Source organism: Scomber scombrus, chromosome 3 (genome assembly GCF_963691925.1).
Source record: "Scomber scombrus chromosome 3, fScoSco1.1, whole genome shotgun sequence".
Lineage (NCBI taxonomy): Eukaryota > Metazoa > Chordata > Actinopteri > Scombriformes > Scombridae > Scomber > Scomber scombrus.
Genome location: NC_084972.1, coordinates 4,359,355 through 4,503,533, shown reverse-complemented (window position 1 = coordinate 4,503,533; position 144,179 = coordinate 4,359,355). Strand labels below are relative to the sequence as shown.

The 144,179-nt window shown below is 39.6% G+C and overlaps 1 protein-coding gene across 1 annotated transcript; it reads right to left on the bottom strand.

Annotated features, from left to right (window-relative positions):
- Positions 1–37,885: 37,885 nt before the first annotated feature.
- Positions 37,886–126,218, bottom strand: LOC133978200 (uncharacterized). The gene is made up of 4 exons (XM_062416580.1): positions 125,845–126,218; positions 78,595–78,624; positions 57,250–57,357; positions 37,886–38,036 (listed from the first exon to the last, which is right to left on the bottom strand). The coding sequence occupies exons 1-4, from the start codon at positions 126,120–126,122 to the stop codon at positions 37,886–37,888; spliced, it is 567 nt and encodes a 188-aa protein (XP_062272564.1). The 5' UTR covers positions 126,123–126,218.
- Positions 126,219–144,179: the final 17,961 nt, after the last annotated feature.

Genomic DNA, 144,179 nt, shown 5'->3' with positions numbered 1-144,179 from the left:
CCAGCTGAGGTCTGAGCGGGAGTGATGAGTGGAAAAAGGAGGAGGCCCTGTACATTTCGTCCTCACATTAGACATTGATTGATGGCTATCTCAGGCTCAGGCTCCTCCACTGTCACCTGACTGCCCAGAGGGGTGCGTTCCTCTTGACGACAGAAGCTTACGAGGTGATACTCTCTTTAGTCTGTCTTGACATTCACGGTCAAGGAGGAGCTGTCACATACTGGCAGATGAAAAAACTGTCACACGTTACTTTACAAGGAGGCAAAATTCAGCATCAAGGCAAAAGTAATGACTGCTTACTCAAAATTACCATCTTATTTAAAATGTTCATATAAAAGCCAGTGGTGCCATCCTAATTATGGTATTTTTATTTTTCATTAATCTGACTGGATTTTGGGATGTTTGTCGGCCAAAACAAGGTATTACACACATCGCCATGGGCTCTGAGACTTGTTACAGGCATTTTACGCTATTTGCCAACATTCAATAAACCGTATAATTAATTGATTAATGGTAAAACTAAAGATATTTGAAGACAGACAGACAGTCTTCTTGTCGATTTTTTGTCAATCGACTGATTCATTAATTGGATAATCATCCCCGAAATAGTGCTTAATAATTATCCTCCTTCTGTTGCAAATTCAAATGATGTACAACGTATGACATTTTTGGAAGGTTTTTGGAAACAGATTAGAAGCTATAGTGGTCACAATCTGTTAAATGACAAAAATAGCAGTTAATGAACAACATGAATTTAATGTCACTAATTGAAAGTAGCTTTTCAGTGTTGTGTATCTGTCTATTAAACATTATTTCATGAACAGGGAATACGACAAATCAGTTAATTTCATTTTTGCCATAATTGAGATCATTAGTCTCCATTCAGGCCACTCTGCCTACTTTACAGTCTTTCTCCATCGCAAATTTGAATGATAATAAACGTCCAAATAATCCAAAAACCCATGAACTATAAGTGAAACTAAAACATAAAATTTTCAATTTTTTTTTGAATGATGGAAATAAACTCTTTAATCCTGGAGACTGTCTTTTAATCATCAGTGAACCAGAGTCAACACATGATTTTTTTAACCGTGATAACAGTTTATATCTGAGGCGCTTCACAGACAGCCAGTCAGCGTAAGGGAGGGATTGCTGCTTATCTTCATCGACCACTGCAGCCTCCCAGTCATCTGGATAGAGGATTAATCTGCTCTGAGGAACACATTAGTAAAGCCTTAGAGCTGTGCTCCCTCTAGTGGATTCCTGCCCTAAAGACTAATACTGACAAGTAAACACTTCAGTAGGTATGTATCACATTGTCAGCGAACCTCACATGAAATGAAACCTCAGTGGAAACTATCATCAGTATATTTACTTGCTCTTCAAAGGAATGATGGCATTAACTAATAGTATACTACTACTAATAGTAGATGTATTGTGATTGGCAGATATACACAAAGAAATGACTGAAATCATTAAGCCGCATATTTGTATGTATTTGACCTTTTTGTTTGTGTTTTTTTTTTATAGTCATTTGATAATAATTTCACTTCTGGTTTACTACATACTATATATATATTTTCTGTTATCTTTGAAAAAAAAGTATTATATTATTATTGTATTGTTTTTATTGCACAGCTTCAAGTAATATTAGCTGTTATCTTGTAAAATATTGGTCTCAAAAGTTAGTAATAGTTGATCTTTAGACTGACTTTTTCATGTTATTGTACTTTTAATTAGTGGAATAATATATGCCAGCAGCATTCAATATATTTAATCATTGTAGGGTATTTGAGTGAATGCAGTTTGTAATTCTACCAATGTATACTGTACTACGGTACAGTATCCTTCTAGCATATTTCTGTATTTTCTGTATCAACTGTATTTTCAGGCAGGTAGAGCAGGAGCCTGGCTGGTCTGATCCTGTCTTTGAAGTACTTTTGAGTGGCAAGTGTGTTAGGGCGACGCCACCACCAAGATGAAAGGTGAAGCGAAATGTCAGTGGAGTCATACTGTTCAACTTCTCATCTGCATTACTGTACCCAGAAAAGCCTTTCAAGAGCGTGTGCTTCAAAAAAACAATAACAGAGACTATAATAATATAAAACAAGGAGAACAAGGAGACAAAACATTAATTTGCCTGGGTTTATAAGAGTAAGGCATATTTTAATATCATGGATTCCTTTGAAATAGTGCCAAATCAGATGACGCATGCAGGATAAAAAGGGTAGTGAGGGTGCTATACAACTCTGTAGCACTACTGTGTGAGCACATCACTCTGCACTCAGTGCTAGAAAATGACATGATATATTTTCACAATGATGCCTTGAATCAGCCCAGCCATGTCCTGCAGACACTAAACGCTCACTGAAAGTGAAGTGAAAACCCTTTCAGAAGAGCTCAGTGAACACAGTGCTTGCAGACGGGTTGATGTCAGCTATCATCCTCGTAAATGGCTGTCTGTTCCATAGCCTTGGTTGCTCTGGTTGTTGCTAAGGTCCTGTTTCAGACAGAGGTTGAACTAGCAGCGGCTGTGTAAATGTTCAGTATGAGTTAAATCATTTTTGAACTATAAATCATGATCAGATACTCCAGAAGAGCCCCACACTAAAAATATAGACCTGTAAATGTGCACAATGTGTCCCCTTTAAAATATATTGTAATAAACTTTCTAGTGCCAGTGCTTTAAATAGAAGAGCAGTAAACCAAGACTAATAAATTGAGCTCATTTATTGGCCAGTACATTGGCCAATATTAGCTAATTACAGATATCTCAGTAATGGTGTATTCAAGTGGTAACAAAACAAACATGCTACTTTATAGTGAGGGAAGTAACACACTGGAGAAGAGTAAAATTACTGGTAAAAAGTACATGTGTATATGGCACCAGCACTTTTCTTTTTTAACCAAATATAACACAAAGACATCTGTCAGCTTTAGCTAGCTAACATGACACATGGAAGTCCAGAGAAACAGCAGCTAGTAGCAGTTATAACGCTAACAGAGACGTAAAAAACATTAGCTCATGAGGCTATGGTGAAATGAAACCATCGACGGGCAGCAAACACAAGTAAAATAAGCATTAAAAATATGTAATGTTAGCGTACGAAGAACAGCTGTTTGCCTGTTTCACAGGGGGAAAAAAGTAGAACTTCATATGGGTATGGACGAATAAATTTAACATAAGCACAAATATAACTTTAATTCCCAAATTTCACAGATATGATTCAGCATTCTTAGACTCAAGAGCATCATTTCCATTTAGGATTCATATTTTTATGATTTACTCACTAAAATCTCTGTAACTACAGACTATCCAGCTGCCATTTTCCAAGCTGTGAAGCTCTGACTTGACAAAAATGTTTATTTGTTCTTGTTTCACCTTCAGTTATTAATATTATTATAGTTACCCAGCATTACAATAAAACTATTTTTCTCATACGTGGCTATCTCTTCATAGTTTTGGTATAATTTTGCCAAGGCTATGAGCCCCAGCTCACCATGGTACAATTCACTTAACCTTTGCTTTGTGCTAACCAAAAGGTCAAATACATTAAATTTCAAAAACTCAAGAGCTGTGTGTCCTTCCAACCACAAAGACTCCAATACTCGCATAAATCCACAGACCTCATTGAGATCTACGTTCTTTCAAGCACATTAAATGTCAAGCCATCATCACAACAAGTAGTAGTTTTTTTATGTTTGTGTTTTAATGCAGTATATTATTGGATTTTTGAAGGGAAATGAAAACTGGGCAGGTAAACTACCCATCCTCTTCAACCCTGCACAGATTTTCTGGATTTTCTTTTATGCACATGCTGTTTTGTGTGCACATTGAGTTTTGGTATCAGGCCCATAGAAAGCTGCCCTAGACCTACTGAATAGCAGTAAAGCAGCATTTTTCATCCACTTGGGAATGAATCTTGTGCCAAAAGATGCGAGTACACAAGTGTAATTCTTTTTAATTTTTTTTATGCTGAAAAAAATCTACTTATTTCTGCAAGATTTTTGGGTATGATACAGATTTGAATCAGTTTTGATCTTCAACACATACAGTTTTTTCAGCAGGTAAAGCCATATATCACACTTTGTAAACACTGGCTCCCTCTATTTCATGCTGCTTTCATTTCTGCTATTTTTGCCATCCTCTAATGCATATTCTATTTGAGAAAAATGTAATGTCTATATCCACCCACTGTATCACTCCTGAAGGAAATAAGAGACAACATGCAGTTATAATAGTGGAAGTTTGTTGTTACCATGGCGTCAGACAACAATGCTGTGCAGAATACGCACACAGCAACCTTTCTCGCATTCATTTATACTTTCAGATTGCAAACTCGCACAGCTGTAGCCTCAGTTAGCAGCCAACTTGGAACTCCCAAATGTCAGGCTTTCCTCACCAGCACCTGACAGCAGCTTCACAGTCAGTGATAATCTTCAGATAAGTAAAAAAAAACAACAACCCCAAACCCAGATCTAGATTATCTGAAAAAATCTAATCACCAGAGGATTACTTCTCTGTCAAATTTCAGCCAAATCTGTAACTTTCAGAGATAAGTGACCAAAACACGCAAACACAAAGCTGATAACTCTTTCCAATAACCACAGCAGAGGAAAATATCATACTAAAATAGAGCCTATATTATTTATACTGGTTTCATAAGTTTAAAAATGTGGAAATAATGGTACAATTGTATCAGAATAGTTGTGCACATCAAACTAAATTCACATTTGTACATTTCTTTGTACAATTTCACAAAATAGCTTACTGGTGCTGTTATTATGATGTGTGCATTTTTCAGTATTATCATACAAATCTGAGTTATCCCCATATTAAGTCATTATCTGCAACTGAGGATTGTTTTCATTCAATCAGTTTGATGTTAATTCTGTAAAATGTCAGAAAATAGTGAAAAATGACCATTGGAATTTGTGGGAGCCCGTGTAAGTGCAGGGTGAGCCTCCTTTTATGGTAATACTTGCATTCGTCAAAGTGCGCCTACCATTATGGCAATGTTTTGTTTGTTTATAACAACGATTTAGCAGTTATTACTAATTATTGGTATTTTTTGCTTAATAAATATCCAAAAAGTATTAATCAGTTACCCTTTAGTTTAATCAGATACATTTATCTATACTAAATATAATGAAGCATAATGTAAACATGATATCCAGCATTAGGGAGCAGGTGTTTTCTATCATAGAACAGTGATGATGCTTCATGCTTACTGTTGTTTGAAGTAGACTGGTGTGTGTATGTCACTGAACTGTATTGAACAACAAAGCCCATCACATTATCTGCTGCATGCAAGCCCTGACTGCAGAGCCAACAAACACTGGCTCACTGTAATGGTGAGATGTGTTGTACAGGTACAGCTAGTGGATTTAGCGTGGCAGGGCTAGCTGCCTGGATTTGCCTCCATGCAGATTTATGGGAGAGCGAGGCCGCTTTGATCTTTGATATTCTCAGCTGAGCTCCACAGTGCTGCCATGAAAGAGACTTTACAATTAGATCAATTCAACACAAACAGTGGTGGCAGGAGAGCGAATTGAAAAAAAGCATGATCTATTTATGGCTTCTTCACGTGTGATGAAAACGCTTATATGAGGTTACTGTTAATTAGCTGGAGTGTCTCGAGTTTTATGTACCATCTGACAATTTCCAGCTGTAATTACTACTACCTACCAAAAACAGCTGTGGCCCTATGTGCAGCAAATCTCTTATATCACTGTGGCCAACAACAACAGTAATGCTGCTGCATACTAAATGCAAATAAATCTGCTTCTACAGCACACTGAGGCTGAATCACAGCGGCTAATTTGAGCAGTTATCAGATCTGGTTTTTCGGCTTTGTTTATGTAGAATTAAAGGTGCAGTATATATCATTTAGTGACATCTAGTGGAACCGACTTGGCAGAAGTAGAATATTCATGTTTTAATCACCTGAAAATAACAATTGTTGTGTTTTTTCGTTACCTTAGAATCAGCCTTATAATCTACATGGGGAGTGGGTCCTCTTCCACAGAGCTTGCCATGTTTCACCACCAAGTTTCTATAGTAGCCCAGAATGGACAAACCAAACACTGGTTGTAGAGAGGACCTTTCATGTTTTTTGCGAGTTTTTCAGGTAAATTCTCTTACGTGCTTGGGGAAGGCATATTAAACTGGTTGCAATCTGAAACCTTACCACTAGATGCCACTAAATTTTACACACTGTTCCTTTAAATCGACAGTGAGGATGGTAACTGCAGACTTTACGATTACATTAACACTTTGTTCATGATTTATGATGATTTTTTGATGATATTTTCCTTGACAGTTTAAAGCTATGCACAAAGGCTGTTTGACACTGCAACAGTCATCTTTCAAGATGCAAAGGTGTACAGTGAGTAAGGCATTAAACTTTAACCAGCAGGAATCCCTAAATATTTTAGTTGCCATTCATTATAGACAAGTGGGCAGGCATCTCTGGATAGATTTACCTGTGTGATAACATTAGATGGGGAACAATGTTGATCCCTAAAGGTCCTGTAGAATGCTCTGTGGAAACATGCTGACATAGACTTTTCCAATAAAGTCAGATAAATCAATCTAGAACAAAGCGGTGCAGCTCTAGCTGCTTTATTTGATATAGCTGTCATGAAGAATGATATATGTGGCCTTATTAAGCTACTGTGTGTGCACACAAAAAGTGGAGACAGACAGTAAGATAAATGAGAGCACCTATATCAACCACATCCCCACCATTCACTGTCTGACAGCACAGTTTCTCAATAATTAACAGCTATTTGAATCTAATTGTTAAGCACTTCTCTGAAGAGTCCTTACACTTTAATTACTTCATAGCTTTGTTTGGATATGTGTTTGCTATATTATTACTGTTTGGCTCAGACTGTGTCCAAAGATAAATGTGGTCTGAAATAATCATGGAACTATACAACAACACAACAAAATACACTCTCTAAATACAAATCAACATGGCATTCAAACAAGTGAACAACTAGCTGGTGAAAAAACATCTAGCAGCGAAAGAGGTATATATTTTTGCTCAGGAGTTGGTGGAGACCAAAACAGAGTTGACAAGAAGATTCAATATTGAACTTACATTTGTAAGGTGGCTTAAAATTGCAACTGTAAATTAATGCTAATGTTGATCTATGTCTGCTAGATGTATTAATAGCCAAATGTTTGCTTATATGTTAGCCACAGTTTTGCAAGGAGATAATACTTCAATGCTTGTGTTTCATTTCACTGCCCCCAAGTGGACAAAGTAAGTTAATGCAGCTTCAAGTGTACATTTCTACCTTTGTGGTTGTTATGTTTTGTAATGTTATAGTGAGTTTCTTCTCATTTATTTTCTTTTACTTTGTTTCTACATTTTTCTGGTTTTCATCCACGACAAAAAAACTCATTTTGAATACTTTTCCATGAGATACTTGAGTAGGTTTTACTGCTAAGACACTTACTTAAAGCTGCTGTGTGTAGAATAGAAATTTCCAGATTTGGCGCTGCCCACTGATGAAATCAAATTAGACACTTTGGCAGATGGCAGACTGTTAATCATGCCACAACACCAGGGAATCTGACCCAGGAACACTGAGAGTAATGGCCACTATATAGTAGAATGCCCAAATTTTCACAGATATTTTATAATAGATATCTATTTTTCGGAATAATTCATCAATCATCAATAGGATGCTCTGATCACATAAATACTCAGTACATGACATAGTGGTTTTAAATCAAATACAAGGTGATGTAATTATAACAATACAATGTTTTTACTTGGAATGAAGTATTACATTCTTTACAGGTCCAGCTATCCCCGTCATGGTTGGATGACCAATCAAACTCTAATGTTTAGACACTCAACTCACTTGTCAGGAGAGAGGAGAACCCCCAAATTTGATTTACACACTTCGCTGTGTCACTACAGATTGGATTAGTTCTCTCTTCCTAGCAAGAGCAAAATGGATAAGAACCTGATTACAGCTAATTCTCCAAAACTTTTATTTGAAAGGCTGACAGAACCATTTACTATAAAAAGAGAGATATGGGTATGAGTACCTTATTTGTAGTTGATATCTGGTTATGTTGGTTAACCATTAAAACCATGTAAAACACTGAAAGATGTACTTGTTCAAAAAATTGGAAAAAAGGTTGTGCCAACATTAGTCATTAGAGCCTTGTATCACCTCTGACTGAATGAAAGGTCATAAATGGGAGCTCTGCCTCCCTCTTCTCCACATTATTATTATTATCTTCAAACACTACAAACAAGCCAAACCAGGAATCATGATGCTATATGCTGCCTGTGTTGCGAGGCTGACCATGTGAAGGATATGATTACTCAGGGCACTTTAGGAAACTCAGTATTGTGAAACAGACCCACCGGTGACCTTGAGCTTTGCTGGGTCACATGATCTCTGAACAAGCCCCAGCTTTGCGGCTGTGCCATGACCGGAGAGAAGGAAGAGGGGAGAGGGGAGGGGCTGCTTGGTAATATGACGAAAACCCTGCTTAGGTCAGGCAAGCCCCGGGTAGAACAGATGGAGGATCATTCTTCCTTATGCAATCCAGCACCAGCGAAGCAGAAAATATGACTTTTATTTGACTCCTTTGCATGTCAGATAAAAAAAAAAGAGTCTAATGAATATCCTGAGACTAATAGATGAGCTTTGTAGACAGACGGGCATTGGGATTAACAAGCAGTCAACACGCCAGCCCTCCCGCAAAAAAACAAAACAAAACAAACAAACAAACAAACAAAAAAACAGCTGCTGAGACTGCTAATACTGAGCAAATAACAGCTTTCAGTCAGCTTCAAAACACTGTCATTTTAAATGTGCAACGGGCACATATATCCTAACAGGGGTACTTGGCATATATGACCCAGATGCATGAAACCACATTATAAATTCTCAAGCATATGTGTCGAGTCTGTCTTGAATGCATGAATTATTCCAGATTTTTTTTCCTGCTGATTCCTCATTAATATTGATCATCTTCATAAATATTAGCATATTCAAAAGCAGCAGTCATTAATCTATTTTGTCAGTTTCAGCTAAATGTTATACTCCCAGAAATTCTGTATGTCCTCTGTACCTCACAGCACCCTGTAACTACAACATCCAGAAATGTGATTGGTTATGGGTTTAGGGGAAAACAGCAATAAAGTGGCTATGTGTATGCAACTAACAGTCCAGGTACCATGAGAAGCCACAATTGATGGCTCCAAATTGACCAAAACAGTAAGATTAAACAGGCTGAGAGAAGAGGATGCACTGGTGAAAGGCTTTGAATAATAATAACTCAAGGAGTGGGGGAATAAAAGCCTTCTTCAGACCTCTTTCTAAAAATAGCTCGGCTGGTGTGACATCATCAAAGCTACGCAAATAATATCCACCTTTACTTTTGTCTGTGCAGCAGGAATGTCTGTTTTAACCTTAGGTTGCATCTCTGGTGATTTTGACTGCTGACATGTGCACACAAAGGCACAAACATATAAGTGCAGAAAGCAGCATGAACCCTGAAAAATACCCTCAGTCCCTGCAAATGTTCTACTATTTCTGCAAGAAATGCAATCAATAATAAATCAATATTTTCCAAAAACAACAACTACTACTACTTCAATCTCTTTGCACGTGTTTCTGCATTCACTGAACATTTTCCACCACTCCAGCAAGTTGTCACTACGAAATTCTAACTCCCAGATATTCTCAACTACCACCTCATCCTCCCTCCAAAAGCATCCCAGTGTGCAACATTCATACAAGTACTCACAAGTGATGGTGGTGTCTGTGAGTCATGGCAGAGCTGGGAACCTCTATGTCTGGTCTGGAGGGGGATCAGGAGAGCAGAAAGCTGAGGCAACACACTGACTAGCATAAAAGCTCCCTCCGTCACCCACCTCCTCTCACACACACACACACACACACACACACACACACACACCCTGACTTGGCGTGCTGCTCATTCAAGCTTGGTCACACTAGAGACGATGGCTCACGTACAGTAGTCTCATGATGTAACCGGCGCCGCACATCTCATTAGTGGCAGCCAAATCACACACTCCCTGCTGCATTTAACCTACTTAAGGTATATTCATATACATAGATTATACACTGTATATCCATTAGCTCAACTTAATCCTATCTATGTGGCTTCATGCTTGGAGGCACTAATAGTGTATTGCACCAGAATTTAAAGACCATATACATAGTTTATGATTTCATTTGTATGTGAATGCAATGACTATTTTTTTTTTTACAATAGCTATTACATGTAGGCTGTAACACGTGAGGACTGTATAATACTGTTTTCTCATTAATCAAACCCTGAAAGTAATGAAAGTTTTAATAACACATGTAGTTATAACTCAGGAAAATGGTATAATGTTACACCAAACATCAGTGATTGAAATTTCAAAAGCATCCCTTCTCTATCAGTGTCAGGCCGAGTGAGTGTTTGTCTATTTGTACTACGAGGGTGTCGACCAAGAAGGGATTATCTCGCTGTAGAGGAGGTCTACGTAATATACTATGCAACGGCTCACTGTACAACTGTACTGAGGAGGGGAGAGGGGATTGGTCCGCCGGTCTCTATGGAAACCACCGGCTGCGTTGAGGGCAGGTCCACAGAGAGAAAGGCGTCAGGGAATCAAATCCTTTCTGCGCTTCTCATCCAGAGCTGATGAGCCCTCCACAGCTAATGGACCACTGTAATAATGGCTGGGCAGGTACAGGCCTTAATCACATTTAATACTGCTGCATATGAGCTATTCTAGCAAACACACTAATAGAGTTTTAGTGAGCAGAGATTACATTACAGATGTGCTGCAAAAGCTTATACATACTCAAATATATGAGGGTGGGAACATATTTGTGTATTTTCATGTGTATATTTGCATTTTTGCCTGTTTCCTATCCAATTAAGATTGTAATGCACTGCAGTCTTTGTTGCCACTAAATATTGTTAGAGTGGGAAAGGTTTACACAGCTGTCAGCAAGGATCATCAAAAAGGGGCAAAAAATATGGTTCAACCAAAGAATGATTTTGTCGCCATGGAAGTGTCGAGTGTTCGAAGTATCCAGTGTTTCTTAAGAAGCAGAAACTGCCAAAAATCTAAATATACATATAATTGTGTATTTGACCTCTCAAACATATCTCAGGACCCCTAGAGGGAGTCCCAAGTCCTAAGTTGGGAGCCACTATCCACTCATATTCCAACCTCCTCTTTGCAGGTGTCCCAGCCAACCATAAGAGTTGCCAGTGCTGCAGTGACAAGGGCATAATCCCTTACTGGCTTCCCACGCATCAAACCCTGGCTCCAACAGTGTTGGATAGGAACTTCACCCTTGGGTCATCTGCACAACACCTGTATTATACCACAGCAGCACTTTCTGACCCAAGAAAACTGGTCCACGGGGTAAAACAGTGCACGACATGCATAGGAATACTGAAATTCTACGGTTGCGACATTGTAGTGCCAAAGGAAAGGGCTCTCTAACGGCAAGGTAAATTGGTGAAAGTATTCCTAATGTAGTGTACACTTAAAATTATATTGATGTTTTTCAGGTGGGCCTTTATATAGATGGCTAAAATACATTTTACTGTTGCCCTGTCCACAGCAATACATTGCTTAGCTTCCTTGCCAATGCACCTGCCTACGTCTCCAAACTAGGAGTGTGCCAACCCAAATCTACATCAGGTAGTACACTGACTATGAATAAGTACTTCATATAACCCCCACTTCAAAAATCTGAACTATCCCTTTAAGGTGACATTTTATAAACAGTTTTACCTGAAAGTGAATGGTCTGGCAGATGCAGGAGTGGTAAATTGGGCAGCTGTTGACCGAACACAATTTACACTTACTTGAATGTTGTCCAGATATTCAACTCTTCAGGGACAGCCAATTGTTTCAGTCTTTTATGTACCAAATTCCATCAGCTGCCTACAAAGTGGGTACCGTCAGCTTAAACAGCAAGAGCCAGGCCAACAGCCCCATATTAAGTTGTAAATGTGCCTCAGCATCTCTTAATGGACCTGTCTCATGGAATAATGGCTGATGGCACCTTGTCACCAGTAAAACAAAAAGGACTATCAAGGCAGGGCAATTCGGCTGAATGACACTACAGAGCATGTCAGGCAAAAAAGGTCCAGCATTTTCTTAGTCTGCAGCGAGTTGCCCTTTTCTCACTTAAATTAAAATGTGTCAAGACAGCAGATGAGCAACTGCTAATTCTAGCAAGGATGCACTGACAGTCTTTCAGCCATACATTCCATCTAAGTGCAGCACAAGAGTGAAGTCGTGTAGCCTTCTGAAAGATGTATGCCCTAATCAGTGAGAGGGAAGGGAGGGTAGCGCCAATCATGCTATTGTGAAATGCACAGAGGGCTGGAAAATAGGCACGGGGTGGGCAAATTGCTTAACAAAATAAAAAGCGGCACCATCACTCAGCGGATAACATGACTGCTGAATATGCTTTGCATGTATCACATGCTGTTGCACTCGGCTGCGCATTCCTCACAGGAGTACACACTGTGCAGAAATGGCAGAACCTCTGACATGACAAGAGGCGAGGCAGAGAGGAAGCGACGAAACATCAATCAAAGACGAGGCCTTTACAGTGGTTGTCATGACAATAGCGATGGGTGAAAGTAAAGATCCTCTCCTTCCCCTCTCCGGAGACTTACTGACACGCAGTCCTACTCTACTTGGACACAAACCGGAGAAGATCACCGACACAGCCACAGGTCCATCAGTCGCTCCCTTTTTGTACCCTTAGTGAATGCGACCAATCCAAACGGGAATGTTTTCAGTCAGTTCACAGCCAGAGAGAAAATGTACAGGGGGCGAGTTTGTCACTTTGATGAATAGCGCTGGATTGGTCGCTGCATGTAGTCATTGCATGGTGTACATTTGATTTGCTAAAGCCCTCCCTCAACAGCAGGGGATGAGTAAAACCCACGGGGGCCATCGTCTTCCTTCTACAGTACAAACACCATGCATCTTTAGAGACATCCATCCAGACAGGAGCGACACTGACAGAAACATCTCTGGTCTGATTCATCATTAAGAATTGGTCTCTAGGGAGCAGGACTGGATTTAGAGACTATGTCCTGATGTGTGCACTAAGCGCCTATGGCTGTCTGCCACTAACAAAAAGGCGCCTGGGGGTCTGCAGCACTGTGGAGGACATCATCATTTAGGCTGGGTCTGGATTCCTGTAGAGGCCTTCTAACACAAGGTCTTACTTGTCATTAGACATGAAGTCTCAGTGATGACAGAAAAAAACAAAAAAACAAGCTTGATTCGGCAAACCCATGGACATGTCTCTGATCTTGAGCAAATATTTGGACTGTGAAATGAGCCTGACTTTAGAGGCTAGAGGCGAGACATACCTCTGTCTCCCTGTCTCTTGCTGAGAGATTTCCTCACTGCTTCTAATCCTTGGTCAGAATGAGCCTAATGGTTCATTATGTAACAGGCTTAAGGAGGAGACGAGTTTATGATGAGCACTGCCAGACATGTCTGCTGGGATAGTGTCAATAGCGTTTGCTTCCGGTCAGTTGGTATACTGAGTAAACAGCAATGGACACATCCGTTATGTGTGATGTTAAGATTTTGTTATGAGTCACAATTTAAAAGAAATAAAACTGCACAAAATAACTTGAAGTAAGAGTGTGATCTCTGATTTTCCTGTACATTTCTCAGCAGGAGGAACTTCAAGACCAAGTTTACTTCACATCATAAGGTGCTTTAGAGCTGTGGGACATCGAGGCTTGTCTTCAAAGATGAAGGGTGTAGTACGGGAGGGGGTGTATTGTTCTATAGGTAGCAAGGGGGTTCTGTGGAGTCATATTGCTGCAGCATCCGCGGAAAAGCAGGAGTGGAAGCTTAACCCATCAGAGAAAAAAAAGCCCAGGGCTCACAACAACAACAACAACAACAACACACAAACACATCACTCCAGTTACCGCGCTACCCTGCATGCAGTCGGCAAAAACACAAGAAGCAGAATGGGAAAGAGGGCCATGAAGTGGCAATTCAATCACGAGATTGTTCAGTGTGGTACATGATATGTTAGCTTATTTAGCATGAGTTCTGTGTGACGAAAGCCATTTTGCAGATTGTCTCATTGGTTTGTTAATCACTTCTATGCTGCAGCTGCAATAAGGGCAGTGAGTGAGTGAGCAGCAATAATGGACTGTGTGTGTGTGCGTGTGCGTGCGTGTGTGTGTGCTAGTATGCCTGTGAGTGATTAGAAGGAAGGTTGTTTAAAGGATTGGTTGAATGGTTTTAACTAAAATGTTCAACTAATCTAAACTCATAAAGTTACCTTCCTAAACCAACCTGCCTTTTTCTACAAGACAAAAGGTCCATTACATTTACACCTAAAATTGATCCTTCACTGTGTTATGTACTGCCCCAATATAGTCTTTCCAAAAAACCCAAAACATCACATTATGGAAGTATCCACATGGCAGACATTTGGTCCTTATCTCACTTTACAGGATTTCCTCTGAATTCAAATACTGTTTCATCTCGTGCATGTTTGATTGCCTTCAGTCACCCCAGTCACAACAAGATTTTCTAGATTTCAGTCTGATACTGCAGTGTCCATTTCCACATTGCTGTCCAATGAATCAAGTGACAAGGCAAGCAGTATCTCGCCTCTGGTGTTAAGATGATTCATTTCACCAGGGTGAGCCTCTGTTGTCACTAACATCATTTCTGTAAACGACTACACAGTTTTAATAACAGTGCAGGATTGTAAAGCTTAGGTTGAGGAGTAGGCTGAGACTGATGTATTTTTGTAAGTGTATGAGTTTGTGTCTGGTCAGATTCTGAAGCAAGTAAATGTGCTGGGACCAACAGAGGGCAGTGTGTTTTCACTCAATGAGGCCTGCCCCTCGTGTCCCACTGGACCTCTGTTTCAGAGCAAAGGGACCGTGACGACACATTGTTAATCTAAAATCTACTTTCATCATGGTTCACATTAGGCCAAAGGCACACCTGAATAATTCATTTATCAGCCCCTACGCACGGAGACGATGGCATCCAAAGCATTGTGCTCCCAAACTGCTGCATTCACCGCCAATCTTCCCCCACAGATTTACAATTCAATAGATATTTTTATTGAATTTCTGTGTTTCATCTGCAGCTTGTGTTCTCACCAGACCGCTGCCTACCTGACCTTACAGGCCAGTTGTTTGACTCGAAGCCACTGAATGTGTGTGATGTGTGAGGCTGAGCGTGGGGCAGTGTGTTTTTTTTTTGGCAACAGCAGACTCATTCTCAAACTCAGAAAATACCACATCTCTCCCTGTACAGGCACACTGAGTCATGGACAGTGAAAAACTGAATATTTAACAATGCAATTACATTCATGGGTCTCTGTTCTGTGCCATGTCGTTTGAAATATGCATGAAATTCTGATATAACAGAGCCCGTTGTGGGTGGAAATATCGATTACGGTGTAATTTCATTTGTTTTATTAGGGCGTAACGATGAAATAACTGCATATATAGACCTACAGCCAAATTGGAAACTCCCAGATACGCTATATCTTACTATTATATAATACACTACCACTTCTGAATGAGAATGAGTCTGTGCAGGAAAAGTGGTGCTACAGTTTGATTGAGGAACAGACTAACTGGGAAGTTGCCTCTTTCCATATCGAATGAGGTCTCTGTTAGATTGGGTGTCGTGTTCAGCTTGTCAGATGAAGTCAAAACTGTTGCTGTTAATGACCAAGCTGCTAATTACAAATGCTCATATAAATTACAGCCTCACATGCACTTTAAAATGCACAGAGAAGCCTCCTTGTCAGTAAATCAAATTATCACCGCCAGTAAAGACATAAACCTTCAGTGAAGCGTGAACGTGAAAATGAACACGAGCATCAATGTACGACAGCGCAAGCCGTGCACACTCGCTAATAACAGGAAAAACAAATCAACCTGGGATCAAATCCCACAGCACTAACATCTGTGAATAATCCGTTGAACATCACAATGTGCCAAAACATTTTCTGTGCATCATTCTGTCCACTTCATTGAAGCATATGAGGAGTGTTTAAAATAATGTTAGATACACTTTGGAAAAAGGTAAAATGGCATGTCATGTGCCAAAAAGGGATTTAAGCTTTGCTGACTTTTTTATGCTCTCATTTGGATGTAGTCTTACTTTTATGTTAGAAACTCTATAAGTACATAAGATGACAAGATAGAAAAATGCAAAGAAAAAATGACAATATATGTGTAATTATTTATGTCAAATTTCCAATATATGTACTACATACTGCACTAGTGTGTACAAGAAATCCAGTGGATACACTGTAAAGTTTATTTTAAGTATAGCAGCAAAAAAAAGAAAAAAAGAAAGAAAGCAGGGAACAGAAGATAACATTTTTGTCGTTTCTTTTAAGGAACGTAGGCATTAAATGGTGGCTCATTGGCTCCATCATGATAACAAAAGACTGCACATTCTCAAAGGTAGTCAATAAGATTTTCCATTAAGATGAGTGCAGTGTTTTTAGAATTAAATGGACCATTAAAGCCAACAGTGTGTTGTTAAAACATTTGAAGATGCTCTAAATACATTAAGACGGTTTTTACATCGTGACACAGTTTTGCAGCTCTCTCTTACATCTATCCATCAGTGGAGAGAGCGTTTATTATACACATTCAGGTGATATTGTCACACATGGTTTTAGCGTGTTTGATTTTGTCCAGGGACATAACCAACTTCCGCTAAACAATGTTGGCATAAAGTTTTAGTCCATTCTACCCTCGGAATCACTGCAACCTATTGGAAAACCACAGTGCCCCAAATCAACCCAGCTCTTGTTGATCTTTGACATTGTCCATACCAACAGCACCTGCTATTTCAGTAAAACATCTAGGGGTTAACCTGAGAAGCAATAACTGATCCACTACCAAAACCTTCCAGGTCTGTGTAAGAGTCCTGAACTGGACGGTTCAAAATGAATATAAGCACAATTTCACCCCATACAATGCACAATATATGTTTAAATGAAACGATAATACATAAGTAAGATAGTAAGTAAGAGAAGAGTATTTATAGAAAAATATATCTAAGAGTTTAGGCTACATGTCCTGGAATGAATTGTGTTTGTTTGGCCCTTCATATTGACGTGTGACATCCACAGAAAGAGCAGCACTGTCAAACACATGGCACCATTTACAGGGTGTGGAGTTTTTCCAGTAAAAGGGAGGTTGGGGGGGGGGCAGTGATGAGTCAGACCCATTGCCTGAGAGAGCAGTGATATCACAAAAAGTCACATTGTGAGTGACTGAAAGGAGGAATGACATTCCTCACTCTGGGACGAGCTTTACACAAAGTGATATGTGCAGGCCTGTCATGGAGCTTATACGTTGTTCTGGAGGGTCCAACTCATCTAAATATGGTAAATGGTAAATGGACTGTTCTTATATAGCAAATATATGCCTCTGAGATGCGTCCTAACAGCGGCATCTGGTGATTGAATGTCATCATTCTTTATCCGGGAAAAAAAAAAATCAACCTGTAGCATCAAGGTAAGAGAATTATTCATCTAAATTCTATAAATACTAGAATAACATGTCAACTGTTGCTCGTAGTAGGCTATCTGAAATTATTATGATAGGCGTAATGTTTTATTGTCAAGGCTAGTTGCGTTTACCATTAACACGTGGCTGTCTTATAGCCTACTTTTGACGATTGCACGTGATTTTCTCTCGCATTGTACACAGCCAAATGGACCCTTAAAACCCAACCAAAAATTGCGGGCTTCTTCATACGACGAAGCAGGCCTACCTCACCATCCGCAGCGCCCATCAATGAGAAGATGCTTCTCCAAGAATGGCAGAGCTTTAAACTAAGTGCTTACAACAACTGGAATCTTAAAAGTGAGTCATTAACATAACATATTACGTTTTTTATGTAAGTTCACGCATATCTGTAATTGACCAATGTTCTCATCCATCAGGACAAGTCCCAGCTAGATATAATGACTGCAATGGCATCTGGGTATGATGAGCTACTGTACATCTGCTTTACCCAAACCTGTCCCTCCTATCAGCAATTGCCCTCACAATACCTGTCTCAAGTGTGAATTGTGAGAGGGATTTCTCTGCGATGAATAGGGTAAGTCCATCATCATCATCTCTAAATCTTAGATTCTATCAAAATTGTAAATATTATACAAAAGTATAAAATAATCTAAACTTCATTCACTCTCTGTGTATAGATCAAGACAGACTTGCGGAACAGGCTGCAGGGCAACAGTCTGACATCCTGCATGAAAATCACGATAAATGGTCCACCTGTGAAAGAGTTCAACTACAAAAGGGCCCTTGAGTTGTTCTTTGAAAAACCAAGGAGGATAGCCTGTAGCGATGCTAGATGTCAGCTCTGCCATAAGTAGTGACTGACCACCTTTGCACATGTTTTGCAATTTCTTTAGTTAAATTTGCACAAATTCTTCTTGTTTCAGTTGTTTAGCACTTTATTTATTTATATTTGTATAGTTTTTGTTCCAGGTGTTATTATTATATATTATTATGTAATATTTACTGTTACTGTTTACTGTAGATCTGTTCAGTGCATGTGCTTCTTTCTGCTTGTTTTGTGGTAGAATGATTTCCTGCTCGACACCCAGCACCCCCAAAAAGTAGTCAAAGGTGTGTTGTAACTTAGGTTAAATTTAATGAGAAAAATACCCCCCCCCCCCCCCCCCTCCCCTCCAGCAAGCAGAGCAGCCTCTCCTGGCCTGTTGAGCCACGACCATTGCCCTTCACTATGTACACGCTCTCACCACAACCTATTAATGTCGTGTCACAGCCAGACAACAATGTAATGATGATTAAAATGATACTAATCGAAATACCAAATGGCACCCATTATCATTACAGTTAATTATCTGCCATTCCACTGCAAGCAAAGTGTGACAGCAAGCCGTCACATCCAAGCGAACAAATAGCAGAGCAATAACCTGGGTCAAAAGAATGGAGGCTGTGACTCTGCAGGAGGCATATTAGAATATTCCCGTCTGATTGTCACAGCGGGGAGTTTTACAGTGATACATCATTGATCCGATTCAACATCAGCATTTCAGGCCTCCTTTAATGTTCGGGAATGTTTTGAAGCTAAGATGCTTAAACTCACAATGAGATTTGGTTATTTAAGATCTTGCAATGTGAAAACAACTTTATCTGACATTCAGATTAGGAGAAGGGTAGGGTGGTAATGATCACAAAGGAAGCTGGTGTCGCAGGGAAGAGATATTCATTACTGCTGTGACAAGAGGAGACAAGTAATGTGTTTGTAGCCATGTTTACTGTGATCAGTCAAAAGATTGCATGCTACAAATTGAATCACAATTGAACAATTCCCAAGGTCAACAACAAGAACAACCTCATCTTGAATGGATGTAATCCGATTTGGCCTTGACTCCCGCCCTCTGGCATTGGTGGAGTCTAAGGGAGCGATAGGAAGGATCATTGCTTGCCTAGTAACTATCAATAGGGCCTTGGGACAGCTTCCTGCCCCTTCATGATCTTCTAGGAAGGACAGAGATTCATTGGTACCATCCGTTGATGAATTTGACTTCACCCTTCCATCACCATGCGAGGCCTGAAGCAGGTTAACACTATGAGGCAATGTAACAGCTAAAAATAGGTTATCGCTTGTATCAACTGAGCGTTCACTAGACCCGCACAGTCCTAACAAAGCTATGACTATACACGGCAGGACTGCCAAAATGATGATTTCTCTGAATGCTGAAGTAATGAGCAAGAATGATACTTGCTATGCTACTTGTAGCTACTTGCTATTTTTTTGGGGGGTGGCACGCTTTTTAATCATTAATTTTATATAATTTTAATATCCTAAGCAAAATTGTGAGAGCTAAAACTTTTGCACTTGTTTCTATTTTAAAACAAATCTGCTGAAAACATTAAAAAGTCAGCATTAGCAGCAGCAGCTTTATGCTAGCTACACCTGATAATCTGCTATTGTCAGTCATCAGTTAAGCTGGAAAATAACCACATTATGTACAAGAAATGACAAGTTATTGTTTTTCCTCTGTGTGAAATCAATGACCCATTTAAAAAATGCCTGATTTTAAGTGCTAAAAATGTCAAGTTAATCTCTGTAAACTGCATGCTAGTTTTGAAAGCTTCACAGCTAGGTGCATCAACAGTAGCTAAGCATTTACTAACTCTGTACATGACATTCATGCAAATACACAGGCAAATTAACAGTATTCTGTACCCTTTATTGAAAATCCATTCAATAAAGAATTTATTAAGAGAAGGAAGGACATAAGAATAATAATAAAAGGAAGTCAATCAACGATATTTCTTTACATCTGTGCTCCAAAGAGAACCCTTACAGAAAATGTGAGGTTACTTCCACGTGGGCTGAAGCTTTAATCAAACAAAAAGAGGTCACACTGTATGCATAACATTTCAGCTGCTGTGGATCAAAACAACTGATTTGAAAGTAGGCTAATGAATGCAGAACATTAGAAGCCGTTTCCTCTCTTCCTCCTCTCAGAGCATTACCATTGATGTCAGAGTTGTGCTCAAAGTGAACCAAACACAAAATCATTTGGGCTTTTTCTCCTCTGTAGACGGAAACACACACATTGATCTATCTGCCCTGACTCATTATTCATTTTATGCACTGCTAAACAAGACAATACACAGAATTATAAATCTATGGGTCATTTCATAACTTCTGCATTCGTCTTTGGCAGGCTTCTGCAGATCGGTGTAATCATGCAAATCCCCTCCTGCAAAAAATAAGAGTGGAAAGATAACGCAATGGTAAATGACTAGGACAGACTTCTAAATTTATGATTTTTATGAAAGGGGAAGACACTTTGCAAAATAAAAGCAGATTGTTGCTCCTCTTGTCTGATAAACCATTTACTGCAAGCGGATCTCTGTCTGGTAAGTTGACAACCAATATCTGATGCAAGGCTTACAGAGAGTCGAAAGTGTTTACTGTGCAACCAATGTTTCTGATTACATAATCTTGAGGAACTGGGTTAAGTAAACAAATTATTAGGGCTGGGTATCGTTTAAATGATGATATCAAGTACCCTTTTGTGATACCGATACAATTTGAGTACCTCATTCGATACCCATCATGTGACTAGAAGCATTAAATTGTGTCAAATGCCACCACTCCTCCGCATGGCAGTGGGCCAATCACATGTCGCATTAAATCGAAGAACGCTTGCGTAGATTGGCTGTGAGCAAGCCCATACAAATAGTCATATTTTCTAGCTCTGGGTGCAAAAAGGATCAATTGCAGTTATCGTTTGACGGGAGACGTTTTGATACTACTTAGTATCGTTTTATTTTGGATGATACCTTAAAAGGTATTGAGTACAGATACCCAGCCCTACTAATTATTATGATATTTTCTTGAATACAGTGTTAGATTGTGACCGACACAATATAATATCAACTGTATGAAAATATTCTAAGACCAAATATCATTTTTCTGGGTTTTGTCTGTAGGCGATTGGACAATCCAACAATGTACAGTACCAGTTAAAGGTTTGGATACTTTCTCATTGAAGACAATGGGAAAGTGTGTCCAAACTTTTGACTGGTATTGTACATTTACCTCCCTGCTTTACTAAATATGTTCTAGAAGAAAACATAACATCTGCCAGGATTTTGTTCACTGGCTTTGTTCCAATCTAGGAAATGTGACATTATTATACAACAACAGAAAAGTCATACAGAGGAGGTATATAAAGCGCCAGACCATGACATTGGAGACCTTGTCTTGTTGGACGTGTCCCACATGTAGATATATTTCTATGTCCACTTGGGAGCAGCGGAACAAGCTGTACACACAACACTGACACATGATAATTATAAAAGGTTGTCATGTCTAACCTGTTATAGCAGCCTGTTTACACATACTGTAAAGCAGACACAGAGCCACATTATCATTCATAACTTGTTCTGTCCACCTGATGAATGTAAATATGATGTTCACTCTATTTCAGCTCTGTTTTGCTCTTTACAACTCCTGAGGGACATCTTTAGTGGCTAGTAATCTAGCTAGTTGTTAATTGCCAAACCAACAAAAAGACACTAAATGGTGTATTATAAAAAAATGAATTAGCGCAGCTTTAGTGTATTTTTAGTTGCCTAAATATAAAAATGTTAATCATGCTTCAGTTATTTGGAGTGTATATTGCAAAGAAAACCACTGAAAACCATTGATAGTACATATTTGACAGATTTGTACAATATGTATATTATGAAAAGAAAAAATAGAAACAAAATCCCATTTGCTGTAATATAAAATGTAATTTTTAGGAGAATGGGAGAGGAAAATTGCCAGAGGACTTATTTTTCCATCAGCCTCCTTTATGTCCAATTCTGGCAAAGATTTAATCTAAATAATGAAAACAGATTTTGAACATTTTGCACTTAATCATCTTGAAAAAGAAAGTACTTGTTTCCAGAGCAGCTCGTGGGTGAGACACCTACTGACTGTGTGTAGAAGCCAGAGATGAACAAGCCTCTTATGACAGGGTGGTAATATGATGTTAATATTGTCCTTACATAGTTGACACACACATACACACACACACAGAACTCCTCTGCCTGCTGGGCGCTTCACACTTAGTGCTGCTGAACCAAGTCTGCCACGTACAGCTTGTCAGGAGTCGGTTTAAAAGAACTTCAAATGTTCTTTGAAAAATAACGAGATGATCCAAACCTTACATGTTTCGAGCCTGCTTTTCTATTGACTATTGCGGTTGTCTGACAGCATCTTAACGCTGACATTTTTCTCCCCTTTCATTTGGAAATACAAGACAGGATTACACGTGTTGTTATTGAATTAGAGTGACACGGCAATCCAATTTTTGGTCGTGGCAGTGAATGGAACTGCGTCGAGCTGGTGTGGTGCGCAGGACTCAGTGCGCTCGAAAATCTATCACTACATCCCCTTCATTCAAAATGTAGAAGTAGAGCAAATGAGAGCTTAGATGTTAGGGATACAAGAAGGAGCATGCAGCACTTTTTAAGTAGCAGTGTTGATCACTTTTCTTTAACATTTTAATTGGTAGGGATAAGACAAAAACAAGCTGTTGAAACTGTCAGCAAGGCCATTTAACCTGAGATTGAAACTAAGCGACTAATACTTATCATTTCTGCATTAGGTCCCGTTAAAAGGTCGCATTTCACTTGTTTTTTTTTTTTTTTTTTAGTTAAGATTGTTTTGGCACAGACACCTTCATTTAACAGTAGACAGACAGGAAACCAGGGGAGACAGTGGGGTGTGACATGCAGCAAAGGACCTCCGGCCGGGATTTCAACCGGGGTCGGCCACGTATGTGGCATGCACTCTAAACACTCGTCCACCTGCGCGCCAGCATTTCACTTGTTAATAGCACATCCATGAACATCATAAAATCTCATCTTATCGACCAGAAAGATAGTCATAACAATTATAACAGTATAACGTTTATGAGAGCATTCAAGGGCCTAAGTTTGGTCTAAAAAGTAACTTTTAACTGTAAGGATACTTTGTCAAATACACACATAAAAGATGGGCACAAATTAAAGAAAAACAGGTACAGGTCTGAGTTGTTGACCCTGACAGGATCGGATGGCTCTGTTATGCTGTGGGACTAGGGAGCATTTTGCTGTCACGGTTGTTGGTACATTTGTACCCTTAGAGTGAAGGGTCAATTCAAATCAATACAAAGTTCAATGCAAACAGTGATAACCTTTATCCTATGATGAAACGTTGCTATCCTTATGGGAAGTGGTCTCTTCCAGGATGACAGTGCTTCCATTCAAAGGACACGAGAGGTCACTGAATGATTTGATGAGTATAAAAATGATGTGAATCATATGCTATGGCCTCTACAGTCACCACATCTCTACCCACTTGCATCTTTTGGTGTGTGCAGGCCACTACTGAGAACCTTCTTTGACTCTGTGGTGGCATCTGCACTCAGAAAAATGAATTATCCCATAGTTTATTTTTAAGTATTTGCATCTATTTGATTTTATTTAAATAATAACATTTTAAGAATTTATTTATTCAGATTCCTTAAAATCAACATAAATCTGTTAATTGCGAAACCAATGAAATGTAATCAGTTAAAACGTATGAATATAGTTTAAATATGATGAGCTGTGGCTCAACCAAGGTTCATTTAGTTAAAATTTATGAGACTGGTTTCCATTAGGTTTATGTAATTTTAGTACGTCCATGCTCCACCCTCCAGTCCAGTAGGTGGCGGTAATGCAACTGGTGTGTCAACGGCCTTTTAAATTCAAATTCAGAGTCACTCACTAGAGAAGAAGAAGGACTTTTTTTCAGCCCTCATGCTTGCAAAATAGTGGATTTTGTTCCTGTATCAGTTGTACTCAACACTGTCTGTTGTAGTAATTTGTGGTTGGAGCGCTTGTGTAGGGATAGAGTAGTACTACTGGTTAGCAAATGTGAGGGCTGGAAAGAAGCAATATTAGTGAGTCTTGTGCATCCTTCAAAACTTTAGCTTTGGATTGCCTCTTAAAGTCGTTTTGGTGGGCCATATCTATTTTACTCATTTTGGAGAACACTCCCTGTGAAGTTTTAAAACCACATGCCTTTAAAAAAATGAATGAACACAACTCATTTTCTTTGTCTATTTTCCAGGACAGCGAGTGTGCAGAGGCTGAGTTGGGGATTGCACAGACAACAATGGGCATCTACGTCATTCGGGCGGATGGTGCTGAACCTGGAGACGAGATATATGCAGATGTTGGTGTTGTACTTGAAGGTGTGGAAGTTCTGCAAAACCTACAAAGTGTCACCCTTGGATGCATGATGCTCTTCGGACTGATTTATGCACTTAACTTAAGCTACCCTAAGGACCTCAAGAGCACATTTGAGGTATTCCAAAAAATCCTGATGGAACTGGACACGACCAAGCTTTCACCAAAAGTCCAAGCACTGAAAATTAAGATGTTCCAGTGATGGGCCTGATACCTGATATGCAGATGTTTCCCCCTGGAAAATGTATAGCAAAGCAACTGCAATTTTCAGTGGTTGTTTGAGTATTTGTGCAAATTTTGCAATGTGTTTACAGTTCTTGGTTGTTATTGCTGCAGAATATCTCCATGCACCTGTAATTTAACATGTCAGTGGGGTGGTGCAAAGCCATTCAACCACTTGGCTTTATGGCAGTGTCCTGGATTGATCAGGTAATGACGAAAATTTCAAAAAATGAATGTCTGGTAATCCTTGAAATGTTGGTGTACTGTAAGCATACAGTTATTCTGCTTGATTTACCTGTCCTGAAGTTTCATACATTTTAGCAGAATGACACAGTTTGTTATTGCTGCAGAAAGGTCTGTTTCCAAATGTTAATTTAAAATGATAAAAGTAAATGTGCTTATGCTGATTCAGAGACCAGACGTCCTAAAACTAAAAGTTAATATGTGACTGTGTAATTCACCTGATGCACTGATGTTGCCTTCTGGAGAATGCAGTGCAGCAAAGTGGTGGACCTGCTGCAAATTTCAGTACTTATGAGTTAGCTTTTCCCCACGTGTTTAAATGTTTGCATTTGTTAGGCTATTGTGTGGCAAAATAAGTAAAATGTCTCTGCCTAAATGTGCACAAATGAGTATTTTTAGGTGTTTGGTTTATTTTTGTTTGTATTTTTTGCATGCTGAAATGAGGGCATTTTCTTCTCTTTTTTTCTTTTCAACACATGTGAATGAGCACTGGTTCTGTTCTCCTCTTTTCTGGCTTTGTATCATGCTGAATGGAGGTGGTGTAGTGTGATGTATTGCTGCCTTTGAGTTTTCTCACTGCCATAACTTGCCACATGCCTGAGAAGTCTAATAAATAAAATGTTAAACAAGCTGATCTGACTGTTTATAATATTGTTACTGCAAGTATTACTGTAGGTACAGGCTGAATGGAAAACAAAATTAATCATTTTAATTAATTAATAATTAAAATGTAATAATTTAAAATACATCGGGTTTATTATTTTAAGTACATAAACTTTATGAATTTCATTTAAATTGCATATAGTACATAAACCTTTTTCTATGTATTTCAAATACATTGGAGTAATTCATATTGAATACATACACTCGTTCTTAAGTATTTGAAACAAATTGGATTTATTTATGGTGAATACATAAATCTGTCATTGTTTATTCAAAACACATTGGGTTTATTAGTATTATTACATAAATCTCATTCTTAATTGTTTAATTTACATTTGACTGACAAATATGCAGCACATAAAGTTTATTGGCCTGTTTATGTTAAATCTAAGTAATTCAAATGGATGGAAATTTTATATGCAATTGAAATACATAAATCTAATGAATTAGGCCTAAATATTTCTGTGAATGTGTGGTCTCTTATGCAGTGGTGTGTTGGGTAGGCGTATTAGACAGCGCTCTCCACCACCATCAATACACTAAATGAGGGAATATCTCTTGAAGAATGGTGTCCATCTCTCCTGTAGAGTTCAGAGACTGTAGAATCAATGTCAAGGAGCATTGAAGCTGTTCTGGCAGCACTTGGTGGCCCAACACCTTACTAATAAACTTTATGTTGGTTTTTCCTTTAATTTATCATTCATTTTGCCATCAGAGCTCACTTGAGAGCAGTGGCGCAAAAAGTGGGTATGCACTATATGCGGCGCATAGGGGCGCCACAATTGAGGGGGCGCCAAAGCGATGGGGGGAAAATTATTTCGAGTCTGCATTTTCTGTATTTAACAGCGTTTGTGCATGTGTAGTAAATGATATGATCAATAACAGAGGCACGTCACTGATTAGGCGCGCCTCCCTCCCCCGCCCCTCCGCTAATCGCCTCCCCTCCATTCACCTCTTCCCCCCCCCCTCTCCACACTATAGGCGCTCCGGTGCGCGCCCCGTCGAGCACGCGCATGGAGAGGCAGAAAATAAAGCTCTCGGGGCACAAAACAGAAAACGGAAGAGGGAGAAAGAGAACGATTTCGTAGGGATGAAAAAAAGCTTTTCAAAGTGGTTGAAAGACAGTAGGTAAGTTATGTCAGTGTATCAAGAGGAGGCTTGTAAATATTCAGGTTAGCTAAAGCTACTAGTAAAATCACAGGTTACTGTTGTCTTGCAACTGTGCACTGATCAGTATTTACAATATAACAGATCATGACAAGAAAAATAAAGGAACTTGTTTGTGGTTACTTTGTTGTTCAGACAGTTATCTTTTTTTTTAACTACATGGTGAATCATAAACGAATAAATTATAGAACTTGGGAGTGATACACTTGAGTTTAATGTTTTCACTCGGATATAACACTACAGTGCTGTTGCGATGTATCTGATAAGTCTGATCAGATGCAGTGTCCAATCAGTAACTGATATCCAATAAGGATATCATTTAAAATTAAAATTTCATGTTTTTTATATGTGGTTTGACTGCTGTATTTTTGAAACCTCCTTAACACAAAGTTCATGTCATTCAGGTGTGAGGATGGAAAGAAAGAATCAGGACACACAGGAGAAGGCGACAGGTTGGTCTAATATTAGGGACAGCCACTTGATACCAAGTGATTAATTTCTAAATATTATTTATATTGAAAAATTGCATTAGCAAGATGTGTAATTTATTCAAAGCTATTAAATAATGCTTGTTTGACAATATGACTTAGTGGAGAAGAACACAGGCAAGGGGTGAAGGAGACAGACATGAGGTCGGTGATGACATCTGCTATAGAAAAGACCAGTGATGACATCAGGTACACTCACAGAAATAATTCATAAGATTTATGTATTTCAATTGCATATAAAATTTCCATCCATTTGAATTACTTAGATTTAACATAAACAGGCTTTATGTGCTACATATTTGTCAGTCAAATGTAAATGAAACAATTAAGAATGAGATGTATGTAATAATACTAATAAATCCAGTCATAATGTGATGTCGTCTTAACCCTTAAAGGGTCATTAAAAAAAATTCAGGCGGGGGTGCCGGGGGGTGGGGGGGAGCGCCTGCAATGTATTTGCATACCCCTCAGAAAGTAGGTAGTTGCGCCCCTGCTTGAGAGCATGCATCTCCACTGCTGCTGCTACCAGCATTGTCCTGATAAAATGACGCATGACATTCAGCACGTATTAGCTGGCATGCTATGATACATTTTTTACTTAAAAACCCATTTTATGACAACCCATTTAATAATAACTCACCTCGTGGTTTATGAAATAGAGAGTCTGTTTGTATGAGTATCTTTAGTGCAAAAAATAGGTGAATTCTAGATGAATAAACTTCTATCTTTTCTTAAACATTAAAGATGCACTAACTGATTTGTAGACCACTTGGTTACAACTATCTGTAAACATGAAGTTAAACAAAAGTTGACATATCATTATCTTATTAACTTGATATGTTAGCACATTAAATACGTTAGCAAACAATTGGCTAGTTACACTATTAGCACGTATGGAAACACATTCACTCTCCTGTTAGCAGTGTTTTTATGTCAACTCTGTCTGGCTTTTTAGCTGCTAAATGCTCCTGCTAGTTGCTAAAATGATCTGTCAGTCAGTACACTTGTTTTTATGCCGCCTACTTCTGCTGGAGGTTGATGAAAGCCATCATGGCTCTGGGCTGTAAAACCAAAACAATAAGCTGAAAGATGCTAAAACGCTCTGAAGAGCTGACTTGCAAAGTTAAGTGATAATTCTACTGTAATCAATGTGATCCATTATCAGTGTAAAAGTATTGACCCTAGCTTTTTTAAAGTTAGGCAAGGCTAGGCTTTAAGATGTTAATTGTTCACTTAGCTAACTTACAGAACTTAGTTTGGTTCCTCTTAGGTAAGGAGTTTTTCTCCATCTTTTACTTTTGGTATTCTACTGAATAATAAAATGAACTTGTTCTTTCAATCTTCATCACAAAAACCCACTTTTGTAGAAAGTGGATACTCAGAATAGACATTACTAGTATAGCTTCTGCGTAATCTAAGTGGTAGGATTGTTAGAAATCATTACAAATATTTGTAGGGACACTCCAACGTTGTTCCTACAATGTATACCCAAATCTACGTCTTTAACATGGCTACATACATAAGGGAACAGAGTTCCTGGATGACAGCAGAGATTAAAGCAAAAAGAAAGCAAAGCATGTGCATAGAAAGAGGAAGAAGCCACAAAGAATTACAGCTGCAGGCGTGACACCAGACTTAATGTGACTATTATCTGGGTCTGGGAGAAAAATTGTGAAATACAGATGAACATCCATTTCTTCAGCGTGGATGGCAAACTGAAAATTAAAGAGCAGTCGCGGCTCCTCAGGCTTTGCCTGGTTTAAACTGACCTCTGGCTGCTCATAGGAAAGAATCACAGCAATAAAACTGGATTATTTAGTTCATAAATAACAATTTTTCTTGAAAAGTGCAGTCTCACTAGCGTTTTTTACTACGCCCCTAAGTTTTTTTTCCCCTTTTCATTTTCTGCTGCTTTATGAAGGACTTTCATCATTATCTCGCTGTTTTTTTACTTGACTTTATTTTCCAACTCTACATCCTTGAGCTCTCGAACTGCCTAAACTCTTCTATTCTGTAACCATGGCTACAACTGATCAAATATCCCAAAAAGGAGGGGGTTAAATCACCCTCAATAGTAGTGCTTCGGGCGTTCAATGCCGTTTTTGCACAGATTTGGAAGACAGAGATGTTCCCATTACATCTTATAAAAACACTATAAACAAACTAAGGCCACATTTACACTGAAAGTATTATTGTCTAATCCAACGTCTATACAAATGCAACATCACATTATGTTTGCATGACTCAACTTGGAGGCCTTCACTTATGTGACACACATATATAAACTGCCTACAGAGAAATCAAAGCTGACATTTCAACAGACACCAACACTGAGTCCAGTCAAACAGAGCTCTGCTGTTATCTGTTATCCTGCATCCAAAGGTTTGTGGGCTTGAATATGACGCTTTTTAACAGCCAGACAGCATCAGCATATTTTATGAATATTAAACATTTACTTACAGTAAAGACATACAAGTGAAAATGTGCTATTGTTCCTTTTCTGGCAGCCTGCACTACATTCTATATATGGTTAAGGTCAATCCATGAATGATTTAAACACAGACAAACATAGGAACACTATTGACAGTATGGGAACCATTTCTACCATGCATTGCAAATCAGTCCTCACAAGAACATCAGTAGTCGTGTCTTTAACTACTTTAACATTTTTGTGACACACAACCATGGGGAAAGCAGCAGCTGTAAAATGGTGGATACATTTTATGAGTGTCACAATCAAGGTTGCATTAGTTCCCCCAGGGGCCGCTGGGCACTGGAGCCTAGGTCCTCAAACAACTTTTATTTTATTATGATTGGATAACGCTGCTGTCGGGCTGAAACCTGGTAATTCCATATTTTGTTTTGGCCATACTAGGTTTCTGACAGTGACTGTAATTAATCCAAATCAAGAGAATGGGTCAAGCCTTGTGTTGTATTTCTGTAGAGACTGACAAAAAAAAAGCACACACATTATTTTTTCCCCATCATTGAGGGTCCCTTTCTGCTCAAGGGCCCCTCGCCACTTCCCCATATTACCCGTATGGTAGATCCAGCCATGGGCACAATCCCTTCCAAAGGACTCGTTTCACTATCAGAATTTGATCAAATTGGTCTGATCCTGTTAGGGAAGTCACACAATTAAATTGTTTTATCCCTATTCAAATTAGTGGAAGGTTAAACCAGAAGTTAGTCTCTGGTGTGAGCATGCTCAGTATGTTTTCAGCCTGGTTATTTTTAGTACAGGAGTAAGAGTCTTTTTTGGCTTCATGCACCACTGAGTAACTTTCAGGAATCAATGGGGAACGCTGTATCCAGTTCTCTTTATACTGTACATCCATGGTCTTGCAGAGAGAACATTAGCCAGACACCAATTCATTTTAGCCATTATGGAATTAACGTTAATTAGCTACAGCTCATCTAATCTGCCAAAGGTGATATCTGTCATTCAACAGATGATGTCGGTTGGTTAAACATGAGAAACTGATAACTGCTACTGCTGTTACATGTCAGCAGGTTTTTGAGCTGCTGCTACCACATGGCACACAACTCTGTAATGTTATCCATATCTATCCTCTTAAAAGGTTTGGCAGCTTATAAAATCTTATTCGTAGGTTCTTAACCCTGTTGGCATTCACACAGGAGCTTTTTTTCATTTTTCTGTTGTTTCCTAGCAGTCAAAGTGAGAAGGAGGCACCTTCACTCAATACAAAGTCAAGGGAGAGCAATTAATTATTTTCCCCTCTGGAGTGGGCGGGACTTCATTGCTCTCTGCCTCTATGGTGTAACTTCATCACTCAGTGAGTCAGGCAGTCAGTCATTCAGTGGCAGACATTCGGGGTTATGGGGTAGTGTGCAGCCGCTCCAGCCAATAAATTGATATCAAGCTTCTGTCAAGTGTTGATTTTGCTTACAGCAGAAAAACTCCACCTTGTACTAGCTTATGCTAAACTAATTTGAGTTTTGGGACATCCCCAAATTGTAGGCAATTATCAAATAATAACATTCATTCTAAAAAAGCATGCATCTTCAAAATCTAATTCTGTGCTTTGCTGGGCCATATCAATGAGATATGAATTGGCACCATTTTTCATTTTAATCAAAAGATACCTGTTTATTATACGAGTGAAGAGAAATAATATCAGTGAAATAGAAGCTGGAGATAAGTGAATACGCTTAGCCAGACTGAGGGAACTGGTGAAAACGGCACAGAATGCAAACCACAGATGGCCTGAAAACACAAGAAACATCCATTACACTCTATTCACTGTGGCTTTGTTGTGGCCCGCCGCCTCATTACCATGCTGTCGTTCTGACCTGAGAAAACCCTGCGTATTGACAAAGAAGAGAATAAGAGCCGTCTATTGCATATTGTACATTGCAGTTATATTTGCCCTGCTCATGCTGAACGACTGCCAAAGTCTGCCTGTGACTGGAAGGGAGGAGGAAATGTTTATACACCAACTTCCAGACAGAAAGAGAAAGAGTTTGATGAGGAAGAATATGTTATCTTGACCCTGGACTTGGCTATTCAGCAGCATGTTCAGAGGATGGATGAGTTTTACTGTTATCTGATGGAAGGCGCATATCTTCTAAATGTCAGCTTCTCAAAAACAGAAAACAATGTCCTCATAGATGCAAATGTTTATTTGTGGGAGTTTATTTGGTGCTGGCAGTTATGGAGTTTTCTGACCACACAGAGGTCGGTGTGCACTTTACCATCAGATAACAGGCAGGAGAAGGTTTAAGAAAGTATTTAACCTAGGCCTGTCACAATAATGTAATTATCAGCATCATCATGTCTATATATGGACTTATCATATGATACATGAACATGACTTTCATCATTTATTTGACCTCAATATAACCACACTTCACATTAGCAGCTGAGAGGCTATTCATGTCACATTGGTTAAGCAAGTAGTGTCCTCCATTCCTCACTGTGTACATCCTGAGTGGAGACTGTAGAAGAATTAAAGGTAAATAACTCTGTCCCCAACCATAATGACAGTCTGTGTTTTTACAGTCCAATCCCAGCCCCCGCCCCGCTTGAATTATTATACTATTATATTATCATTATATCAGTGGTATAAAATAATCTTCAAATTACAATAATATTGTTTATTGCGATTATTTCTGACACAATATATCGTCTAACGAAAGTAGTTATTGCGACAGGCCTAACTTAACCATTTCATTTTCATGCTAAACACACATTCACATTTATTTTGTATACTTCACATTAAGCTGTGAGATCTTTAGGGAATAGCTACTGTTAATAAAACACAGTGATCAGCTGATTCTCATTGACGCAGAATAACTCCACTGTAACCTTTTGAGTGAATTGAACTTTGACATGCAAGGTGAGGCTATTGACCAATAGCAAAAGAGTGCTAACTTTTGAGCCAGAGAGCCCCCAGACTGGTAGGATAAATCCGGGTGGGGAAAGTGAAAAAGCAGCATTTTTTCCTTCCTTATTACCACCCCACCCCACCTACTCCAGTGGAGCTGCTCAGTGGCCAGCACCCCCCACCCCCTTCTGTTTTTACAATGACACACAAACTCCTGCAAGTAAAGACTGGTGAAAGGCAGCAAACGCAGCGAACATGTGACGCTGCATGTTAGCGGTCAGTGATTAGCTGATTACAACTGCACCAGATAATGTGACTGATGCCATGCTAGGCCACTACCCCCCCTTTGGCATGAACTAACCTCCAGAGTGGTGGCAGAGGCACGGATCAATACGCACATGCACACACAGTCACAATCACACTGATTACAAGGGAGCACTGTAGAGAAATATGTATATATATATATATCTATATATATAGATATGGCACATCACTGGATTCAATCCAGATCGACCAATCTCTGCATCTTGCTCTGTGCTGCTTGTGTGTGTGTGTGTGTGTGTGTGGTTGTGTGCTGACTGTATGTGGAGGTGGTGGGAGGGGTGTGTGTATATGTGTGTGTAAGTGTGTATGTGTGTGTTGTTTTCCCTTAGGCACCAGAGGGGTGAACCATCAATCTATCAATTACAGCTCAGCGCAGCCCCTTCTCTCCTCCCCGAGGGTACGGCAAGGCACACTTTAGCGAGCTCGACGCCAGCCCTCTCCTACAGATCTGAGGTGGGAGACACCGAGCCGAGACCGCTGCCTTAAAACGCCTCCTGTGATGGAGAGGCGGGCAGAGGGCCTGCTGCTGCAGCAAAAAGCACATCAATATGTAAAGCCCGAGCAGCTGCTTTACACCAATTATAAAGATATTAGCGTGGCCAAAACATAAAGCACATTTGTTCATTCTCTCTTCCTTCTGAAATACCCACACGTCTTTTGTTGGGGAACAAAGTGTTGTTTTAATAAACTGATACAATGCATAACTCCTTGTGTGGCTCCTTGAAGAATTTGAATCTCATCCGAAGCGGCGTTTGAATGGTAAGTCTTAGTTGGAAGTGGGTGCTTCAGTGTGTAGGAAGGTTACTCCTGGTGCCAGGCGGTGGCGTCCTCCGTCCTAAAAGAGCCGGTTAGGCGCGAGGGCACTGTGTGACCCGATACTGAGGGATGTGCTGGCAGCCTCCCAGTCAGCCGCCAGCTGTCTCTCATCCCCTCCATCATCCGCTAACGCACATGGCCAAAAGGGAAGACACACAGCTCCCTCACACACAGCTCTCCTGGGGTGAAGATGTCCTTTGTGAGCGTCTTCACCCTGCAAGGGAGCGAATTCAGTTCCATCTCAAGCAGAGCGGCTGTACCGCACATGGTGAGTAAGCAAGAGAAAGAGAGAGAGAGAGAGAGAGAGAGAGAGAGAGAGAGAGAGGACAAGTGGCATTCTTCCATGTCCAGAAAGTTACGTAACATGCGGGGGGAAAAGATTTGCTATTGTATAACATCACGGGTAAATCCCTGCTCATGGTAATCACTTTCATTTTAATGAAGCAGGAAGGACCCGGGGTTTATCGGTGCAGGAAAATGACTTCTTTCATCATCTTGTGTGAGGTTGGACCTTGCACATGAAAAACCAATACGGATGTGGTAAAGTTGTAATTAGAACCAATGAGCAAATTTCAAAATTTGTTATTTTTCTCCAGTTTTTTTTCACGCATGATACAACATAAAAGAGAAGGATCCAGGGGGATGAACACATTAGTGACGGCCACAGAGGCCCACAAAAAAGGACACAGCGCAGAGGTCTGAGGCTTTGTGAAAAAACACTGTTCCAACACCCAGAAGACTAAAAATTATGCCCAAAGACAGAGGTGGATAAAGTCGTTCAGCCTTGTGGAAAAGGTCATTTTGGCAGCGGTCGGGTCTATAATGTCAGATTTCATATTCAGAATCTTGTTCAGAGGGAGAAAAAAAGGAATTGGTTGCTTTGCTATAATTCAAAATGTGCTGCAATGTGTTAAATTGCTCCTGTGTCAGAAAGTAACAGCCCTTCACACTAAAACACACGCCCTTGTCATTAAGCGGTGGACGCTTGTACTGAACCCAACGTTTTCCCATCAGCAGGAAGGACGAACGAGAATGTGTGTGTGCGTGTGCGTGTGTGTATGTGAGGGGGTGGGGTCGGGCTTCAAGCTGTTCCAGGAACTATCGCACCCTACCCTCCCTCTGATAAACAATCCATCACTAATTACTTCAACACAAAGCGGGCGACAGCGACAATAACAACAGATACGATCGAGCTCCCATGACGGCAAAACACAGATTTAGTAGCAGAGGAGCTTCCTGTTATGAAGCTTCAGTACAACACGCTGCATTCTGCTGCAGTCAACCACGCGTAACCTGGAAATGCTTTAATAGGTGGAGGTTGACCTTTTGTCACAGAGCGCAGGCGGGGGAGCAGCATCAGTAAATTAACCCTGGATTAACTAATGAACAACACACTGATTTACCTTCATGGCTGCTGTTTCCTTCAACAGTCACACTTAGTATTAAAACCTTCTTCAGTTACATAAATGAATAAAATGAAGTGTATTGTTTTTACAACTAAAACCTTTTGATATTGAGTTTAATGTTAATACATATTAATATTGTTTTCATACATGACTAAATTCTTTAAGTATAAAAACTATGTTATTGGTATTATAGCAGTGAGTTAGATTTAATTTAATTGTTTAGAATGATTGCTGCAGAAAGTCAATTGTCAATATGTCAAAGAATTCAAGGGAAGATTCTGGAAATTCTTGCTTTTTGGAGCTTTTTTAATAGCCTCTTTTCTGTTTAATTGTTTTCTTTTTTATTGTAAAATGTTTTCATATTTTTAGCTTTTGGATTGTTGGTTGGGTAGGCTGTGGCTCAGGAGGTAGAACAGGTCGTCAACCAACCGGAAGATCAGCGGTTCGATTCCCGGGTCCTTGACTCCACATGTCGATGTGTCCTTGGGCAAGTTACTGATCCCCAAATTGCTTCCAATGGCTGCGCCAACGGTGTGAATGTGTATGAATGGTTAGTTTCCCCCTGATGAGCAGGTTGGCACCCTGCACAGTAGCCCCTACCATCAGCGTATGAATGTGTGTGTGAATGGGCGAATGTGACATGTAGTATATAACTGCTTTGAGTGGTCAAAAGACTAGAAAAGCACTATATAAGTACAGTCCATTTACCATTTACCAAAATAAATCTAAAGACATCAGTGATTCTGAGGAAATATGACTGATGATGTAATTTTTCATTATTTTCATTTTTTAGCTAAATTAGTCATTGATTTATTTTGAAAATAATCAACAGACTTCATAGATGATGCAAAAAAGTTGCAACCCCAATCAAAATGTTGGGCAGAGCTGTGAGACTAAAGATTCTGGTGTGATAAAAATAAAAGTATAAATAATGAAATAAGCACAAAATGTGAATGATCTGCAACACATCTTCATGTATAACTTATAAAACTTTAACACACATGGCACACCTAGGGCAAGAGTGAGTCTCCATAGTGTCCTCACTGCTCAGCACATCCTCAGTAACTGCCCCAAAATCCCTTTGAAAGGGCTGCTACCGCTGGCAACAAGAGCAGGTACTAAAGTCTCTAAAGCCTTGATCATCAACAAAAAAGCCTGCAGGTACAGGAACATCACCTTCATCAGGGCTGGAGATAAACCACAGCCACAGCCTACATCACCAGCTGGCCTGTTCACCTCAGTGCCAACTGGGAGTAGACCTAGGCAGGTAGCTCAAGTACCTGGACTACATCACAGCAACCTTCTTGATGCAGGTGCTCCTAGTCGAGCCAACTGTCCACTGGGAGGATCGCAGAAAACGAAACAGTCCAAGTACCAAGAACTGGTGGAACAGTGTCAGAGTTGCGGCTGGAAAGCTCACTGTGAGCCCATTGAGATAGGGTGTAGAGGCTTTGTTGGTTGCTCATTGTGCAAGCTCTACACCTTTTTGGTATCACAGGAGTTAGCAAAAGTAGTCTGTGTACTCAAGGTTCAAATTCAACTGGCAGCAAAACTCTACAAAAATCTAGGCAGTGGAGGTTTTTTAGACTCACACAGTAGCTCTCTCCTTTGCCTCTGCACAATGTTGAAACTGTGTGATTGGTTTGAAAGGCTGGTTACGCCGTGTTCCTGCTGAAGGTGAAGCTCATTCTAAAGGCAGCCCCCATTGCGAATAAGAACGAAGCAAAGACATGAACGGACTCAAGTTCACTGTGGGCTGTGTGCATCGAGGCAACAATTCATCTACTTGAACTGGAAATATTTCAACTCAAGCAAAACAAATTTGGGCTTGTACCCACGGTTTGTGATTCGTCTTTCTGAATGTACAAAGAAAACAGAGTGGAGAGCTCTGGAGGAGAATCACAGAGAGGATAAATGGTTGTTGCATACTTTGCTAGTTACAGTTCACATCTTTACAGTTGGTGTTTAGGCTGTTTGAGATGTTTTGACCTGGGTATCACCTCTCAGGTTATATACAGGCCCTACCTTACTGGTGAGGGTTCTTAAGGCTGCCTGCAGATTCAGCTGAGACAAGGTACTGCCAACTTGTCAGGTAATACTTTCAGTTACAGAAAATCTTAAATATAGGACAGATTTTGTCTTCACACATTTTAGGCACCAACATTTAAGTGAGGATTTTTTCAAAGATGACCAATTTTTAATTTATCAGTTAAGTTCATAGAAAGTTCAGTAAACAGAAGAAACCTGAGTAAGCAGCTTTGCATTTAAAGCAGCAGCAGTTCTCCTCAGCACACCTGCACACAGTCTTTTGGGTACTTGACAGGTCAGTTGTTGATTTCAGTTATTACTTAATTTCAGTTACGAGCTGTTAAACATATAAATTCATTGTGCAATGTTTTGTATGTTGTTCCTGTTCTTGCATAGTGTCATGATGCAGGCTCGTGCCCTCCGGAGAGTAATGACCACGGATGACTGGATGTGCTGGCACTCGGCCAATGGCCTCATTCTGTGGCTGACTGGTGAGCACAGCAGCCTGTGGTGTGGAACACCGGGGTTCAAGACACGGTGTGAGAACCCTCCCTTACTATAGATTTAATGATGTTTCTCTCTAACTTTGACTCAAAGCACCAAATGAATACTTAAAGTAACTTATAATCACATTATAATGCATTATAACAATGATTATAAGGCATTATTTGATTATAATGGACAACTTTTAGAATAATATAATGATAAACTATATTTATAGAGCACCTTTCATTCAAGGGATGTAGCTCAAAATGCTTTACAGTGAAAAATAAAAATACAATACAATAAAACAACAGCAAATAAACAAATAACAGATACAATTAGACATTGAGTACAAATGATACACTGCATTATAAAGTGTATTATATACATATGTATATATTATATAGTGTATTATATACTATACACATATAATATACTATCCTTGCACAAATATGTCAAGCAATTATAAAGTATTATGATACTTGACATTTTTAAGTAAATATAAAATGCTTTATAATGTGTTATGTTGGTTAGAGCATTATGTATATTAGTGTGCTTATGATGATAATTATACAGAGCTATGAGCAGATTATTAACACATTATAAGGCGTCATGGAGAGTGTTACCCACACTCCTGAAACCAAACCATGTCCTTGTATACAACAGTACATTACTGCACATACGATGTGAAACCCTGCTGCTGCTGCTGCTGCTGCTGAGCAGAGAGGCTGCAGTTTAACTTGGAGTGTCTAATAAATGCAGCTCCACTCTGCCTCAGGCTCAATGCAATGATTAATGTATGGGGAAATTGCCAATCTCTAAGTCAGATACTCAACACTATTTCAAACCTGGGGAACGACAATTTCCACCATATTCACCAATGTCCTGAAGCAGTTCTATACATGATACTGTGGGTATCTCAATGACAACATAAAGGCCATGCTATCACTTATTTGAAGGGACTCACAGGCTAAATGTGATCAAAGGAGCTTTCTCTCGTGAGAATCAGAAGTGAGAACGCTATAAAGACTGACTGTATTGTAGTTCCTTCACAGCTCTGTGTTTCAATGATTACACAGAAGACAGAATACCCAAACAAATATCATTCCCTTGTTCAGTACCTAACACTCGCACGCACACGCACACGCACACACACACACACACACACTAAAATTAATCTGGAGTCATGGCAACAAGTTCTGAAGCTCAAAACTGTAAGTCCTGATTCATCATCAGCAAGAATACCCATACATGAACTACATGCTGATGTTCCACTTGTTTTTAGGTAAGTTGAAACATGCTGATATAATTATGATTTTACCAGAATTTGCAGGTTAGTGTTAAATCATTATGGCCGGTTGGTTTAATAACTCAATAAAAACTTGTAGAAATAATGAAAATGTGACAAAGTGGAAACAGCAGTGATAGTAACAGCAGCGACAAAGCAGTAACACACATAATATGAGATATACTGTATGTCTATTCCCCTAGTGCATGCTGGGATGCTCCCTGACATACATCATACAAACACAATCACATGATCAGCACTCCAAAGCCAAATACATAAATGCTAATCCTGGTTTCAACTCTACTCACTCTGCCTTTATTTCAAAGTAGAATACATACAACTTTGAACACAGATTAACACATCAATCCTCAAACTGCATTCCAAAGAAATACATTAAACGGATGAGAATTAACTGGATTATTTTATCCTGATAACAGTGTGTTAGCCTGGATTAGAAGAACAGGAGGTATCACTGCAGTGAGAACATATTAAGTCTTTGCAGCTCTGGATAGCAACTAATACCAGAAAGATGAGAATTCAAAGCATGAAACTCCAACCCAGTGGTACAAAAGCTGTCTTCTCTGCAATAATCTTGTTTGTTTACAATAATTAAACTGAGTCCAAATTAACAGGAGAATTATCTGTTGATGCTCCAAAGCGACACGTCGTACCTTAATGAACGCCTTAAACTGAAGCAGCCGCAGCTGAGGACACCTGTTGTCAGTTATAAGCAGGTGTAGCTTTATAGTAAACAGCTTTTATAGCAACTGAGCATATCAAACACATTTACTCAACAATTATTCATCTCAAAACTTGCAACCCTGCATAGATTAGAATCATTTGAACTCAAGCCAGTATCTCTTGCGGGAGGAGTTGGCACGGATGAAGCTAATGACCACAACAGTGTAGAAAGTATATCCAGATGCAAAGAGAGTGAAGGAGAGATTAGAGGAGACATGTCCCCGCATATCAAGACAGGCATCAGTTTATTGAGGACATGGGGGTTGTGTTGTTAATGCTAACCACATTCAACAACAGCAAACCACCACCACCACCACCACCACCACCACTGTCCGCCATCTGAGTCTCAATCTCTGGCCGTCCCCCAGCATTCCAGAGAATAACACACCAACGCCTGCAGAAAAATCCAATATGTTGTTCTGTTTCCAAAAGCTGGGCTGAAAGTGAGTAAGTGAATACGCCCGGGATTACATTTCACCTTCTCCCTCCCAGATGGAGTCTAATCTCAAATTACAAAGTGCATCCAGGCGGCCGGAGAAATGGGAAAAAAAAAAAAAAAACCCAGACCTCGGGGTGATGCTGAGAATAGTCTTCTATTTCTAAAGGAGATGATGACGCATGATTTTTAAAAATTCGTTACACATGTGTATTTGAGTTATTTACCAAAATAATCTAAACTAAACTAAACTAAACTAAACTTAAGCTAATGTGGATGGCACCTCCTCCAAATTGCCAGTATTTATAAGGGGGAAATGTGCTCCAAGCACTGAAAAAAGAAAGATCCAGGTAGGCTTGCTAAATTCAGCCAAAGTGAATTACCATCAATTTGTTTTCTATGAATATATCAGTATATTCTTTACTCACAAAATGGTGAAAGAGGATCATTCAGTTACTAAAAAAGGAGTCTGAATGATTTGACATTAGAGATGCCAATGTAAAAAAACTAAAGCCAAAAAACAGAGAAGTTAAGTTCACATGAAAGTCATTTTTCATGTTAACGTGATCAAAAGTGACTTATCCTCAACTCATGCCATGTGGGTGGTGAACATATTGTGTCAGTGACACCAGCTGGGCATTTGTTAAAAAGTCTAGTGAGCAAACACATTGCGGTGTTTGATTTCACAGAGCTCTTTTGATGTGGAGCAGTTTCTGTGTCATGTGGCTGCAGCTAATGAAGAGAATGCAGGAGATCAATGTCGCTGCTGCTGCTGCTGCTGGCTGCTGCTGGCCGACAGTGTGGCTCGCCCTGTAAAACATCCTCACATTTCTCAGCAGTGCCAAGCCACAGCCCAAAGAGTCTATTTCAATGCTGAGAAGTCCCAAGCGGACCGCAGAAAAACTACCCGGCAAAGCCAAATTCACCATCGATTGGCTTCCGCACATCAGAGAGCGAGACAGAGAGAGAGAGAGAGAGAGCAATAAGACAGGGAGGGAGCTGCTTGATGGGCTTAACAGAAGAAAAAAAAGATGATCACGATGATCAAGTGGGAAAGAGTGATTCCATACAGCACAATATCTGTATAGACAGTCGGGTCATTTCAGGGGAAGAAAATAAAAACACACTCAAACCTAATCTCTGCGCTCACTTTGGACTCCACTGAGCGTGCTCGTGAAGTCAGAGTGATGGCTATCAACAAATGAGCTATTCATCAGAGCGTGTAAGTCTTTGAACTGTGGAACAATACTTCAATTGTGATTCGGAGCGATACCGTACTGCACAGTCAATTGGGCAAATCTGCTGGGGTGAAATTCATTAAACAAGCAGACAATGTGCCTTGCTGAAACAGATGTGTTGAGAGGTGACGATGACATGGGTCAAAAAATATATATATATCAGAGTGAGACTTGTGCAGCTTCTGTTCATGGGAGGATCTACAAAGCTCTGCCGAGGGAAAAAAACGATTGTAGAAAAGGTTATTAAGAATCTGCCTCAGTACAACATCTGCACAGAAAGAAATGACGACTCAAACTGGTGCTTGAGGCTTTTCGCTCAAAAATCTGCTTTAAAAATGAGTGTGAAGGAGCCTTCTGGTAGCTAAATGGTCACTGGAAGCCGAAATGCCCCTGGGACTTTTATTACTCGTCATGCCTTTCCTCCTTTCCCTTGTTTCCTGTCAGCCTCTTCACTGCCCACTATCCAATGGAGGCAAAAATGACAAAAAAAACTATGTAAAAAGAGTGAGAGCTGCCCAAAAAAATGCATGAAAAATATCAACATATTCGTGTCTGCAAATGTGATAGATAGCAAATGTCCTGAGTCACACCAGAACATATACTAGTTCACTGTAAACTCTATAATATCCAGCAGTCAGAATAAAGGAATGGGTATGAAGCACTGAGCTCTTCGCTATAATGGGTCACATGATAAATTCAGCATCATGTACATTTCCAGAGGCATTAGTTCCACCAGTTCAGATTCAAATTCATGTTATATTCACTACTTTGTTTCTCTTTTTAAAATAATGTATGTTTTCATCCACTTATTAACTCACTTTGCTGTTTTTTCAATCAGTGTTAAGCTTCTGTCAATTAAAACTCAACACTTCTTTAAGTTGTTTCACATTAAAAGTCGTTCAGTGTCTTCAAAGGGCATACACTCTTTATTATCTGGTAGGCTTTCAATATGAAACAACTACAAGAAGTGTTGAGTTTTAACTGACAGAAACTTAACACTAATAGAAAAAAACAGCAAAGGCAAAGCAACTGAATATTAATGGAAGTCTGTGTTTTTACAGAAGTGTAGCAACCACTCTCCAATCCCACCCCCCACCCCCTTGCATTATGTTATTATATTATCATTATATCAGTGGTATAAAATTATCTTCAAATGACAATAATATTGTAATATGTTTATCGCCAACAAAAGTAGTTATAGTAAAAGGTACATCATGTGAATTTCCACAGCATTAATTCCAGATCATGTAATATTCATCACTCTGCTGCTCAACAGCTAATTTAAACCAGTGTAGATCAAAAAAACACATAGAAACATCACTAAAATAAAAGAAATATATTGAAGCAGGGAAAACAGGAGAAATTGGGAATACAGGACTGTCTAAGCCTGTTTGAAATAAAGGCCTAGATCTTGCTCCAGTTGGAGAATTTACTGTATAAATTATTCTTTTTAAAAAAAAAAAGTCCAATAAACTATGAAGAATCAAGGGTTACATGGCCTCAAGAACTAAATTCTTCTGCACAAGGACAAAGAAAGCCGGTCTAGTCTGCTGGTGTTTACAGCTGAACAAACTGAAGTACAATAAAAAGGTGCTGTTGAGTGCTGAGAATGTGATGAAACGTCCTGTTGAGTTTGGTAGTGAATGGACACAATGAGAAACAGCACTCTACCTGAAAAAAAGAATGTTTGAGAACTCTGACAGTGGGCACAGATGGAACTTGAAGGAACCATTATGTAAATAATCTGTGCATTTATCTGTGTGGATCCAGCTCTAAACTGACAAAGCAGCAATATGTCCTCCGGAAAACTCTCAGTGTGGTTCCTGCCGGTGAGCTCAGCCTCCCAGCACGGCTGAGGATTGGACATCACATATCCACGCTCGGCAGGCTGCATCCAGGGCTGTCACATACTCATGCGTCCTCTCACAGCCAATGGAAAGTTAATTAACTGCCTTTTTTTGGAGGTGGCAGGCCCATGATAGCCCGGCCACCGGTGGGGCCCTATTACCCAGCTTTAACAGTGATGAATTAGCACTCCTTCCCCGCTGCCTGCCTCCCATCATTGGTGACTGTAGCTCAGGGGGAAGGAGTACTAGTCAAGCCTGCTCCCTGTGTGTCGTACATCAACCAGCTCCCATACGGACAGAAGATTAAAGTTTTAGGAGGAAAGGGAGGAAATTAACAGACAAGCAACCGATAATTAAGATAATACAAACAAACCTATTAGTGGGAAAAAAGGAGTGCTTGTTTGTTTTCCTTACTTTAAGAGCACAAACAAAGCAGGCCGAGGATGCGGGGAGATAATGACGATGCTGGTACAACACCAATTATCTGTTATCAAGCTCCTTTATGTTTTATTCTGATAGAAAACAAGCAGGAGTTCTTGTCAATTAAAAAGTATTTCCGAAATAAAATAGATGTGGGACATTCTCCGGAGCAGATTGTCCCAGGAAGGTAGCCTTCTACGATGCGGAGGGTGAAACCTAAGACGTGGCCTTGGTCTGGTGGGTGGTCTTGATAAGGGCTCAGCTGAGCGTGCAGTGAGGAGTATTTGGCAGAAAAAAAAGACTTGAACACTAGGACCCATCTCACACTTATTATCTCCTCTGGCCGGGAGAGAGAAGAATCTTTCATTAGAGGACACAGAAAACTATTTGGATTCAAAGACTGTGAATTTGTTTGCTGTTACACAAAATTGTCATTTTCATGCTTTTCAAAGAAGTAGCCCGACAGAATAAGGTGCTGCTTAAGTGTGGCAAAACTGCTCTGTAGGGGTATTAGATTCTTACTAAGCTTTAGTATTCTTTGAGATAACATGTGGTGCACAATTAACAGCACAGAACTGAAAGGGGCACAATAAAAATTTCATATTTTAAAAAGAATGGCCGACATTTCCCTCATATTGATCCAGCTCAAAACCCCCTGCATTCTACACTTCCCTATAAAGCAACTCAATAGCGCCATTTGTTAGCAGTATTAGGCAAGTTCCATGACATTTTTCATCAAAGGCCTTTAAACAATTCCAAAGAGTCAATATTCACATGTCAATAGAATAGAAATTGTGGCTTAATAAGCAGCCAGCCTGCTGCTAAGGTTATTAACCATCAACAACATCAGTGGCTAAAAACAAAACCTCACTTCACTGTGAAGCTTCTCACATCCTCCAACTCTGAACAGATCCAGGTGATTCCTGAATATAGGGTTACTAGAGGCCAACGGTAGCATGACGAATAGGAAGACATTACATGGACATACAACAATTTTGGTTTTACTTGAAGTTATGTTTCTCCTGTTTTGGTAGAGATTACCTGCGTACCTGAGTATCATTTAAAAAATGACAATACCAGTACCAATCTATGTACCCTTAAAGTGATACTGATAACAACTGAGTACTTCATTCCATACCCATTAACACATTTAGTGCTCTGTCTTTTATCTGGTGTAACAGGCGTGTAGTGCAGACACACTTTAGAGTGTTTAGGAGACATCTTGGCTGCTAAACTGCTAAGTGCGCTAACTCAAATTACAGCGACTTCACCACCACAGACAGTTTGTAGCTGCTGTGGCAGTGGACCAATCACATGTTGCATTAAATTGAAGAACGTTTTCGTTGATTGGCTGTGAGCAAGTCCATACAAATAGTCATATTTTCTAGCTCTGGGTGCAAAAAGGATGGATTGCAGGTATAGTTTGACAGGAGACGTTTCGATACTACTTGGTATCAAATTATTTTGGTTGATACCTTAAAGGTATTGAGTACTGATCTTCAGCCCTACTACCTCGCCTCACCTCCTGCCACTGTAACACATACTGGACCTGTCTCTCAATTGAAACCAACAGCCCATATTAAACCTCCTTAAAACTCCAGGTAAAACAGCAAAAAAAAGACTGATTGATGAAATTGCAAGGTATAAGTACATTGAAAATGAAATGTTTCAAATGTGGGCAACTGGTGGGAAATGCATAATTGCTTGGAAACGGTATTTCTTACCAATATTGCATTTGATGCTCTGACAATGGTTAGAATGTATCACAATATTCAGACTAAAGCAGACAAATACGTAATGACAATATTACTTATTGGAGGGAAAAAGCCCTGACTAGGAAGTGATTACAACCAGATGCTCCATCATAAGAAGATTGGTTAAAAATGATTTATGAAATCTACACAATGGAAATATTAACATTTTCTATGAAAACTGAAATATTTAGGGGAATGCGGTCAAAATGGGTTAAGTTCATCATCTCACAGAGACCTGACCTGCTTTAATGAAAATTGCCATCTCCAATGGACTAATTAAGAGACTGAACTTTTTTTTTTTTTTTTTTTTTAATAAAATGTGTCAGTTATTAGACCTTCAAAATTTGTAGTCTCTAGCAAGGACACCCTGGTTTCCTCACATTTTAGACATCACCTCCAGAGTCATGACAACATTATACAACTGTATTCATTCAAACACTGAGTAGCTCTAAGCATTCCTAGCAAACTGCCTTTGATATGTAAAGTCAGTGGACTTTCCCTTTAAAGTTGTTATTTTCACGATGCATAGATAAGAACACAGCGCTATAACTCAAAACCCATGAGTACTGTAGGGAGTAACAAGAAAATAACAGTGGGAAACAAAACACACATCAGATAATTAGCATTTAACAGTGCTAAAGATGTGCTAAGAAAAGGCCACCCACTCGGGTGAAAGAGGATGTATTTCTGCCGACGCCTGCTTGTGTTCAAATGAATGCAACTGGGGCAGAGTATTCATGGAAATCTATAAATATTCCCCCAGCTCCAATGACAGGCATTGTGGTTATTTATAAATCCCATCCAACTGAATGCGCTGAATGCTGCGTCACAATCCCAAACAATTACACAGATGCAAGGAACAATCTAAAACTTTTTTTTTTCCTCCTCCGAGCTCCGGCACCATGCAGAAAAACTGAACATGATTTTAATTACAAACAGAACAATAGCTGCTTAGACGCGGAGGAGACAGTGGATTCATAATCAGGCACTGTGGGTGCAGAGACGACTTAATCCCTAATGAAAAATATATATACTTAAGTTTATTTAAAATACATTGAAATCATTCAAAGTCTGTTATGCTGTGTGTAACTATAATATACTGACACATTTATGTATTTAAAATACAGTAAAAGTGTATTAATTTCATGCTTTCATTAAATTCTTGCAAGTAAACTTTCCCCACACTTAAAATAAAATTATAATATTGTATTCTTACAAGAAATACAATAATTTTAAATATACTTTTAATTGAAATTTACTGAAAGTACTTTTTAGATGCTTGTTTTCAATATATTTCTTATATATTTTAAGTAAGCGTAATACCATAATAACGTATTATTACACACTTAATCAAAATTCACTTTTAATATGTTATTGAAAAAAACTTTACTTGTACTTGTGTTATTGTTAAGTGTATTTATATTTATTTTAACAAATCCATAATTCAATTAAATCCAAATGAATAGAAATAGGCTTCTGTATAGTTCTACTTTTTTCATTCTGTCAGAAACCTCAAAGACCTGGTTGATCAAAAGAACGTATTCTGGCCACCCTGTTGTGTGAAACCACAACAGGGTGGTAAATGATAATATCATGATAAGTATACTAATCCTCTGTTAGAAAGACAATGGTACATGTAAAGCTTGGTTCTTAATCTGCAGTTGATGGGCCTCAGCTACTTAAGTATGTGCACCCCTGTGCTGAGGCTACTTAGCAAACCATGGCAGGCCTTTGTGTAAATGAGAGTAAATTTGCTAAAATTTGATGTTGTTGATATTGGCATAACTCAAAGTGAACACTTCTCCAAAAATGTGTTGCTACCACAGTGTAAACACAGGTTATTGAGGGAAAATAAACCTATAGACTATGAAAGGTGGCTTTATGCAGCTCATAGTAGTTGTTCCTTTAGACAGAGTATCGGTGCATATAATAAGCATCATTTAATGTGAAATACATGAAACATTTCTTAGACAAAGGATGCGAGGCTCACCAAGGCAGCAACAGCTAAAGTGATGCATCTTACGACATCCACACTGAATAATTGTAGTGGTGTCACCAATATTGACATGTTCAAGCTAAAAAGGCCTTAAATATGTAGGTTATTCACAATTCATATTTTCTAATTAATAATACTTATTTAAATAGTTGATTTCTAAATGTAATTTCAACATCATTGCTCTTGATTTGACTACCCACCATCTACCTAACTCCTCTCAAGATGGCAGTCCTCTTGATCAGTGCCATTTAGCCTATATGTTATTATAATGGTGAAATAGGATAATTGAATCGCATGGAGATAAAATAAGTCTGAGTTGTCTGATATTTGCATTTTGTGTGTGTTTTCTAAGGTAGATGACATTCCTAAAGTTTAAACTTGGTCAACTCATGTGCTTCTTCAACCCAGAGAGGGGCATGTCATTTTATACTGTGCTATAAATGCACAGAGAATTTAGGTGGCCAATAAGGCAGACTATCATATTTTTGGCACTTCAGCTGACAGCTCTGATTTACATTTGCATATTTTTATTAAAATATTATAACATAAGTATATTTGATAGTGACTATATGAGTATGCCATACTGTACAATGAATTTAATGAGCACACTGACTGTGACACTGTATTAAATAAAATCATATTACATCCTTTGAAAAGTGAGGCAGGAGTTGACTGTAGTGATTTTAGAGTCTTGTACTGGTATGTCCTTGAACTAAATGGATGTTTCTCATTTTTAAATGTTCTTTTTTTTTTTTTTTTTTTTTTTTTTACAGTACTGGGGCTATATAGAATTCTATAAAACAAGCCGTGAAGTGACAAAAGTGCAAGAGTAAAGAAGTATGATATTCTACATCTCACTGTCCCTAACCTTAACTGTCTTAAGTGTACCAACAATACTGTTACACTATCTCTTGTCTTACTCTAAATCTGATATAAATTGGGTCTACATAGTCTTACACAGTTCTTTAAATTGCAGCTAATCGATGATGACAGCAAAAATGAAAGCGTCCAAGTTAATCATCGGCCAAACAGAGTCACGGTAGAAATGGATGATGAAAGCATAATTGCATCCCTTCGTGGTAGGTGTTCAGATTGGGAGCGGGGATTGAAATGAAATTGACTTCTCCAAAATGCAGTGAGTTTCATCATTAGTAAACATCTATGAGTGAAATTAAATCACATACACCAGCATTTACTCATGAACTGGCTTTATCTATTGTAAATGTTGTCTAGAACTGTTGGGGTGGGTCAAGTCTTTAGAGGAGTGTATCGATTCTTTGCACAGAGACCTTGCAGTGAAGTAGCCTACCATCTTCTCTGTCAATGTCTGGAGAATCAACTGTCAGTGGCAGGCGCTCACATTGATATGGTATGCTACAAACTCACCGTTCTGACCGTTCAAGGCCTTCTGTCCAATGATACAATTATTAGTGTCAATGGGTTGCTCATCTTATGTTTTCTGATTGAAGATATGTGTTGGTGCTCATTTTGATACCACATACATTGACTTATTTTATCAAGTTAGTCATACAGCATCCCTTGGGCGCTACTGTAATGGTGTCAATGAGGGCCAACCAATGACTCAACAGAATGATGAGTATCTTTACGCAGGAGCTGGCTGTCATGGCATTTACAAGGCTTTGACTGATTATACCCTAACTGGAAAATCCTCTATGGGAGACCTACTAAAAAGACAGCTTGATGTATTCACAACAAACTTTTCCCATTAATCGTATTATTACTTATTATTTATCTTATAATTTAAGCTAAAATGCTTGTAATACCAAGACAAATGTCACATGGAACAATAAGAGGCTCAATGAAGGGATGCACATGCCAAAGCATTAATTGATACCTGTCCTACATTAACAAACAAGCTATTGATAGCTGTTAAATACATGCAAGTGGCATACAGTATCACGGCGGTATACAGTAAAAGGACGCACCAATCACATTTTTTCACCACCAGTACTGATCCAGAGTTTTAAAGCTGATGGAGATATAAAGACAACTGATCCAATCCAAAAATAATATATATTGCTTTCTAGATCTATAAATCGGCTTTATCTACTTATGATTCTTCGTACAGGAAATTGTTCCTCGTTATTTTGTATCATCTATTCCATGTTAATGGTTGAATACTTGCTCAGCTTGTATTTGTACACTGCATTACCATTCTTGTCATTTTTTATTTTCAGTGCTTGAAAAGTGTAACCAAATGCAGCTGCTTGCTTAAGATTTGACACTAGTCCCCTAATTATCTCTCATCTGTTTTTCTTTCTTTCTTTTTTTTCTCCCCCCTCTGTAATTTCTAAATAAATCAGCCTCAGATGTGCAGGCTGCAATAAGGCAAAAGATTTGACAAAGAGTCCAACAGTTTTAACTAAAGGGATTGTTCGATTATTTAATGTGGTATTTTTCAAAGATTTGTGACTCCCCTCAGAATATTCGTTGTTCTAAAAACAAATATTTGCTGTTTATTGTATTGTTTTCTAGGGTAATCAGTTTTATTTTAATGTGGAGTCAACTCAAGGACTATTTGTAGTTATTTCTTGCACGATTAAAAGCCTTTGACATACTGTGTTCAGTGAATAACGTCACTTTTCATTAGTGATGGCAGTATTTGAATGTATGTTAACTAATGTATTTGTAATATACAAAATAAGTCAACTTAATATATACTTTTTTGTAAATAAAGTACACTAATAATAATAATTAGAAAGTAGGGTTTACAACATGATTCAGCCTTACCTAGTTTATTTGTAACATATTTCAAAGTGAGCAGAGTATTCTAAAGTGTATAAGAGTGTTACCAATTTTCTCTTATAGTGTACTATTTTACTAACTTACAGTATAAAAGTGTATGTTTAAGTGTGGTTACAAGTATACTATTAATATAATATGAATATAACAGCTGTCTCTTACAGTACATTTTGAATATGCTCAAATTGCAAGTTGTAATGTTATTTTTGTAAATGCATTTTAATTGCAACATGTACAGCATGCATAAAAATACATATGCAGTAGTATGGTTGTAGTATACTTAAGTATACTTAAAATAATCCTTTTTTAGTACAGTCATGTATACTAAGGGCCTGATTTACTAAGATCCCAAATAGTGTGTACTAAATCGCGTGCACAGTGCAATAGATTGCGCGTGCCGTTTGCGTGCGTTTTGCGGGTGAGATACTAAGAATACCTGCGTAAATGAAAACAGGTGCAACGGGGTGGAGACAGCGGCAGTATTTAAATGAGGGTTTTGTGTCTTCATGGAGAGTTTGGACGAGCAGAAAGCTGCAAGCACAAAATGAAATGTGATCAGGTTCTAGTGGAAGAGGTTAACTAATATATTGAGTTATAACAAAAACTAATATTACCAGAAAAACCAACATATGGGAGAGTATTAGTGACAAAGTCAATGCTGTTAGTAAAACCACAAATATTCCACTCCAAAATGATTAACACAGGTGGAAAAACTCCGTCCTGTGTGTATTCTGTCATTGTGCCTCCGTCTCCTCGTCTCCATAGTAACAGCCGGTTAATACCTGTCCTTTAAAGGTATTATTTATAGACGCAGTTAGCGTCAGAAATAATACCTTCAGGTTTGGTAAATCACAATGCGTGTGCTAAATAACATATTTGCATTTTCTCCTCCCTGTATTTTACACACTGGGGTAAAAACGTCTCATATTACATATTCATTATGACAAACGTACTAAATGGACAGCGCGTACTATCTTGCACAGTTGAAAGACGCAAACATCAGTGCGCTGTGTTAGTAGATCAGCTTGCACATTTTTTGCGGGTGATGTCAAGTTTGCACACGTTTCTACACACGCAAACATTTAGTAAATCAGGCCCTAAATACCTTAAAGTTTGTATTGTGTGCTCATTTTGTAGTACAAAAGTTTAACTAAACTTAACTAAAAGCTAACTAAAGTAATAAATTCAAAAATAGATGTTCCACTTTTACACTCACAGTATAGCAATATTTAGTCTGCTAGTACTCTTTAGTGTGCTGCAGCATACTAACATTTAGTATAATTGAGGCTATCACACAGCAGGCCAATAATGATACGTTTTTAAAAAAATACAAGAGTGACAACTGTTGGTGCAACAGTGATAGAGAAAGTACAGAATGAAAACATAAGCCCCTGACAAGTTTAATGATGTAGGGCTACGATTTGGGAGGGGACGCATACATCAGTAAGCCAGTCGACATCAAAGGATGCCTAGATGAAATGAAGGCACAGTCGACTGAGTGGTGTGAGGCTAACTTTGCCCCTACACAGCCTGCATGCTGATCACACACACACACACACACACACACACACACACACACACACACACACACACACACACACACACACACACACACACACACACACACACACACACACACACACACACACACACACACACACACACACACATATACACACTCTGCCACTCCCATCCCACTTCAGAGGCAAAGCAACGCAGCTATTTGTCAAGGGTACTGTGGGTTGAGTAAACCATCCACTCACTATGCAGCATAAAATAATACCAACGTGAGCCAGCGGCAAATTAATATGTTTTTGCATCAGGCAGTGCGTGGACTGAATTAAGCAACTTCCGACTGACTGCAGGATTTCTGTCCAGAAACAGATGTACACAAAAGCTCTGAAAGGCGAGGTGAAAAAACTACAGTATTGATTATTTCTTAGTTGATCCAGTTCAAGCCAGAAACTGACAGCAGATTTGTTTCTTCACCTTGACTTTCAATACTTTTGCTTGTATGTCTTTCAAATGAATATAACCTGAAACAGATGCAAAATCAGAAAAATCTCAATTTAAGGCTGGCATAATGATAACAGATACCAGTCTCAACAACTATGCATACTTATAAAATCTTATGAAAGACATCCGAGACCTGCTTGTAAATGCAGTTGTAATGAATAGGAGGAAGGTCACGCCAGAGTCAAGATGCACAAAAGTATCAAATGTATTCTGGAAAACAATAAGCTGTTAATCCCCCTTGATACACACATTTGCCTCCCTGGAATTTTTGTAGCGGGCTGACGAACAACTGCAGAATGAACAGATTGGAAAATTGAATTTGCCTGACCGATATCTTAATTGTAAAAGGCCATTAGAGTGAGTTTGAGGTTGGTGTTACCTGGAGCAACACTACAGAGGTGGTCAGACTTCATTAACATGCACAGCTTAATCCGCGAGTTGAGAGCAAAGAGAGACAGGGGAACAAATGAACATCTTTGCTTTGCTAAGCCAAGAACACAACTGAGACACAGATGTTGGTTGGAGGGCAGCGGTCAGATACACCTGGTTAACAAGAACACATGGCTGAAGCACCTGTCACGCAAAGAGCTGTACAAACTGAGGAAGGAAGTTCGAGCTAACCCATCATGGTAGTTGATGAGATGCCACATGATCAGAGATCCAGAAGAAAAATGAAATAGAACCCAAACTTTAAGAGTTCAGTAAGCTCTGACCAAACTAGATCCTACAGGTCATCCGATTTGATCCGGTCGCCAATTGACACCGAATTTTATGGAAGTCATGTAACAAAAAGAGAGCTTTAGAGAAAATTGAAAACTTTCACACCTCCTCACACCTGGTCCCCACTCCGTAACCTGAGCCTGATCGTCAGATTGTCTGTTTCAGAAAATTGGAAAACTTGTCGGCCCCCATCCCAGTCTGACACTGTAAAGGTGCAGGTCGAGCACTTTGTGCCTGATGTAATATTGCACTCTTTTAACATTGTTGTCCGACACAGCAGAAACCAGTAAATAGATATTTTTATTCCATGCTTTCTTCTTCCTTGTCAAAACCTGGCACCTACATTACCCACTACTGCTTGACCACTGAATGGCCTCAAGCTCCTGGCCTCAAGTAGAGATGAAGACACAAAGTTGTGTTTGTGCCTAAACCTAACCAAACTTTAACCATCACCAAGCCAATTTATTTTTCTGTAATTTGTAACAGATTTGGAAGGCACTGACATATGGTGTAGTCCAGTCCATGGGGGTGTGATGATTAGAAAACATGTGTTGTTCTGGGGGTCAGTTGCGAACAATGCATTTAGTTGTTTAATTTGAAGGACTTGCTGGTGAAAACATTGGAGAGTTTCAACAAGAGGCAATTGATCATCATCAACAGTGTTGCATCGCCTTTATGCCAAATAATCAACTTAATGTCTCCACAGAATCTGGCTATAAACTTGACATTATCTACAAATATATAGCCGCAACATGGCAACTCTGCTTGGCAACACTGTACATTACTGACAAAAGTTTGGCTGCAATTTTCAATGAATCAAACAGAAAGTCAGTGGGAGTGTATGTGCCAGTGATGTAAGCAGTGGAGACAATAAGACAGCTTATGAACCTTAACACAGATCAGGTGTACTCTTTATTGGATCTGTGAAGGCTACATATTTGAAGTACAAGGAAAAACATGACATGAAACCCTGCAGAGGGAGATGGTAACGTCAGTTTCAATGAAAAACTGCAGACTTCAATATATTGTAATTATACTAAAGTTTACAGAAAAGCCTTTTTCACAGATCACTACCTGGTTTCAGATTCATTTCACTCAATCAAGCAGAAACTTGAGGTAGTCTGGACCTCTCCCAACTAAGCAGAGGCCATTTTGACAAATGGGCAAAATACATTCAGAGTAACACTAGGCTTTGATAGTCTGCAGTTACCCTCACTGAGCTTTCATAAAACCGCAAAAATATCCTAAAAGAACACTAAATCAAAAAGGAAACCAAAATGAAAAACGAACTTGTCTTCCCATACGTGGCTGGAGGTTACAAAGGCTGTTTTCTTTTTTTCAAACTAGATTACTGTTTTTTACGAGTGAGGCAATGTGCTGAGACAGAACCTGGTCTACCCGGGGGACCACAGTGGCAAACATTAGGAGGTTCACGCCTGCACAATACTGTGTCTAAACAGCAGGTATACAAATACATCTTCAAACAGCTTCAACAATTCAAATGAAAGAACGCATTTCGTTCCAAGATGGACGGTCTGAGAAATGTGACGAAGCTTCGACACAATCTCAATATGACCAAACTATAGTTGAGGCTCAAAGTTTGTTGTTGACCTTGGTGCAGCAGCTGAGAAAACGTCCCCACAGGGTCTATTGAGTAACTGCTGGGGAGCTTTTGATCGTATCACCACTTTCGGTTCTTTAGGAGATCGACAGAATGGAGCAGAAATTGAAGGGGACCAGCATCAGACTAGCTCTGAAGTGCAGGCTGTTTATTTCAGGTAAAGATGGTCCTGTCCCTTTCTCTGCTCAGTTCCTAAAACCAGCCTGCTGCCTGATTATTTCCTGATTATGCTCAAATCTCTGTTATGAGCACTTAGCAGACTTTTAGTCTTGACTTTTGAGGTCCAAAGTTTATTCTTGATCTTAAATTTTCCCAAAGATGGTTTCTGTTACTTTGAGGAGTTCTTTAAGTAGTTCTCATCACGCTGATGTATGTTCAAGGGCTGATTTTTATTTTAAGTTTTGTTTTTAATTAGTTATTTGATTATGTAAAAAAGGGTATTTGATGTCATGATTGCCAGCTGTGATTGACAGCCTCTTTTCCAGCTGTAGCTCCTAGTTACCAGCTGGTTTCAGATGGTTTACCTCTCCATAGGCTTCTCTTGGCAGTGGGACGGCTATCAAGTCATGTCAAGATAAGGGGGCGTGTCCTGCGGGCTGTCATCATGATGCCCTATCTCAACTGCTGGTTGCAAATGACATCACACAAAGCAAGATGGCAGCTCCCAAAAATGCGATATTTTAACTTTACTGTTGTATAGAAGCAGGAATTACAGAGGTGTCATCTGTCTTTATGTACAGTCTATGCTTACTGCAATGAATGCTAATGTTGCTGAATGTGTAAATAGGCAACTGTATGCAAATTTGTTAGCCAACACAATTTTTTAACTTCCACATGGCTGACAAAATTAATGCAGCTTTAAGTGCAGATTTACCTTCTAGGTGCTATGATAAAATGAAAGCATTGTACTCTCAGTCTCAACCATCATAAATTCTTTAATAAAAATCCTTTTCCAAGAGAAAATTGAGCAATGCAATAATGTTTAGTAAAGACAAGGATCACCACAAATCTACATGTAGAAAAGACTAAAAGAAGAGAATATTCATATCTCTTACTGTAACCCTCTTCTGCTGCTGCCACCTTTATTCTTGTATATCTGCCAAATATAAAAACACAATAATATGCATCTAAACCTGCTTCACTATGCAGCAGCATATTGCCTCACAGTGTGATTATACCTGCAGCAATGTGTCACTTCCTTCCCGCCTCTCAGGGGTTTAACATAATTGCATTCATTATCCAATCTACACTCCTCCAGCACCTCCTATTGTAAATTCCAGCTTGACCCAAACATCATTCAGAACACAACTCCCTTGGCAATTGTAATTGATGTGTGCTTGTTCTTCATGTTCTTTGGAAAATACTTCCTAATAGACGGCGACAGCTCAAGACCTCACTGTAATCACGAGTGTTTAGCACTCACTCTTTGTGCTCTCTTCATCTCCCCAGCTAATTAGAATCAATAAACATAGTGAGCAAACACGACTCATTAAGACTTTCACTATCTTCTATTTCCCTCCTCTGGCAAAAGCCTACAGGGTGAGGTTTTTGTACCCGTACCCATACCCCCCACCCCCCACCCACCCACACATAAACCTGTCTTTAAGAATTGCTCTCAAACTCAGCACTGGATACTTGATAGATATAGCTAGTGCGGCGTCAAGAATAAAAACCCTTTGAAATTGCCATGAAGCTTTTGAAGCCCATGTCCCACTGCTCAACACTCTCAGGGTTTTCATCTCTTCCCATCTCTCCTCATTTGCCGAAGACCTCTGAGGGCCTCGCAGAGCAGCTGTAATGAACTCCAATAGAAAAGCGTTCACAGGGAGGAGGACTGCATGGACAGCCAGGCAACGTATGCGCCGCGAGACGCTTTATGCAAACGCGCTTCTTGCAATAATCTACAAAGTTGCAGCTGTGCAGCAAAGCTTGTCAGTCATTTTCTAAGATATCTTCAACTGTTCCATCTGCTACTCATAAGGTAATCCTGAAAGATAGAGGGATTGGAGGGGAGAGACGAGTCATGACAAGGGTCTGTTCTACCTGGAATATTCCCCTACTGCACCTCTACTTCACGTCTATGGTAGTAATGGGTGTCGATTTTTCTACCTGAGTGGATTTGGAGGCTTAGTAAGACACCTACCAGCCTTTACACAGCAGGGGGTACAAGTCTTCGTGAACAAAAGGAAAACGCTGACAAACAAAGAAACACTCAATGGCAGCATGATGAATGGCAAGGTCAAAAATCTAATGTTTTATCATGGCTGATGAACAGAGTGAAGCTGCAATCTACCACAAGGACAAAAAAACATACTATTGTAATTAAATGAGACACACTGGAAATGTGTGGGCGGATGAAGAAAAAGGTGACTTCAATAAAAACCCTTTGATTTACCCAAAAGATGCCGACTTCCATTTGCGACAGGGGTAACTTCTTCTACATGGAGGGGCAATAAGGTTTAGAGGAATCTCTGAGACTTCTAGAGGAAATGAGGCGTGTCGCCTGCAACATAAAAAGAGAGAGGCACATTGAAGCGGTTCATTTCATAATGCACATTTCATGAGGTTCAAGAAAAGTTAGTAGTATATTTTCATTCAACATCAGAGAGCAAAGCAATGCATGAGTGGTGACATGTGTGTTGCAGCATGAATTGCGCTGTATATACCAGGGAGAGGGTCCGTCGCTTCCCACTGAGCAGAACATTTGGAAGAAAGAGAGATTACTTCTGTCCACACCCGCAGCATTCTAAATGCCTTCGAATCAGGGCCAGGAACTCTCATATATGCATTATGACAACGGGCTGAATCAGCACACGGAGCTCAGTGCCAGGTAGGGAGCAGAGAGCAGAAAGGAGGAGGAAAGAGTAAGAGAGAGAGAGGGAGGGAGGGAGGCAGGAGATGAGACATGATCAGAATGTAACAGTGCTGAGTGTAAAACAAGAGAGGCTGTGGAGAACAGATATGAACAGGAAGGAACACAAGAAAAGAGGAAGCAGATTCAAATTACTTTATTATCTTATCTTAGATTCGAATGACTTGTTATCGTAAACGACCTTCCCAGTTCAAAGCTTTGAAGCGTCGGTTATTGCCAACAATGCATTTTGTCATGTTTTGTCATAGACGTGACTCAGGAACAAACAGGTAAAAACTGTCCAAACAACTGATCTCTTATACAGTTTTAATAAAAGTGAAGTTGGCAAGAAGCAAGTCTGTGAATTTGTTAAAAAGGTGATGTGTAAAACTGTGTGTCACATGAATAACACATCGATTTCATCACAATATGTACTGTATATGTAATTTGGCATTAAAACAAGTTCACAACTTTACTAATATCCTAATTTTTCATTTCTGACAGTCGGACAAGAAGATCGATATTCATCTCCTGGAGTCAAGGCGTGGTGAGCCTGATTTACTGAATGAAAACAGGCAGAAAAACTAGCATGGCTCTGTCCAAAGTACAGCTGCAAATGCAGCTAACATCACCTTTTTAGACGTTTTAATTCCACAATACATACCATGTGTTAAACCGAAGGAGTTCCAGCTTACTTGGTGACTCTGTGAGGTCTTTTTGTCACAGTAAGTACTGTGCTGGGTGGATAAATACACTGTTCTTTGTCAGATTTAAAAAAAAAAAAAAAAAAAGAAGTTAGTTAGTAGGTAAATAAAGTCAAAATAAAATGTAGATGCAGCAAAACACAACTTAACCAACCTAGACTCTAGAAGGTAAAGCTAGCCAGCTCTTCTACAGTCATCAATAAATCGTACCATTTTTTTCTGCTTTGATCCAACCATTTGTCATTCAAGCTTCAGTTCAGACAGAATCATATCGTTCAAGAATAATATTTCTTTTCTAAGACACTTTCTCAAACACTAAAACTTCTTCGTCAGAGTAAGATTGTAGTCATGGTTCAAAGAAACCCACACTGACTGTTCTTAGATGTCAAGGCAGATATTTTGTACATTTAACCATTTCCTTTGACCTCTTCCCTCATGAGGTTCTGCAGCCCTATGGTCCGACCTTTCCTTTTGAGAGGAGATGTCATTACTCACATGGCCACAAGAGGTCGCTTACTCTGACAATGACCGATTAATGTTATTTATGGTCATCTTTTTTGTAAACTTTGTTTTGGACTGTTGCTATATGAGTAACCTCACAGTATCACATGAGCAAGTCCAGGCAAACCTTTGCTTGACAAAAAAAGTCACAGAGATCAGAGGGGAGGTTGGGGACAGGACACGGCCGTCAGAGTGAATTGAGAACTAGCCATAAATAAACCACATATACATCTCCTCTTGGTGCCTAATTGCTGCAGCTGGCTGAGTAATAGAAGAAGATGCCACTTGTCATTGAAGCCTGCTTTCTACACTATAGATAATGTGCTGCTTCTGGACAACTTTGGCCTGCTCTCTGCTGCTGCCCAGCATGGTCGGCTAACAGCACTGAGATCAGGCCTACTGTACATTCACAACACATCACCTCCCACAACTTCATCAAACATACTGCACAGACAGAGTTACCTTGCAACATGTATTTCACATTTTCCCAGAGTTTCCTATATTCAGAGTGAAATGTACTGTGTTCTTTCTCGGAGAAAAAGAAAGTCCTTGCAAAGTCATTCTCTGTGAATTGATATCTTTTTTTCAAACGTGTTCTCTTCTAACAGAAGCAACAACAGCACCTGTCTCCGATAGGCACATAAGCGTCAAAAAGATCATACAGAGACAGAACATTTTCTGCTACTATCAGAGAAGCTCTGGTGGAAAAGTGACACCCAGGTGCTCACATTTGCCTGGGACTTTACTGCTTGTCGCCGCCTGGGAATTAAGAGCATTTAAGTCGGTCTTGATGAACTCATAAACCTTCAAGGTGGAAGGCTGAGGGAGCATAAAATTCAAGACGGTTGGTAAAGGCTGATATAAAATCAAGCATTAAAGAAATCACTTTGATTAGCTTGAGATAAGGAAAAGACAGGAATGTATGCAAGGAATAACAACGATGGTTAAGCCTTGATGGGATGATTTTGGAGGGGATTGCTACAGTTTTAGTGTGATCAGACGCTCTGACCAACAAGCACTGGCACTTTGGCTAACCTCTCCAAGAACCCCCAGGTACATTTTGTGTTTCATCAAGAGAGTACAGGCTAAATGCTGGATCACGTTTTTTTTTTAATTACATCATATTTTTAATATCACAAAGAGCATACCTTGTGCAAATTGTCCCTGTTTGAATGCAACATGAAAAAAATAATGTTCCCTAGTGTACTAATATACTTTTACATGAATAAAATGTATTTTTGCTTGACGCGCCACTGCTGTGTTATAGTACACAACCTGCATGATAAGGTTGTAGTGCACACTGCAGATCAACTGAATCTAAATAACTCGTCAATAGAGACTAATTCACAATCAGACAGTGTATGACCTTACTAAGGATATTAAGCTTTGGCTAAATTCAATAAGGAAAATCCCTATCCTCACAATATCATGGATGGACGTTGTTCTTTTTGCCTGTTCTATTTCTCCCTCACTTCTACTTTCCCATACTGTCAAAATCCCTCCATTATCAGTTATGATGTCACCATACCTGACCAATGATCTTTCTGCCCGCATTCCACTAGCCAGTCATACCATTAGCGCTGTTAAATATCATTGAAACTCTGCCACTCTGTCTTTCATACTTACTATTGCACAAACCTCCTCCTCCCCATTACCACCATGACCTCCATGATGTCCAGAGAGACCCAACTGAAAGTTCCATCTGTTGGCTCCAAACCACCACAACCAGACTCCAGGGGATCCTGTCCTATCTCTGATCTTCATGAGGACCCAAGCTCATGAAAAGTCTTCACACTGATTGTTATTTACTTTCTATTGATCTCTCATTGAACTAACACTCACACGAGTCATTACAAACATATTTAGCAGCAATATCCTTCCCTGATCTGTCTGTGGCTCTGGGCCCCAACCTTATTCATTCCTACAGAAATCCTAAAGGGCTCACAAATATATAGTTTTCACAAGCTAGCTCAAAGGCTTAATTCATGGTAGCTTTTGGTTTTTTCATGAAATGTGTTGATTGTAAGAAAATGATCACCAATCTTCTGCTTTAAACCCCCGACTGATCACCTTTTTTTGACCACTTGGGGGCAGCAAAAGCAAGTTGTGAACACCACATATCACCTTTTGTGTTGATGGATAAGGGAGCAACAGTATCAATAATTAAGAGAGGGGCTTCTGTCCATATTCACTCTCTTTTTTCTCTCTACTAACTTTTGAGAAAAACATCTGGCTCTTAAGCTGCTAAATGCTCCACTATGTTCACTAGCTAGCTGCAACTGTGACTGTTTGCCATTTGGCGCAGAGCAGGTAGTTTACGATGGGTTTTTAGAGCTTTTTCTCTGAAAACAGCTGCCTGCTGTGGTGGAAAACAACGCTATGAGAGCGCTGACAGTGAACTAAAACAGCAAAGTCGCAGCTGGACAGCTAAACAATGAGCTGAAACTCACTATAAAAGCTCCATAAAACCAAGGGGAGCTGCAGAGTCACTGATAATTCTTATACATTGTCATTCAATACATTGTTATCATTTAAACATTGAGTACAGCCGCTTTTTATATATTATATATTATTTAAATACATCACAACTAATTTCATGTTCTTTCACTTCATTCTACCTCGTTCACTGTTTTGTTTTAGGCATTTCAATGGAAACTTTTGAGAGTACACAGCTATCCCTAAAAATGAACAGGGCTGCTGCTGTATTAAAAATTCATTAATTTCTTTACTTTTAACCTACATAAAATATTCCTGTCAAAGGTCTAAAGGGAAGGGTTTTTCAGAGAAGTGTGAGGGGAAACATGAATCTTCTGAAATAAACTTGCAGTGGTTTTAACATCAACAGCTGAACCTTAATCAACTGCTCATCCAAATTACAGCACATTCAAATTACAGCCACTTTTAAATTGCTGCAGTAATCAGGGACCATCAAGACACATATCAAGTGGCAAATGCTGGAACCATGCCATGACAGAAAGAGACACCGTATGAAATATTGGTATGTTCATCTCCAACACTTAGTAATATACAAAGCCTTTATAAATTTGTTAAGATATTTTTGTTAGTAGCATCACAGTGACGCTTCATTCAAACTATATGTCTATAAACAGAGCTCCATATAAAAATGTTTTATACATACTGAATTTTCACTGATAGATAACAAACCTAAAAACCAAAACATTTCAATTAGTTGCTTTCTAAAAAAATGGTAAACCCTTGCATTCAGTGCAATGGGACAGCTTGTGATGGGGGAGACCCTTGATAAAATATAATTCTAACAGCAGCATGCCATTTGGGTAAACATACCCCAAGGGCAAATGGGTTGTGCTCTTTTGCGACCCAGAGCTGCCAGTAATAATCTCTCATCCATGGATGTTAAGTCCTGGATGGAGATTTCCCACTGCCTGCCATATAAGCTTCCTGTTATCACTCGAGTGCAGGTTCTCTGCTTACATAATGGCAATCTCTAAACACACTGGCTCCCCAAACTTATAAACTGTCAGAAGGCGGGCAAAGTGGTTTCAAGGACTAATTGAGTTTAATAATGGTGTATACGATGGAAAACACTACAGAGTCATTGTTGATACAGGCACACCGTGTCTGCTTAGGAAATTCCCATTGCTACAGCTCAAGGAGGACCAATAAAAGTACCCATGAGCTTACATTTAGATTTGTAAAGTACAGTAAAAGTATGGTTACTGAACTCAACTTGAACTTGAATCATTGAACATTGCTTAACCAAACCATATCAGTACTCTTGTAAGAAAATTATCTTTTTAATTTAGGGAAGACCACATTTTCTTATCAAGAAAAGGCTGGTTTATGACTGTTCAACGCTCTCCTACACAAGACGTAACTGGCACCCCTGCACTTCTGTCAGATAATACACCACTTCTCCCAGGAAATTATTGCAATTACAAATGTTTTGATATTCAAATGTTTATTTATTTTGTTTGCATTGGAACAACACAAAAAAAAACAGAGAAACAAAGTCAAACTTGATACAATTCCACACAGAACTCAAAAAATTAACTGGAAAAAATTATTGGCACCCTCAATTAATATTTGGCTCACCCTGTGGAAAAAATAACTGAAATCAATCGCTTCCTGTAACCATGAATGAGTTTCTTTCAGATTTGAAGGATGCCTTCTACCAGCTGCTGTTTTGAGATCTCTGCACAGATGTTCTCTGGGTGTCACATCTGGACTCATTGTTGGCCTTTTCAGCACTTTGTCTTTAACCATTTTTGAGTGTTTTTTGATGTCTGTTTTGGGTCATTGTCCTGCTGGAAGACCCGTGACCTCTGACCTCAGGTAGAGACGCTGCCTTCTGACACTGGGCATTACGTTGTGCCCCAAAATTCTTTACTAGTCATCAGATTTCATGATGCCATTCACACAGTCAAGGCATCCGGTGCCAGAAGCAGCAAAACAACCCCAAAACATCTGTGAACGTCTACCATGTTTGACCGAAGGGACCGTGATCTTTTCTTTGAAGGCCTCATTTCATTTTCTGTAAACTGTACCATGATGTACTTTACCAAAAAACTCTATTTTGTTCTCATCTGTCCACAGTAGCTTCTCCCAGAAGGATTTTGACTTTGTCATGTAAGTTTTGGCAAACTCCAGTCTGGCTTGTTTATGTCTTTGTGTCAGCAGTGATGTCCTCGTGGGTCTCCTACCATAGCGTCCCTTTTTAATCAGATGGTGATGGATAGTGCGAGCTGACACTGTTGTACCCTGTGCCTGCAGCTCAGCTTAGATTTGTTTGGATGTTGATTGAGGTTCTTTATCCACCATTCGAACAATCCTTCACTGTAATTTTTCATATATTTTCCTCCTCCATTCACGTCCATGGAGGTTGACTACAGTGAGATGGGCTGTAAACATCTTGATGACATTGCGCACAGTGGACAGGAACACTCATATCTCTGGAGATGGACTTTAGCCTTGAGATTTTCTATGTTTTTCCACAATTTTGGCTCTCAAATCATCAGACAACTCTTTGCTCTACTTTCTTTTCTCCATGCTCAGTGTGGTACACACAGACACGCAACACAAAGGTTAAGTCAACTTTTCTCCATTTTAACTGATTGCAAGTGTGATTTCTATATTGCCCACACCTCTTACTTGCCACAGGCAGGTTTAAATATAAATTACAGGAGCATCACATGCTTGAAATGCAATTATTTCTTACAATTTTGACAAGGTGCCAATAATTTTCGTTTGACTTTTTTTTCTCTGTTTTATTGTGTTGTTCCAATGCAAACAAAAGAAATAATAATGCCAATATTTTTGACTGTACCTGTTTAATTACACTTTTGATTTTTAAAAAACATGGAGTGGCTTTTAACCCGAAGGAAATAAAAGTACATGAAGTATATTACTGCCAGATCAAGTTTTGTTGATGTTAGCAAATAATTGTTGATTTTTATTCAGCTGACGGGATTCAGTTGGGGTTATGCTACTCTTCACCTTATGGATTTAAGTCCGATGTTCACAGCCATTTAGCTCTGGTTAAGTTTCCGCCAACTGCTGAGAGTAATATGAGGTTCATTAGCTGTCAATTGCCCAACTCTGTTCACAAGCTAATTGCTAACATTGTCCGTCTGCTGTTTGGTGCAGGGAGGGTAGCTTACAAAGCAAATTTATTCCATAAAAGCTGTTTTCTCTTCTACTGTGACAGTAGACTGAACAAAAATGCTGTGAAAATTGAGAAAATTAGCTAAACTACAAAACAATTTGCTAATAAAGGCTAAAAAGTTTAGCCTCTGAGTGGGGTGCTAATTCTCTGGTGGTTTGACACTTTCGTATTTCACATCAGTCAAAAAGACAGACTCTCTTCAGCACGATAGCTAAACGATGCTAAATGATAAACATACTGACAGGTGATGTCAGAAAGAGCCACAAGTGTCATAGGATAGCAACAGCTTCAGCAATGACACTGATTGATTAACACACAAACACACAGAATTCAGACATGTGGTACATGAGTATCTGTATGGCTGGCTGATCTGTACTTGATACCTTTAAGATATTGACCAAAATAAATCGATACCAAGTAGTATCAAAACGTCTACCGTCAAACAATACCTGCAGGTGATCTTTTTTGCACCCAGAGCTAGAACAGAGTGGGCTCGTCAGGAAAGGGGTTTCATCATGAGCAGATAAAATGTGCTACACAGAGCTAGAAAATTATTTGTATGGACTTGCTCACAGTCAATCAATGCGCGCGCGCTTCGATTTAATGCCACAATAGTTCAAAATGCATTTATGTAAAAATCAAATCATTTAGATGTGGAGGAGTGGTGGCATTTTATGCAGTTTAATGCTTCTATTGACATTATGGGTATAGAATGAATTACTCAATTGGTATCAGTATCATTTTAAGGATACTTAGATTGGTACTGGTATCGTCATTTTTTAAACGACACCCAGCCCTATTGGTACACTATTTCTGTTTTTATATTGGGTTAGGCAATAATGAGTGGGATAGAACATGGTTAGCATCGAAAACATGTATAATATAATTATTTTTTTAAATTGTGGTAAATACCAGGACAGTTTGGTAATAAATGTTGAAAACCGGGACATTTTGGTGTTTTACAGATATTTGTCGGGATACCCAGGACATTCCCAGACACAATGGAACGTCAGGTTACTATAGGTAAGAGGGCAGATTAGTTGATCCCCAAACTGTTAAGGGTTTTACTGGGATAAGCAACTGTTATGTAATTACTGAATTTAAAATTGAAACTACTTACACTTCTCATTATTAAATAGAAATGATCACATTACTGTTTACTCATTACTAAGTAATGCATTATTGCCTGAAACTGGTCATTTGATACGTTGTTAATGAGCTTAGTCAACATGGCATAAATCACTTTCATTGTAGCATCATTTGGGAATTCTTTATGCTGTAAATCAAAATTCTTGTAACATTAAATAGATTTCTTTCGTATCTTGTTCTTAGCACACATTGCACCACTCAAACACTGGCATCTCTTTTTGTTGGGATTTTGTCAGTTTGAATGTGTATAATTGACTCTCTGTCTTTTCAGGAGCAGAATCACTGTTCTGCCACATCAGTCGCTGATAGGAAATAGAACCATGGAAATATCTTTGAAAATTTCACAAATCAATACTTTGCATTGTAATACAATATGACACTTTTGGAATATGATCATTGGAGACAGTGAACAAATACTCTGCTGTGTCCACAAATGTTGGTGTAACTTGTTATCCTATAGTAAACTTGTTTAAAATGGCATGTGCTGTCTTATCCTGCAGGCTCTGGTTTGTTCCTAACTGAGGAGCAGTGGACATACGCAGGTCAGCACGTTATTTACTTTCATGGTCATGTATCACTTCAGCCTCACTGACCATGCACAAACACAACCTCTGCATTTGGTTTCCTGAGGGGGGGGGGGGGGGGGGGGGGGGGGGGGGGTCAGGATTCAGGCGTGATGTTGTTGGTGAAGAGTCAATAGTGTACACTCCCTCTCTTAACCAGCACATTATAACAGTTCATCTGGAAACACAGTCCTGCGCTGGTGATCCGCAGCCACTCTGGCACCTTCTATCAGGGCTCATTGCAAACCAAAAGCAGCTTTCAGACCAGGAAGAGATAAAACACAAACACAGGGAGTGTGTGAGCCTCGCTACAACACACAGTGCTAAACTTGTGAGTGTGAGAAGAGTTTTTTTTTTCCTGTTGACACAAATTCCATGGACAAAACACCCCCACCTCTTTAATTCCTACTGATGGATGAGTAGCATGTACTTCCGTCAGTTATGTAACAGAGTCTGCTGTGTACTGTACTTCTCAAAAAGCGGGTTTAAGCGCTTTTGCTTTATATAATGCCGAAATCCAAATCTCTCTCTTTTCGCTCGATGGGCTGCATTGTGTCTTAGACTGTGTTAGTATGCTTGCTCATGGTATGACTCACATTTTTCTACAAAGAAAGAGCCACAGTTGTCAAACGTTGGATATCCCAAGCTGTTTTTTTTCATATTATCTATGAATTACGTTATTCTCTTATGTTACTCTAAGAAAAACCAAGGAATGACAATCTCTTGCAGCATCAGTGAGTGAATATGATAAGGCCCTGATGGGTTCATAAGGTTATTCAGCACTGATTATGACAAGACCAAACCATTATTTTCTCCAAAGAAAAAAAATTAAACAATGGAGTACAAGTGGTGATCTGAGAGAATGAAACATTGCCGACAATATCATATTGACAGAATCCAATTAACCTTTGCTGCTTTAGTGTGAAGCCTTTAGAAATCGGCTTTGCTGTAGCGCTCCTCCCCTTATCGTTCTCTCCATCTCATTTCTCTCATCAGCATCACATCAGTGGAGTCTAGAGGGAGAGATACTGTATTTATAAGCTTCCGTCCAAAGATTTAATCATTGATGGTGCCCACTGCCCGGCTCACACTATGTAATGAGGCCTGTCTAAAAAAAAGAAAAAAAAGAAAAGAAAAGAAGGCTACCTCACGATTAATTATTGCAGTTTATCATGCCTTTGAGTGCTGAGTGCTGGGATCTGAATTACAGGGTAGGCTTTGTGTTCAATTGGGCCACATCGTAGCGCTGTGCATTGCCGCAACCACCACCACTACAGGCTTTGTTCTGACAGCCTAAACAAACCACTTCACAGTGCGTTCATGGCCTATATCTCCTTATCCCCCAGGAGCAGATCAAGGAATGGAAAAACAAACACAGGCCTTGTAACACATAAGCATAATCAGGAATGTGGGCCCGTCTGGCTCTGCAATTCCTGAAGGATAGGCTAACATACAGAAGGGGAGAGCTGAACAAAACCGTATGCAGCAAAGCCGTCGCCGTTAATGCTTCCTTTCTCTGTCAGGCATGTTTGTAAAGCTACACCTTTTTTGTTTCTGGACTGTTGCGAGATCATGATAGGTAATCTTCTCTTCCCGAGGAGACAAATAAAGACCAACTGTTACTAAGGCAGCCATACCGACCATGAAGAGGTCTTGCTTTGCCATGATATAAGGCTACTCACTCTTTAGAAAATACGTTATCTGTATTCTTCTAATTTGTTTACACTGGAAATGTGTGTCATTAACCAACTGAAAACCTTCTTGATATCAGTGCCAATATTGACCTTACTAAGGAAACCAAGTATGGGCCTTGTTTAATACATCTGAGGATGGCTTTAATACAGTTGCTCTATTGAACGACTGCATTCTGACCCTTAACTGCAACACCCTCTAGTTGGCGGGTTTGGCCTTGGTGGCATCAGTTGTGAGGGATGTCAGAGGAAGGAGGTCAAGGTAGACAGGTACAAAGACAAGGGTCCATGTCCTGCTTCCCCTACATGTATCCATATAAATATGTGTAATGTTGCTAGGTTACTGTACAGGGGGGGGGGAAAAACTAATGACAGTGAAGGTTTTTCAGATATATTTAGTATGAACAGACACACAATACAGATGCACCCAATACAAAAGTCTCCTCATTGGGTCAATAAATGCATTTGCTAAAATAGATTAGTAGTGTATGAGGTAATTTTGAGGAGACATAGATGAATACAGCTAATATTCAGCCATATTAAACATAGAGAGCAGTGTTAATGATGTCCTTCATTATGCTAATTACTGAACTGAACTGCAAACATTTCTGTTTACATAGTTGGTTTCTCTTCACATAACACATGGATGTTATTAACATAACCCTTGTATCTTACAAGCATCTAGTAGTTATGGTTGCTTCATAAAAATCTATTTTTTCCTCATTACTATGCAAATGCATACAGTTGAGGAATCTAATAATTAATCTGCCTTTTTATTGAGATCTTTCTTTTATAAGTAAGAACTTCCTATCATGCATTGTTCTTGTCTGTATCACCCTGATTAGCACTGAAAAAGAGCTGAGCTAAACACACCTTATTTTCTATTAGCCCTGGGAAATCTCCTTAAACAGTTGTGTCAGTTCATACCACATGAAGGCACTTAACCACTGGCTAGCCCACAACATAGTTAACCTTGGTATGCTCCTTCTCTAAGAATGCAGTGTCAGCATACAAAACACTGCATTTCTCCCAGTGGAGCAACATTACAGCTGGAATGATTCAAAACTGGATGCAGCACATCAGTTTGAGGTGGGCTGATGGGTTAAAGCCAAGTTCAGCTCTCACTCCAGGGACAGGAAGATAGCAGGAGGCCACGAGAGGAATGAGAGGTTAAGGGTAAAGCTGCTGACAGCCCTGCTTACCTGCTAAATGACATACCTGGAACACCAGAAGAACCCATGGGACACAGACTGCAGAACACAACAATGTGGATTCAGGGGAGGAGGTTCAAACACACACCACTGATACTGTCCGATAGGCCAATGTGTGCACAACTTGTACACAAACACACACACACACGCACAGAGACACAGAAAGTATAACCTTCTCCAAGGTTAGACCAACACTGGCCTTAACACTTTTATCACTTCGGCCAATCAGTGTTCTCTAACAATAGAGGTTAAAACTCCTAATTGTCTTGACACATCCATCATATTTAATCATTTTACTTACTAAAATTATTCTAGATTACCGTGTAAGGTTTTGAGTTGTGGTTGTCAAAATTGAGGCTTTTCCACCACTTGGAGACATACTGTATGTAATGTATTGGCTTGAAAATGGTTGTCATTGATGCTGACCTTAAAGCTGACTTTTTTTGGTCACTTAGAGACACATAAACAAGCTGAAACAACACAATCAGGCATCAAAGTTGTTAGCAACCACTCACTGCTTTACTTATACAGCAGGCACAGAGCAACGTTAATTTGAAATGTGTTTCCGACACTTTAAAGAACATGACTCCAAAATTCTTTCTCTTTTTTTTTGGTCTGTTTTGGTTTTTACCCCATTCAGAAATAGCTGTTTCCTCTATGATAACCAGCTAGTCACTTACTTTGTCTGTCTGCCACGTGGTGCTGGACAGCAAGCGTACAGTGGCTTTATCAGATCTGGAAACGGATGCCTCCTGCTGCTAAGAATTACTGCTAAGAACACAGTAAAGGAGTAAAGGAGCGCTGAATCTGCAGATTGCACAAACAAAACCGTGACCTAAAACAGGCTAATAACTGGGTTATACTAGAATAAAACATTAACTAACCCTTTTTATGTGTTGTCTGACTTTGAAAATACATTTTTTTTTATGGTTGTCCCAAACAGCCACATTCGAAGGTGGAGTGAAAAGTCAGCTGTCATAGGAAGGAAAACGTGACATTTTGTAAATACGTCAATGACAATGTTTCCCCTGTAAGGCGTCCATAGTGAATGAAAAGAGAGCTAGAGAAGGAGGTTCAAACCCTGCCTCATTTCTCATCTCTGCACAGCTGACCAAGCTTTCAATACTGGAGAGGTATGGTAATGATTCTACCATTTGACAAGCAGTTCTGATGAAACACACTGGCAGCTATGAGTCAAAGTAGAGCTGAGTAGAATTGCAGAGTTGGTGATAATTCTCTGAGGGTGCATCACTATGAGCGACCTCTCAGAATACACATCTGTTACTTCATCCATGGTTAGTACAAGAAAATATAGATGAGTGCCTCTTTAAACAGTTCTATCAACTGAGCCATAACCTTTCAGCAGTGGACATACAAGGTTTTAAATTAGAGGCTGTATCTCTCCTATATTAGACCGGACTAAACAGGTACAGCCACAAAAAAGTAAGCTGTATCTCACAACCTGGGTAGCTTTACTGTTAATGTGCTGCAAACAAAAGACAAAAAAATGATTCTTTCTTTTCTTTTGCAATGTGGTAAAACAATGAGAGGGTGCTGAGAAGCGGGTGCACTGTATATTACTGTTGTTACAGAAAAACTCTGAGATAACTTTGAATACAAATCCATTCCTAAACCTCAGCATGTAGAAGCACTCAGAATACTAAACCATTTGACTGCAGGGGTCATATTCACATGCATTATTAGTGAGCGTTGCTATTTTACCTTCTCAACAAAAGGCAACAAACAAAATTAGACTTTGTTACTCGGGGCTCTCATTAAATTGCCATGAAGAGGCAGCAGGAGTTTTTTCGTTGAGCCTGACATGAAAGCGGCGTGGAAGGGGAGCTCGGCGTAAACAGCAGAATGAAGGAATAAGGAGCGTGCTCGTTCTGTACATCGCATTACAGAAATGATGTGAAACTATTCGTCTTGTTGAGTGATTTCACAGCAAAAACCTGCTGAACAGACCAGAGATTCAGTTTGTTTGGAAAGGAAAAGCCTTGCAGTGTGGTAGAAATAGACTTGCAGTGTTGGAAAGAGAACTGAAATGCTTGTGCTGTAGCAGGTGATCAGGCCAAGTAGCTATGCATAAAAAAAAAGAAAGAAATGCTAGGGGCTACGTTGGTGCAGTGGTGTTGCTGCAGGTACCTCTGGGTTATTAAATACAATCTACCAAGTCCAGTAAAACTAATTAATTCATGGGTTTTGAGGCTTATCAGATAGCAAAAAACTGCAAATGAAACAAGATTTTGAATCTCTGGAAAGTCAACATAGTAAAATAATTTTATCCTCCATCTTAACGACTTCGAGGCAATCAGCAGAATTACACCATTCACATCACAAAGTAATCCAATAACAATGTGTACTCGCACATATTTGATTGCCAAGCACAGTGTCTCACCGGATGATGTTGCATTGAATCACAGCAAATATGGTTCCTCCTATAAGTGTATTACTGACGACCCTGCGTATTATTGTCGCACTGCCTTGGAGAGGCATCACTGACATAAATGAGGAGTGCTTAAGTTAAAACAATTACCATTCATTTCTGTAACATCCATAAACCTTACAAATATCTCAAAAGTTGGACTGCCATTAGCTCAATAGAAATTGATCAATACCTGTTAATTGACCTCCATACTTTAATGGGGCATTTCATTAATTCAGGCAAAGCACTCCCAGCTTCCATTAGTTGATTGGTTTGATTGGTTCCAGTCCCAAGTCACCACCAACATCTGCCCAGCTGTTTTCCCTGAATAGTTGACTAGTCGTAGCTTTGCAGCAAAGATTAAGAAGGCCATGCCACCTTCTTATATAGCTTGCCAACTGCTTAGCACAAGTGGCCGCAAAAATGGCCACATGGCTGACTGTTGACGGGGAAACTAAACTGCAATCAAGTCTGATCGTACGGCTTGAGATCAGCTGCTTCATTATCAAAGACTAATCCATCAACTACTTAGCTACCAGCTGATGAGTCACTTCCAATTATATTAATGTAAGTGTACAGAATGGTCATTAAAACCTGACAATTTTATTCTGCTGATACATACTACGTAATATAATTTGCTACAGCAGCCCCATCTACCACCCCAAACTTCCTACGGTCTTGAAGCTATTGGTTGACTTAACTAAGATCTAATGCTTGGATTCATTGGCATCTTTCCAACATGGCAGAGCATTTTTTATGAAAAATATGTGCTGTAAGTAGCCATTAAATGAATGAAATTGTCCCTAAGTGAATAAATGCAGGTGTGGAGGTAAATTACTTCCCAGCATATAGAGAGAAAAATCAAAACTTTGTTTTTGTTGAGCATTTCCATTGATTCTCACCGTACATCTAATCTGCTGACGAAATCAACAAACTGAGTAGAAAATTACCTCCATCCACATGCTGGTTAATATTTTAACATGGCGTCTATGCTTTGGCAGGCCTCCTGCAGGACCATCACTGTGCCAGGCTATATTAGAAACCTGCTCTAGAGACTGTGGCTAGAGGAAGTGGCAGGTTAATTTTGAAATCTTGCCAATTTCTGCGACCTGTCGACAAAAAAACCTCTTCCCTGTCATCAGAGTGACATACCCTACAGTGAAGCTCCACTCTGGAGTCATTAGTATGCTGTCCTACAGTCTCATCAAAACACCATGCTGCTTTTTTGTACTACAGTAGAAATGATCTTATCCAGGAGCTCTAAGTAGGACATCATGGACACAATTGAGTCTAGGTGTCTCACATAAGGGGTCAGTGGTGGAACAGTACAGCTAGCACTCATCTCTTTGGAGTTCAGAGTGATTACCATTAGCCTCAACATGCTGAGCTGCCGCCCCCTCCTCAGAATCCAGCAATGTCCTCTGGTAAACTGAGGCTACTGTTTAGAGCTGCGGTAATTCCATTTCTTCTGCACTATGAAGTTCTGTCTCCTATTGCAACTCAATGCTGTTACACAGCCTCAAAATCCCTCCAAAGCATAAGCTCATGAGAGTTTATCCTTGACCCGATAAAGAGAGCGAGAGGCTTTAGTCTGTCAACAATTCAATCCTGCAATTCTTTCCCATTTCATAGGCTGATGAAATCTTCTTTTCACTGTGGTTTCACACTGCCTGAGCGCCTTCACAGTTATGCCTCTTGCAAACTGTATCTGCTGGGTGGATGTAATATCACATACACATCTGGATGGCCACTAATATACCTCAATGAGCACATATCTTGGTTAGATCAATACACCGGCTTTATAGAAACCTTCTGAGGCCAGCGATTCATATTATTCCTTTCAGCACAAATCAGACCATATGTGTGTTATCAGATGCTTGTATGCTATGTATGCTTCATTCATTCTGCCTCACAAAATAACACATTAAACTGTATCCCTATAGTACCCTCATGGATTCGAACAAATACAGCCTCTGTTGCAAAGAAATACTTAACTTTCTTGGTATAATCATTCCAATTAATGGTTAGGAAAAAAGCTATTGGATGACATGGATGATGATGAAACTCTACTGAACCTATGAGAATATTCAAAGCTCCCATGCAAAAACACTGTGCTCGGAATAATAAATTGCATCTGACATATTTTTCCCACCTTGTTAAAATTTCTAAAAATGACATCTACTCCTTCTACACTGAAAAATCCATTATCCACGAATGGGCAAATGTTTTTCATTCCAAAAGTTAAACTGCTTGATACAAGATGCCTCCTACCTCAATAAAAAAACCATTCTGGAGTTGTTTACTGGCTCCAAACTAGTTGAGATGTCACAAATCCTGCTGGTAGGTACACATATTAAAATCAGATTTCTGGTGAGCACAGATACATTTTCCTCCTTTAGCAGAAGTATGTGAACCCTGCACACCAACTGACAGAGCAATAAGCAAAACATATAAAAAACAGACAAATAAAAAGCGCTTTACAAAGTAATACCACAGTATATGGTCAAATACTAACTACCATATTATCTGGCTGATGTTTCGGCAAACTGATACAACTGGTGTAACTCCGGCCTTTCATTTATCATGCTCTTGAGTTCACTTCCATCTGCTATGAGACCTGCAGCCACACACTGTCACAGCATCTATCACTGTGATCACAATGTTCTGCAGCCTGCTGATGGACTTAGAAAGAACAAGGAAGTCTACGGTGTTGAACTTTAGTGTCTCTGAGGAAAGGGCTGTCCATTCATCTCCTCTCTGACATCTCACTTTGTCTCAGGGCGCCTCCCGGTGTCACTGCCACAGGAGGTGGTCGAAAGCACTCAGAGCCAACGGCAGCACCTGACAACTAACGTGCCCTGCAGGGTCTGTCTGACACTTGTAACTCTCATTCACACTTTTGCACATTGAAATGTATTTAGGGATCCAGGCCACAAGTATCCAAATTCATTAAGAACCCTGTCTACCTGGCATCAGGAGTGAATCTACTAGGGTGGCAAAGGGATAGTAGCTGCCACCGCTAAAAAGTGGCTTGTCACACCAGCTGCCACCCCAGTTTTGGGTAATGTAATGCAAAAATATATGAAAAGTTGTGGCATATCCAAAATTTACAATGTACTCCAATGTCCAAGTGCAAGTGGATGTAGCAAAAGATGCCGACAGATGCCACAAGCCGTCCCTGCAGCAGTTTTTCTCTTGGCCCCAGTAAATATAACTTAATAATAGTAATAGTAACTTGTGTTTGTTTGTGTGGGACAGATTAAACCTGACTACACCCAAATATTCACTGGTGCTTATGAGTTTCTCTGGATTGCCTGCAGCTACCAACATCTGTGAAACTCTTCATTCTGCAGACAAATGTCTTAATTACTAAAATCACTCGCTCCAAGTCCAGAACAAAAAAACACACAAGTTAGCAATGCAGTAACAGTTCATCCAAAGCTTAGTACCTGTGAGCTGTATTGGGGTAATGCATTATGAAGTGTTATAAAACACGCTTACTCAGATTACTTTTTGTTGTAACAAGTAACATAATGCGTTCGTTTTTCAATTCAAGTAGTCAGTTACTTAGTTCTACTTTCAAATAAGTAGTTTCCCATAGGGTTGGTCCGATGGACAATGGCATCGTCCATAGGTGATGGCTGTCCTGCATCGCCGATGGACACCACATCGGCGATGTGCCGCCGCCCCCCCCCCCGCGTGCGCAGCAGTCTCCCGCATATTGATAGCGTTTCCATGACGCCCGCAAATTAGACGTATTCTCCCGGAATCTGGAGTGAACGAGCAAGAGCGCGCACTAGAGTGACAGTGCATGTGTGTTTGTGTGACTATAAATGCAGCGCGTGCAAGAGCAAAGCTCTGTGTTGCCTCTTATTAGATCGGCGATGTGCCGCCCCCGCCGCCGCCGATGCCATCGGCCATCACAATGTTTTGCTTTGAACTAGGGATGTCCCGATCCGATATTTGGATCGGATCGGCCGCCGATATTAGCAAAAAATGCATATCAATACCGGATCGGCCTGCACGGGAAAATCCCGATCCGGACTCCCGATCCAGTTTGTTTTCAAAACTCCGGTCCGTGTTTTCCAGCGCACCACTGTAGGTAATCCATTCCGGTTTTTTTCAGCTTTCCCCCCCAAATCCGGTCCGCGTTTTTCAGCACACCTAGCGACCTGTCCAGCATCCCACTATTTATTTTCTACTCAGCTTTTTTGTGTGTTTTGCTTTTTTAATACAGTTTACAATATTGTTTGCACTGATGGCTTTTTAAGCCTTGGTTTACACTCTTGTTGTTCAAGAGCAGAGCACTGATGCCAATTCAGTTTGTGTGGTTAATTGACTATTTATTATTTTGTCTATTTTGTGTTTATTTAACCCTGTTAAGAATAAACAGGTCAGCTTCTCATTACCAACCATTGTGGATTATTCAAACTAACCTAATTAGGTTGGCTAGTTGTTCTTAAGAGTAAAACCCTCTTCAACATGAGTATAACAACAAAATAAGTAAATATCTTTAATCTTTAATACATGCTTGGATCGGCCGGTATCGGTATCGGCCGATGCTAAAAGCTACAATATCGGTATCGGATCGGAAGTGCAAAAAGCTGGATCGGGACATCCCTACTTTGAACATCGTTGATTGTCCAAATCTTGGACATCGCCCAACCCTAGTTTCGCATCATTATCACAACAAGTGTAATCCCCTCTCTGACCACAGGATGGGTTGCAGAGTGGCACTGACCATATTTCTGCTCATTGACACCACAGGAATTGGAAGAACAGAAGCAGTGGCCCAATAACAAACTTTACTGAAAACTTTAGCTAATATATCAGATATCCTTGTCTTTTAAGTTTCTGGTGAATGAAACTCCCAAGACTTTTCTTTGTTCAAGCTGATATTCATGTTCTGGCCTTCAGTAATCTGCTCCCGACATTTATTCATCTGTTTCTCTGCTGTGGAGGCAGATGAACGGTAGAAGACAATGTTGTTTTATCTCTGAATTTTTGCCTCACACCTCCATTTAATCAATCATATTCATAACATTACGTTAATGATAGTCTCTCCACACAATGATATTGGTAATAACAACAACAAACAACAACAAATTGAAGAACTGTCTACTGTATTGGTAATGTAAAAGTACGTAATGAGTTACTTAGGCAGTAATGTTGTAATGTAACCAGTTACTTTTAAAGATTATGTTACACAGCACTACCTAAGAGTTTGCACTTGAAAAACATAAAAAAAAGAACTTTTGCCATTTAATCAGCATTACTGGATAAACACTAGATATCATGGATTCTTGGCAACATTGGATGAACCAATTTAATGAAGTCTAATGCCAACTTATAATATTCCTATTCAACACTTTACTCATATGCTACAATATTGTGATGTTTTTGAGTTAAAATATTTTCATTTGGGGGCTTTCCAAACACAATCAGCAGAATAAATTAGCATACATATATGCCTTCTCTTAAAGTCTCCATGCCACCATCTTGCCAGCCCATGAATATATCTCTGGAATTGTCCTGCCTGTCATTAACACCTGGATGATTGGACTGGAATCAGATAAAACAAACAATGAATCCAGGTGTAAATGTATCAAGATGCATTAAGGAGTTTATGCAAACTTCCTCCAGAGATGCAGTGCATTTCAAATTTAAATAATATGAAACACACCTTCATGCAGATCCGCAAAGCACGTGAAAACTGACAGATAGGCAGTGTGGACAGGAACATAATGACTGTTAAGATACCAGAGATGGTTTTACTTTGCAGGAATATAATTCAGCTACATTAGCTGTGGACAGTCTGAATACGAGGCACAAGACATTGAGACATCTCATATATACACCTATCAGTGTAATGATACTCTTTTCCTGCTTGTCATTCTGTCTATTCATTTAAAATGAAACAAGGAGGCAGGAGGAATAAAAGGCTTCCTATCATTCCTGTCCAATCGATCCATCCACATTCCATTCATTTGGCAGGTGCTTTTGTCCAAAGTATGAATCATTGTTAGGATTTTATTACTACTACTAGAAGTTTGAAGTTTTTGTTTTGCACAATAATAAGACAAAAAGAAAAAGATAAAGAAATAACAACAAAAGAAAGGTGCAAGGTAGCGGGAAGAAACCCAAAAGGACTTATACAGAGCCTCTACCTATATTAAAATTCACAAGTTAAATTAAAAACAAGTAAGTATGAAATAGAAAAAATAATAATAATAACCATAAAAATACTACTCTTATTGTTCCTTTTGGTTGCTGTGTCCTTAACACTGTAAGCATAACAACCTCCAACTATGTAAAACACAACTACTCTATATGAAAATGGGACCAAGAGTTGAAGATTATAAACAACCCGGCTGTTAACATACTTATCACCCAACATCAGTGCTTCACCTCTGAATCAGCACAAATCCCTGAAGCCATGTTCCAAAATCTTGCAGAAAGTCTTCCCAGCATATTAATGACTGTGGTTTGTTCAATCACATATGGGTATTGAGGATCAGGAGTTGTATATGTATAGCTACGCAGTGTAACTACTATCTATCTCTACTCAACACTATGTGCAGCTAACAATGCATGGCATCTCTTAGTAACACCCCTGTTATCTCATTGAGAGGCAACAAGTTTAAGCTTTAATGACCCTCCACGCTATCTTGTCTCAGCTTATCAAGATTACCTCTCATATTTTAAATCATATAATGTGAGCGGTAAAGAGTCAGTTCACCATGACTACAATAAAAGACTCACTGCTTGACAGTGCTGAAAGAAGAATCTATCAAGCAAAGATGCGAATCAGAGAGGAGACACTGCAAAGGTACGATCTTGCCGCTTCCTGGAGCAAAACAATAATCTTATCTGGATAGGGTGGTGGTGACAGGTGAGGGTGCACAGCAGTCCAAGTCCAGATATATTCCAGAGAAAGCAGATGAGATTTTGTCAGATGAGGTGTGACTGAGAGCGTGTGTGGAAAACTTTGGGCATACCTGATACCTCTCCAACTTCCGCTTTCAGATCTGTGAATGACAAAGATATCGATCAGGAGATGTAGGGAAATAAAAGTGTTGTACTGTCTGCCTTAAACAAAACAGATGGCATTTTTTTGGGTAGTCTGCATATTTGCCCTGATGATAGGAACCTTTGTACATCCCAAAGTGAACATCATGATTATGCACTTCTGAGCAAGCCAAAAAAGAGAGATGAAACTGCACGGACAGCATGAAATTACATTTGGCTAAATATCTGTCTCATACATAAGTGAAGACAGTTCTGTGCAAAGTTAAGCTGCCAATTAAACTAGTGAAACTGCCTTCTTTGCTTTTCCACACCAGTAGGTCTAGGACAGTTAAATTGTACCGGCCGGCATACAGAAAAGGCAACCATCAGAGGCAGACCATCAGAAATCCAGCACACACAAGTCCCTACATCCACTGCGTAACACTCATTTACAAGCAGTCGAAATTATGCAAAAGATCTACTTTAGCTGTACCATGGCACTGTCAAAATATTCTTCTGATACCTCCGAGCTGTTTTAACCTATATCAAACCAAAACATTGCAGGGAACCTGTTTCCCTCAGCTCCACATTTCCCTCTAATCTTAATCTAGCTGAGAGCATTTTTTTTATATGAAATCAACAAAGCGTTGGCAGATGCCTTTTTCTGCATTTTTGTCTCTGTGCAGCTGATTTAGAGGGAAATTGGCATAAAAACCGAAGATTAAAAACACATAGGAAATTACAAGCTGAACGAAGCAAAAATGACCTATTTGGTTCTTTAACCTTGGGCAAATGTGCGCCCAGGCGTGTGCGTAATGACAGATGCCAGCATGACTGTGGGTCACCGCGGCTTCCAAAGAATGTCGTGTCAGAGCCCAGTAGTCACATAACCCAACGGATCCTTTCAATTCACTGGAAAAACAAAGGTGGAAAATTCCATCCATCACTGAAAGGAACGCCGTCGAAACACACCCAGAGCAAACTGTCTCAAGTCCGTCAAGTTCCTGTGGAAAAGCAAAGGGGAACAGCCAAGAGAGTCTAACCAGCCAACCTTAATAGGTTTGACAGACTCCTTCATTATGCCCAGGTCTTTCATAACCCATCTCATCCAACTAATAGGGGTCTTGTCTCGTCTTTCCTCACTCTCCCCTCAGCAGAAAAGTGTCAGCTTTTTGGCTCCAAGTGCTCGATACTCAACTAATGAGAGTGATCTATCAGCTGTATTGAATTCCTCTCCGTAGAGGTGGGTGAAACAAACGCCTAGCAGAGGTAGCGCTTTGACACCTTCATCTACGCTGTGTTTTTCCCAGACAAAGCTACCGAGGCATAGCAAATCCTTTACTAATGGCATAATGGTCCCCTGCCTGTACAAAGCTGCTTTGATGAGACACTTTTGAACTTCAGATGTTCTGTTTTGTCACTACTGTTTTCAGGTGACACGCAGAGTGAGCACATTCGGAGAAGTGGTGGAAGGGAGGGGGAGGGTAGAAAACCAGAGGGAGCAAGGTAAAGAAGAAGTGATTGAAAACAAGACGACATGCCCAAAGGAAATCATAAACTGTCATCGTGAGACCAAGAGAAAGATTAACCTGTCCTTCGTCAAAAACTAAATCAATGGCAGATCGTAAACAACAAGACTGTGGTGGTAAGAGTCTCTGTCAGCAGCACCGGGAGGGGAAAGGAGGAACATGAGTCTCCCCTCCTTTAAACTAACTGAAAACCGGCAAAGATGAGATAGTCACAGGCGCTGTTTCGGAGATTGAAATCGCTGGCCTGACAAAGCCCAGTTAATGATATCGTGTGAGGAAATGAGATAGCCAAGCTTTCCCCAGAATTTGCCTCCAGTTACCGAACAGGGCACATTAGTACTGAAGTGCTGAGCCAGGTTATCAGTGCTGGGTACTGATGGCAGCAGCACCACGTGCATTATATTGTGAATAGGTGGAGATCACAGTGCATAACTTATTTACCGCACATACTGAATGCTCAAGAGAGTCTCCAGAGATTAACTGTAAAATTAGGAATTTTTATATAAGTAGGGGGTTTGGCTCTCACTTCCCTCTCCTGTGTTGGGGAGCATTACAATGATTGTCCAACTGTAATAAAATAAAGTGGTTCTGGGCACATTGATTAACTCTGAAGGCATCTTGATTTCCAAATGGGGAAAACAATATTTTCGGGAAAAACACGTTTACTTGTTCATACTTATTGACATTTGATGTTTTTGACATTTTGATGTGTCCTTATTTCCAGAAAAATGCAGCAAAATTAATGTGGATATAAATAGAGGTTAGATAGGAATAGATGCTGTTGTTGCTTTTGAAAGAAATTGTTAAATGTTATAATCATCTCCATTGTAAGGTGGTAGACATAGACATTTTGGGGATATATTTCAAAACCTGGATAAATAAAACCAAAACTGCACTGATGCTACTGAAGGTGAATGAAAAAATATGTCAGGGATTTTGTTATTTGGGCCAACCCTGTAAAGTGGAAAGGTTAGAGGCCTCAGACAAGATTACTCCTGAGACCAGTTTGCCAATTCCTCCACTGACTGAGGTTCTTAAGGCTATGTGACTAAACAGGAAATAAGCCCTGTGGACCTGCTTCTCCCGGGCCGAAATCAACACTGTGTCACTGACAGCAACATTCCTGCTGTATCCTCCTTCCTGATGGATGGCTCTTCTTTGCATGACCCTCTTTGTTCACACTGAGAGATGAAGCATGAAAAAAGGCCAACTGTAAGAGAGAATGGAAGTGCAGGATGTGACAGACGACGCCTACAACGCCTGACTAATTGCAGGGAAAATGAGGGATCAAGCCACCATGCTAAAGCTTTTTAATGGACGCAAATTAAACTGACTAGTGGTGTTGTTTGATATGGTTTATTAACAAGTGAGTATACGTCAGCTGCTAATAAATCAGCTGCCAACAACAAGTCATACAATAAGTGTTGTAATGTGCCACTATAGCGACAACAGAACACTCAATTCTAGATGAGCAGCTAGCTCAAGGTCAGCAGATGTTAAATTGATTAATTGACATTGTCCAACAATGAACATAGTATGACCTTCCTACAATATGACAACTTGTTAGCGATTGCTTATTAACAAATCCAATGGACTAACATTAGCATTTATTTAGTCATGTTTCTGGTCCCCTTTAAGTCTGCTTTGACCTCCAAATTTCTCTTTAACAAAATTCCCCCTATTTTTACCAGCTAGTTACTAACTTTGTCTATTGACATTGACATATGACATGAAGGTAGTGTATAATGGGTTATTTATAGGGCTGGATATTGTTTAAAAAATTACGAAACCAGTACCCATCCAAATACCCGTAAGTGATACTGATACCAATTGAGTACTTCATTCGATACCCATCATATGAATGGAAGCACTAAATTGCATAAAATGCCACCATAGATGTGTTGTAGCTGCTGTGGCAGTGGGCCAATCACATGTTGCATTAAATCGAAGAACGCTTGCATTGATTGGCTGTGAGCAAGTCCATACAAATAGTCGTTTGGGAGACGTTTCGATACTACTTGGTATCGATTTATTTTGGTGAGTACCTTAAAGGTATGGAGTACCGATACCCAGCTCTAGTTATCTATCACTGAAAACTGCTATTTTTGCCTTTATTACAACTCTGGTCTTATTTTGTAATTTTGTCCATCTGTTTTAGTTTCTGCCAGTCATTGTTGACATCTGGGAAGAAGGCTGCATGAACTGTTAGAGGATTTAATGGCATTTTAACAAACAAACAGCATACCCCATGTTATCAAAACCAGATTTGGGGGTAAAATGGAATGTGTGTGCACTCAAAAAGTTCAGTAGGTACAGTATGTCAAAGGTAAAGCAGGAAAATGGTCTCTAAAATGTTATGGTGACTCACCACTGACCATTTGTATTACAATTTTACCATTTACCTTTACTTTATCTTCCAAATAAGTTTAGCTAACAACAAGGTTTGATAGTCTAACTGCTTGTGTACCGTCCCGTCTTTGTAACTATGTTGACGTATTCTCACATCTCAGTAATTGCTGTAAGCACAGCAGAATTAAAAGATTATTAACAAAATCATGGCCAAAAGTAAAAAACAATATGACCAAAGTCGTAACAAACTCAAATTATCCATAATGGTCTACACATCTGATTTCTATGTAATCTCCTGTGATTACTGCTTATGTTCCTCATCCCAGCCTTAAAAAACAAAGAACTACAATGCATAGTGACCACAAGAAAACATTTATTTATTTTCTATATGAGAGAATTCCAGCAAATAAAGGCTAAATCACTGAAGAGCTGCTCCCACAATGACAAAAATATCACTGTGTTCTTTGTTGAAATCATTTCCGCCTTCTACTTCAACACACAAATCAATACATCCAGTTGTAATGAGCCGGGAAAAAAACCTGATGAGAAATGAAATGTCCGCTTGTAGAAAAGCCGCAGTACCAGTATAATATATAGCAAATGACAATCAACTGGGCTCCAGCAGCTGTCAGTCCAATCATAGGAAGGATTAGTATAATTAACATTTTCTAGACCCACAGACTTTTTCAATCAAGTATAAAGTTTTAATAATCACAGATGAATGTGGCTGCAGGGAATTATGCGTCACACTTGCTCAAGCTCTTCTCTACAGAGCCTTAACCTTCCATCTGGAAACACATTTCATCTGGGCTGAAAATTACCTACACTCTGTTCTCTGCTGACGTCAGTTTAAAATAAAACTCAAACCAAAAAAACCAAATGGAAGAAAGTTCAAAAACACAGTATTGTTGTGACTTGATTTGGAGCCAAGTACGTAGAGTCACACACTCAGAGCAAATGTGGAGATTTCCCAATAGCTGGAAAGAGAATGGCAGAAATCTTGGCTAGCAATATGGGCAAATGCTATCCAGGCAGCGGCATGCTGTAATGAACTGGCAGGGGGCTGCAGCCAAGCCAATTAAATGATATGAGCCTGACAATAAGTGGTTTTCATTACATGACCTCAAGAAACCCACAGCATCCAAATTTAATCATCTCACAATACACTGGTTGCAAGAAACCTTCATGCCTTGACACTTTGTAAAAAAAGCAGATTACAGTTCACATTACAAGTCTCAACATGCAATTTCAAAGATTTTTGTAAGGACTAAGGTGTAAGAACTAAAGTGCCTTGCTAGGTTTCCATTGCCATGTCAGTTTCCTATGAGCCTACATAAAGCCAGTACAAGGAAAATGAAATTTAGCTTCAAAAAGTGCAAAAAGCCAAAAAAAAAATTGCTCATATACCATCTCTGTTAAAGTGCTGCTACCCTCTAGTGTGTAAGTCCCTTTGGGTGGAGAGAAGCTTCCGCTAGCTGCTGTGCAGCAGGTCTTCTTGAGCCAAGTTGTCATTGTCTTTTCTAATCCTGTGTCAATTACATCTGCAGTTATTTAACCAAACGGGGTAATGAAATTAACCTTGTTACACACTTGGCAATACATCACAGTCAAAGAGGACAAGTGCTATAGGGAGGGTAGCAGGGACGGGCTCTCTGCAGCATCCCTGGAAACCCACAATGTGTGACAATAATGATGCCAGACTACACTGCCCAGAAACATTAAACCACATGGAATCTAAAAGAGGTTCTGTGTTGTATCTTTTAGCTCTTCTAACTCTTCCCCAATTCAACACTTTTATACATGTATATGTGTGTGTAAGTATACATGGAATTTAAGTATGCCACATTAAAAAGGCACATTTTAGATTCAAGCCACTTCTGTACTATCTCATGAACTACCTCTTTAATTGCACTTTTCAGGTTTATGGACCAAATATGGTGTCATCCATGTCTCTTATTGGATACTCACCTTACTCTCCAGCCTGTCTAAGATAAGGGTTGGCATGAAGTCACAAGACCATATACCTAACCCACCTTGGCAGATACCCCTTTGGCTGATACATATGTGGACGCACATAACTGATTACTTCTAAATGCTATTTGCAATGTGTTTTATGATGACCCTGGTGAAGGCCGAAAGCTGAAACCCCTGGTCAAGTTGTTCAGTATACTACAACTGCTGCTGGAGCTTTGACCTTTTTAGACTTTTGTCCCTTCTCCATGCACCTTGGAAGTAGGTTAAGTTGTGTCAGAAACCTCTACTCTGATTCCACTCCTTTCAGGTTGTCCAAATCTTTACAATCACTACTAAAAGAGACTTCAGACTCCCTAAAAACAGTAAATATTCCATATAATTCCATTTCCATGTTCATATTGTATGACTTGGTCCAATCTGAAGCAAAGTTTTGTGAAATCAAACACATTAAATAAGTTATAAGAATAAGAAATGCAACCAACATGAAACCAACATGAACTTTAAGCATGGCAGGATTAATGTTGTATGAATGACCACTATACTTCTTGTTGTATTTGGAAGGACAGCTGATGAATAGCAATGGCTCAAATACTTGGCAGGGTACAGGGAGTTCCAGCTTTTAAAACTCACTTTCTGACTTGCACTGTGTTCTGGAACAGAAACGTCCTTCTGTTTGGAGTTTTAAAAGTATCTTAGTCGCATTTTCAACTGCAGCCAGCTTTACAAGACATCTTGGCTACAAAGGCAAAGGCAATGTGCCAATGATGAAACAGGGTTATTATATTGGTAATGGAAGGTGGCATATCACTTCCTCACAGCCATGTTTCTGTTGCAGTTCTGCTCCAATTAGCTACTTAAATTTAGGGAAATATGAGTTTACTTTGTGCTTTTAAAGGCTCTGTGAGATACCAACCTGTTCATGTAATTTCTACTGATAACCAGTAGCAGTCAATGAAAGTTCTAGAAAAAGGAACATACACATTGACGATCCAAATAGAAGAAAAAAACATTTTCAGACAGGTGTATGCCTTTTATTAAATCCAAAGTTGTCATATTTGTAGGTGATTCCTACATTCAGTAATCACCTGATTTGTTCAGAGTTGGAGGGTGTTAGAACCCTGCAGCTTAAATGGGAATGATAAACGGAGCTGTTCACCTTCTAAAAGAAAATACAGTCAGGGTCATCTTACATTTGGGTTGATGCTATACTTGATTACATTACTCAAGTAGCTTGCCAAGCAATGATTATACATTACTTTAAGTACAAATCCTTTGATAAATTCTTCTTTCATTTAATACTTTACTTTCAGGTACATTAGGTAGATTAAGAGAATTTCCTCCAATTAATTCAAAATGCCGCTGCTTAGGTCTTGACTAATTCTACAAAAAGAGATCATGCTTCACAAACCTTTGCTTCTCTCCAATCGTTGCCTGCAAGATTTTGAATTGATTTTAAGATTTTATCGATAATGTTCGAGGCCTTACAGGGTCAGGCTTCTAGCAGCATTATGGATATGCTGGTGCCTTGTGAGCGTCAACACTGCCTGAGATTCTCAGACAAGAGTCTTTTATGGCGCTCTTCCATTACACAGTTTCAGCACGACTCGACTCGACTCGCCTCGCCTCGGTACGGTTCCAGAACAGACCTTTTCCATTATAAAAAAGTACCTACTCAACGTGGGCGGGGTCATCATAGCACGGCTCCGCCGTGACTTCGTTTTATACACGACACAAAACACATAAACAATGGAGGACATGGAAGCAGTGGTGTACTTGCTGCTGTATGAGGCTTTCTGTCACAGACAAAGCAAGAAAATTGAGCCGTATAGCTGTAACGCTGTTGCCGGTGTTTAAAAATGCCAGGTTTGATTCTTATGTGGGACGGCTCATGACTCTTCCAGCAACAACTCTTCTGACCAATCAGTGGCCGGCAGTCTGGTGACGTCACATTTAGTATCGGCTCGGCTCGCTTGGAACCTCACCAGAGCAGGTACTAAAAAAGTACCAGGTACCAGGTACTTTCCCTAGTGGAAACGCAAACAAAACCGAGGCGAGGCGAGTCGTGCTGGAACTGTGTAGTGGAAAAGCGCCATTAGTTGTTCCTCCTACCTGTCTGCTTACCAAGGGGGACCAGGACCTTTTCAGTCTGGGCCCCTCAATTGTGGAACTCACCGCAGAATCATTTTAATCTTTTAAAATCACTTTTAATACAAAGGCCGCCTTATAGTTTTAATTGAATGTATTCCTGATAATATTTTATTCTATATTTTATCTCTATTTCATGGTTTTGACTATTGTTGGTTTTACTGTTTTATGATCTTACTGTGTAATCTTTATTGTACTTTTAATCTTTTGCTGCCTGTTTTCCATGTCAGAACTATACATTTAGTTCTTTCTGTTTTATTTTATGGAAAGTACTTTGTAACATTGTTTTAAAAAGTGATATATACATAAAGTTATTATTACTTAATAGTTTAAGTCCTGCATTTTAAATCATTATCCAAACCTTTGAAAACAATGTTCCAACAATGACCACACCAACCAGTGGGATTATATCATACAGATTACACTCTGTCAAAGCTGAATGGCATGATGAAGACATTAATTAGTGCTTTGTGAGAAGATGTGAAAACTTAAAAGTAAAAGTTTAGTCAGAAGAAATTAATAGTAACTCTACAACTGACTTTTTAAAAGTGCACTTGATGTCAGTCAGGAAATCAGGTTTCCTCCATTGCTTCTTTTCAGCTGCCAGTGAGGTGAAAAGTCTATTGTTGTACAGCCTTACCATCAGCCATTAGTTGGTTGGTTGGTTCTATTGCTGCTAAAATGACATGATATCTCACTGGTTTCCCATACCTGCTAATTGTACATAATGGAGCACTCAGAGGAACTAGAAGAGCCTCCAAATAGTGGTTCAGTGGTGCCCTATGTATTGACATTGTGCTTATATTTACTGTGGGGAATTCACTTATGCTGCTTATACATTCTGTGTATGATACTTGTAAATATAGGGATAACCACTGCAACTAGTCTGAGAGCTCTCACAGACAGCTTGGCTTGACACATCTGAGTGCACTCTCATACAAGGCCTGTGACAATCATCAAACATAACATGTATTTTTTATGCGCCATATATTGTGAATGTGACATTCATGGTATCTCGTATTGTGAATGCAGCACACGAAAGCAAACACCAAACATCTGCTGTGGTTTTTCTGCTCTGAAAAATGAAATTTGCTGCACAGGGAAGACCTGAAATGGAGATTACACAAACATACATACAGTACTGTGCACACACAGACGGAGCATGGGTCGAATTTTAATGTTTTTTTCCTTTAATAAAATACAAACACAAACCCAAAGCCTTCTATAAACAATAATGTCATTCACTGTCTATAAAGCAGAGGCACCAAATCTTTAATCACACACGCACACACACAAAAATTGATTTGTTCTTTTGGGTATTTCTAAAAACGACTCATGAAATTAACCTGAAATTAAATTACTTGTGAAAGACAATGACTGCTGGTGGAAGAAGATTGATACAGAGCAGAAGTAAACAGCGCATCTGATGTCAGGTAATGTACAATATTAGTCCCACACTGGCCTAAATTTGCTATCTGCATGATGGAATAAAAATGAACCCTCAGTCTTATTGGAAGATACTATCAACCCCCCCCCCCCCCCCCCCTGCGAATAGAGTAGCAAACAGCAATATGGGCAGGCTGCCAGCAGGTAGTGTGTGTGTGTGAGTGTGTGTGAGAGTGGGAAGAGGAGGGTGAGGCGAGAGCTAGAAGCAGAGAATGTTGTGTGGAGAGGTTGCACTCGAGCTGAACTCTGTAGGTCGGTCTGGGCCAGATAAATATGCTAAGGGAGTGGATGACTTATGCACTCTGCTCCACTAGAATAGAGTAGAGACCACTTCAGGTTCACTTCTTCAAGCCTGATTGGTCCTCTTTGCCCCATACCTTGCTGCATGTACTGTATGTATAGCTGGAGCTCAAATTGTACACATCTGCATTGCAAAACAGGTTGCAGATGCACACTAATAGTGCTGAAAGATGAATCAGGATCCTCGATATAAGTACAGCTATGAAAATATTAGCAGCAAATTAGCAAGATATTATTGTATTCTATAAATGAACAGGACAATGTAACAGCGGGTCTCTCCCTGAGTGTGTCTACGATTTTGTGGCAGCTGCCTCAAAGGGAGACACAGGACACAGCAGCCTCCATCTAATGTCAAGTGGATTTTATTGATTTCTTGGCATATAACCTCAGCATGTGACAAACAGCTGAGGAGCAAAATCCAATCTGCATTTAGATACTGCGTAGGCACAAAGGGCAAGTTTTAATAAATATTTTCTTACAATTTACTTTTTACATTTATATCCTCAGTGTTATAATTTTTCCGTCCACCCAAATTACAATAACATATTTTCTCACTTAGCTCTAGCAGTAACTAGCCATACAGATCTTTGACTATAGGGATGTATTGATCTAGTTCTTTCTGGTCCAATCCCAATCTGAGTCTTTTAATATTGGATTTAGTCAGATTCTGTATTTATATTTACACAACAACAGATGATACATAATAATGTGATTGTAATTTCATATGAATCTGGCAAATTAACATAACAGGTGTAGCCTGATGACTTTCCAAAACTGTTATTTGATCAGCTTAAGTTAATGATGAGTAGGGCTGGGTATCGTTTAAAAAATGACAATACCAGTACTTCATTGGATACCCATTCCACATTTTGTGCTCTTGCTTTTATCCGGTGTAACAGGCGTGTAGTGTAGACACACTTTAGAGCGTTTAGGAGACATCTTGGATGCTCAACTGCTAAGTGCGCTAACTCAAATTCACCACGACTTCACCACCACAGACGGGTTGTAGCTGCTGTGGCAGTTGGCCAATCACATGTTGCATTAAATTGAACAATGCTTGCGTTGATTGGCTGTGAGCTAGTCCATACAAATAGTCATATTTTCTAGTTCTGGGTGCAAAAAAGGATCGATTGCAGGTATCGTTTGACAGGAGACGTTTCGATACTTGGTTTTGATTAATTTCGGTCGATACCTTAAAGGGTATTGAGTGACGCTATCCAGCCCTAGTTATTGGGACATCGTTTGATCATTTCTAATTAACACTTACAAAAAAAGCTATTGGATGACATCACCTTAGGCTCAGGAATATAACAGTGATTGACGGGGGAATTTATCAATCAATTAACTGAAAAACATACATGACTGATTATTGATAATGAAAAGAATAGTTTCTGTCATAAATATCAAAACTCTACTAAACCTATGTGAATATTTAAATATCTCATTCGGAATAATAAAATGTGTCTGACATGTTGTTCCCACAAAACATTTTCAGTTATCTTGTTAAAATCCTTAAAAATGACATCTACTACTTCTTTACTGAAAAATCTATCATCTACAAATACCTAGTACCGATACCCAGCCCTAATGATGATGAAAGTTTAACAGGAGAATGTGACTAAAGAGAAGCAGAATCGCGCTTTTGAAGATGTTAGGACTACAGAAACACACAACTGAACAGCGGAGTGGCAGTTCTTGCCTCATAAATGATCTTTGGCTGAGTACAGATGCAGAAACCTGACAACAAATTCAGTTTTGTCCTGTTATTAAGTTCATCCCAAAATTAATTAGTTAAATCTGATATGATCTGCCATTTGGACTGGAGAGAGCGGAAATCAGCGCGGGCTAAAAGTTATTCAACTACTCTCTGATGTCTTATACACTGCTACTCTTTGCCAATAATAAAAAGAGAGTCAAAGCCACAGTTTCGTGAATCCATGTGTTTTTCAACCAGGACCATCAGAATGCAGAGTCTCACACTCTAATTCTGTAAATGAGAGCAGAACTTCAACACTAGCAGGAGAAAGGCTTTAAAATAAGCCTGAATAGGCCTCAATAAATATCCTGTGGATCATATCTAATTTTGAGGTATTCATCTGTGTGATTTCTGCCATCATACCAACACTCAAGGAGGTGGAGGGGCTTTTGTTTATGTTGTTCAGTGCATTGAAGAGTGACATGAAAATTCAACACAAACTTATTTGTTCAGAGCTCTCTCTTCCAGGTTCCGTGTCCCTGTTACTCGGTACAATCTACAGATCACTCTGTCGAGGACAACATGCATCAATATTCTATTCAAGAAGTCAGAGAAAGAGACAGAGAGAGAGAGAGAGAGAGATTACAAAAACCTGGACAAATAAAAACCCAAATTATCAGCAAACCTTTACACACCACTTATTTGGACGTGCACAGAGTTTTCTATCACTGAGCATACTACTAGAATCAACTTTATCTGATGAGGAAGACAATTAGATGTAGTTGAAAGCTGTAGGTAGACCAAGGCTGTGTCTGAAATCACTCCCTATTTACTATATTATTATACATTTTATTTGAGTGTCTGAATGTTGAGTGCGTAAATATCTCTTCTATATTCCACAGGAAAATGAAGAATGTAGCGTCCATGACATGTACACTACTTTCTGTTAACAATCCCACAATGCAATTCTCCACATTTTGAAGATGTGAAAACTACCATCACATGATTCTACAGCTGATGGTGACAGCACAAAACATTGACGATTAGTTTGTTTCCGAAATCTTGATTTGGTGCTCACTGAGTGTTTATTATATAGGTGGTCGAGAAAATGTGGAACTACTTTTTCCAAGGTCAAGAAAGGACTCAAAACTCATCTGCATACCAGTAGAGGTAGGTGTGTCAAGATAAGTACTTTTGTTGGACGATATATTGTCTCAGAAATAATCGCGATAAGCTATATTATTGTCATTTGAAGATAATTTTCTACCACTGATATAATGATAATATAACAGTGGGATTGTAGAGTGGGCCATTATGGTTGGGGACAGAGTTATTTACCTTTAATTCTTCTACAGTCTCCACTGACATGAATAGCCTCTTAGCTGCTAATGTGAAGTGTGGTTATATTGAGGTCAAATAAATGATGAAAGTCATGTTCATGTATCATATGATAAGTCCATATATAGACATGATGATGTTGATAATTATGTTATCGTACTAAAAGTCGATAATGAAATTATTCTAACAGGCCTAAGTAGATGTGAGTTACAAAGTATGTTATGTGAATTTGGGTGAAACAATCCTTTAATACTCATTAAGTAACAATTGTACGCAATGAGCCATTAAACCACACACTCTCTCTCCAACTGACTTTTACATCTGTCCATCCCTTTTCTTTCTAAGTGGCTGACTTGTTTGAGAGGCAGGATGTACGCCTGACAAGCTGTTAACACATAAAGACTGACAAACACATTTACACCTACGCACTATTTCCATTTCACCTGACCTGCATGTGTTTGGATTGCGGGAGGAAAAAACAAGAGTGCCTGCAGGAAATTGAAGCAGACAAGGTGAGAAGTCAACACAGAGAGGCTTCACGCTGTGAGGTGACAGCCATTACCACCCAGCCTCTGTGTTGCCCAACTTTTCAATGTGATTGACAGAAGTTTCACGTTGAGGTGCTATCGCAGAGAAAGCTTGTACAGTTAGGGCAGGGATCTAGCCTGAGAGCCCCAATGGAAAATATATTGCCATCACAGCCATGCTAATATCTAGATAATAACTGGCTACACTCTGTGTTCTGTTTTCTCTGGAGAAATATTAGTTTATCTTCTTAGATTTGCAATGTGGGATGCCTGGGCAAGCAGCAGTTCATTGGGGTAAAATATTACAGTGGCTGTGTGCTGGGAGGATAACTGCTCTCCCTCTGGTGCTTAAGATTCTCCTGTAACTGAATGATGAAATAGTGGAAAGACAGGCATGTGATTGTATAATGGTGATTGAGCAGGCATGTATTGACCTGGATAACAAAGATAGCATCACACAGCTTGGATTAGATCTAATGTAGCTTTTAATACCAGAATGGACAGTTGAAAAGGCGTGGAAAGCTGCTCAATGCTATAAAAAATACCTTCAGAAACAGAGCAGGTGCAGTATGTCTGGAATGAAACATTACGCCAACCACAGTAGTCACAATAACTTTCAAGAGAAACAATGTAACAAAGAGCCGAACGTCACAAACTGTGTCTCAGCCAAAGCTTCCTTAAATAAATGGCCCAATAATTAAATTGTCGACATTCATTCATGTTAATAGTGGAGCAGAAGTGAATGGGCACTCTCAACTGTTTTGTTTATTGAAGTAAAACAAATGCAACCTGCTGTTACTGCCATTACTAACCACAATCTGGCTGGTTTTTAATGGACAGGGATAAAATGTGTTTCTCTAAGCCAAAGCTGCTGCTTCTTAAAGTTAAAGCAGTTTAGAGCTGAAAGATCACTTTGGTAATTACATTTACATTATAAAAGTGTTTCTGTGCACAGCTGCAACTAACTTATTGTCGTTATTAATGTGCAAATTATTTTCTTGATTGTTTGATTTATTGTTTGGTCTATAAATCACAAAAGAGTACAGCAAAGTGTGATGACAACCAATGTCTTTGTTTTGCCCAATTCCCTTTCATGTAAAACCAAGAAAAGCATTGACCAACATTTGTGAACTATGAACAAGCAACGATTGGCATTTTTGATTGAAAAATGAATTGATTATCAACGTAGGAGCAATTTTCTTTCCATCAAGTTTGCAGCTTTTCTGTGATTTTGCCACTTTTATATTCTGTATAGGTATAAATATTTAAGCTAATTTTGGCCTTTGTAATTACTATAATATCAGTGATCTTGTAGTCCGTTTTTGAAGATGAACTACATGATAATTGAAGATACCTTTAGTGTGTGTGCTGTAGACAGTCCTGAGGCTGCACTGCCCTCACAGATGAGTTCCGCCTTTTCAGTTCTGTCAACAACACTCGCCTGGGCATCGATAAGAAGAAGTGATATGCTCAGAGGCAACGGTTCTGATGGTTTGGACGATTTGTATCATCTGTGGTTTTGGTCGGGTGTCTTGCACCGCTGGCAGTTGACTCTTATCAGCAGTCCTTCGACCAAATCAGCATGTTGAATGCAAATCAGCACTGGAAGCTGTGAGACTGTCTGGCTGGCTGTTCAGCCAAGAGAATCAATGATTTCTACCTTCTTTTTTTTTCATATAATCAAAGGACCACACGCTGACTGTGTCTGTAAATATCAAATCCAGTGGTTGGAACACTACAAAGGTGCTACATAAGTACAGTCCCTTTTCCATTTATGTCCTGTCACTCAGGCACAGAACATGCCTGTTAGAGGTCACCTGGCTGGCGCCCATTTAAAAACACCCTTATCTGGAGAACTATTGCATAATCATACTCCAGTTAGAGCAATGAGGTTGACCAAACAGACCAAACTCTTGGATATACCGAGATCAAGGCACAAAAATAGTGGTGACCGAGCCTTTGCGGTGGCAGCCCCAAACCTTTGCAACAATTTACCTATTCACCTAACCCTAATCCTGCACTTTGGTTGTTTTCAACTGTGGTTGCTTTAATGTTCTATACAAATAACTTTTGACTTGCCTTTTGACTAACCTTGATTCCATCCGTAGCCAAAAGCTCCTTTCAATAAAAAATCTGAGATTAACGCATTGTATTTTTCACTTCTTAGTGAAACATGGCTGACTGAATCTAGCTGTTGTGCTATTCTCAATGAGGCAGCACCAACAAATTTTGGTTTTATGAACAAGTGTCGAACTGGTAAGAAAGGCGGAGGAGTTGCTGCCATCTTTAAATCTGTATTTCAATGCAGGGAAATTACATTAGGTGATTTTAGCTCTTTTGAATATCTCTGTTTTCTATTAAAAGGTGATCCAAAAGTTAGTTATAGACCTCCAAGATACTCTGGAAAATTCATTGATGAGTTTGCTGAACTGCTGTCAGTTATCTGCACTGACTACAACTTTTTTATCATAACAGGGGATTTTAACATTCACGTAGACAATAACATGGACAGTAATGCCAAAGAACTCTCTGCTCTACTTGACACTTTTGGCCTCTTGCAACATGTGAACGGGCCCACACACACTCGAGGCCACACTCTGGATCTGGTTATCTCTAAAGGTGTTGACATTTCTTCTGTTGATGTTAAGGACTTGGCTCTTTCTGATAATTTCTGTGTGTTCTTTGACTTACAGATCATTCCAATTGTTCAGTTAACCTCTGTCTGTTAGGAGAAGGTACATAAATGAGAATACCAGTGCAAAGTTTATGGAGGCTATAGCTATGTCACCAACTGTGAGTGCAGAGTCAGTAGATGAACTCCTGGATAATTTTAACTGGAAAATCTCAAATGTCATGGATGCTGTTGCACCTATTAAAACTAAAACTAAGAAGACCTTGATCAGAAAGAAAACACCATGGAGGAACACTATGATGGTAAAGGCTCTGAAAACAGAATGCAGAAAAGCAGAGCGTAAGTGGAGAAAAACTAAACTTCAAATTCACCTTGACCTCCACAAACAAAGTCTTTGTAATTTTAACTATGAGTTACTCAAAGCTAGACAGCGACACTTTTCTGAAATTATTAATAAGAACATCAACAACACTCGCACTCTGTTTGCTATGGTTGATAAGCTTACAAACCCCCCTAAACAGATAGCTCCAGAACTCCTTTCCACAGAAAAATGCAATGAATTTGCTTTTTCAGTGAAAAAATCCAGTCCATAAGGTTAAATATCAACACAAATCAACAAAACAATAAAAAGACGCAATCCCCAAGACCTCCCAGGAATAACTCAACTGCGAGGTCAGAATTTAAAACAGTTGACCAAAAAACCATTCAAACAGTTCAGCATCTAAAACCATCAACATGCTGTCTTGACACAATGCCATCAGACTTTTTTAAAACTATTGTGAACTCTGTCCAAACAGATTTGCGACAAATAATAAATAGCTCACTTCAATCAGGCCCGTTTCCTAAACCCCTAAAAGTAGCTGCCATTAAGCCACTCTTAAAAAAGAGAACGCTGGATGCTTCCATGTTAACCAACTACAGACCTATCTCAAATCTTCCTTTTATAGCCAAGATCATTGAAAAGTTTTTAATCAACTCAGCAATTTCTTGAACTCCAGTGGCCTTTTTGACAAATTTCAATCAGGCTTCCGACCTCATCACAGTACAGAAACAGCTCTTATTAGAGTGTTAAATGACATAAGGTTAAACACTGACTCAGGCAAGGTGTCAGTTCTGGTCCTGTTGGATCTCAGTGCTGCGTTTGACACTGTAGATCACAGTATACTGTTGAACAGGTTGGAAACTTGGGCAGGACTCAGCGGAACAGTCCTAGAATGGTTCAGGTCCTACTTGGAGGAGTTATTTTGTGACCATTGGAAGTTATGAATCCGATCGAGGGGCTATGACATGTGGAGTTCCTCAGGGGTCAGTTCTTGGACCCCTTCTGTTCAGTCTATATATGCTGACTTTGGGTCAAATTCTGCAGAACTCTAATGTAGACTATCACAGTTATGCAGATGACACGCAGATATACCTAGCACTGTCCCCGGATGACTACAGTCCAATACAGTCATTGTGTCACTGTTTAGAGCAAGTAACACATTGGATGAACCAACATTTCCTTCAATTAAATCAGGACAAAACTGAGGTAATTGTTTTTGGCAATAAAGAGAAGAGGATTGCTGTCAGTAAACATCTCAAGTCACTCTCTCTAAAAACTAGCGACCAAGTCCGAAACCTTGGCGTGCTGATAGACTCAGATCTGACCTTCAGCAGTCATATCAAATCAATCACCAAAACAGCCTTCTATCAGCTTAAGAACATATCCAGAGTGAAGGGTTTTATGTCTCAAACAGACCAAGAGAAGTTGATTCATGCTTTCATCTCCAGTAGACTCGACTACTGTAACGGTCTTCTGACTGGACTCCCACAAAAAAGCATTAAACAACTGCAGCTCATTCAGAACGCTGCAGCCCGAGTTTTGACCAGAACAAAGAGATCAGAGCACATTACTCCAGTTCTAAAGTCTTTACACTGGCTCCCAGTCAGCTATAGAATAGATTTTAAAGTTCTGCTACTGGTCTACAAATCACTGAATGGTTTAGGTCCAGAATACATGAATGACATGTTAGTAGAATATAAACCCAGTAGAGCTCTGAGATCTACTGACTCAGGTCAGATAGTGGAGCCCAGAGTTCAGACTAAACATGGTGAAGCAGCTTTTAGCTGTTATGCTGCACACAACTGGAACAAACTACCAGCAGAACTGAAATCAGCCCCAACTGTGAATATTTTTAAATCCAGGTTAAAAACACTTCTCTTCTCCTGTGCTTATGATTGAGCTCTTTCAAAGCACTTTAAATTTTAATCTTTCATTTGCACTCTATGTCCTTTTAATGATTTTAAAGCAAATCATTATTTTATGCTGCAATCTTATTTTTAATGCTTATAGTATTTTATTTCTATCTCTTTCTATGTTTCTGTACTTTGTTTTTATTATTAGAGTGTGTGTGTGTGTGTGTGTGTGGGGGGGGGGGGGGGGTATGTATGTGTTTACTATGATTGGGTTTTATTTTTATTTCTCAAATTCCATGTTTTTTTTTTCTTTTTTTTCTGTTAAATGTTTGTTTTATGTAAAGCACATTGAGTTGCCACTGTGTATGAAATGCGCTATATAAATAAAACTGCCTTGCCTTTGCCTATTTTAGCAACAAGCCCAGACACAAATTGTAATAAAGTGCAAACACATATTTTTCATTAAACAAGCTCTGACAAACCCATCCTAGACTACTTGCCTGGTATAAAACAGCAGACAGAAGTTAGCAGCCAGTTAGTGAACATCACAAACCATTTGCAACTATTTTTTATCAGGAGCTGATGACTAGAAGAGAGCTACAAAGGACAGTCGACATTGGACAAACATGACCCCAAGTGAATACTATCGTTCTCTGCGTCTGTTGGATGTGGAGAAAGGCAACTGTTTGCTAACACTATTGCACAGATGTTGTGTTTGTGCTTGTTCCCCTGCCCCCAAATGCAACAATGCAACTTTGACTGGATATCAAATAGCTCCTTTAAAGGTTAAAGGTTAGCCATGCCAGTTACCTAATTGTTGTATGCTTGCTGTATATGTTTGATGTACTGGTGTTGCGCCATCATTTCTACTTCATTGTGATCAAGGGCAAATTATACTGCTCTACAGTGAACACACTGAGGTGATAGGTCACTTAATAGCATGATGTTAACGGCTATAGCATTTTAATTTGCTCTGCTATAATAAGAGCCTGGGGCAGAATTTCAACAGCATATTGTGACCACGATTTGAGGTGTGAACGTTAATGCCTTCAAGCCCTCAGGAGAGTGTTTAATATGTGCCAGCATACTGCACAGATATTATTCCTCATTACATCTGTGACCACGGGGAAGTCATAACCACATGAGAACGGTAAAAAAAAAAGAGAAAAAAGACGCACGGCGCTAACGGCAGCTACATTAAAGAACACGGCGTTATAAAAGAGGACGGCTGATCTAAATCTATCATCGCTCAAGCCTGGAGATGACAGCATCAAACATATCAACATCATACTGTCAGTGTAAAGGCAGGAGCTTCACAGAGAGGAATGTGCACGAGACATCAATTATCTTCCGGCTCTATTTTAAGGCTCTTTGTGAAAAAAAGAAGAAGCCAGTGACAGCAGTGATGTTTGCAGCCTCTGATTTTGTTGACTTTTTTTTTGCCCATACTTTCTCTCTCTCTCTCTCTCTCTCTCTCTCTCTCTCTCTCTGCCTCACGCTGCATGTGTCAGCGGCAATTATACACAACAGAAATGTTCATCTGAGAGGAGACGCATCTTAGACCATTTAGAAGGCATTATACACATGCCACACTACATTCTTAGGATCACTTCACTGAAGACAGCTCTTATACACCGTGATGTGCTTCAAATGAGATGAGAGTTTAATATATCTGAGCAATCACCATTCTTTCTAGCAGATATGGGGAGCACAAGTCGATACACGATCCCTATACATCTGCATATGTGCCATTAACTAATTGGAAAACCCAACCGTAGGGTATTACATTTGTCTAATGTATTGTATTGCATTACCGTGCAAGGCAGCTGGATTTGCGAGATCGTGACATGACAAGATCAGGCTTCAAGTTCTGTGTTCTTGTGTCCAAACACCCGGCGGTTCAATATAAGCGGCGTCCTGTGAGGATTCAGGCGCGATCTCGCAAATTCAGCTGCCTCGCAAGGTACGACCGTGATAGACGGAGGTACACAGATGGTTCATCCAATCAGCTGCCAAGTATTTTGTGGAAGTGCCTGCCCTTTTTCCCAAACAGTTTTACACAAACGACTTCTCAGATGGTTTTGTGTAACATACCATCTGGCACGTCAGGTTAGATATTACATGCCCTGCCACCAATTCAATTCATCAGTGAAATGTTCCCTGACAGTATGTAATCAATTCAGTCTTTTTTAAAAAAGAACAGTAGTTCAGACAAACTATTAAAGGGGGCTATGTAGAGCATTTTAACGAAATGAGTATAATTAGCAGAAACAAATGGGACCACCACTGAGAGAGGGTCTGGCAGCTTCTCAGCCGCGGTCTGCGTCTTTATTTTTGTGTGCCACCACATCAGATTTGATTGTTGGATTGCTTTACAACACACACAAAAAAACAAGACGAGGGTCCGCTGCGGTGCCAATGCAGATGGAGCTAAAGCTGTCAAAGACTATTTGCCAATGGCAGATGGTGGAAGATGTGAAAGGCAAATGGAAAATGACTTCCAACATGTTTATCCTCTTCAGTGAAGCCAGAGTGAGAAACCTTTTGACTGAAGTAACATCTCCTCTGCGACCAGGAGCAACAGGGTTTATGAGGAATGGGCTTTCATTAGGAAATATACCATCACAAGCAATACTGCTGGTGTGATACATCATGCTATCACCAAGTTAGACATTTCCCATGTGATCATGTGCAAATGTTTCAAGACAAAGTGCTACAAGACTGTTATTGTATAAAGAGTCAATACTAGAACCACCAATAGGTACAATTAATCTATGTAAGTATGTGTATACCCTATCAAAAAATTACTCTCATTGTATTAACCTTAGTTTTGGACCTCTTGTTTTATAATTCAAGTATCTTTAAGAACACTTATCCCTTTATTATAAAACAACTTTCCTCACATAATAAGATAACACATTATTTAAATGACCAAAGTAGCCTAAATACCCCAAATGGACAATAATGAGCCATAAGCACATTCACCTAATCAATTATTCATTGAGGCATTTCAACAATGTGTGAATAAGAGAACATCAGCAAGAAACTTGAGGTAACCATTAAAGCTTTTTTTTTTTTTTTTTTTACATTTATAACATTATAAAGAAAATGTATGTTTCTCTTTTAGTGTTTCATTCATGAAAACAGAGTATGGCATCCATCAAATTACAATAAATAGCCTACAAACAATAAATAGCAACATGGCTAAACAAAACTGAACTGATAATCAATGAACTTACACAAAATGAATGTTTGCGAGTAACCTAAATCTTCATTTGAGCACACGTGATGACTTGTGTTCCTCAAACACTCATTCAGCACACTGACTGTTCATTTTCCAAACACGGTATTCCTGAACTTCAGCCACTTGGCAAAGTTTTTATGCAGGTCATTCTCTTCTGCTCTTTTTATCATTTAATTATGACTTGATTTAGTTATCAGATCAAACACTCCAACAAATGCTGTTGCCTAGAAACTTAGAATAATAAACATGCAGGTACATTTTACTTGGTGGTGGTTATAAGTACAAAAGCCTGATTTTTAATCTGGATTTAAACAATAGGAGGTGCTACACAACATTATTTTAGGAAAAGTCAAAGACTGGAGGATATGAATATTTTATTGAAACTTAGTAATTTACAATTGATAACCTGTGGAAGCTCTAGTGATAAAGTCTGTTGGTATACATTAGTTTATAGATTAGGAATGTTTTTGTTGCTAATTAATTCATCTCTTTATTTAGTGGCAAATATGGAACAATGGTACATGCCTAAACATAGCCCAGTAGTATCACAGGTAAAATAAAGTCTATGAGATGAGATCTTAATTCCTCAGTGTACAACATTAAGCAAGAATGCATTTTATCATTTTTGAATTTACAAAAAAAAAGGATGAACATTTTATTCATAAGAGGAACAATGTGTTTTCTTTTCTTTAAAAAAAATTGTATATATTATCTGGACCACACCCCTGTTTTAGGGGTTAGAATGCTGGCCACAAACCCTGGTTCAAGACCGTTGTTGTCTATCTCCAGTCATCTCTCTACTGTCTATCATAACAGCTCATATTACCCAAAAAGACCTCAAACATTCTTTTCAGTCCTTTCACAACTTTGCTCGAAGTGGGAACCTCCACACTCAGCCTGACCTAGAGGCCAAGGTTCACATCTAAGTGAAACATTGACTTAATATACAGTACATGATGCTGCACAGGGTTACTCTGACGGGACATTAGAATCCCAAATAGAGACGAAAACAGTAGAAGAAAGTTGAGAATTATAAAGTTCAATGTACCATTACACAGATATGGCAATAGGCCTGTCACGATAACTGCTTTTGCTGGATGATATTTTGTCTCAGAAATAATCATGACAAACGATATTATTGTCATTTGAAGATCATTTTATACCACTAATATAATGATAATATAATAGCATGATTGGAGAGTGGGGGCTACACTTCTATAAAAACACAGACTGTCATTATGGTTGGGGACAGAGTTATTTACCTTTAATTCTTCTGCAGTCTCCACTCAGGACGTACACAGTGAGGAATGGAGGACACTACTTGCTTAACCAATGTGACATGAATAGCCTTTTAGCTGCTAATGTGAAGTGTGGCAATACTGAGGTAAAACAAATTGATTGTCCATGTATCATATAATAAGTCCATATATAGACATGATGAAGTTGCTAATTACGTTATTGTACCATAAGTCGATAACGTAAGTATTGTGACAGGCCTATACGACACCATAATTGCTTCAGTGGAACTGGTATAAAGAATCAAAGACATGTATTATTACAGCATATCCTTAGATTAGGAGATCAAGGTAAAACTTAACCTAAAAACATGCGTATATATCCCATTACACACTGCAATAACTCCTACATGTACAAAGATGTGTAGAGTTAACACTTGTTAATTACTTCCGTCGTCAGTCGCTGGTTTACAAACACAGCCCTTGGCTACAGCACAGGCAGTGAAAACCCTAATGAGATGATTTTGGCAGTCACCACCATCACGGAGGTCTAGCTTCCATCAAAAAGCAGACCTCAACCATCCAGCTCTGAACTTATTTCTTTGGGCATTTGGGAGCTAATATAACAACAAAGAATCTTTGATATCTGACAGCGCCGAATAACACTGAAATGATCAGCAGCATCCTGTTTATTGCTGTTCAGAAGGATGTAATTATGGACATGAGGGATCGGGGAAAGTAGGAATGTGAAACTTTAAATTGATCCAAAGAGGTGTGATGTCTCCACCCATTCATCCTCACTCATCAAGCTCTGGTTTTTTTTTTTTTTTTTTTGGGGGGGGGGGGGTTTACATCTGTATTTCAATCCAGCTCTCTATTGTTTCCTCCAAATAAATTAAAAAATGTTTATTAAAAGTGAGAGGATTGCTGTGTGCTGAATATGATGCCAAAAAATCTAATAAGATGTGAATAAAAAGAGCACTGTGGTATTTACCATCTACTTAGGAAGTTATGGTTTCTAGTTGAAGCTTGTGCAACACATAAAACTCGAAGGAAATTCTGATAATTCTCCTGACAGTCAAGTGCAACATCCAATAAAACAGAAATGCAAAATCAAAGAGATGAAGCATGAAAACCAAAAGAAGAAAAAACAGCATTCTGAATAGTGAAATTTGCACATTTTTCCTATCCGGATATGTATTTTGCAGTCGTCTCTACTGTACATTCAGTTCTATGACCTGAAGTCTGGTGCCAGTGTCCTCCCGTAAATATGGTCATGTTATGAGAAACTAGAGGACTGTTTAATAATGTATGAAGGGTTTGATTCCTTTGGAGAATGTCACTGACAGACCCTCGTCTCTCCCGCTGCCCCCGCCATCCCCCCCACACGAGGCGACAAGTCAAGAGCCGAGGCAGGATTTTTCAAAGCGGGCTCTTCCTGTTCCCTTATCTCCATCTCCTCTCTGTTCCTGTCATTCAGACCCCCTTCCAGAGCCACGCTGCAGCTCTGACCTCACTTCCTCGCCTATTTCCTGCCTTCTGCTCAAAACCCTGCTGACTTCATGTCGGCACAGGTGGGTTTTTTTGCTTTTTTGTCCCACTCCCTCCTTTTGAAGTCAGTGTCTGTGCAACGGCCGGTCCACAGTTAAATGTCAGCAATACAAGAAACTACCAGACATAATAAAAACGCTCAACTGGCTTTATCCATCTGTGTAACATCCAATCAGTTTGGTGTTATATTGAGTTCACAAAAAGACTCCACAGACCTCCAATTACATTTTGCCTCAGTAAACCAGTGTGTGATATTAAAGCTGAAAAATATAACTGTCTTCAAATAATGTGGGAGTTATCCTGCAAATATTGTGATCCTGAATGGATGTTGATGACCGACTACACCCACGTTGAAAGTCTGTAACAAGAGCTCATTTATTGTATTATTGTCTAACTTCTCATATTTGGACAGAAAAGCTTCTGAACTCAGTTAAAAATCTCTTTCCAAAGTTAGACTTGACTTGATTATTTACAATGCCATAATCATCATTTTGTGTATATCAAAATAGTATTGACTTTCCTTTTTTTTTGGGAGGGGGGGGGGGGGGGACTAGTTAAAAGAAGGCCAAGAAGCTACACACCTCATAAAAATGCCCACATTAGCAAAGAGTTTGCTATTTACACAGCTAGAACACACTGAGTAACATTAGAATTCATGACTACAAGTCCAGTGTTAAGGACTTTCCTTTAACCTCCATTAAGTTAGAACTACACACGTGCTGTACACATTGTGACATAGATTTATGTTAGCGTATAAAAGTTAAAACAGGTCATTTCTCCAGCAGTACAAATAGAGTGTAAAAGTTGCTTTTACTGCTAAAATTTAGTTTGCAACTGTCACGTAACAGGCAGGACCGTGACGTCTTTTTCGTATATCAGCCGCCGCACTGAGCAGCAGTAAACAGAGAAAAGTCCTGCCTAACTGTAGCTTCAGTTTCTCTCTCTCTCTCTCTCTCTCTCTCTCTCTCTCTCTCTCTCTCTCTCTCTCTCTCTCTCTCTCTCTCTCTCTCTCTCTCTCTCTCTCTCTCTCTCTCTCTCTCTCTCTCTCTCTCTCTCTCTCTCTCTCTCTCTCTCTCTCTCTCTCTCTCTCTCTCTCTCTCTCTCTCTCTCTCTCTCTCTCGTCACTTATCAGCGTTATCAGCAGAGACGAAGTTGTACACGAATGAGAGATTTATTCCTTAAATACAACACACGGGCCTGCAGATAACTGTGCTGTATTCAGAGTCTCACAAAAATATTCAGGGCTGAAAACGTTAACGTAAACTTCAATAAAAAGCTGAGCAAAACATCGTGATGGCCGATGGCATCGTCCATCGGACCAACCCTACTGTCAAAGCTCCAGCAGTCTGTTTAACTGATGACTACCAGCTCTACATCGCTGGCCATGCTACACTGGGCGGCGGCCAGTCGATGTTTACTGTCCTACTACGTCACACACTACCCAATTTCCTCAAATAAAATACTGTCGAAAATGTAAAGTTGGTGCTCCAATAATAGCTGGGGGAGTGGTCAACATGAATAAATGAAGGCCAGCCCAAAAACAGGCTGAGCAAACAACAAGGGTGATAAACTCCTGGTGCCTGTTATATAATGAGCATGGCAGTTAAGCATGAATAGTTACCATGTGTAGCCATTAAGCTATAACAGAGAGGGGAAGGGGACTGAGGAGACACAATAGCATTTATATACAGGGATAACTGTGCATATTTTAATATAATGACAGTAACAAAACAGCTAAGTGATGCATTGCCAAAACATTCTGCATCCCCCATCTCTATTATATTATAGTATGCAGGGAGGGGGCTTGTATTTACTCTTTAACTTCTTAATCTGACTCATCTTCCAAAAATGCTCCACTACAAAGTATATTGACTAGCGAGAAGCTAAGGTTTTCCATTTACCATATAGTGCTGGGCAGGTAGTATGCAGTTCAGAGCTTTCTTGCTAAAAACAGCTCTCGGCAGTGGAGAGAAATGAGGTTGACAAGAGTGGATTTACAGGTTGTAAAGAACTAAACAAGGAGCTGAGAGGGTAGAACTGCCTTTACTGGTCGTGTAGAGAAAGCAGCAGTCCTTTGTCAGTGAAGATTTCAACAGTCACTGTAGTTAAGGGCCAAAGACAAAAGAAAATAGACCTTTAGCTTATGCACAGTATGCAAAAGTAACTCATTCACTATACCCTACATAATAAACACTCAGTATTTCACTCTATAGTGAGCAGTAAATGACCATTTTGCATTATTCATGGGCTGCGATTGTATTTTTATGAAAATGTGACATTTGACTTTTAAGAATCATTAGCAAAAAGTTGTTCCATCGTGGGAATTTTTAAGGGCACTGTATAGAGCATACATTTCGCGTAGGGAGTGATGTCAAACTGCTGTAGTCTGCAATTTGAGGAATCGTTAAACTAAAACATTGATTGGTAGAGATTTTAAGCCTTGCTGTGGAGTGAAACTTGATAATGGAAATGAACGCTTACATTTCTCTGATGGGGATAGTTCAGAGAAAACTGTAGCGCTTTTGAACGGGTTCCAGTGAATGTGTGCTTGCTTTTGTACTGGGAGTGATGCCCATGTGTGTGTTTATATGCCACCTCCCAAGCCAAGGTTGTGCTCACTGGCAGTCTGACGGCTGTGTGGCTGCTCAGCGCTGGGGGGAGGTGGTGATGGCGGGGAGGGTTTTGCACCGTCATTAGCAGGTATTCCAAGCAGACAGACAGTCCCAGCTTGAAGCTTTCCCTGGAAGCCTCAGATGAAATGGCACAAATAATGAGGCACATTATCAATCACAGGCAGGGGGCAGCTGGTTCAGTGTATAGGTGCCACACACACACACTCTCTCCCACTCTATTGCTGACTTATACACACACAAATACACACAGTGCCTGCGGTGAAGCAGAGGAAAGGCACAGGATCCTCAGAGCGAAGCCCTGAGATCATTACCTGAGCAGCACTTTTATTCAGCTCATGGCTGCCCTGGCAGATTGGAGTATTGCAACCATACTTTGTTCACGCAGGATTAGATAAAAATTAAGAAAAGGTCAGTGTCACAGAAATAAAAAATATCGATGTGCTCGCCATTGTAATTAGAAAATGAAGCAGGGTGAAAGTGTAATGAGAGAGTGCCGAAACTCAACAAGGTTTGTACGGTTGCTTTTTTTCAAGCTGCAGTATTCAATAGATAAACATTTATTTAGGAGTGACAAAAGTAAATTTCAGGGTAGCCGAGGATGAGCAGCATTACGTGTCTGAGCTGTCTGTCAGCAGTTCCTACACTGTTAGCCAGAGTGACGCAGGTATAGGAGGTTGGTTGTGATGGAACGATCTAATCTTATTCCCTACAGCAGCTTTAAAACACATACAGGTCCAAACCAATCTCAAGACAGAAGACATGTTATTGAGCTTATCTTTATGTGCACACAACACTGCCAGGCTGTCCATAATGTTTCAATATTTGAACAGTTGGTTGAAGATTTTACTCTACCGAAGTTATCGATGATTTCCTTTCACGCATCCGTCAACCAAAGACAGCCATCATACTGAGCTGCATTGACATCTGAGTTTCACTACACAGCTGGCTGGTGTGAATTATGATTTAACTTTAATTTCAGCTTCTTTTTTTTAAGAGCAACCTCTATACACAACTGACATAATATAACCATTTAAAGTCATTATGGTAGATGGCCTGTACTTATATAGCAATTTTTTCTAGTCTTCTGACCACTCAAAGCACTTTTACACAAGTGTGCACCCATCACATCCATCCATTGAGGTGCCAACCTGCTCATCAGGAGGAAACTAACTTTCACACACACATTCATACACCGTTTCCACAGCCATCGGGAGCAATTTGGGGTTAAGTATCTTGCCCAAGGACCGATCAACATGTGGACTAGAGGAGCCGGGAATCAAACTGCCGGTCTTCTGATTAGTGGACGACCCACTCTACTTCAACAATTTGGCCAACATGTTCAAAAAAAGTTGCCAAATTATACAACTGGAGGACAAAAAGGAGCAGCATTCATTTGGAGTCCTGTTTCAATCTACCTTAGAAATCTAAGTCCAATAATTACTCTCTGTTCTAGTGTTCACCAGCTAGACGACAGACATTCTGCTGTTGGATGCCGGTCAGATAGTGTATGGTGGGATTATTAGAACAGTTTTTTGCTACATTGCTGTTGCAAACTATGAAAGAAGTGAGACTGAACCAAAACAGAACAGTTGCAGGTCTTAAAACCAAAACAATGAGCTGAAAGACACTAAAACGGACATAGCACTACAGAGTCAGGTGGGGTTTTTTTCCCCTGGATTAGTCGTTATACGAGACACCTTTTACGACACATATGGTAATGTAATCCACTGAAAGTAAAAACACTGGTTGGTATATTTTAAGGCTTGTCTTTTTGCACCCTGTTTTGATTCATGACTGGATTGATCCTGACTAAACGCTGGTGCGCTATTTAATTAAAAGCTCATTCAGTCAAAACAAAAGTATAAAATTGCAACAGTAATGAAAAGCAAACTGTTATTCTGTGGTGGCCTTGGCATTATAAAAAACAAAGATACAGTATTATGTAACTGTGGCCGTAGGTGCTGCCATAATCCCTTCCCTCGGACAGCCAGTGCCTAAATCTAGAGTAGCGGCCCGGACTTATAAGTTCACTGCAGTTCAGACTGACCGAAGCAGCCTGCCTGTGGTGTGTCGTGGGAACCTGTGGGATTAATGCCACAGAGATCACAGCTACCACAATGACTGAGCTGCACATCTGTGACCGAACGTCAGAAAATAGGGCCGAGGATTGAATAATACCTCTTCATCCTGACGTCAGAAACACGATAAGAGATCATAGGAAGTGCTTTAGTGTTCTTTCATTTCCTCTGCAGTGTCGAGCACGCGGATATCCCTCTGCAGTCTGTGCTGTTGCAGTAATGCCAGAGATGTGTGTGGGCTCTGCATGGTGACACAACCGGTGATTTAGCAGAGTTATAAAATCAGATTAAAATACTGATGTCTACGCAGTTTGATTAATATTGTTGCATAAACCTACCTGTCACATTTTGAAGAAATCATTTACAACCATGAAGAACTACATATAAATCCCATCATTGCATCATTCAGAGTGAATAAGGGAATTAATTCAATATCTGGCTGTTTTTGAAAGTTCACCATTCATTTACAAGGAAGTTCTGAGCCTTGTAACGTCAAAATGTTCTTTATTAAGGAGTTGCACCTACACAAATGAATTTGAATGGTCAAATTATGTAAAGTTGAGTCATTAAGGAGAATATACTGTCTAACTAACTAACTGGCTAACTGCTTTGTGACCCCCACCTGGAAGAGCTGAAGGACATTCAAGAGAGAGCGATGACGAGGCTACCTTGCTTAGCCAGCTGCCACTGTGACCCACAACCAGACACAAGCAGCAGACAATGGATTGATGGCATTTACTGGTAAGCACATACCTTCATTTTAACAATGGGTCAAATGCTAAATGTCATTATAGATGAACCCATAAAAGGTTTTCGCCTGACTTTGCAGTTCCTCTTAGCTCTACAGAATGTTTCTTTTAGGTCAGTTTTGGTTTCTACAACTTCCATGGTTTCTCAGAGTACACAATCTGTCCTCGGCCAAACAGCAAACAGACAAAGTTACATGTAGCATTTTGCTGGTGAACATTGTGTAGCATTTGAGCAGCTAAAAAGACATATTTGTCTCAGGAGCTGGTGGAGATAAGAGCTAAAAAGGAGAGTGAATATCTGATTTAAATATGCTGGGCGGCCAGAAATACTCCTCCAAATGAATGCTAATGTTGCTGTCTGCTGAATGTGAATAGGCAACTGTTTTCACCGGAGCAACTTTATAATGCGATGTCAGTGCACTATTGGGTATTACTTTAATTTAAAAAGGTAGCAGGACAGTTCTGTGCTTGATCCTTGACTGCAGAAAGTATATGTGACTGTATCACTGACATTTTTTGCCAATGCAAACAGTCTTCACTTTCCAGTTCAGTCTTCTAAAAAAAAAAGCTTTTGTCCACTAGCATTTTATCTTAATATTTCCAAAACTACATAAAATGGCCTTCAGTGTGCTGTTTTTTGTGTGCTGTAGCATTAGCAGAATGGCCATTTCTATAATAAAATGTACTGTTATATAATCAGTGCATCAGTGTAATACTCTGTAAGCTGCTTGCTAACATTTCAATCTCTAATGTTAACTAGCAAGTGAGCCTGAGGTAACTGTATTCTCCTCTCAAGAGATGGAGGCAGCAACAAGGGGCCGGAGAACTGACCCGATTCATCTTCAAATAATTGATAGAAATTAGGTCTTGATCTCGTCACCACAGGACTGATTCTGTTCTCAGTTTTGAAAAAAATGGATGATGATCATGAAATATGGGGCTCATAATACTGCTGTCCCAGGCCATCAGATCTCGCTCGATAGCACAGTGGCCCAAATCGCCCACAGAGAGCTTCATCACTCAAACCTGTTACATAAAAAATAAATTATACTCATTAATCAAAGGATAATTACATAATGGGACAAACAGCAGTATGGGAAATGTCCAGGACGTAAGGAGGATAAGTTTGAACTGATTTCCACTAGTTCTGGGCTTAGACCCATCACTGGACAGCCTCCAGGGACAAGCTTTGATCGAGTGGTTCTTTGACCCTTTGCTTAAAAGAGACAGTCACTGGTGCAGTTCATCCCTGCAAGATTAAATTAACCAGCTGAGTTTGCAGCCTGAGACGAAACAAAAAAATCATTCTGTCCCAACTGTAGGTGATTATTACATAAAATCTTTGTGCTCTGGTATCTATCATTATTATTATTATATAACATTTAAAAATCACTAATCATTGGTGCAGACTGAGTCATTGTCATTGGGTCCCTTTGTTGTATCCTTGAGTTTTCTGTGGTTCGGTTTTTTTCAGGTTGAGTTGGTTCAAATGGTGTATCCCTTACCTGGCTGTAGAAAACAAATGCTCCCCTAGTGATCTGTAATGGTTGAAAACACTTCTTGTAATGATTCTGCATAAACTGGACTTAAAAACAAATGAGTCATTGCAGTTTTTGAGCAGGGAAAGTTGGGAACAGTGTGTCTAACAAACTAATCAAAGGTGAAAGGCCTTCTTACTAACTTTTCAAAGCTTTCCTCTATATCTTGTCAATAAGGAGGAGGGAGATAAAGAGAGGCGGTTGAAGGCTAATAATTATAAGGAGTGGATGATGGGAATCCAATCCTGACTGAAGACCAGGACTGACATTGCTAAATCAATGCACAAAACCAGAAGTCTTCCACTGGGACCAGTCTGTCAGAACATCTAGTAAGAGTCTTCAAGTCAGAAGGAATCAGCACTTAGCACAAATCATTCAACAACTTAAGACCTCATCTGGCATGTCCTAAAGACCTGCTTGAGGAGGAACCTTGCACAACATCAGTGAAAACAACAAGAACCCCGGACAAAAGGCTGAATGAACTCTGGAAATAGACATCAACCATCTGTGAACACCAGACTAAGGCCTCATTAACTGGAAATGCGTCAAAGTCATCTCCAAGGAGTCAGTAAGATAGAAAACTCAAGAAAGGCTGACCACATTTGATGACAAAGACCATCCTTTAAGCAAGACAGGGATTACAATCTACCCACCATATAACCACTTGTTATCACATGTCCAAAATGTGAAACATAAGGCTGGCGTATATTGTCAGACCTGCTTGTCTGGCATTCGAATACCTTCGGAACCCCACAAAATGTTGTGTCCAAACCTTTGACTGGTACTGTTCATTACCCAGCTCTCTCTGTTGATAGACAAAAGTAAGTTCAATGATAAAACGTGGATGATAAAAAATGGATTGTATAGCATCTTTCCCATGTTTAACTCAATATGGCTCAAACCTGCTGTTGAAGAACTTGCAGACAGGACACAAAGCTCCTCCTTGGGATATACATTCATTTCATGTTCCTATGAATCATTAGAAAGTAAAGTGCACCCATTATAGGTACAGGTATTATCCGCAGCTTTTCATCACTGGGATTTAATTGGGAATGAGGCGGTCGAACAGCAAAGAGGAGATGAGTCACAGTGATCTGGCAGCCGGTGAAAAAACCAATAGGATTCTTCTGTCGGAGAGAACTGAGGAGCTTGTCGCCAATACATGGTATTCATTATCCCGAAAACATATTCAAGAACTCTTCACTTACAAAGAAGTTGGAAGATAAATCTGGGCTCCTGATACTCGGGGAGGTAAGGGTGCAGCTGGCGAAGACAGGCCCCAGGAAGCAAGCAAATAGGTGTAGTTTAAGCTGCAGATGTTTGCTATAATAAAGTCTTAGAGGCTGACTGCTTTAGAAGAAGCCAATTATAACTCTTTAAAGGATGAAAACAAGCATTCTTCCGACAGTCGCTATTTAGCATTCAACTGAAGAATTTTTGGAAAAGGCTATAAATGCTTCCCACATGGCTTGACTTTGTTTAAAAAATAGATACCGACTGATCTATTTTGAATCAGTTTAAAGGTGCGAGTCTTTGTAAAGAGGCAGCTTGGACAGTCTTGAGAAAGAAAAAAAGACAATCTGGGGATCTTTAATCAATAAGAGAGTCCTTGGACTTTGGGAGAGTGTTTGAAATGTTCAGCTGGCTACCTGAATGTTTCAGTGGTATGGATGGCTATTACCTTCGTGTAGGGCAAGAGCAGGTCAGTTTTCTACCTAATTAGTTTGCAGACAAGCTTCTCCTATTAGCCTAACTACCACATGCTGCATCATGAGGCCTAACGATGACTCATAATGGGTGTGATGCCCCACATCCAGGGAGACTGGGTGTGACACACACATAAAGGGTACACAGTCACACAAAGACATATAAATTGGATATAGGACAGTAGCAGCCGGTTGATGGCACAGGAAAAAGCATTGTATATCCTGATAATGAGGATTTGAGGTTATCTCATTTGAATAAACACCTTCAGATCCTCACACAACCACTTTAATGTAGCTTTAGACCAACTTCCAATAATGTTGTTCTAAATCATCTCTCTTCAATGCTACAACCAGTGAGTTTAACTCATTAGTTCCTGAAGCTGCTTCAATACAATAAATGCATATTTTAATGAAAAACTATATTGGTTATTGTTGTGTTGTGTGTGTGAAAACATTTCAGTTGTTACTCTCACATAAACCTTTCACTATTACAGAAATGTGTGATGATTAATAGAAAAGCGCTGCCCACAATCTCTGTTTGTTGTACGTGGAATTAGTGTAATATGTTCTGCTTTTCCTGGCGGCCCCTGATTGGTTGACACTGCATGCCAATGATAACTGAATCTGGGGCAGAACATTTTACGCCAAAGCAATTTGCCAGATTGGATGATTTTCCTTATAAGAAAATATTTACCCCTTGAAGGCGGGTACATGGAATGCTGTGGTGCTGTGGTGATCATTTTAAAGTGAAAGCAGTTGCTAAGTGGCCACCAAAAGATACTTTTAGAAACCGCTAGCCCAGCATCTAGCCACTAGCTTTGTACGGAGCATGCTCACAGCTAAAATACACAGAGCTACCTAGGGCTGTATCGCCACCTACTGGGAAAGTAATGCCACGCCACTGATCACTTAGTGACTTGACTTGAGAAATATTGTGTTTTATTTATATGAATTCAACTTTCCATTTGCTAAAATAGGAATGTGTTACTTCTTTCAAAAGTTTCACAAACTCGCATTAACATGGTGAAGTTAAGGTAGCAAAAGTTAGGCAATGATTGAGTTTGTGCCAAAAAGAAAAAAAGGCCAATTATTCAGTGACCTTTGAAAATCTCTTCAGGCAATCTATTGTATATTTTTCTTTCTTTCTTTTTTTCAAAATTGAAAGCAGCCTGTGGTATAAGCTGCTACCGTGACCTGCTTACAATCTCGTTTTAACTGAGTGTGACATTGGGGACATTTCCACCCTGTAATCATCTTATTGCTTGATATGTATCTTGCTAATGTAGCTGTATATTAACTACATCAAAAGTAGCTTCTTGTTTTTCACAAAGGTGAAAATGGGAAACTTAACAGAAAAACGGAACATAAGAAACACGTCGGGAAAACATGACAAGTTCAGTACCTGCTGAGGAGACACTGTCAGGTAAGCCTGCAGTCATGCATAATCGCATACAAAATGGCAGGTGTGTGCACTTTGCAAGAGAAGGATAAAAATCTGATTTGGAACTCGGATTAAATTTGGAACAAGAGGACAGTTACATTATGTATTATCAGGGTATTATAGCTGACAGACGATTCAAATTCTATTCAACAAAACAGCCTTTACCCATCATGTACCCACTTCACAAATGTCAAACTTTCTTTGGTTGAGGCTTCTACTATTTGAGAACTGGATTTGTTCTATTTACAGTACTCAACTCAGCTTAGGCACCCATAAGAAACACTTCAGTTTATAAATATAAAAGGAAATATCCCGGCCTAGTTTTACTACTGACATATGGTGTCCAAAAAATACAAATTCAAAAAACTGAATTAATTTGGCTTACTGTACCAATAAGCACAGATTCTACTGCACCCACATCACAGAATGACTACAATATATCTGTGGGGACTTGATAGGCTTGCTGATCAATACCACTGACTCAACAATTAACCCTCCAACCCCCACAATCCACTAACATTTTCAGCTGGTCAATGACAGTCAGGAGGCTGCAGTTCTAAGACATTTCAGCCACAGGAGTGAAAAGACCTTGAAAATTGTCGGTGCTGTAACTATTTTCAGGGTTTCTGCCAGTGTATTGTAACCCCAGGAGCCTGCTGGGCCTGAGCTGACCCCCTGCCGGGCCAAAGCTTTGGGGATTTAAAAAAAAAGAAAAAAAGAAAAATGTATTTTAAGATGTTTTCTGAACTAAAATGTGTTGTACAAATAGAGTAACTCATCGAGAAATAGCTCAGTAGCGAGTGTGCAGTCTAGAGAGATAGAGAGAACATGTGTGTGACATCATGCCTACACTTCAAAAGCAGGCAGAAGGCATGAGAGTTTCTGCAAAAAACAACCACGAGGGGAGACATAATAGCAGCTGCTGCTCACTAACGGCCGTGTGTGTTTACAGCAGAGAGTAGCAGATAGGACAGATGTTTCACTGCGCTATTGTGTGAGTTGATTCTTCGGCGGCTGTTGTGGACAGTCAAGGAGCAGACACTTGATTACATGCTCAGTATTTTATTTGATGAACGTGGACTCTGATATTGGAAAATGAACCAAATGCATTTATTTGCTATAAAAAAAGCTAAATGTTGTTAGCCTGAAGACCGTCTATGACTGATGACACCTTGCAACACATTTTCCTCAGCCCCAATTCACCCTGCGGATCTGTCTGCATCTTCTGACCGACCAGAAGTAAGAAACCCAGAGGGGTTTTGTTTACTGACCCACTACACCATTTGGGATTTGTCAGCAGCTTGCAGAGCCGTTCTGCTGTATCACAGAGCTGTGACCAACTCTGCCTGAAGGTATCTCAGAGGTTACAGTCAAAATTGCCTTGAGCCAAAGATACAAATGGTAGGAAGGTACTTTAAATGCTGATACACAATCCAATATATCCCTTTACACAGTGCAATCAATGTTACAGTGAGATACGTTTTTGATATGATGTAAACATGAGACTTCAGAATTGCGATAATCTGCGTAATTATGGCATGATTCAAAATATTTGTTCCCCTTATAGAGTTAATATGAGCACAGGATGACCAACAATCTTCACAGTTACACACTGCCCCTTCCTCACAGTCCAGACTATATATACACAATAAAACACTGTGCATAAACTAAAGAAAAGAAAAGAAAATCTACAATTTTCTCCCAATTTCGTAAAGCATATAATACATGACTACTGTGAACAGTAAGTGTCTGTGCTCTAAGTTTACAGCAAAATTTCAAACTGAACCAACTAATGTTAGGCACTTGAGTTCAGGAGGTGGATTCAGTGTTTGGACAGCTTGGATAGTGTTCACATCAGGAGTGAACACTTTGATGGTTTGATTATATTTAAATGTATTTATAGCAGGAACCACGTACAAAATACATTAACCTCAAAAAAGAGAAAAGATGCTTTGTACCAGATTTAGCTACAAGCTAATTTCCATCTGCAGTCCCTGGGCAGGTAAAGGAAACAATAAAACAGAGTAAAACATAACACCACTCAAATCAGCCAACTTACTATTCATACCCACGCGCGCACACACACTTCATAGAAATAACAGAATATAAATATCAAAACGCATGCATGCATATATCAAAGTTATAAAAACAGCTCATCAGAATGTCACATTAATGACTTCACTATTATAATGAAATTACTTCTTCAGAAATGTGCCGTTTATCCAGTTTTATATTTTGTATATTTGTGTTGTTGTTGTTGTTTTCTATACTTATCTTACAACTGTATTGCCACAGACATTATGTAAACACAGAGGGGTGCAAGTTTTTATTGAAACTTGCATCACTGGAAGGTTTTTTCCATTTTCAACATATTTCCATGTTTCTGATCTTTTCTGTTTTCCTCCCTAAAGAAAAAAAAAACAGCTGTGAAGTTTTGTATTTATATCTGTTTTTCACAGTCTTAAGTAGGTTGCAACTAAGGATTATTGTCACTTCATTATCACTAGCATTTTTTTAATTGTTTGTAAATGAATCTGATAAATCCTGTGGTATGACCTGAATCTCTTTCATTTACAAGTACATACAACAGGAAAGTGTCACATCCTCACATGGAACCATTAAATAAATGACAAATTAACTAAATGATTAATTTTCTGTTACTAAATTAACACATTACAATTACTTGCGGTTTCAGCACTACTTTAGTCAGACAGACTTTTGGCCTATTCCAACTGCCTAAACGGCTCTATATTCAGTAAACCGACGATGTCACATAAAATATCCCAGACACCAGTCTTGAATTGCAACATTTTCACATGTTGGATTTTTTTGGATGGAAGAAAAAAAGAAAAAAAAAACATATCTCCACTACACAGGCAACTGGGTGAACAACCACACAGGCAGGTTTTAACAGTGGTGCACCCGAGGTCACCGCTATGTGATTATGTGACCGCATGGAATGTAGCAGTGAAGAGAGGGCCCAGAGACCAAACACAGCTCTCGATTTAGCAGTCAATCTTAGCCTCAACCGTCACCTGTGGACATGACCTTTGGGTAGATATCAAGAGAATGAGAGAAAATTATATACAGGCAGCTGAGATGAGGTTACTCAATGTTAACAGTCTTCACTCTGGATGATTACATGAGGAGTGCAGTGAGCTGAGAGGACTTCGGTGTTCAATGAGCCACACTGTTGCACTGGCCGACATGTTCCTTCATTATTGTGAATTCGCATACTGTAGTTTGTTTTGACTCAGTCCACGGTCAGCTGCACTCACTCCATTTAGTCGATGTTCAAAACACTGGAAAATAAAAAAAAAGCTCTAATTCCTCCCCTTGAGGAGAAGAAGACAAAATATCAGAGTTCACTTCGACATGCATTCATCACCCAATTGGGGCAATTTCTCATTTATCCATATCTGCGTATGATGTCGTCTATAAAATATCCCCTGCAGATGATTTGGCTTTATTTATACACCTGATGAAATCCTAGAGAAATATGCTATCATCTGCTCTCAAATGAGCAGCACCAAGGGGAACAAACATTCATCTGTCAAGGTGAATAACAACACAACACAGTTCTACACAATGTACACTATAGGCAGGCAATGGATGGACAAGCAAACCACTATCAGAAATGAATGTAATATCATTAAAATCACATAATAAACCATCTAACTGACAACATCAAACAACTGCAGACTGAATATGCATCCCAAGGACTTCCTATTTGTGTCAAAACAAATAAAGAAATAAATAATAAAGGGGAATTCTATTGATTTTACATAACGGTTGGTTTACTAGTCATGTTAAAACTTCTGCATGAAGTATCCCTAGGATCTAGAGAAGTCTGGGCAAATTAAGTCTTTACATGTGTATCACATCTAACAAAAATATACTATTGGTTAAATTACAGGAAGCGTAGGATCCTTTGCTGCTTTCACTTCGGCCGTTCTGTTTTGAATGTGTCTTTTGTGAGTCCCCCTATCTTGACACGAGTGAAATACTAAATGACTGGAGTGCCCTATAAGTTAAAGAAACACTCCATAAAAGAACAAATAGTAGGCCTGTATGGTGGTTCTAAAAAAGTTTGCAGCTGTAGATAGCTTTGATTTATACAGTTAAACAAGAAGCCCAATAATGATGCAACTTCATGAAACAACAAAATAAAAAACCCTCTCCACTGTCCACTACGCTTACTGCTGAATATATTCCAAATGCTCATAACTCTTACCAACATGTCCCAAAATGTGGAAGACATTCAACATATAGAAAGTGACACTTTAACCCTAATCATCATCTTTCTGTAAACCTAACCGAGTGGTATTTGTGCCTAAACCTAACCAGACCTTAACAACCATAGAGTTGTCACATCACGAAACATCACTATTTTTTTTACGGTTGTTGAAAGCACTGTCAAATGATCATGTTGTGCTGATTACTGCTGATATGGGTGCCAGATTAGAAAACACTCCCATGTGTTGTGTCCATGGTCCATCTTGAAAAGGACTTGAAATGTGGCTATACATCATTTCTGTTTGTTGCTAGCATGGTTAGCGGTTCAAATTTGTTACACACAAACTCCATCAGCTCATGTTGTTCTAAAATGACCTATATGAATAAGAATGTGTTTAATCAAATCAATTGCACTCATTCCTGCAAACCCTGCCTCCAAAGTTCCTGTCCTTTTGGAAAGTAAACCCCTTCCAGCAGGGACTTTTCTGGGGGGAAAACATCATTTAGACCCTGGTTACTCTGATGGAAACACAAGACGAAGAAGTGAGATCCTCAAAAAGCTCTCAGTCCCTGGAGAAAGTTCCTGCAGTGGAAACACGAGTAAATTGAAACCAGAACCAAAACCACACAAATCCCCAAGAGTTCACTGAAAGCATCACAGCTGAGCCGCACCACAACAGAGCAGAACAGAGTCTGGGTTTGTGGGTATGATACAAGTCGCAACGACAAATTGCTAATTTGTGTGTGAAATACGTGAATTCAATGATAATGAACCAAGCCTGAAAAGCTTGACAACAGTGGTTTCTACAGTAAACTAGCCATTACAGTCAGTCACGGAGCGGTGTGTAGCTCATTGACAAAGTTTATATTAACCTACAATTATCAGTGTCAGTAAGACCATTCTTGTGAGTAAATGAACAGCAGCTCTATCATTTTCTCTCTTGTCAGTACAACACTGAGAGCAGCTATAATGCTTTCCTATTTATCTATGCTAAATTACTTCTTTAGTTAGCCACAAAGCCAGCTAATGTGATGGCTTCTCAGAAGAGTAGAAGATAACTGAGTTGTCCCTTGGTCAGGACCTTTCAATAACTACATGTATGAAGAAATCCTCATCAGAAATATTTGTGTATGTTATGTTTCTGTTAAAACTGAATATAGGCATAGAGTATATACTTTCACATTTTCTTAAACCCTCAAACGTCATGATCTGCCTTTGCCTTAAGAATCTGTTATTGTCTGCCAATGTAACTGTGCACCATTTGCTTTAAACTCCCTTTAACAACCACAATCTCTGATGAGTCCAAGACCTTCACAAGTGAAACACCATTACTTCAACAGACTTCAGGTCAAGTGATTAGCCATGAGACTAGACAAGGATTGAAGGCAGAGATCAGCAGAAAAAGCGTAAGGGTTAGGGTTAGGTTTAGGAAATTGATTTTAATATGTATTGGTGCACAGGCACAAAGCCTATTGATTATTCAAACCCTTTGTATTCCCATTACATTGTAAAACAGTGTATTGTTCTTGGTCCAGTTTACCATCAATGGTATACTGGACCTCGATTGTCTTTCCATCTGCTACCTTTAGGTCTCCAGAGTATACAGAACTAATCATTCTTAGGAGTGGTTTTGCACTCGACCGTCCAGAATCTATTAAGAGCCATGAATTAATAAGTGCTTTAAACTGGGGTTAGGGTTGGGGTTGAGGTTAGGGTTAGGACTTGAAAAATGACATTCGAAGATAGTTTGACTGCATAAAGTATATCAAACTTTAAAGATACATGTAAAGCATTTTGGTGAGAAATGTTGAATTTAAACAAAACCGTTTGTTCACAATGAAATCTCGGGGTACCTTAAAACGTTCCTCGCAGATCAACAGTTTCTCAGTGAGACTTCAAGAAAAAATAACTATTTTTAATTTGTCGTTTTCTGCTCCAGTAAACAATACTGTGTGCGCTCAAGCTGCCACAGGATTATTGATAAGCACGACTCAGCATGGAAAACATGGGCCTGCTTTCAAATGGATCCCATATAATAATACCTCAAGGAAACAGATCAAACGTATTTAAATATTAATTAAGATTCTTAGAGAGTAAATCATTCACTACCTCAATACCGTTCCATTTAAACTTTTCCTACTTCCGTTTTCTACTTCTACACTTACAAAAAGAAAAGTCACATTGTTCCCTGCTTGTACAATGTCTGTGCAACCTCTCAGCTATACTGTATACTATCAAATACATATTTTATATCATGCATTATGAACACACTGACAAGTCTTCCACTGATCTGTTACTACACTTGCAGCCACACTGTGAGAGAGAATATTAAAACTTTAAATACTGAATACAGAACCAGGAGACAAAGCAGCTTGGTTATTGTCATTAGGAGAAAATGGTGTATTTTTTAAATTGGAAATCTTATCAGATTGGCGTTTAAAAACAGACAACTAATTATGAGTGTATGCCTGTTCATTTGGAGACTCATTTACTTTTCAATCTCGTATCATGATATCACGCCAGGGGGCAGATTTAAAGAAATATACATAGAAAAAGTTTGGTAGATCTGATCAAACAGTCTTTAAATCAAGAGGTGGAAACATTAATTTAATGCAGCCACAGAGTTGTTGCTTGTGTTCATCTCATAAGAATTTTTTTTTTTTTTTTCAGATTTGGCAATACATCAATTTCTCATTAGCATCTGCCTTCTAACGCCTGTCCAGATTGTGATAAATCACCACATTATGCATCCTCTGAAGTGCAGTTTATATTCTCACCCTCACAAGTTCATTCACATATATCAGCGTGCAGTGTACAGTAAGTAACATATTGAAAATGTACGCTAAGAGAGTTGGATAACGTAGCAGATTCCTTTCACCTTCAACGCCATCCTTGAATATTTCACTTTAGAATGTATTTCGCTCTTTCGAAAGTTTATTTATTCTTCTCATCTTCAGTATTCATATGGCAGCCTGTCAAGACCACCCTCGGGGTTCAAAAATCTACACTGTTCTCCGTGTGAAATGTATTTCTGCTCGGGCTTTAAATACATCACAAACAGTGCATATTTCGCTGCAGTCAAAACTTTGTTACATTCCCGACCAATTTTCATATGTCCTCTGGCAGTGTTCGTTTTTTTTTTGTTTTTTTTTTTTACTTCTGATTTGATTCACATTCAGAGCTGCTGACCAGTGAGCTATTATTTCCTGCAGCACTGCGCATACTCACGTAAGCACACTGAGCAGATGAAGCTTTGTGTCCAGGCCTGAAACAAAGATCTTCAGAAGAGCAGCTCTTGGCATGGGTGAAGGACATACAGGGTTTGTTTTTTTCATTCTCCATCTCTATGTGTGAATGTAATGTGATGGAGAGCTGCCAGAAGTAGTGCAAAGTTCAGCTTATTCAATATAGCTTTATTGCTCCAAAGTAATCATGCTGCACAATGGCTACTGTCTCTGCTTCAGAGAGCCTCTCAATACTCAACTAATGAACAGAGTGGCAGGAGAAAAATGTCTTTTGAAACACCTCATAAAAGCCAGAGTGACAGCTGTGTGAAATCTGATCATTTGCCTCGAGTGATGTCACTTGAGTCAGCATCAGTTGGGGATGAAGACTACGAGTTTGAAAATGAAACAAATCTGGGGGTGTGGAGTTAGAAACTGGTCAAAGCAGATAGTCACCCACCTAGAGCCCAGTTCTGCCTGAGGTTTCTTCCCGTTAAATGGGAGTATTTCCTTTACGCTGTTGCCAAGTGCTGCTCATGGGGGTATGTTGGGTCTCTAATTTAAATTTACGGTACGGTCTAGATCTGCTCTATGACTTTTATTGTAATTTGGCGCTACATGTATAAAGATTAATTGATTGATTGAGATTGTAATTCTTAGCAGATCTCTGTAGCTGTTCCTCATCTCTGCTGGAGGCTAGCGGCTACAAGCTCCATTAGCTACTACTAGCATAACAAGCCTGAATCTGTACAGGTGAGTGAACTGAATTCAGTTGCATTGTGGGTATTGTAGGCAGTTGGCTTAGATTTTTTTTTTTTAATCCTTTTTTCAAGCTGTCTATCGTGAGTGCGCCAGTGTTGTAGGAATGTAGAATTCTCTTTTAATTACATTCTGCCTGATATCTATACAAAGCTACTAGCTAGCATGAGCTGCCTATCAGGTGTGCAAAGCAGAATCTACATATTGTTCAGTCGACTCAGTTCAGCTGTCATAACCAGAGATCATGCCTAATCAATAAACACAAACTGAGAGCACAGATCAATGTCTGGAGTTGTCTGTCCATCTAGTAGACTGTTCACTGCTGTTTCGTAAAATGAGGGTTATAGCTAATGTAGCAATCTTTAATTTATGCTAGTTTTCCATTAGAAGTAATCTTTTTATCCATGTTGTAAAATAAATAAAGTTTTCAAGATTTAAAAAATTCACACATCACACAAAAAACTAATTGAATTTGGATTAATTTTGATAGATCGTCCAGATCAGTTAATATAATTGACTGTATACTTGAGGGCTTGCTGTATGGTTTCCAGATTTCAGAAGTTTAATCGATGAGTACAATGTTATCAAACCTGATAGAAATCAATGACCAAAACTACATACATTAGACCCAAGTTGTAATAAAATGCAATGATCCTGAAATCTGATTTATGTCAGTCAGTCAGTCAGTCAGTCAGTCAGTCAGTGTAAAACAACAACTTTTAAATCACATGTTCTCCTTCATGACTACTAATCTGCTGCCTCACTTACTAAGCTGTCTGTAGACTCCCAGGGGTTCCAAGAACCTCAGATCCACAGTGAAAGGACGTTAATTTAGTTGTATATATTAACATTATTGCATAAAAGCAAGATTGTGGCTATTTCAAATCACCACAACCTAAAAGTGACAGAAAGCCTGCTAGTCCCTGCAGGGGGTCAACAGGGACCCACCAGCAGGTTTTTATTTTTGGTTTAGTTTTTTAATGTAGTCAAGTTTTTTGCTATTCATGCAAATGTTTGCAAAGGAATAATTTATTTTCCATTGTGCTAGGCAATATACAGTATCTACCAACACACACACAGTCTGACCTTGATAAAGGCTGAGTGAGTTGTGGACTAACAGCCAAATAAAGCGCAGAATAAACACAGTGGATTAGCTCATAAAGCCAGCTGTGGTGGGAACAACATGCTCCCACTCTATCAAAACACCCCCCCCCCCCCCACACACACACACACACACACACACACCCCCCACACCCCGAAATCAACTCAACCCTCACTGACTACCTGTAGTAACAGGGTGACCTGCCCTGCTGCATGGTGACAGACTGACATAATGCTGTTTGCACGTGTGTAAGTGTGTGTGTGTGTGTGTGTGTAGATCATGTATTCCTAACGTTGTGGGGACATTAATCTGTTTGTCACTTATGGGGACAAACAGCAAGTCCCCTTGGTGTAAATCATTAATTTTTGGGTGGTGAACACTTGGTTTAAAGTGAAGGTAAGTCTAGGGTCATGGCATGTTGTGGTTATGGTTAAGGTTGTGTGGTTAAGATTAGGATAAGTCTCCAGGAGATGAGTGTGAGGTCCTCTGAAGTGATGGAAACATGACTGTGTGTGTGTATGAGTATGTGTTTTAAAGGACTTGGGAGAAACGCAGCTCCCGGTTTGGCTCTCCAGTCAAGGCCAGGACTCTATGCTGACTGTGGTCAGCACAAAAAGAACAGCTGACGTGGCCCAACTGTTGACAGAACACAAGGGACAGGACTCCCTCTCAGCTGTGAGTGTGTTTACAGAGGAAGTGTTCTAAACTAAAAATATTTTTGCATAAATTTGGATTTTTTTTAACCACAGACATGAAGCACGTCATGGTAACTGAAAGACCAACCTTTGTGCTTTGCCGCGCAGGTGTTAAAAAGGCCACAGCAGGATGCAAAATCCTGAGAGACGAGCTCTCCCGTGCTCTGCTCCGCTCCGATAACTATTTATAGCCTCCGTACAAACGATGAGCGAGCAAATATGATAATGATGTCACAGGTTAAAAAGGTCTGACTGTATTGCACTCGGCACAAATAAACAAAGGCAGATTATTGCTGTGGATGCAGCTTTCTGCAGCAAAAATACATTTTGTGGAGACGGTTGTATCAGCAGGGTCTGAACTTGTGCTGGGATCATCAAACTGTTAAGACTGTGCAGCTAATCATTAACTAGCAGAGATGCTGCAAGTTCATAGAGACAGGGACGATGGAGAGACCATTCATTTCATTTGTATTAGAACACTGCAGGCATTTGCAAATCAATTACCAGGATTGCTTTATGGTAAATCTGGATTGACACGATAATATATTGATCTGATTAAGCATTAAGATATTTCATTCAGTGTATTAGCCAAACCATCAGGCCTGGTTACTTGGTACATTTTCTTGAAAACTCAATTGAGAAAGTGTTTATATCATAATAGTTGAATATATTTAGGTTTTAGATAGGTGGTCAGACAAAATTAGATGTCAGCTTGAATTCATTTTCCTTTTCTTCTCCATCAGATTCAGCAAATATTTTTTTTTAAAACAACACTTTATTGGATGTAACCTATTATAATTCACCATGTAACTACAATACTGTAATTCTCTAGCCATCCACCCAATCCACATCTGTCTTAAAAGGAAGTTATCGACATCATGTGACCTGCATCACTTCCCTGGGTCATAATCACTATGCATCCACATGTCTGTCACTCAAACGTAATTATAGGTCGTTTTTGGCAACTGAATTTACGACCTACCATGTCGGTTTTTCTTGGGGAGGACGGGCTCCAATTAAAACATTGAAATTCCATTCTGTGCGTAACGATGCTTATCTTGGACTTTTAGCTTATAACAAAAATATCCAGACAGCTTTGATGGAGCTCAGGATTCATCCAGAGAAGAGCTGCTTCATTACAAACAATCCCAACATATAAACATGGAATCTGAGTGGAACAGCTGATCTATGGGGTGTGTAGCCAAACACAGAACATTAATTACCTTCAGACCGTGACTGCTCCCTGTTAATGAGGTTACTGCTGCTGCGCTGCGTGCGTAAATGCGCACGTCACTTTCTTAATTTAAAGACGCGCTTACCGTTTCAGATACTGCAGGTATTTAATGTGTGAGACACAACCAGCACTGATATTTCAGTGACGCCTAAACAACATTATTGTAAGATTCAGATGTAATTTTCAAAGTAAAAGACATAATATTCAAAATAAAAGAAGGACAATATATGAAAGTCAGGATTATGATTGTTTGTGCCCATCTCTTCTAATTAAACATGCAAGTTGGGGCTTTTACTCTCTGCAGCTGTTATTATGAATCAATCTGTGCGCTAAAATCCGGAGAAAACACTAGAAACGGCCCCGCTAACTGTAAAAAGTAACTTCACAGCCTGTAACACGGCCATGGCCTGCATGCGCCCCTCCCCTCCATCTGTCGCCCCACCTTCACTTCCACGCTGATACATTAAAACATAAGTGTTGAGGAACAGAAACATGCAGAATCAGGTTCAGACCATCCGGGGCTGAAGCGGTGTCAACCCTGCGGACCTGCAGGATGGAGCCACAGCTTTGACACCGGGCTCCCAGCTGCTTTTCACTGTTGCTGAACACGCAGCAGGTTTTTTTTTCTGTGAATAATGCACATCCACTGAATCCTGACTGAACAAATGAGGTTTCTTTTAGCGTCTGGGGGAATCTGAAGTCGTGTCAATTACAAATACTGGAGAGGGTTGAAGGTGGGATTACATTTCAACATACCTTGATACGGTTATCTCAAACGTATGCATGTCAATCTAAAGTAATAAATCAATAAAACTGACTGATTTAATTCATTAAAGCAAGTTCATGCTTTAGTAGAAATCAGCAGCAAGGAAATGAATGTGTAGTTAGTTGCAGATGAAGAGCCAAGAATGTGCAAAGCTGCTCCAATAAATAATCACAATCACAATGAGAAATCCAACTGCTTTAAATGCTGCAAATAAATCCACTTTTCCTACTTAAAAAAAGGCTCAGAACACGTACCAACGTCTCATTAAACTATTAAGCTTCAGTGTTTTTGGCAGCCTTGCTGGAACATTTGCTGATAGAAGCTCTCCAAAACAACTGCGTCGTTTCAATTTGAAAGCCCTCCACTGTGATGGGAGGGGGAGGGGGGGGGGGAATTGTGTCAGACAACATAAAGTGATATTCATGTGGCATCATTATCTCTAGTTCATGTTATCAATGAATAAGATACGTGCATCCTGAAGTCGGAACAAAGCTGCGTAAACTTGTTTTTTCCAGCTCCAGATTTCTTCTCCTGTAATAAAAAAACTAAGACTTGGATCATGATTGTTTGGTTGTGCTTTCAGAGTGTAACACACACTTGCGCGGTGAGCCATATTACGCAATACGCGTGGACGCCGCGTGTGTCTGTGTGTGTGTGTGGAGCCTGGAATAATCCCTGACAACGTTATAATGACACGGGTCATTATAACGCTGATCCGTGACAGAGTGGCAGCGAAGAGTGAAAAGTAGACGTTTGATTTGGTTGCAATTGTGTTTCTTTGTGCCATCAAATAAACAACAACCGCCAACCGTGCAGGTCTCTCCAGCCGTGGCGCGATTTGGTGACACGAATGAGGGATATGAACTTTGACAGCAGCCCCTTGTTCCATCCACACAAAAAAACATTGCGCAGGAATTTTTTTGACCGCTCAACTTACTTTTCCTGCATGACATTCTCCTTGATGGCCCCCAGGCTGGAGAGGGTGCCCTGCTGGAGTCTGCAGGTGGCCAGGTGCCGCTGGTGCTGATCTTTCAGACAGGCGTTTTCCTTGCAAAGATCCGTCACCTGGAGCTCCAGCTCTTCTATTCGGACCCTCTGCTTCTCAAGCAGCCCCTGCTGGGTCTCGATGATCTTATTCAGCTCCTTTAGATACTCCGCCGCCTTGCTGGGGTTCTCTGTCGGGTCCATCTCGTAAAAGCCCCGTTGCCCGTCCATGAAGGCGATATCCACACACAAGCGAGAATTAAAAAAAAAAAAAAAAAGAAAGAAAGAAAAGAAAAGAAGCAGCCTTCTCTCTCGTCTCACACAACAAGCTCAGTAGTAGTGACACCGAGCGACATTACATCCAGAGGTCCTCCCTGGCTCCGACATGCTTTGGTCGTGTAAAGGCGGGCAGCGTCAATGGGAAGTTGGCCGGTTGTGGTGCGCTGCTGCTGCTGCTGCCGCTGCTGCTGCTATACACACACACACACACTCACTCACACACTCACACACACACACACACACAACACACAACACACACACACAGCCTAACTAACCTCCAGCCAGCCGCTCCTCCGTACATGGGAAAACCGTTTAACTCTTTCAGGGCTGGAGGTTTAGCGCTCTCCGTGTGCGCGTTCAGCCTCCTCGTTCCAGGTTTCCAGCAGATTTCACAGAGAGTTTTTACTCCCTGCATGTGCATCTAACTCAACAGGTAGGTTGACTTTCTGTTGCGCCAAATCCTCCAGGTGCGCTCAGCTCCACACACACACACACACAGCCGTTTATTTGTGTGCCGTGTCGGTGTTTACTCATGCAGGAGGTGGGTGGCACTTTCACACTATCCTCTACCACCATGTCAACAACAGCTCCAGCAAAATCTCTGCTATGTCAAATTAGAATAAACAAACCGCATAATTCTGCTCATCATCATTTCAAATATAGAAAAGAATTGGAAATATATGTAAAAATTGGTTTCGAATCCATTAAAAAAAAAAAAAAAGGTTATTTATGTTTATTAAAATCACCCTGTGGTATTGAAAGTGCATGGACACATTAAAGGGCTAGAAGACTGTAATGAACCACTGGGCCCCAACCGGTGGAGCCCTGATCAGCTTCAAGGATGCAAGTGTTCTAAATCAGTGCATATTTGGAAGTTTAGTCTTTGAAATCATTCACGTACTTTGCCCAAAAACCCCTAAGAACCCCCCTCTAAGTGTGCACAGCTGCACCACTGTTTAATGCTGCATTAGTCATTATTAAAGGTGAGCTCTAAACCTGCACATTAAGCCGGCATCAGCATTAGAATATTCCCTTTTTTTAATCTCTTCCAGAGGGAGTAGGGGTATCAGAGCGAGGGGAACTCATTAGAAGAAAACAGGAATATATGAAATGATTTTATTTTTTTAAACAACTGAACCACAGTCAGAGTTTCTAACTGATCACATGCAGCATCTGTGAGTTCCGTCCCCTCGGTGCTGCCACCTCTCACACCTGACCTTTTCTTGGTAAATTGCTTGATGTGGATGCTGCAGCACACTGCTAACCAAAGTGGGCTGCTCACTGTTAAAGAGCAGTCATGTTATAACATCTGCTCAGCTACCCATTTTTTCATGTAAAACAAACATTTGTAAAATAATTCATAAAAGAGAAACAATATTTCACTATATTATATTTTATGGATTAACCCTTACATGCGAGTCTGGTCAAATTTGATTTGGACAGCTGTAAAATCACCCCAAATGTTTTTTTTACATTGAAATTTAATTACTTTTCCTAAAGTGGCCCAAAATGCACAAGGATGAAAATATGTTGTTATACTGCTACACATTTTTGTCCATTGAGGCTGTTCTGGGTCAGATTATCTCTGTATCTATTGACATGTGTTTTAGTGAAATGAATAGTTCATAGTTTTAATAAGATAGTCGTTATGAGGATTTCTTTTGATGATGTAGCAGTGAAGACTGATGGCTCTAATGGTTATACAATAAACCTCACAGTTCCATAAAGTTCTGCTCATTTTCACTTTACATAAAATACATTTACATCATTATTGCTATGTTATATTTTCATGTCTTAGGTAAAATAGGACATGATGTTGTGTGATAGTAGCTGTTTTTGGTGTAAAAGCTAAAAAATACACTCTCTCTGCTCTCTGAAACATGAATCAAGGTTTATTCACACATTTATTGATCAGTCAGATCCACTATTGATGTATTCTAAACACATCTGTGGTTCAAAATTTGGTATAGACATTTTTTATGAGTGGATTCTTAGACCAGGTCAAAACTGACCCACAACATACTGCGAGGGTGTAGAATATGAACAGTATGTGAGGGTTAAAGAGATTAACTGGACAAACAACGGAAACATGATTGATTGTTAAAATTCAGCTGGTGTTAAATCACTTTAAGTAAAGAATTAGTTTATTAATAAAAAACAATAATGAAACTACAAAAATAAAAGCATTTTACCTAACTAAGTTTATTAGTTAAATGTTAGTAGAGTATGTTTCAGATTATGTGTTAGGATAGAGTGAGGGTGTCTGGTTTGACTACTGTAAAGATAAAACTCTGTGTATATCATTTTATGAGCATTTCTGCTTTTATTCTGAAAGTGCACAGCAGAGAGGTGACAGAAGATGAGTGAGACAGCGGTGGGATTACATGCAACCAGACACTCCAACTAGATACACATGCACAGTGAGCATCTTAAACCCCTCTGCAGGACGCCCCACATCCCTCACCCCCCCCCCTCCCCCCCTCCCCTCACAGGTGTAATATAGCAGCTGCAGCCTCCGTCCTCACTGTGGAAAAACAATTCCTGCAGATGCTCAAAAATGAAACACTACTCCGTCAGTGCGCTGCTGAGAAAGTGTGTGATTCTCCATGACATTTCCCCCCTCCTCTCGCTGTAATCTAGACGTCTCTAAGATTAAATATACCTTACATCTCTGCCCGGTGCGTGCGTCACCAGCTATCTGCAGCATTGTCTTTGGAGATAATGACAGTTTATCTTGGTTTTTTTTCCTACACAAGCAGACGAATCCTTTGAGATGCGATGAATAAAACTGCTGATTCTACTCCACAGCAGCACCGCTGAGCAGAAATCAGACATTGGGTTGCTTTGTTTTGATCTCAACGAAGCTTTGGTGGCATCGAATTGATCATTTTAATATAAATAAAACTGCCAATCGTCAAGATGATACTTTTCCACTTTAATTTTCGAGGCCTGTGTGTGTTTGGCTCTTCTCAAAAAACACTTGCTGCTTAAAATCAAAGATCCTCTGCTTCTCTTTGCACGCTGAGATGTATTCTCCAATAGAAAAAAAAGGCAAATGGAGAGTTAGACCACATATGAAGCCGCTATTATCTCCTCACACTCACATGCTGTACTCGCTTGGTTGGTTCTTTCACACAGTGATTGCCCTCTAGTGGTTTGCAGTGCTCAGAACACATGAAGGGAGCAGTGATGGGGGGTTGGTGACGTTTGACGACCTTAAATCGATTTTCTAGCTCAATAGCTGACTGGTGAAGGTTTCTGAGGGGTGACTGAGTCTAGAGGCTCACGTTTGTCCACCGACAGATACAATACCATCACCTGCCAGCTGATTTTGATGCATTGTGCCAACTTATTCGATGAAAAAGTGAAGGGAAAGATCATGTGTATAAATCACCGAAAAGATTCTGTGATCCTTCTCTTGTGGGAATCCTTTTGAGTAGAGAAGTCGTCCTTTTTGTCTGACGCTATATGAAGACACTCAGGGTGTCTTTTTGCCTTCCTGTGGCTTCCATCTTCACTGGACACACATGTAGTTTTCCAGCTGATCCAGAGAGTGTTTTTTCCTCATTGGATCTTCAGCTTTTGTGTGAGGATTCATCAAGTTTCATCACAAAAGGGCCAGCGTATGAAAAGGTTGCTACAGTAACAGTGACAGCAGCAAGCTGGCAACATCGGATCCCACCATCATGTCCCAGAGATGAAAGGCTTGAAGTGGCTGAAGAAGTGTTCACCTCACACTCTTACCACACAGGCGGCGATAAAGCAGAAATCCAGTCCGAGTGGAGAGAATTGGAAAACACACACGTGTGCGGGTGTTTTATTCTCGACAGCTCGCAGCTTGAGATTCAATTTGACTGCTGCGAGATGCTATCTGTCTTCATGGTTTAAGACGCTGGGATGGCCTTTTTTTATTTATTTTTAACAAAATCTCAGTTGAGCGTTTCTTTCCCCTCATTGTAACAACAGGGGTGCTGCTGCTGGAGAAGATGTTTTATGGTCCTAATGGCTGAGTTCAGAAGGTTTTACGACCTCAGATTAATTTGTCTGACCTCGAGTGGCCGTTAGAATTTAATATCTGCCCAATCAACTGTTTTATCCACTGCTCCTGAAAAACAAGATGGAGTCAGGAGCCATGAACTCTTCCAGAAGGATTTGAAAGGACAGACTCTTATCTTTGAAAATGTCTCCAGCAAAAAGTTGGATTAAAAATGTATTTTAAGCCCATATTATTATCATTATTACCATATGTGTAGATGCTCAGGGCTGCATCACCAGCCTTTAGGCCTGTTGATGAAAAGAAGAGCAAAAACAAAGCCTAACTTCACCAGAACAATCATCCTTACACACAACCATCACACAGCTGTGGCATTTTTCATTCGTTGTACAACCACCTGCAAACCATCAGCAGCAGAGATATTTCAGTCATCATCAGTAATGACAGTGACTGAAATATCAAACGGAACACACAAAGTGCTTCACTAATAAAAAGAAAAATGTGCAATTAAAATGATGCAACAAGAGACAAGAGCAAAATAAGGATAATTCAATTTAATCAGGATGAGCACACAATGACAATTAAGCTGTTATTGGAGTTTCAGCTTGTTTCTTCAAATATCTCCGTTAGCACTAAAACACCCAAACAGGTCATTCTCTTCCTACTGGGCATGTGCAGAGGACAGACAAGCAGAAAACCAGCAAAGAAAAAAAACTGTATACAATTTCAATTTCTGCAGCAGCTTCCTAAAATTGAGTTTATTGCAGATGACAACAGTAGTAGATAGCTACGTATAACAAATAAGCAAAGTAGACAAAAAGAGAACAACACTCGCATGAAGCCGTCCAACACTGTGGTTACTGTCATTTTTCTACAAAGCTCCATTTTCCATGTACGCATATGTGACATTGTACAGCCAGCCTATTCAACTGGCAACCCACAGTCACACCAGCTAGTTCTGTTCTGTCAAATGCAAAGGAAAGGAAGAAGACGTACCAACTGGCTAATATTCAATTTGGTTAACAGATGGCACAATATCACTATCAACACCAAACCAAAGAAAAGTTGATGCCGAACATCATCGATTCAAAAGAAACTGCACTGTGCAATGTGTGTACATTGAAACTGCTGGCGGCCAATATGTTGGCTCTATTGTAAAAGAATCTAACCTGTAGAGGCACTTCAGAACACAACATCCCAGCTTTGATGCAGTTTATTGCTCAGGTTCAGACATTTGGCAGCAAACAGTACAAACTAAAAGCAAACTCATTGTGAGAATAATGCCTAAAGGAAACATCTGAACTTTTAGCCCTTAGCTCTCTGACAATGTGTATAACAACATAGCTGAATAGCCCTGTAGTGTTAGTATTGTTAATGTAAAGTGTTTTCAGTCTTCACTAACAAATCTGCAATCATACAACCATCTTCAGTTGTCCAGAGATGTAAATGCTCACATCGTAAATATGAAAATCTTTCCCTTCAGTACTTTCATTTGATATGAAGACACAGCAGAAGAACCACCGGTTTCGGAGACAGGTTCAGTTTAGAAATGGGTTACTGTGGTATGTAATGTACTGATTATTTATTATCACATTCCAAACACTAGTTTGTACTTTAACTTAAAGTTTCAATATCATACTTCTGTCTGAAAAACTATCCATACCCAGCGACAGCTTTTCTTTTGGGCAAACAAGGCCGATGTAGAACATTTGACTTTGTAGAAATTGGATGGTGCGACAGCACACTTTGTTACTGAAGCGAGATTTACTGATACGACTCATTTCATCATGAGTCAGAGTGAATATAAAAGTTTGCTTTCATCAACCATAAAATCTGACAGATTTTTGACAAGACTTCTCTGTTGTACAACCACTTCTTTTCATCTTTTTTTGGCCTCAAGGTCTAATTTCTAGTTTTTGGTGTTTTTCCTTGTTAAACTTACCTGTGCAGTTTATCTTTTGCTTCTAATTTATCTCTGATGGTTTTTGTTACAACAATATGAAAGTATTGTGAATTTTTAAAAAACAATAAAACACTTATTAAACTTCTGATTTCATAGGCAAGGTGTAATAAGTCTTATAAGCACTGTTTATCTTTCATCGGGTCTTACTCTGTTGTTTCAAGCTTTGAGGAAATAATTAGACAATTCCTCATGATTTCAACATTAGCATTTTAAGAATAACTACATCTGTCTGCCATTTGAGTGTGGGAGACTTTTAGGTTGCTCCCAACGACCCTGCAACAGGTCCCAGACAACTGCAACTGGGATCTGGAGACATTGTCCCACCATGTCTCACGTACCTTCCATGAGAAGCTCCAGAGATCCAGAACTGCTCGACCAGGTGTTCAGCCAGTCCCGCCCTACAGGGAGTCCCGAGTCATCTGCAACGCTGCTGAAAGTAAGAACAAATGTAAAACTTTAACTTTTTTGCTTTGAAGCTTCACATTCAGAGGAGCAACAATTTTAAAGTTGTGTTTTTGTAGAGAGCTAATCCGTGCTTATGGTTCACATCTCAAGTGCACTTATATATTCTCTCTGGAATAAAAGACAGCTTTAAAAATAAAACAACTGAAATCATCTATTTGTCTTTGTATAGCCACAGTCTGATAGATATGTAGAGCCAGGTATAGATATATAAAAAACACAAACACCCAAAATAACAGATGCTGAAGGTAGACATGCTCGAGGTTCTGTTTTACATCCATAGATGTGCTCATCCACGCAAACCCTCCAGGCGTGGGCAGATGACGAAAAGGGTTTCAAACTAAATATTTTCTTGTCTTCATCAGTAAATGTAATTAAGCTAGATGTATAAAAGCTCTATAGATTCATGACAAACAGAGTGTACGCACAAAGCCAGATATATACAGACACATTCTTCCATCTGATTTATAAAGCTGTGTGAATGTCTTCTTCTGTTTTATAAATCACAATTTGCAAGCCTTAATTCCACGCTTACAATTACCCAGAAATGGATGGGGACGTGCCCTTAACCAGCTGTTGTCATATCAACATTCTGCCTGCGCCAACAGCTTTTACATCAGTTAATGAAACAAACAGGAAAGAAGAAAAACAATTTCACAGATTGTGTTGCGTCAGCTAGGTTCTCCAACAATGCCAGAGTAGCTTATTATGTGTGACTGTGGTTATTTATAGCATCCATATCATTCATTCACCACAAAGACCTGTAAACTGACAGTGGCAGTGAGATCTCATCATCATTATTAAATGTCAGATATAATAGTTGTAACAATCAACAGTAACAGTAATGATTAATTTGTAGAGGTCATATTGAAACAGACTACAAGGTGTCACAATTATAGAGGAAATGAATATTAACAGCCAAATAAAATGATGCCCCCGATGTAAATTGAAATAATTATAAATAGATTATAGATGGTGTTAAATAGGTTTATAAATGTGGCTTTGATTGGTTTTACAGATTGCTGTCTAGGCTCATAAAAATCACAGAATTAGCGAAATGGTTATTAGCCTAAACAAATAATGTTTGATTATATTTTGATTCTGTCTCTCACTTCATATTTCCATCCACCTGATCGTATAACTAGCAGCTGGCTTTGGAAAAATATATATGCCTGGTCATATTCTCATCACACGTTGTTTCTTACAAATACCTGTTTACAAGTGGGAAAGGACAGATGCATGGTTTGTGTGGGTACGTTTCACTCGTATACCTGGCCACATATAAAATGGACTGTAAATGGTAAATGGACTTTTCTAGTCTTTCAACCACTCAAAGCACTTTTACACTGGGACGTATTGGGGTATCTTGCCCAAGGACACATTGAAATGCGGACTGGAGGAGCCAGGAATCGAATCGCCGATCTTCCGATTAGTGGACGACCCGCTCTACCTCCTGAGCCACAGTCACCCCATATATGACTGACCTTGATCTTCTCCAGCTGTCCACTGACTCCTGTAACGTGACTTTGACTCCTTCACATACAATGCTAAATAGGGTTGGGCGATGTCCAGGATTTGGACGATCGACGATCTTCAAAGCAAAACATCGTGATGGCCGATGGCATCGGCGGGGGGGGGCGATCGATCTAATAAGCGGCAACACAGAGTTTTGCTCTCGCACGCGCTGCATTTATAGTCACTGTACGGTTTTTATTAACCTAACTGTGTTAAACTAACAAATCCCACCGCACGGGGTGTGGCCTGACAGCCATCGCCGATGGACGATGGCATCGTCCATCGGACCAACCCTAATGCTAAATGAACTCCAGAAACATCACACAGCTGTTAACATCGGCTGTCGGAAAACCGGTCACAGAATTTATTTTGTCACACATACTCTGTCAACCATGAACTTCTATGCACAACTGACATATGTAGCATACATCTCAGCATTACTGTAGTCCACTGTCACAGGCCCTGTTTATCTCTATTAAAGAGCTATGAGCTAAAGAATGTTTCAAGAACTAATATACATGTACGAGCCATTCTAGCTGTTCAGATTACTCTTCTCCATTCTTTCAACCATCCTGCATTGATGAGGTATATGCATAGACTGTATATAAGAAATGGACGTAACATCCGTGACGTCATCCATTGGTTTGTGGACCGCTGCTCGGAAGCCAATAGTTTCGGATCCGGGCAGCGCCATCTTGAAAATTTCCGGTGCATGACAGGAAAAATAAAAACACGGATTCTACTTATATGGGCATCAGGAGGAGCAAGAGGATGGAGCGGGGGAGGTTGCGAGGGCTGGATCTACCACAGTCTACACCGGCAACCTGGTGATACTAACCAAGTTAGCTGTTACGACTAACTATAACCACAAAACTCTGGAGAAAACTGTCAGTGTGAAACAAGTTCATGGCTATTTCCTGCAGTCTATCTGTCCACGTTCCTGAACCTGTGAATCAATCAACCTGTCAATCACGATGTAGCCACGCCCCGATGCATACCCTGCTTTATCGTCAAATATAAAATCAGGGAGGCCAAAATGTCCCAAATGAACATCATACTGCATTGAAGAAAGCTTTAAACTAGCGATTGAGATCATAAACACATTTTGAAAACGTTTACTAAGGTTATAAATCAAGTGAGAAGTTGGTGAATTCTCCATTGACTTGTATAGAGACGGAAGTCCTTTTGAAACCAAAACAGTCGCCCCCTGGTGGCCTTTTGATAGAATGCAGTTTTAAGTTACTTCCGTAGTTGGCCTCATTTCAGAGGACTGGAACTCCCCGCCTGGGTATATGCCTGTTACGTCCTTGCTGTGGACACATCAGAACACATTAGGTTTACACTACAAAAGATATGTGGTCAAATGTGTCCCAGACCACCTCGCCAAGTGGTTTGAGTGATTGGACCACGATGCGTCTCAGGGGTCGTGCACCATCCACTGGTGATCCGATCAACCGAGACGCCTGTTAATGCCATTACTGTTAACACTGTATGCTGTGGTATATTTCAATACTGCTTCAAAGCATGAACAGAGACGTCTGCCCAACAATGCGACTACTCTCCAAGGAAAACATATACAGATCAGACAAATCTTAAAATTTTGCAAATTAAACTTTTCACAGAAGATGAGGTGAGCTGATGTAAAGTGTTTGATCAGTCAGCCTTTGTCAGCAGTTTGGTTCTTTGATATCAGTTTGCTGTGTAGTTTGCGTTTTTTAATAGTTTTTGGGTGACAACAGAGTTCAATAGCACAGAAGTATAAGCTATATAAGGACGCAACTGCACAGAAAACACTTGAGCTTAATACATCATTTGTCGGTTTTGGTCTCATCTCAGAATTTGTCAAAAAAAAAAAGGAAGTGATAGAAGAAAAGAACAGCTGCCCGTTCCTCTGTGAGATGATGGTGATCTAAGTATAGCTGGAAATAACAGCATCTCATCCCAGCCATTGTTGAAGATGTTCTTCAGTGTAGTGGACAGCTGATAATATACAGCCCATTGGTCCAATCCATCACATCTCTCCCACCTCACTGTCCTCTGTTACTCTTCTGTATCTCAGGTTGAAAGTTTGATAGATTGGAGATAGAGTGAGGCTGACTGTAACACCACTACTGTATGTTCTACTGTGAATGATTGGGATTAGCAGCATCCTGGGTACAGTATGTCCTTGGGCAATTTCTAGAGGTAACATTTCTCCTCTGATTACATGAGATAAAGGACATTGAAATGTTCTATTTTTAGCTCAAAACCAGAATTGGGAATGCTATTTTTCACAGCTGGAATATTATCTGACTTTTTTCCCCCTGTGCTGTGCTCAGTAATATTCAACTGCTTTCTTAAAAGCAGGATACATTGTTTCTTTTTTGACATCTTGAAACACTTGTGAAAAATAATCTATAACAGTTGTGTATGTGAGGTTCGAATATATATTTTTCAATAACTACTGGTAATCTTTAGATATACAATGGATAACAGGCTTGGAGAATACAATGCATATTGAAAATGCTGCTTTGTCTGGCTGACAATTGAGGTCTGTATCCTTAGCTGCATGAATTGAATGTAGATAGCCTGCCTGCTGGCCCTGTATGGTTGCTAAAAGCTGAGATCCATCAGTGGGCACCAAACAGTGCATTTGAATTTTTCTGTGTCCAGTATTATATCAGCACTCCTCATCGTCTGCCTCAGATAGACGGGCAGTGAATTGGAGCCAGCAGTGTTAAAGCTGATGTGCTATCTAGCATCAGACATCTGCAGAGAGGTTTGTCAACACAGTGTACAGACAGGTGTTGTGGTCACGCTCTCATCCTTCGTCAAACCAAGGAGGAGAAGCTACTTTCACTGCTGTGAGTGTTTTTCGGATGACTGCCTTTTTGGCTCCAAAGTTATATACACTAAGATTGACATGTATGATTAATTATAACGTCTTTAAAGTTGTGTTCAGACTTAAGTAATTGCATATCAACGTCAATGCAAAGATTTGAGCTGACATGAAGAGACTATAGACTGCATATGAAGATGGATAGTGTGAGGGCTCTCCAAAAGTCAAGCCTAAATATCACACAAAATATCTCAAACAAAGATGAGGATGCTTTCATTCCAATGCCCCGACTCTAATGCGCAGACTCTGGTTGCATATGAAGTTACACAAACAAGATGTCAGCTCCGAGAAATAAGATATTTAAGCTTCATTTTTGCACATCAGCAGGAAGTGGATAGCAAATCATTTGTTCAGTGTTAGCCTGAAAGTTAACACACCTTTAGAGATGATCTTTTTATGTTAGTGGTGTAAAAAACAACAACCTCTCAAGCCACTGTATGTCCATCAGTTTTTATTTAAAATTGAACTAAAATTCACTTAAAAATTTGACAACTCTTCTTCAAAGTTTAACTATGTCAATTGTATCTGAATTGTGTCTGTATTAAAAATGGTTCTAATGACTATGTATTGTGTGGAGAGGTTTTCTTGTAATAAAAAAGGTAAATGGGCTGTACTTACATAGTACTTTTCAAGTCTTTCGACCACTCTAGGCGTTTTTACACTACAAGTCACATTCAACCATTCACAGACCGTTGGAAGAGCCATCAGGAGCAATTTGGGGTTAAGTATCTTGCCATACACATCGTCATGCGGACAGGGGGAGCTGGGAACTGAACCGCCGATCTTCCGATTAGTAGACAACCCCTTCTACCTCCTGAGTCACAGCCGCCCCAGAAAATGGAACTCACTATGACCCTGTTGGGCTTGAACCACCAACCTTTTGGAGAACAACGCGCTAAGCTATTGTGCCACAGAGACATCTTTACAAAGTGGCAGAGTAGTAACAAAAGTAGTGACAAAACCACAGATATAAAACTGAATGAACAGAATGAAACTGTTGCAAAGGTGAGAGAGGGAGAGTTGTGTGCTGTGGAGACTGTTGCTGCTGATGAGGATGTGGGGGAGGAAATGGAGTGCGACACTGACTCCGACTGTATCTCTGTTCCAGGCTCACAGTCACACAGTGAAGATATGTAAATTAATGACTTCCTAGATGAAACTTCTGGAGAATCTGTGAAAGTAATTTCCAGATGCAGAATAATGAATTTAAAATGTGATGACGTTGCAGAAAGCAGTTGATTTGTTAGATGATGAGAAATGTTTCCACCTGAGAGGACAAGTCTCAAAAAGATAATTAGCAAGGACTAATAGAGGAAAAGGTTCAAAGGGTTAAGACTTAGTAAGTAAGGTCATGCTGAATGGGTTGCACTGGTTTATCTTTCTCTTACTGTTTCCTCTGCCTGTTTACATCATCTCTCTCAGTATTTATATGTATAAGGTGAGGGTCAAAGCTCTTCGAATATTAATGGTGGGAGGGATTGAAAGAAGAGGCCAAGGATGATTAAACGGAAAAGTTTGCACATAGTTTTCATGCAGGAAACGTACAGCGACAAAAAGAATGAGATAGACTGCGGTTTGTGGTAGAAGTGCCAGTACATTCTGTCTCCTGGGACTAATTTCTCTGCTGGTGGAGCCGTTCTCTTTCCTCCAGGGCTTGATGTTAATATCATCTCCACCACAGAGACAGTGACAGGCAGGCAGCTTTAGTGGTCAGAGGAGATACAGGACATATCTTTCTGTTTTTTTAACACCAATGCTCTGAATCAAGACTGGATGGACATCTGTCAGAAACGTTTTAAAGCAGTGAATGTGTAGTGGGTCAGTTGAAATTGGAATTTTACATTACATTTTACATTAGAACAGGAGTTATTTTACATATTTTTTTACTGTTTTCCTCTACTATATCACAGGTGATCTCAGAGTCAGGTGTAGAAGATGTATGGAGGGTAAATCATCCTCAGGTTAGGGTGGTGGATGGGATAGGCTGGATAGGATTTACATGTTACGTAGTTTTAGTAACAGGTTATTGAACAGTCACATTTACCCAGTAAGGCTCCACTGACCATTAGCCAGTCATTTTTTAAATGCAGCTCACACTGGCACTTTAATGTTAAGCTGCTTCAGGACAGTGATTTCTGTCAGAAATTTGAGATGTTCTGGGGAATCTCAAGAGGGGAAAGAAGGACTCTGAGTCCCTCAAGCTTCTTTCATAGACAGTTCCTGGTAAATTACATGGATAACATTTCAGGCACCACTAGTTATTTTCACTCTTCACACATGCAGCTACGTTCAGGAAGATTTCCGTCTTGTACCTTTTCACATGTGCCATGGCAATGCCGCAATAGATGGGGCAAGGGACAATCCAGCAGATGGCGGTAATGCAACACTTGTTGATGTCAAAGCCATAAAACTCAACAGAAGAAAGAAGCTAAACTAATTATAAACTTAGATCAAACTAGGCAGTCCTGGTCAAATTTGAATCCAGAATATGTTACTTCAATGTCCATTTCTCCATAATTTCTCCATTCTAGCCATAATGTATTATCGCCATGATGAAAACACACGAGCTAAAACCAAGCAGTATCGGGGCAGCACTGGCTAAGATCAGCGATACTGTACCTGCCAATACAGGAAGGATGACAGGGCTTGGTAGACATCGATGCTTAAGATATGACAACACCACTTGTTCCTGCTTAGGCCCCACTCCATAAATCTAACTAATCTGTCAGGTTTAACGTTTAATCAGGAAGCTCTGATGGCACCAAGGATGTTGCTGTTTGAGGAGCCCCTGTTTGGAATCACCTTTCTGGTTCTTTCTACTGTCAGCCTGAGATCCAGACTGAAAAAGGCTGGTTGTGTTAAGCCAGGTCATCTCATGAAGACTTCCATTGCCCATCTAGATGAACTGCTTCACATCAGATCCGACAGACTGCTGGTAGAGGAAGTCTGTGCTTCCTTGCTAGAAGCCCTCAGAGCATTTACTGATGACTATACTCTATCGAATCAATATGATGATGGATATGAGTATGTCTTTCCTTCCCTGGCTGTCTCTCTTCCTGAGGGACAATGGGAGAGGAGGATATCCTGCTGTCTCTTAAGACCCAGGAGTTGGAGTGATTGTGAGACTCTAGGGGAGGAAGCAGCTTATCACATCAGTGTGAAGGCTTCAAACCTACGTTGTTCTCAGTCAGGGGTGAAGGTGTCGAGATGGACAGAGTTTTTTGGCATGGGATCATCCCAGAGATGCTGTTGGCAGTCCCTGTACAAACCCCCTGTTGATAAACGGACGGGTGACTTCAAGTGGAGGATTGTACATGGGGCTATTGCTACAAACAGGTACCAAGTGCACTTCAATCCTGGCACAAGGGACAGCTGTCCTTACTACTCACAGACAGAAATAATATATCATCTTTTTATTCAGTGGTCCGGGTTGGTTTGACTATTCAGAGGTTTCAGAGCTTAGGGGAACATTTTGTCTTTTTGTCTTTGAAGAAATATATACACACACTAATAAGTGTTATTTCACGACTGACCAAGTTAGCTATTTGGAAAAACCATGTGAGGAATTTGAGTTCAGATTGTCAAGTGTTTGTGAACATTTGGGGTTTACAGGATTGTATCTAGTATTTCATTTTTGGGTTTTTGCAAAGATTTGTTTTATTGTATTTTTTATGACAGCCAAACTTTAGTAAATGGAATCAACTACAAAAAAAACTACTGAATGTTGTTTTCTTTAAAAAAAAAAAATTTAAATTCTCTCTCTCTCTGATTCCAGGCATAACAGCTGCTGGACTGAAACAAATTCAGGTTAAGTGTAATCTCTACAGTTGTTATAAGGCATTCTCAGAAATCACGGAAATCAGTAAGTGAAGTGAAATGTTAATCAAAAAGTATGAAGGCTGTACTGCCATGTGCAAACATCCCTGCAGGTTCCCGTACCATATTATTATCTCATACTTTCGCCCTTATTCTTATATTCCCTTTAACCAAATGATGGGCTGCGTTTGTTATTACATTTGCTGAGTTTTTCATATAACTAATCATCACCCTTTTCCGACGGTGGAATTGAGGGGACTGTGTTTGATCATTCCTGTAACTTTCTGACACAACCTGACATTCTCACCTAGTTCAGACTGACCTGCTTTGTGGAGGTAAGAGAGCAGCTCAGATTTGACCTTCTCTCTCCAGCTCTGTTTGAAAATGTGCAAAAATGTGATAATGTATCGTCTAGCTCTCAATCATGGTCTTCTTTGGCCGTTCAGAAGAGCTATTAGCATGTCATAAGAATAGGTTATTTTCTAGGATAACCTGATCCGTAGCTGCTAAATGCTCCTCTGTATGTTCACTAACTTTGTCTGTAAAACCAAAATAAAGAGCTAAATGAAGCTAAAATGGGCAAATCTAGAAGATGATTCTCTGTATTTTTTCTCTTCTCACTACAAACCATCACTTTATCTATTATGTAATACTGATCAGGAACACAGTGACATCGCTTAAAATAAATATCATGGGTTAAATATTTGTCATGTTACCCAAACCTCAAAAAAGGGGAGTAATTAGTTGATTATTTGATCCATTGTCTAAGTAATAATATTGACTATTGCATTTTTAAAAGAAAGAATGGTTTGAGTTCTTTTTGCCCTTCTATAGAAATCAATACATTGACTAGAAACACCCTCCAAAGTTATAAAAGACTTACAAATGTACAGCTAGGACTTTGCTGTGTTGTTTCTGAAAGAAATCAATGCTTATCTTAAGTGGTGAAGCCACAGGTTCATGATAGATGAAACAGCACTGCCAAAAGACCTTCCATGCATGTATAACAGTATATTGTATTCTTCTGCTGTCTGCAGTTCGGCCTCAATGTCATTTGATTATCTTGCTTCTTTCATCTTTTCTAAGGAGATGAATGAATATAATGTTGTTATATGTAAGGAAAACGAAATAGGACCAGAGTACATGGAGTGATGGCAATTCTCTTGTCATCAGTCCGTGATGGATGATAATGTTACTTTCCTATACCACTGACAAAAATGGACATGCTTTTGATGTTTCACAATTGGGTGAATTAAAGTGATCTTTTGCTGCTTTCTCAGAACCCGCTTAATGAGAAAGAGAAAGAGAAAGAGGGAAAATAAATGTAACATTCAACACATTTTAGGGAAAAAATGCCACTTTGCAGTTTTGTTAACATCTCTCAGCAGCAGAATTTTTGAAAATGAATCAAAACAACTTGGTGTTTAATTAAATGACACAGAAATAGTGGATAGTGAAAGGTTAGGGTTGGTATTGCCGGATGTTTAATGCATACTGGATCATAACAAAAATGGAGTTGAAATGTAAGGGATGATACATCTTACAAATACTTTGTAATGCATGTCTGGTAATGCAAGAGATAACCGTAGCCCCCCCTCAAAGTGGATTCACTGTCGATATCTAGGCGTTGAGTTCTTCCAGTCCCAGAGGAGATTGATTGTGTGATGCTGAGCCACCGGCTTTCAGGTATCTGATTCAAGCAAAGACAATGATTGAGCACGTTCATTCATCGCTCATGCATTCTCATTATTAGGAGGAGTATAAAAGCTTTGAAAAAGAAAAAAAGAAAAAACAAGCAAAGATGCCCGCTCCGCCGAATGAGGAGCTTGCCTTGCCCAATCCTCACTGTCAGTACAGGTATGTTGGCTATCTCTCACAGCGGAAGGAAATATGCACTCTGCCCATGTGTGCTATAAATCAGCTGTCCCTGAGCTGACAGTCTGCGGAGGAGGAGTGATCAGACCAACGCAGCGGTTCAAAAAGGGTGAGGAGAAGCAGGGTTGAGCCCAGTTTGAAGTCTATAACACTTATATAGGTAGACACACTTCTGCTGTGTCCGGTTTTACATTGAGTCCCCTCATCACACCATTTCTGATGGCCGCAGGGGGATCATATTTTTCTTCAGTCGTATTTCTCTGCCTTGTGAAGTGCTTTAGCTGTGCATCAGGCTTTGTATTGAAGCAACTTTTGCTGTTAAGGAAAGGTTACTGTCAGAAGCAGAAGCATAAAATTACATTTACTCTTGTTACTGTAGCTGTAATGGCCAAAGGTCATTACATTTTCTGACATTCTCGGCCTGCACTAGACACACTCTTTGATGTGGTTTCCATTTTTTTAAGTGCGGCGCTGAAAGCAGAGAGGTGTGAAATTGTGCCTGTTGGAGAAGCAAAATGTGGAATTTCAAATTTGTGCAAATGTGTCATTAATTCTGACACAGTTTTTTTGTGCTTTTTTTGTGCTGCGTTTCATTTTCACTGAAATTTAGTTAAAATAAAAAATCTGCGGTGGTGTAAAGTTAGACAAGGAGTGGGGTCACCCCACCTACTTGAGGCTACATTAGCTGCTCCTAAAATAACATCCAAATCTTTCAAACTTTTGGCAGTCAAGTTGCACTGTGGTTAATGTAGGCATCAAATCTTGACAGGAAAGAAGAATGCCTGGAATAAAATATATGATATCTGCTTCTGCTGCTTCATTTTGATCTTTTTTTTTTTCAGTCCACCGTGAGCTTGAAAGTGTAATAGGAGTGCAATGCCAAATTGAGGAAGTACTCATGAAAAATGGCATTGATATTCTGACAGTGTGATCAGACTTAATACAAAGCCATTTTCTCCTTGCATCATTTGTGTGATATTGCTGGGGTGTTTTTGCAGTGTTTTTATTAAAGTCTCTGGAAATTTGGTTTGAAATATTAAATTGCATATGATAGCAGAGTGTCTCAAAGTATTCTCAAAAATCTGAGTGAACATAAACAATCGTGACTATTAGAAAACCTTTTTTTTTTTTTTTTTTTTAAACAGTTCATTTAGCTGTTTAGGCCATTTCTCGAGACTGTGAAGGTGTGGCAGATCACATTTTGATTGACAGCTTTGCCAGCTACTGGGAGCTGGCTAACTACAGTAGCTAACAACTGGTTTTCCATGTAGCAGAGCTGTGCTTCTAACTCACTAATGCTGTGCCTCAAACTCATACTTCTATACTTACACTTAATATTTTGAGTGTATAAGTGAATTCACACTGAGAAGTATGGAAAAATGCAGTGCACTACTAGTACCCAGGTGGTTTCACTCAAAATGGTCAAAAAGTTGAGTGTGTAACTATGGACACTTCTCGCCTTCAACGGTCGCCATCGTGGCTCTGTAGCAGTAGCTCTGGAAATGG

Bases quoted from the DNA above. Each gene is read 5' to 3' on its own strand.
- LOC133978200 (XM_062416580.1), bottom strand. From the start codon at position 126,122: ATGGACGGGCAACGGGGCTTTTACGAGATGGACCCGACAGAGAACCCC. The intron at 57,358-78,594 runs GTATGCCCAAAG...TTTATGTTGCAG, and splicing joins GGAAGTTGGAGAGGTATCAG to GCGACACGCCTCATTTCCTC. The intron at 38,037-57,249 runs GTAAATCAAAGG...TCCACACCACAG, and splicing joins TGGAAGTCGGCATCTTTTGG to GCTGCTGTGCTCACCAGTCA.